The 144,179-nt window shown below is 43.5% G+C and overlaps 1 protein-coding gene across 1 annotated transcript; it reads right to left on the bottom strand.

Annotated features, from left to right (window-relative positions):
* Positions 1 to 83,414: 83,414 nt before the first annotated feature.
* On the bottom strand, positions 83,415 to 142,890 carry NUF2 (NUF2 component of NDC80 kinetochore complex). Its single transcript, XM_070939186.1, has 14 exons — positions 142,826 to 142,890; positions 140,715 to 140,838; positions 131,249 to 131,323; positions 129,390 to 129,466; positions 127,997 to 128,058; positions 118,536 to 118,633; positions 116,801 to 116,874; positions 115,320 to 115,416; positions 105,751 to 105,813; positions 101,892 to 102,029; positions 100,059 to 100,199; positions 99,080 to 99,255; positions 98,131 to 98,266; positions 83,415 to 84,222 (listed from the first exon to the last, which is right to left on the bottom strand). Coding segments are annotated over exons 1-14 (1,383 nt in total). The 5' UTR covers positions 142,828 to 142,890; the 3' UTR covers positions 83,415 to 84,102.
* Between the last annotated feature and the right edge of the window lie 1,289 nt (positions 142,891 to 144,179).

Here is a 144,179-nt window from a genome sequence, read left to right as displayed (position 1 = left end):
TCCCATACATCATTTCAAAGGGTGACAATCCTAATTTCCCTGAAGGCAGGGCTCTAATTCTGGCTAAGGCTAGTGGTAACACCTTAGGCCCATGATAGCGAACCTATGGCATGGGTGCCACAGGTGGCACATGGAGCCATATCTGTGGGCACGCAAGCATTGCCCTACTCAGCTCCAGCGCGCATATGCGCGCCGGCCAGCTAATTTTCGGGCCTTCCAGGCTCACCTGAAGTCGGGAAATGGGCTGTTTCCAGCCTCCAGAAGGCCTCCTGGATGGGGGACGGAAGGCTGTTTTTGCCCTTCCCAGGCTCCGAGAAAGCTTCTGGAGCCTGGGGAGGGTGGAAAACGGGCCTACCGGGCCCACCGTGCCATCGCGTGCCAAAAGTGGGGGTAATGCAGGGAGGTCATGCACACATGTGCGAGGGGGGTGTAGCGTATTGAATTATGGGCATGGGCACACGCATGCGCGACCCCCCTACATGATCCCCCCTTTTGGCACGCGACAGCAAAAAGGTTAGCCATCACTGCCTTAGGCCATGGAAGTTGGGTTTCTTGGCAGAGTTTGGATTGTATTTTCAGGGTCCTGTTCATTCTCTCCACTTTAGCTGAAGATTGTGAGTGATAACTCAAGTGGAGGTGCCAAGGGATTCCTAAGAACTTGCTGACATCCTGGATAAACTGTGATGTGAAATGCCTGCCATTGTCAGATTCGAGACCTTTTGGGACCCCAATTCTTGGGATTATCTGATCAACTAAAGCTTTCACCACTTCTCTGGCTTTCTGGGTGGAAGTAGGGATGGCTTCTGTCCATCCAGTGAACAAATCCACAAATACAAGTAGGTTAGATTTGGTTCCCCTTTTCAGAAGTTCGATAAAGTCTACTTGCCAGGCCTCCACTGGGTACCAGGCAGTTCAGAGACAGCCTGGTGGAATCGGACTGCCCCCTTGGGGGTTGTTCCTCTGGCAGAGTTCACATTGAAAAACTACAGTCATGCAAAGGCTACACAAGTTTGGATTGCAGTAATTGGATGTGAGCCACTTCTAAAGTGGATGAGGACCACTGTGAGACTTACAGTGAGCTCATTGGACAATTTTCCACACCATTTGATGAAGGAGCTGGACCCTATTCTGAACAACCCACCACCCATCACACCACTTGCCGTCAGGGTGTAGTTGATCCCTATTGTCATATAGGGCAGGAAGGTGGTGCATTGGGACACAGGGAATCCAAGCTAAGAACTTGGAATTCCTGGGATTGACAGCAGGGCCTGACTCAGCAGCTTGGCAGGCCCAATAATCGGCAGCCTGGTTCCCACAGGAGGTCTTGCTGATGTCTGTCTGGTGTCCTCGGCAATGAGTGATAGCTAACTGAGATGGTTCTCTGACAGCTGTGACAAGTTTTTCTAGCAAAGGCTTCATCTTTAGGCTTTTCCCATCAGCCCCCATAAAGCCACGGGCCTTCCACAGAGCTGCATGGGTATGTGCAGCCAAAAATGCATAATGCCTATTGGTATAAATGTTAGTGCATAGACCAGCTGACAGGTGGCATGCCTCAATTAGAGCTCAGGCTCAGCCGCTTGAGCAGACCAGTGAGAGGGGAGTTGTCATAGGAGGAGGGGCCCATCTTTGGAAACTATGGCCAGTCCTGTGTATCTCTTTCCATTTTTTACAAAAGAGGAGCCATTGGTCCAGAGTTGAGAATTGGGATTATCAAAAGGCTCAGTCCTAAAGTCCACGCAAATGCCCACCATAGATTCCAAGACAGTTAAACCATCATGCTTTGGACCATCCTGTGGGGAGGGGGGAGAGAAAAGGGTAGGTGGGTTCAGCCTCTCACATCTGAGAAGCTGAACAGAGTCTGATTCTAAAATCTGGCTTGCAAACTTAGAAACCTGACATGAGGTGGCCCATGCTGGGAGTTTCTGCTCAAGGAGAGTTTGAACTGAATGAGGTCTATAAACATTAAGGGGTGCCCCCAAAGTTATTTTGTGTGACTTCTGGATGAGGATGGCTGTGGCTGCAACAGATTGGAGACAGGCTGGCCAACCTCTGGCCACTGGATCCAGGATTTTTGACAGGTAAGCCACAGGAACCTTTTCAGGGCCCTGTTTTTGCAGTAAAACACCCAGGGTACAACCCTTCATTTCAGAGACAAATAGTTCAAAGCCTTTCATCTGGTCAGGTAAAGCCAAAGCAGAAGCACAGCCCAATGCATCTTTCAAGTCCTGCCATGCTTTCTTGATGTGGCCTATCCACTCCCAGGCCATGTCTTTTTGGGTCAATCAATAAAGGGGTTTAACAATGACAGGATACATTGGAATCCACAATCATGCATAGCCACTGATACCTAAAAAGGTCTGCAGCTGTTTAACATTAATTGGTGTAGGTAGGCTGAGATGGCCTGTAGGCGGCTTTCATGCAGTAGCTGGCAGCCTTTGCACAGAACAAAACCCAAGAAATGTACTTCCTGAGTGGCCCACTGGACTTTCTTCTTTGATACAGTGTAGCCCTTTTCAGCCAAGTGATTGAGGAGGGCGACTGAAGTATTTTCAATGTCTTTCTGGTCTTTGCCAGCTACCAATAAATCATCCACATATTGTAAAAGGGAAGTTTGTTGGGTGTCAAAGTCTTTAAGATCCTGGGCAAGGACTGCAGCGAAAGCTGTTGGACTATTACAGTAGCCCTGCGGCAGGCGAGTCCAGACCAGTTGGCACTTGGAACCATCGGAAGGATCTTCCCACCCAAAAGCAAAGTATGCCTGGCACTCCTTAGTCAGAGGGATACAGAAGAAGGTGTCTTTTAAATCTATGACCGTATACCAATTCTGATCACTAGAGAGCGTAGTTGGCAAGGTATACGGGTTGGCCACCACAGGGTGTAATGGGCGAATTCAGGAATTTGCCTCCCTAAGGTCATGAATGAATTTTCAAGTCCCGTCAAGCTTAGGGACGGGGAAAATTGATGTAGACCAATATGATTGTGTATGAACGAAGAGCCCGGTTTTCAGAAAAGTTCAATCTGGGCCTTAATGCCAAGCCAGGCTTCCCGTTTAATGGGGTATTGGTGAATTGCTGTAGGTTGGGCATCCAGGAGGAGCTGAGCCATGTGGAGTGTGGCGAATTTTGTAAATCCAGGGGTTCCTTGTTACCAAACTCAGAAGTTTATTCTATTTGAATTGGGTCCACTAAGGATTGTTTCTTTCTCCAGGAAACAAAGATAAGCTGTTTCTAGGGGAATTTCAAGGGAGATTCCCTGCTGGGAGCATTGTATAACTGCCCCCAGTTTTCCTAGGAGATCCCTCCCAAAAGGTTGATAGGACATTGTGTCAATATTAAAAAGGAATGCTGGAGTGACATTCCCCTGGTTGGTTCAACCACCATTAGGTGACTGATTGGGGCATTCTCTACTATCCCTATTGCTCCAGTAAGGGGGCAGTTTTGGAAGAGAGACAGGAGATCAATTTATCGTTTAGGATACTGAAAGTAGCCCCTGTATCAATCAAAAAGGAATAAGGTCTATCCCCCACTTTCGGCTCCACCAGAAGGTCATTTTTAGCAAAACGTCATTGGCTGGTCTATCAGGGTCGAGGTCAGTAAACCTCCTGAACCCATCTTTCAAGCAGTTCAAAAAAACAGTGGGGATTCCTTGGAATCTTAAAGGATCTGACGAACGCAGTGAAAATTCACCGTTTTTGGGACGCCAAGTTTTAGTCCTTGAAGGATGGAATCCCATGTTCTCTGGAGGATGAGGGGCACCTTGATCTGTATTGGGGTTGACCTCAAAGTTGGGGTTAAAAAGAACCAGGGGTTCAGGTCATAAGGCCACAGCATCATTATTATGTTGAATTCAATGTTCCATAGCAGCTTTATAGTGTACTGTGGTGGCTTTAAGAACTTGTTTTTCCTTAGTAGACAAGAGTGTCAACAGGAGAGTAAAAATGTCAGACACATTAGGTCAGTGAGTGGCCATCACACGTTGAACAAGTTCCACATAACTTTGAGGGGGACTCCCTCTAAGGGGGAAGCCCTGCTTTCCAATTAAAAAGATCATTGGTGGTAAAGGGTGTGTGAATATACACCAGTTCATCTTTCATAGGAACATGTCGAAGGGGAGCTAGGACTGAGGGACCCAGTTGGTTGGCAGGTACATAAATTTGTCCAGTCCTGGTGTGAGGAGGACTTAAAGTTGTCAGATTTGCATACAGAGCTTCAGCTGCCTGGGATGTTGAATCTTGTGGATCAGGCTGGGACAGCTGTAATGTTGCTGGAAGCACTTGAGCCTGTGAATCAGGCTAAGGGGCTGTTGGACGTACTTGAGCCTGCACAGCAGGTTGTGCTGCTGCCGGAGGCACTTGAGCCACTAAAGGCACAGCATTTACATCAGGGGAAGGGGGAGCAACATTATATGGTGGGAGAAACTCCTCTTCCTCTTCAGTCACTTTGGGTAGCTTTTTCCTTTTTTCGAAAGTGACAAGGGGGCGAATTTTAGAAGAGGGTGTTGGAGTGAGAGAGAGTTCCTCTTTGGTTCAGCTGATGGTGGCCAGAAAATCAGTAAATTCATTGACAAAATCTAAATCAAGGCTGCCCTCTGGTGGCCATGTTCCTATGTTAGGACCAATGAAGTAGGTTGGCCAGATGGATGTACAGATGGTCTTCAGCTTCTCCTTTTTAAAAACAACCTTTTTTCCTACAATAGGTTTCACTATGTCCCAGTGGGCTAGCACGCAGTCCAGAGGGGAACACAGCTCTGCTCTTATGAGGTTACTCATTCTGAACAGACTGCCAATATGGTTACCGATTTTTTTTTGAGGGGATTTCTCAGACTTTTTCATAGGCTTGAAGCCTGACCAACTGACAAACCCAGAGGGTTTCCCTTTTTCCCACATCTTTTTGTCAGTTTAGAGTTAGTTAGAGTCCTCCCCTTAGTCTCAAGCTTTCTAAGGGGATTTCTCAGTAAGGGGAGTTCTCAGACCTTTCCGTAGGCTCGGAGCCTGATCAAACCCTCCCTTTTTCCCTAAGGGATTTCTCGGACCTCCCCGCCAGCTCAAAGTTTGACCAAGCCCTCCACTGAATTTCAAATTTCTATTTTATTCCACCAATCACACTCCTTTCAAAGCAATCATTTTTGGTTGTTCTCCTCTTGAAGAAATAGTACTGCAGATTGGATCTCCTTGCAGGCAAACCTCTAGTAGGAATTTCCTGCATCTCATTCATGCACACACAAGGCAACATTCCCCTTCCCACCCAAAAGAAAATTCTCTATTCACTTAGCAGAGTACAATCTTCCCCACTACCCGGTTCAAGCTTCTTCAATTAGGGCATTCAGGTCTGGCTGGAATTGAAATCTGCTGATATCCGACCAGGCCAAACTCACCAGTTCAAACTTTCCGGGAGCGCTCCTGATGTCATCACTGGTCCTTGCCAGTTTCTTCCATTCACTGTGGTGAAGGCTGCTGAGCCTCAAAGGGGTTCGGCTTGTGGGAAGTCGACTGCAGCTACCTCGAAGAAAAACGGTGCCTTCGAGTCCCTGTTTGGGCGCTAGAAATATAAGGTCCAGCAATATGCTTAAGCCAACATTGATTCAAACAGAAGAATTTAAGCAGAGGCTTGAGAAGAATCAGCATTTAATTTGATCAAAGTAAAGGCTGGGTAAACTATTCTGAACTGTAGAAAAGAGACATGTAAGGAAGGCCACATTTTTATTTTACAATAATTTTCTGTAACTCAGATTCTTAATTTTTGTTTATTTTCTTCATTCACTGTCCAATTGTTCTCCTCCCTTTTCCATTTTTCTCTCTTCTGAAAAAAAATAATTGTGGCAGTTGCAGAAGAGCTATACCAAAAAGGCACTCTGCACATGCTCAGATTTCCTCTCTTGAGAACTTTTTATTTCTGTGCTCAGCCCTGGCTCTAAATAGGAACAGAGACATTCGCTTCAGGAACCTAGATTATTTTGTTAAGCATGTAGTTTTGGCATTGTAAATTAATACTGCACTAGCAAACTCACACCAAAAACTTATAAAATGGTGCAGAACAGTCTTTCACTTTCATCAAACTTGGAATGGACTGTTCCAGCTCATTCAAAATGTTCCAGAACATTCATCCTTTTCCAGAATACTCAAAACAGATCAAAATGATACTAGGACGTGCACAATTATCATCATCATCATCATCATCAAACTTCTATGCCATTCTATTCTCTGTGAAGGAAAATTTTGCAACCCCCCAAATGGTTGTATTCTGACTTGTTCTAAGTTTTAGAACAAGTCATGAAAACACTGTTCTCCCAGAACATGAAAACACTGTTTTCCCAGAGTTTTCTCTCTTTCTATTTTTTAAAATGCTATTCAAAGTGGCACTTCTATTTTTGTTCTTTAATTGATAAACCATGATCTGATCACTGCAATAGTTCTGTCTTGTATATTTTTAACTCCTTATTCTTGAGGAGAATATTGATTGGTTGACTTCCATGATGACCATGCAACCTCATCCCTACTTAGAACAATGGAGAAAGTACAGTATTTCTTTGAAAGCACCCCATGAAGATTTAACTGAATCATGTTTAGAAGAAAGTAGCAGCACAACAGAGCTGGCCCAGGCAAAGTTGTCATGAGGGAAGATGCATCAAAGAAAGAGTAAATCCATACACAACCAGTTCTGGAGTAATTCAGGGAAGAATGCAATTGCACCTTAAACAATCAGTTTCAAAGTGCACTTTGTTAGAATAGGTGAAGAACGTGATGCTTAAGACCTGGCCAGTCCAGTATCCCATTTCCCTATGTAGAAATACTCTTGGGCAGAAGAGCCCTATGTGTCAGCTGAGACCCCCTCCCCACTTACCAACTGCTGTGCCTGAAGAAAAAGGAAGAGAGAAAACAACAATTCCTCCATTGTATCTCGGAGCAGCTGCATGATCTGCTGCCTTACAGATGCGAGAGACTCTTTGGAACTTGTTGATACTTTCTTTTCTGGTATGTCTATTACTGTTGTGCTTCTGGCTTTCAACCTGAGCATTCTTGGTTATTTATGACCAACTATATAAACCCTTCTTGTTTGCAAAGTTGAAAAAGATTGGAAGCTCAGAACGGCAACACTTACAGTAACAACAATGGCTGAATTGAGGTGATTAAACTGAGAGGCCATAAAAATAGAGAGAACCACCAGGTCTAATCTTTGTTCCCTGTAATGCAGATTTTTACATTCACCCACCCATTGGTACCCAAGTGCACATGCACATGCAAACTCTATGATGCTTGTACAAGACACAGCCTCAGTGTTACATGCTCTAATTTTCCCTGACCAGTTGCTGGGATCCCTACAGTGTATTTACCTAGCTGTTCTGTTCTTGCTCTTTGTGGCTTTTCCACTCTGAGTAAGGGACTGCAACTGCCAATCTGCATCCTTAATAGCAGTCTAACCTAAAATTAGGAGGCACAAGAAATTATCGCCATTTTATAAGTAAAAAAAAATTGCTGTTAGAATTGAGAGAGGTATAAAGGAAAGGCAGTAAAGCTTGTGCCCCCTTCTTTAATACAATTTGCTTTTAACACACAACCAGTGAACCACCCAGAAATCTCTAATGCTATATTAATACAGTATATCACTCTTTATACAGTTGGGCAAAAAGTAGTAAAATAATTTGGAAGTTGTTATGTCCTTATAAGGACATCCATCCGGGATTGGCTTGAATCCTCCAGCGGGAGTTTTGAATAGCTGTCATAGGGGCAGTGCGTCTGCTGGAGCGAATATAAGGAGAGCTCCAGCAGCGCAGCGCCAGTCTGTTACTGTTCCAATAAAGTAGCTAAATGTATCCAGCTGGTCACGTCTTCTTTCCCTGCGCCTGATCTAACACTGGCGACGAAGGACTAGAGAAGAGAACCAGAGCAAGACTGCATGGCACGATCGCCTAACCGAGCTGAAGTCACTCAACCGTGGCATCCTACAGAATGGCAACCCCGCAAGTATTGATCGCTTCGCTGAACCCATTCGATCCGGCAAGAGAGAAATGGAGGTCATACATGATCAGATTCCGACAATTTCTCCGAGAGAACGGCTACCAAAACTTCGACAACGAGCACAAGAGAGCCCTTTTCCTGGCCCACTGCGGTTCTGATGTCTTAGAGATGGCCATCGACCTCATGGCGCCAAGAGATATAGATGTCCTGGAGTGACCTGCAGGACGTCCTGCAGGAACACTATGCACCCACAGGAACCCCGATTGCAAACAGATTCACCTTCCAACAGAGGAATCAACGGGAAGGTGAATCCATCAAAGAGTTCGTGGCCGCACTTCGTCAAATTGCCGCAAACTGCGAGTTTGACAATGTGGATAACGCCATCCGAGACCGCATCATCTTCGGGATGCGGGATGTGGGTCTCCAGAAGAAATTCCTGAGCCGCAAGAGGATCCCACCCAAGGAAGTCCTCGAGGAAGCGACAGCCACTGAGACATCCGAGAAAGCGGCTACCGTGATGATGAAGGCGAGGGGGATCCACAAGATCCACAAGTTGGGCCAAAATTCCTCAGATGACTCCGACACGCCATCTGAATCTGATGAGGAAATGGTCGTGCACAAGGTTTCCCGCCCCCCAAGGCGGGAAAGTCCCCAAAATGGCAACCGGGGGGGAACGCTGCGGCAGCTGCAAAGGTGACCACCCCAGAGCAAACTGCAGATGGAGGGACGCGACCTGCCGTCATTGCCTAAAGAGGGGACACATAGCCGAGGCCTGCAGAGCAGCAGATCCAGCCCCCGAACCACCCAGGGCAAGATTCCGTGAAAATCGCAAGGATACCCAGAGGACATCCAAATGGTCCTCGTATCAGTCCAGGCGCGGAGTCGATGAATATCCTCACAGCAGAGCGGTGCACCAAACCACAATCACCCACACAAGCGATGACGGTGCCACAAAATTCAATGTGCCACTGCTGGCAGAAGGGTCACCCTGCACAATGGAAGTAGATTCAGGCTCCATCTACTCCATTATGGACTGGCAGCATCTGAAACACCTGAAGCCAGCCTGTGAGAAGAACCAGTTGAAGCCCCTGTGGTCAAGGCTAGTGGACTTTAGCGGAAACCCCATTGGTGTCCTGGGCAGAACCACGCTCCACATCTCCTTCAAGCAATTCCAAGGCAACCTTCCCATCACCATCGTGGAACACAGCCGGCCGAACCTGCTGGGAGTGGAGTGGTTCAAACCACTAGGGTTATCAATCAGAGGCATCCACCAGATTCAGAGGGACAAACTCGACAACCTCATCGAAGAGTTCAAGGCAATCTTCGATGGTAAGCTTGGTAGATTTGTGGGAAAGCCAATCTCCTTTAATCTGGACAAGGGAATCACCCCAATTAAGGTGAAGCCCCGCCGGGTTCCATTTGCCTTGAGGCCCAAGGTAGACGCTCAGCTAGATAAGCTGATTGCCCAAGGCGTTCTGGAACCTATCGATCATGCTTCATGGGAAACCCCCATTGTGACCCCAATGAAGCATGATGGATCTGTGCGCATCTGTGCCGACTATAAGTATACCATCAATAAGGCGTTGCCACAGAGCGCATACCCAGTGCCAGTGGTGCAGCATCTGCTGCATTCCCTAGGAACTGACTCAATTTTTGCTAAACTGAACCTGGCCCAGGCTTACCAGCAGCTGCCAGTGGACGAAAAAATGGCGGAGGCCCAAACAATCGTTACTCACAGGGGAGCATTCAAATGTAACCGTCTCCAATTTGGAGTCAGCGCTGCCCCATGAATTTTTCAATCAATGATGGAATGCCTCCTTCAAGGCGTTCCAGGGGTGGTGCCGTACTTCGATGATGTACTAATCTCCAGAGATTCCAAAGCACAACTCCTTGAATGGCTCAGGCTTGTCCTGCAGTGCTTCAAGGCCAAGGGCTTGAGAGTCGGGAGAGATAAAAGCGTCGAGTTCCTGGGCTATCTCATAGATGGCACAGGCATCCACCCCACCAAATCGAAAGTTAAAGCTATCCATGAAGCTCCCAACCCCAAAAACAAAGTGGAGCTTCAGGCATTCCTTGGATTGCTTAACTTCTATGCTATATTCCTCAAACAGAAAGCCACGATTGCTGAGCCACTTCATCGCCTACTGGGGAAAGCGGTTTCCTGGAAATGGGACAAAGAGGAGGAAGCAGCATTCTGGGCCATCAAAGGACTATTAACATCCACAAGCATCCTCATACAATACAATGAGACGCTCCCAATCAAGCTCACCTGCGACGCATCGCCATACGGGGTTGGAGCAGTGCTCAGCCATGAACTACCAAATTCCTCGGAAACTCCTATCGCGTACTTCTCTAAGACGATGTCCAGCGCTCAACGTAACTATAGCCAGCTGGACAAGGAGGCTTTGGCTATCGTCACAGGAGTCAAACGATTTCACGAATACGTCTATGGGAGGAGCTTCACCATAGTGACCGACCACAAGCCACTGCTGGGGCTCCTCGCAGGCGACCAACCAACCCCGAACTTCATGTCCCCACGGATGACAAGATGGGCCATCTTCCTAGCCGGCTACTCATACAGACTTGTGCACCAACCAGGCAAGTCCATTGGGAACGCCGACGCGCTAAGCAGATGCCCATCCAGAGACCCAGTGGAAGACCCAGCCCCATGCTCGAACTCTTCCACATCAACAGCGATAACAGCTGCCCAGTCACATCTGCAGACATGGCCGTCCATACACAGAAGGACCCCACACTCCACCAAGTCAAGTCTTGGATCCTCAGAGGGTGGCCGACAGAGAAGACAGCGGAGAAATTCAGCCCCTTCGCCAGAAAACAAAAGGAGCTGTCCACCATGAGAGGCTGTTTACTATGGGGAGACAGAGTGCTGATTCCCAGCACGCTGCAAAGAAAGACGCAAGAAACGTTGCACAACGGGCACCCCGGCATCGTCCGCATGAAAGCCCTGGCACGGAGTTACATCTGGTGGCCATCACTGGACAAAGACATTGAGGAATGGGTATCCAGATGTGACCCGTGCCAAGAAGTACGTTCCGTGCCACCCCAAGCCGAACCGTCGCAATGGGAGACCCCCAGCAGCCCCTGGTCAAGGATCCACATCGACTTCGCGGGTCCGATGCAGGGGCGCCACCTACTCATCGTCGTGGATGTGTTCTCCAAGTGGCTCGAGGTGGTACCCATGGCATCTACCACAACCGAAGCGATGATCCGGGCTCTCCACCAACTCTTCGCTACCCATGGGCTGCCGGACGTGTTGGTTTCTGACAACGGGCCCCAACTTATGTCCTTGGCCATGGAAGCATTTCTGGCCAGACTGAGCATCCACCATGCCCTCTCAGCACCATACAGGCCAGCAGGAAATGGACAAGCGGAACGAATGGTGAGGTTCACCAAGGAAGCGCTCACCAAAATGGGCACGGGTGATTGGCAGGAGCGGATTGACAATTTCCTCCTCACCCAACACATCACCCCGCATGCCACCACAAGAAAATGCCCGGCGGAGCTGTTGATGGGCAGAAGACTCCGGTCACCACTGGACAGACTGCACCCTCAATACGACTCAGAGGTACCCGCAACCGCCAGCCACCAGCTTCGCAGTTTCGCCATAGGAGACCCAGTTTTCGCATTGAACTTTCACGACTCTCCGAAATGGCTGAAGGGGAAGATCGAGAGCACAACCGGCCCGAAGTCCTATCAGGTAGAGCTGGAAGATGAACAGGTCTGTAGACGTCACATCGACCAGCTCCGGAAAAGGTGGAAGGGAGTGGAAGAAAATCAACCCGATGAGGTAGGCTTGCAACACCCCAAAGAGGTAGGCCTGAAACACCCCAATGAGGTAGGCCTGCCACCCAAAGTTAACCTTGATCGAGATGCGGCACGAGTAGACCGGGGACCATCCACAGGGGTCACCCCACAACCCCCCAGTGAGGGCAGCCGACGACACCCTGGGCCCAGAGACCAACCAATCTGCAACCGTGGGACAGCAGACCGGAACCCAGAGGTCAACCACACTCCACAACGCCCCAGGGAGGTTGGTCAACAACACCCAGGGAGGGGAGACCTCCACCAGAAAGAGCCAGTAGACCGGTACCCTGCCACAGCGGGAAATCCACAATGCCCCAGCAAGGTCGGCACTCAACCCACCGGGGAGGAAGACCTCCAGCGACCTCACCAGGCAGACCGACTACACCCCAGCCAAGACACAAACCAACCCTGCAAGCAGGGCCTCCACACCCCAGTGAGGGAAGCCTGCACCAACTCGACAGGGACGATCAACTCCGGCACGATGGCCGCAGAAATCATCAACCACCCGGGCAACGCCATTCCAGCAGAGAGGGCCTACATCACCCCAGCAAGGTCAGAAAAGAACCACCACATCCTGGCAGTCACCCTGGGAGGGCATCGGTCTCAACCAAGGGACACCGGGACCAGAACCAGATGAAGCCACGAGACCCGAACTCCCAACCGGAACCAGCCACCACCGAACCGGTAAAAGCCAAAAGGGATACCAGAGACTTACCGGGATCCATGATCTGTCCCCGTCCCCACACACACACACACAGCCAGTCGAGGGTTAAGGAAACACTTTGGAATGCACCCAGTTCTTATCTCCAACTTGGCAGCGATAGACACACCGTCTGCCAAGTTACTTTATTTTCACAAATAGACAGATAAGATACGAACGTTCAAGAAAGTCCAAACAGAAATAATATTCCTCCCAGCAGTTCCGGACGAGGCTTTAGTGACTCCAAGGTTTTGCTTTGTTCGTCACAAAAGATCCTTGACCACCACTCTCTATTATATAGTCTCTGGGGTGTGGTCTCTGGGGTGTGGTCCAGTGACTCAGTTCTAATCCCTAGCACGCCTCCCAAGCTGCTGCAAACGTTTATCACGCCTTCGGAGGCGTGCGTCCAGGAATGATGTGTCATTATCACTTTGACTCGAATCAGCTGTCTCCTCTCCCTCGGCCGGCACTTGAGACAATGCCAGAGGGGAGGGGCCTGGAGAGGGAGGCCTGGCTGACTCCTCTTCCTCATGCTCGGAGCTTTCTTCCTCCGATGGGACAGGCTCAGAGGGCGGGGCCACAACACTATCCCCCACCGCAGGGCCCTTCCCCCGGGTCTGACGGTCGGGATGGGGTCGGGACGGGAACTGTTCGTGGAAAGCCCGCACCAGGTCAGGGGCCTGAACGGCAGACGCGTCCACCCAGGTGAAATCCTCGGGCCCGTACCCCTTCCAGGCGATGAGGTATTGGAAGCGCCCCTTCAGCCAACGGGAGTCCCGGATACTGTCCACCTCGTACGTCGAGGCGTCGTCCTCGTCGGCTGCGGCTGGGGGGGCAGGCGTCGGCGGGCGGCGGAGATGGCTCGCGGGGGCCTCAGGGACCAGGAGGGACCGATGAAAAACAGGGTGGAGCCGCATGGAGCGGGGTAGAGTCAACCGGTAGGCCACCGGATTGATGACCGCCTCGATAGGGAAGGGACCGATAAAGCGTTGGGCCAGTTTCCGTACCGGCCGGTCCGTGGGGAGGTGTTTCGTGGACAACCACACCCGATCTCCTACTTCCAGCGGTGGCGTCGCCCGGCGGGCGCGATTGGCGAACCGTTTATAATCCTCTTTCGCCCGGATCAGCTGCCGCCGCACCAGTTGCTGCACCGCCTGCAGCTCTGAGAGGAAGTCCCGGGTCTCGGGAACAGGGGAGTCCATGATGGTCAACGGGAAAAGCCGTGGATGGTATCCGACGTTGGCATGGAACGGGGTCATCTGGGTGGAGGTGTGTTGGGAGTTATTAAAGGCGAACTCCGCCAGGGGAAGGTACTCGGCCCAGTTGTCCTGCTGCTGGTTGACAAAACAGCGGAGGTACTGCTCCAGTATGCCGATGACCTTCTCCGTGCCCCCGTCAGTCTCCGGATGGTGCGACGACGACAGGCACACCTGCACCTCCAGCGCGGCCATCAGGCTTTTCCAGAAGCGGGCCGTGAACTGGGCCCCGCGGTCCGAAACCACCCGGTCCGGCAGGCCGTGGAGGCGGAAGATATGTTGCAGGAACAGGCGAGCCGTGGTGCGGGCCGAGGGCAGGCCGCGGCACGGGATGAAATGTGCCATCTTCGTGAGCGCCTCCACCACCACGAGGACGGTCGTGTACGTAGCGGACAGGGGCAGGTCTGTCAGGAAGTCCATGGAGATGGCTCCCCACGGTCTCTCCGGTGTCGGCAGTGGCTGGAGGAGTCCAGGAGGGGGGCCGGACGCGGCTTTGGCCTGTCGGCACGTCACACAGGACGTCACGTAGGCGTGCACGTCGTGCCGTACCCGAGGCCACCAAAAAGTCCGTGTCACCAGGTTCAAAGTCTTAAAGAAGCCGAAGTGCCCCGCCGCGGGGTTGTCATGACACTGGTTCATGACGAGGGCTCGGAGCGGACTCGTGGGCACGTACAGCCGACCCCGATGTCTGAGCAAGCCCTCCTCCACAGTCCATGGGGACGCGGGGCCGACGTCCGCTCTCCGCTTCTGCGACCAGTCGTCCCGTCGCTGCGCTTCCAGCACCTGAGCCCGCAGGTCCACCGGTTCCTGGACCGCGGCCAAGGAGTCCGCTGGCAGCACCGTCCGGGGGGGAAGGGAGTCCTTGGGGCAAAAGTATTCCGGCTTACGGGATAGCGCGTCCGCCCTCTGGTTGAGGTTGCTCGGAATGTAGGTGACGTGGAAGTTGAACCGGGCGAAAAACAACGACCACCGGATCTGCCGCTGGTTCAACTTCCGTGCCGTGGTGAGGTGCTCCAGGTTCCGATGGTCCGTCCGCACCTCCACCTGGTGTCGGGCCCCCTCGAGGTGATGTCGCCAAGCCTCGAACGCGGCCTTGATGGCCAGCAACTCCTTTTCCCAGATGGTGTAGTTGCGCTCGGAAGGGTTGAGTTTCCGGGAGTAGTATGCGCAGGGAAAAAGAGTGCCGCCATCCACCGGAGCCTGTAGCAGCACCGCCCCAATCGCCACGTTGGACGCGTCTGTCTCCACCACGAATGGACGGTGTGGATTGGGGTGCCTCAGGACTGGCTCCGTGAGGAAGGCCTGCTTGAGGACCTCGAAGGCCTGCTGCTGCGGGGGCCCCCACTGGAACGGGACCTTCTTCTGAAGGAGCTGGGTCAACGGCAAGGTCAGGGTGGCGAAGCCCGGGATGAAGGTCCGATAGTAGTTGGCGAATCCCAACAGACGCTGGACATCCTTCACCCGACGCGGGGGTTCCCAACTGCGCAAGGCCTCCACCTTGTGCGGGTCCATCGCGATGCCCTCGGGGGTGATGATGTGCCCGAGGAACTCTATGGAAGTCTGGAAGAAGTAGCATTTCTCCAACTTCGCATAGAGCTGGTGCTCCCGCAGGCGCTGCAGGACCTGGCGGACATGCTGGAGGTGACTTTCCGGGGTCCGGGAATAGATCAAAATGTCATCCAAGTAGATCACCACGAACCGATCCAGCATGTCCCGGAACACATCGTTCATCAAGTGCTGGAAGACCGCGGGGGCGTTGGTCAACCCGAACGGCATGACGGTATACTCGAAGTGTCCGTACCGCGTGCCGAACGCCGTCTTCCACTCGTCCCCCTCTCTCACGCGCACCAGGTTGTAAGCCCCTCGGAGATCGAGCTTAGTGAAGATCGAGGCCTCCCGCAACCTCTCCATCAGCTCCGGGATCAGCGGCAGGGGGTAGCGATTTCGCACTGTGATGGCGTTCAAGCGCCGGTAATCGCAACACAGGCGCAAGTCCCCCGTCTTCTTTTTAACGAAGAGGACCGGGGCCGAGAGCGGGGAGGTCGAAGGCCGGATGAACCCACGGGCCAGGTTCTTTTCCAGAAAGTCCCATAAGGCGGCCAGCTCGGGCTCCGACATGGAGTACAGGCGTCCCGAGGGCAGGGGCGCGTTGGGCATTAGGTCCACCGCACAGTCGTAGGGTCGGTGCGGGGGCAAGCGGTCCGCCTCCTTCTCGCTGAACACGTCGGCGAAGGGCGTCAGCTCCGGAGGCAAGGAGACGTTTGGGGCAGAGACGTCCTGGCCGGCGCAGGTGTGGCGAAGGTGGTCGACACACTGAAGGCTCGGGAACGAGATGGCGTTTCTCGACCACGCCACCTGAGGGTCGTGCGCCCGAAGCCAGGCCATCCCCAGGACCAAGGGAAAGTGCAGATCCGCCGTTACGTAAAACTGGATCGCCTCCTCGTGGTTTCCAATGGCGAGGCGCAAGGGCTGGGTAGCGGTTTTGATGGGTCCCGCCACGAGTTCCCGCCCATCTATAGTTTCAACCCTCAACGGAGGGTCCACTGGAACCAAGGGGACTTTGTAATGGGCCACAAAGGCCTGGTCCATAAAGTTCGTGGTGGCCCCCGAGTCCACCAGCGCGTGCGCCTGGAGCCCCTCCGACCGGTTAGCCAACAACACCCGGGTGTTCAAAATCAGGTGCCGAGGGGGCTCACAGTCCACAGCCGCCGACTCCGGCGGGGCATGGTCACGTGCCTGACCCAGAGTTTCCCCTAGGCCAGGCCTGGCCCGTTTCCCGGCAGGTCACGCTGAGACTCCAGAACAGGCTTGAGCGGTCCACTCCGCTTCCGGGGACACGAGGCGGCAAAATGTCCCGCCTCGCCGCAATAGAGGCACAACCCCCCTTGACGTCTCCGCATCCGCTCCTGGGCCGTCAGTTGAGGTCTGGCTGCTCCGAGCTCCATAGGCTCCTCAGCCGTCGCCACAAAACGCTGTGCGGTCCGGAGCGCTGTCGGTGCGAAACGCGGGGGTGCCGACGCTGTCGATGGTTCCGGAAGAGCCCGACGGGGCCGTCGCCGTTGCAAGCGGGCGTCGATGCGCAGGCATTGGGTCACCAGCGCGTCGAGGGTCGGTGGCGCCTCCACACGAACCAGCTCGTCCTGCATCTCGTCAGAAAGGCCGTCCTGGAAAGCGTCCATCAGCGCCACCTCATTCCAAGCCGAATCCTGGCCTAGCAATCGGAACTCTGCAATATAGTCCTGCAGGGGGCGCTTGCCTTGGCGGAGGTCCTTGATGCGCCTCGCTGCCGTCTGCACCCGGAGGGGGTCCTCAAACATGGTGCGCAGGTGTTGTAAAAAGCCCTGAAAGTCCAGGAGCAAGGGGCTATCTTGCAACAACAGGGGCGTGGCCCATCGGGCGGCAGTGCCCGAGAGGGAGCTGATAACAAATGCCACCCGAGCCCGGTCATCCGGAAAATCCTCCGGCCTCATTGCCATAAACAGTTGGCATTGTCCCAAGAAGGCCGGAAACATCTCCTGCTGCCCAGAAAACCTATCTGGCACGTTCACTGGGCATCTCAGGCGGGGAGGGAGAGGAGGTGGAGCTGCAGGAGCATTTCCCAAAGCAAGTTGGGCAGTTAGCTGTGCTACTTGCTGTTGCAGAAGCTGATTGGCCTGCAGTATCTGCTGTAACTGCTGCTGCAGCTGTTGGTCCATCGTGGGTTAACGATGGAGTATGGGGTGACGAACAAGATGATCTGTCCCCGTCCCCACACACACACACACAGCCAGTCGAGGGTTAAGGAAACACTTTGGAATGCACCCAGTTCTTATCTCCAACTTGGCAGCGATAGACACACCGTCTGCCAAGTTACTTTATTTTCACAAATAGACAGATAAGATACGAACGTTCAAGAAAGTCCAAACAGAAATAATATTCCTCCCAGCAGTTCCGGACGAGGCTTTAGTGACTCCAAGGTTTTGCTTTGTTCGTCACAAAAGATCCTTGACCACCACTCTCTATTATATAGTCTCTGGGGTGTGGTCTCTGGGGTGTGGTCCAGTGACTCAGTTCTAATCCCTAGCACGCCTCCCAAGCTGCTGCAAACGTTTATCACGCCTTCGGAGGCGTGCGTCCAGGAATGATGTGTCATTATCACTTTGACTCGAATCAGCTGTCTCCTCTCCCTCGGCCGGCACTTGAGACAATGCCAGAGGGGAGGGGCCTGGAGAGGGAGGCCTGGCTGACTCCTCTTCCTCATGCTCGGAGCTTTCTTCCTCCGATGGGACAGGCTCAGAGGGCGGGGCCACAACAATCCAGTAGTTCCATACTGGTCAGCGACGACGATCAGCAGCAAGTAATCCAAAACCCAGACAGGGAAGAAGACCAGCATCGCCAGTGGGCGGAGGTCCAAGACCCGGCTGGAGGCGCGGGGACCCAGCCCACGCACTCGACGGCCGAATCCTGTCCGGTTCCAGGGAGGGAACCGGGCGACTCAGGAACTCCATCCTTCCAAGAAGACTGCCAAACTAGAATGGGACTGCGCAGGTCATCTAGGACTTCTCGACATCCCGTGTACCTGCGCGATTACATACTTGATGGACAGACTAAGAACTTGGGGGGAGGAGTGTTATGTCCTTATAAGGACATCCATCCGGGATTGGCTTGAATCCTCCGGCGGGAGTTTTGAATAGCTGTCATAGGGGCAGTGCGTCTGCTGGAGCGAATATAAGGAGAGCTCCAGCAGCGCAGCGCCAGTCTGTTACTGTTCCAATAAAGTAGCTAAATGCATCCAGCTGGTCACGTCTTCTTTCCCTGCGCCTGATCTAACAGAAGTATCTAAAACCTTTTAGTTAAACAATGATCACAACTGAAAAGACTTAGCTGTACCTTTACATTTTTATGGAAGAGGTATGTTGAAATTCCCAACAAGGTGTTGGAAGAAATATCCTTCTAGGTTCAGTTCTAAGTGGGGAAAAAGACACTGAATTCATGGAAGTTGCTTGGAAAGAAGGTTTATTGATGAATAGGATCACATGGCTTGAGTTCCTAAACAGGATCACATGGCTTGAGTTCCAGAGCAGAAAAAGGGCTGAGATGCTGAGAGTGCCTTGGTTTTATGCCCTCTGTTGGACTTTGACTTTGAGCTTGTATTCTGATTGGTTGTCAGACTCCCATGAGGTCATGCAGGGGCAACTCTGTAATCTGTCCTGAGCCCCAAGCTTGGTTGAGCCTTACTGGATGATGCAATCTCCCCAGGTGCCATGTGGTGAGTTCTGTTGCTAGATGGTTAGAGGGCTAATCCTATCTTTGTTGGATCTTGGGTGAGGGCATTTGCCTGTGAATAAACCTAGCTATCTCTTTATCTCTTAAGTGTGGACATCTGCTGTGGGCTATTGAGGATGGTGGGGGCTATTAAGAGTGAGTCTGTTTCCTGCCTAAAAACATGTTTCTCCGTTTCTCATCCAGGAGAAATATAATATTCTGCTTTTTTAATATTTCCTAAAATATTTCATTTTCCTAGGAGAGAGTGGGTGCTAGCTTCCTACAAAGATTATGCAAAAGTTTGGAAAAAAAGGAAAGAAGTGAAGTTGCCCCTATGGCAGTGAACCTCAGTCTCTTATCATGCATTATTCATAAAGTATGGATAGGTCCTGGCTAAAATGCAGGAACTAGAGATGTTTAGTCTAACAAAGAGAAAGACTAGGTGTGACATGATAGCAGACTTCCAATATTTGAGGGGCTATCATAAAGAAGAGGGAATCAACCTATTTTCCAAAGCACCTGAAGGCAGGACAAGAAGTAATGGGTGGAAGATTATCAAAAAGGGAATTAAACCACTTTATAAGTCAAAGTATGGTCACAACATTCTCGTTGGAAAATTTCATCTAATAGTCACTATGAACCTATCTTCCAGTGGACAGCATCTGCTTATAAAATAATATATTTCATGTTAAAAGTTAAATATTCAGCATGGCAAGGGTCCAGGTTTCTTGAGCGACTGTCCCACCCCACTGGGATTGGCCCATCCCATTCATGCTGGCAAAGGAGGCCTGCTGCGGGTCCTGTCAGTCTGATTATTCTGGCTGGCAGGATACAGGAAGAGGGCCTTCTCTGCTGTTGCTCTCATGCTCTGGACCATCACTCCCCCTCCCCAATGTGAGGTTGGCCCCAACCCTCCTATCCTTTCATAAGAGCCTAAAGACCTTGCTCTGCCACTTGGCCTGAGCCCCCATTGGGGGAAACAGCACAGTGGATGTAACAATAGAGTAACAACAGATCCCACCTCCCCACATTCTGAGCCCGCACTCCCTGTGCGTCCCTAGATTTTAATCATTGGTTTTAAATTATTTATGTTTTAATGTAGATATATTTTTATGACTGTAAGCCATCCAGAGTTACCTTATAATAAGATGAGCAGCCAATAAATTTTATAAATAAATAAATAAATGTTCAATAACATTGAATAACATTAAGAAGAGTTAACTTTGGGCTAAATTACATCCATTATTGTCTAACATTGATATTTGTTGTTTTTTTTCTCTTTGCTCAAAATTCTTTTTAAACAATTGTAGAAAACCAATGAAATGTTTCAGAACTTTATCAGGAATTTACATTTCTGTATTGTTCTTTCAGACAAGCACTGCCAAAATGGCAACTTAATCAGAGGAAAAGTGACTCAGTCTTTATGATGATTATGATAAGTCTGTCTGACAGCCTTTTAAACCCTAAGAATGTACACTCAGTCTGAAGTAAGAAATTGAAAAGATTTGTAATATATTTATTAGAATAACAAGTATCAAAACTGACTGAACGTATATAATTACTATACTAATATACTGGAAATGAAATTGATCCAACAAGGCTGTTCAATAACATTGAATAACATTAAGAAGAGTTAACTTTGGGCTAAATTACATCCATTATTGTCTAACATTGATATTTGTTGTTTTTTTTCTCTTTGCTCAAAATTCTTTTTAAACAATTGTAGAAAACCAATGAAATGTTTCAGAACTTTATCAGGAATTTACATTTCTGTATTGTTCTTTCAGACAAGCACTGCCAAAATGGCAACTTAATCAGAGGAAAAGTGACTCAGTCTTTATGATGATTATGATAAGTCTGTCTGACAGCCTTTTAAACCCTAAGAATGTACACTCAGTCTGAAGTAAGAAATTGAAAAGATTTGTAATATATTTATTAGAATAACAAGTATCAAAACTGACTGAACGTATATAATTACTATACTAATATACTGGAAATGAAATTGATCCAACAAGGCAGTGTCTTGATTCTTACTTTCTAAAATTTCAAATACATATTTTTTCAAATAGTTTAAAAATGATATTGTGAGACATCTAAGTGTAAGATTTGTTTAATAGACTGCTGGCGACATCTTGTTATTTTCATAACCCAACATGAAACAGAGAACAATCATTCTGCAAAATTCGTGTTCTTCAGTCAGTAGCAGAAAATGTAGCCTTAATTATCCCCATAAAATAAAGTCTGCATAAAAGGAGTTTTAAGTGTTGCCATTTAATACACTAAATTATGACAAAAAGTAGCAAATAGTAAATAACAGTGGATAGGATAGGATAGGATAGGATAGGATAGGATAGGATAGGATAGGATAGGATAGGATAGGATAGGATAGGATAGGATAGAATTTTTGGCCTGTGCAAAAGCTCTCAGTGTATATGCAAAGCAACAGAGTAATAATCATAATAATCATAATACCAATAAGAGGAGGTAGTAAAGAAGATAAGAAGGATAATAATAATGCTACAGCAACACAACATAGACATTAGAAAGTACTGTGAGAATTAGGTGTACAGCAAAGTGATGGCACAAGGGAAGAAACAGTCCCTGTGTCTAGTTGTTTTGGCATGCAATGCCCTGTAGCGTCATCCCGAGGGCAGGAGTTTGATATGAGGAGTCTGTAGATATTTTCTTAGCCCTTTACATATTAACATTACAGATATTCTGAAGTAGTTGCAGTGGATTCTTTATGCTATTATGGCTACATCAAAGTATATTTAGTGGACTTCCATGTCTAGGCTGAAAAGCCATGAATTACCCTTTGCCATTGCTCAGGTTGTGGGTTGTTTGGTTGTTTTTCATTTACTAACTCACTTCCTAATTGGCTAACATGATAAAGAGCCTATAGTAGATAAGAGCTACAGAGCATCAGACAAAAAGGAGAAGGCCAAGGCCAAAGGTTAGAGAGGCCAAGCAGAAACGAGATCCAAGGAGCAGCTATTTAGTAAATGCTAAGATACCTGAGCTAAGCAGAAATGTTGCTACTCAGCACAAAAACATTGGATCATGTGTCTAAGGAGGGGACAAACAACAAAAGGTGATCCTGGAAAGACTATTTTTGTATCAATCTTGCCTGGCAAAGGTTAGGTCACAGAATCCAGTTCTTAACAGGCCACAAAAGAAATATAAGATTTATTTAATTATTTTTATTATCAAATTTATATACTGCTGTTGTTTGTGGAAAATGAAGGAGATGAAGGATACTTCAGGGATTTCAAAACTAAGCTATCATAAGATTGTAGTGTTTGGTCACTTCAGTACCTATCCTTGCTGATATTGTCTTTGAATTCATGATTGCCATGAAAAGCATGTGATTGTTTCACTATTTTTCAGCCCAAGATATGGGACAAGCATATCTTCAAAATGATCTTTGCATCAAGATGTATGTATTAAGAGGGTGGTGGGAGTTAAGCAAGTTATCATTCTTGTTATGATCAAAGCTCTTTCTGAAATTTGATATAGTACCTGCCTACCTGTATGGATAAGAAATAAGAATAGTCTCGCTTTTGAAGGTTTATGGAATTTGAAAGTTTCTGAATACTTAGAGAGTCATGTTGAAAACTAGTCTTATTGTGCAATAGTGAGATGAAATGAATTTTCAATATGACTATTCCTAAGCATCTTTTCCATTTTTGTAGAACCGAAATGTTGAAAGCTGGATCTAGCCCAATAACTCAAAGACAGACTTCGATTCTTTTCTGTAACTTTATTATAGATTTAATGGTACTGGAGGTCACTGACCTTGTACCTTTCTCTTTCAGGTATACATCTGGAATACTCTGTGGACCATGTGGTCGGAGCCTTTATACCCAGGAGGAGGGGCAAAGAGGTAAGGAGTGGTTACAGGGGTTATGGGATATGTGATCAGTTAACCCTTGCAGGTCCGGGTGATCAGGGAGATGTAGTAGTTAGACATTTACCATGACAAAACCCCCTCTAAATGTCTAACTGGGAACCTGGGGGAGTGTTTGTATGCATACAGAGAATATACAGGCACAGGCACGAATTACATGTAAACACGCATTTTAGACATGAGGTACGCATGCTGTTTATGTGGTAGGGGTTTAGTGAGAATATCTGCTGTTTGCTCCTCTGTGTCACAGTGTACTGCCTTAATGAAACCTATTTCTGAAAACTGCCTGACGTGTTTGTATTTAATGTCAATGTGCCTAGACCGCTGACCTATAGCATCGGCCTTTGAGATCTCTATCGCTGCCTTGTTGTCTTCATGGATGACTATTGGATATGAGGGTTCAGCCCAGATGTTGCAGAGCAGGTCATCGAACCATACTAAGTTGTTTGCGGCCTTGGATAGGCAAACAAATTCTGCTTCCGTAGTTGATGTGGCCACCAGTTTTTGCTTTCCAGTGTACCAATGAATGGGGCAATTGTTGAGTAGTAGCATGTAGCCAGAGGTGCTTTTTCTGCACTCTATGTCCCCAGCCCAGTCAGCGTCAGCATAGCAGGTTAGCTTTGGTTTCTCGGATGTTTCTGGTTCTAGGCAGAGTAGGGCATCCGCACTGAATTTTAAGTATCTAAGTAGTCTTTTGATGGCATTCCAGTGTGTTACCGTGGGTTTGCTTACATGTCTGGACAGTAGATTGACGGCCAAGGCGATGTCGGGCCTGGTCCAGTTGGATATATACAGCAGTGACCTTATCGTTGATCTATACAACTTATTGTCTGTGAAAGGTTCAGATTCCTTGTACATGGTCTTCAGGAACTCTGGTTGCATGGGGGTCTCGCTGGGTTTTGCTTCGGACATGTTGCATTTGGACAGCAGCTCGATGATCTTTTCTCTCTGGGAGAGGCGGAAACCCTTGTCGGTTTTTATCACTTGGACCCCTAGGTATTTATCGATCTTTCCAAGTGACTTTAGGGAGAAGTGGCTACCCAGCTCAGTGGCGAACTTGTCACATCTGTCCTTGTGCTTGCTGATGTACAAGATGTCGTCCACGTAAACGAGCACACCATCAAATGTGTTGTTTTCTCTCTTCGTGAAGAAGCATTTGTCGGCTGAGGTGGCCTCGAAGCCCATGGATCTGAGAGCTTTGGCTAGGCAGTCATACCACCTTTTGCCTGACTGCTTGAGCCCGTACAGGCTTTTGTTCAGCAGCCAGGTTTGGTTCCCGCCCTCGTTGTACCCAGGCGGTGCTTTAATGTATATCTCTTTGTCCAACTCAGCGTGCAGGTACGCTGTTTGTACGTCGAATTGGAAAACCTCCAAGCCCAGGATGGTGGCCACCACCAGGGCGCTTTTGACGCTCTCCGCCCTGACGGTTGGCGAGTAGGTGTCTGTATAGTCTTCGAGGTATCTTTGGGCGAAACCCTGCGTGACTAGTCTTGCCTTGTACAGGACCTTGTTGTCTTCTAATGTCTTAACTCTGAACACCCATTTGGTTCCTATTGGTTTTTTGTCCTCTGGAATTTGGGCAGGTGAGTATACTTGGAGGTTCCTTAGACTCTCCATCTCCTTCTCCATGGCAGACATCCATTTTTCTTTCTCTTTCTGGGGGAGCCTGAGGATGTCCTCGTTTGAGCTGGGCGTGAAATGCGTGTTGTGGATGGCCATAACATAGTCCTCCAGCTTCCTTGGCAGCTTGTTTCTGGTTTCTCTGATTGGCCTGCTGGGGGTTGGCTCAGTTTCCTGCATGTTGTCTGCCTCTTTGTCTGTCAGGTCATCTATCTTCAGGGAAGGGTGCCCTTCTTTCCACTCTTTGATGCTCGCCTTGCGATTGTTGGCTGTATGCCCTCTGACCTCTCTGACCTCCTTTTCCCCTTGGTCATGTTCGAATGTGACCCTATTGGTAGGAATGTCGTTGGAGTGTACCCTCGACCAGTTTGCATTTTCGTGGAAACTGGCTGACCTGGAAACCACAAAACGGTTGTTGTTGTCGACAAATCTGTAGCCCTTTGTGCCTGGTTCGTAACCCACAAATCTCAGTCTTTTTGATAATTTCTCCCCTTTCTTTCTTAATTGTCTGGGGATGTGGACATCGGCTGGGGCGCCGAATATGTGTAAGTGTGCGATGTTGGGCTTTCTGTTGTATAGCATCTCGTATGGTGTCTTATTGATAGAGCTTGACCACAGTCTATTCAGGGTGTAATTAGTGTAGTGTAGTGCCTCTGACCAGAAATGCTGCCCCATCCCAGCATCCTCCAGGGCGCACCTCATCATGGTTTGCAATACCCCGTTTTTTCTCTCTGAGACTCCATTTTGGAAGGGGGAGAAAGGTGAAGAGGTGTAATGCGCTATGCCCTGTTCTCTCAGCCACCTTGTGAATTCCTTGGCCATGAATTCTGAGCCCCTGTCTGTCATTATCTGCCTTATTCTCATGTTATGTTGCATATCTACTCTTCTGTGGAATTCTTTAAACCTTTGGAATACTTCGTTTTTGTGTCTGAGGGAGTAGACATACCCGTATCTGGTGTAGTCATCCACAATCGTGAGGAAGAATCGCTTCCTATGCCCTACAGAGGGTTTCAATGGCCCTACCAAGTCCATATGCACCAGTTGGAAGGGGGACTCTGTGGTTCGTTTGGTTCCCCTGGGGATGGCCTTAACCTTGATCTTAGAACGCTTACAGACTGAACACTCCAAGTAGTTTTCGCAGTTCTTTACTTTGAGACCCTCGGTACATTCCGTCATTTTCTTTACAATGGGGAAACTTATGTGTCCCAGCCTCCTGTGGAGGAGGTGGGCACAGTTATCATGCAATGGCTTACTGATAGATACAGACTTGTTGGCCTTCTCATGGCTACTTTCTGCCTCTTGCTGCACCCCCCTATTTCTGGATACTCATCTACTTTGTGGTTCGTGTTGGTATCAATGCCCTCTTCCTCCCTTGCGTTGGGTGTGAAGTAGGGAAGTCCCTCGTGTATGGTTACCTTTCCTATCTCTTTCCCTCGCTTGATCAAGTGTGCCTTTCCATCTTTGAATTTTATCTCTATGTTTGTGTCCCATGTCAGCTTTGTGATGGCTAGCACGTTGTGGGGTATCTCTGGCATGTACAGTACCCCTTTTAAATCCCCTATCTCTGTGATGTGTATGTTTCCTTTCCCCACTACTTTGACCTTGCTTTGGTTTGCCACCTTTATTTCTGAGTCTACTTCTGTGAGTGAGTCTAGCAGCTCTGGGTTACAAATAGTGTGACTTGTGGCCCCTGAGTCCAGGAGCCATGTGTTTCTCTCTGCCTTATGTTTGTCATTTGGGTCATCGTGCCTGATCCCGTACATGGAGCCAGAGTTACTGTCCCTGGAGTGGTCTCTGCACTCGTGGTGTTTCCTGGGGTTGGGTGATCACCCTCGCCCCCTTTCCTTTGGGTACCTGCGTTCAGGTGACCTCCCCCCTCTACTGTCGTGCTGTCCCCTGTCCCTATGGTTCCTGGGGCAATCCCTCTTTAAGTGGTTCCTTGACCCACAAGAATAACATTCTGAGGTATCCCTGGCCCTATCTTGGAAATCCACCCTCTTCGTGGGTCTAGGATCCCTTTTGGATAGTTGGCGTTCCCTCCTCAGAGTGTCCTCTGCAACGAGCTGACTGGTCAGTGAGCCTAGTGTTAGGTATTGTAAGCTGAGGCTATTTAGTTGGGTTATGAAGCTGTCCCAACTGCTATCAAGAGAGTTTATGATTATGCTTATCATGCTCTCTTCAGTGATGATTTCCCCCCTCTGCATGAGCTCTGCCCTTGTAGCATTCATCTTTAAAATGTGCTCACTCATGGGGACCCCTGTCTTGTGCTTGGTGGAGTGGAACTCCCTAGATATTCTAGTGGTAGTGGCTCTACTCTGGCTATAAAACAGGTTACATAGTTTTTGCATAACATCATAAACAGTCAGATTGTCCTCAATAGATGGATACATAGCAGATGGAATGGAGGTTAACATGATACAAAATGCCCTGTGATGAATACAGTCAATTTCCAGTGACCAGGGCTTTTGGGGAGGTCTGTTAGCTAGGAACAGTGCATTCTCTCTCATGAGAGCAACTCTTAATTGTTGACTCCATTCTATAACATTACCCCCATCTAACTGTAATTTTGGCAAATTGGCATAATTTGCCCCAGAAATGTTAGTAAGGTTACTTACTGGGGGGAGCTGTCCATGGTCCAAACTGTGATTGAACTCACAATAAGGCTTTGGGATGTCTGTGGCCATTCTGTACTTGCTTGGATCTATGTAGCTTGCTTCTCTTGTTACAGGCAGGTACTGGGCATGCGCGAAACTCATTCCGCGCTGGAGTCCATCGGGTGAGGTTCCTGTTGCTGGAGCTCCCAGGTCTAGGCCTAGGCCTGTCGGTGGGAGGCTGGACCCACCCCTGGTGGGTCCGAAGATTCCTCCTGAAGGTGGACACCACTGTTGGATGGCCGGATCCCCAGCGAAGAAGGGTAGAAGGTGAGGAGGCGACGCGGTCGTAAGTCGAGGACTTCTGCGGGTCGGCGGCATGGCAGCAGCGGAGGTCGTAGGTTGAGGATTCCCTGCACCCAGTGGCTCGGCGGTAATGGCGGCGGCGGGAGCGGCGGATCCTCCCTCGTGGTCGCTGGTCCCTGGTCGCGTAGATCGGCCTGGTGGATGTCGTGGCATTGGTGAGTAGCCGGTTCTTCTCTTCTCCCTCAGGCCTCGTGTAGTTGGTGTAGCGGGTGGCGAGTTCGAGTCCTGCGGTTGATCCTTCCTGCAGGTGGGCGGTCTTTTGTGCCGGTTGTTGGTTTGCGCGGTGTCTTTAGTTGGCTGTGACTCGGTTGCCTGGTCGTTGTTGGTTGTCCTGGCCTTCTTGTGTTTTCCAGGATTTTTCTTTGATTTTTTGAGTGCTGCAGGAGGCTCGAAAGCGGAGCCCAGGGCAGCAGTGATAGTCTCGATTGCCTTTTGCAACTCAAGATCAGTAGGTGTTTTTTTCTTAGTGATTGTAGTTTCTTCATGGTCGCTTTCAGAGTTGGGCTCTTCGTTGTCGCTTTCTGAGTCCCCCTCGTTTGTTTTGGGGTTCGGGCATTTTCGCGTCAAGGGATTCAAATCCTGGCTTCCCATTGGCTGGTGCTCGTCCCAAGATGGCCGCCGGGAAGGGGGCACGAAAATGGATTCTGCCAGCTCAGGATCATCGGGTTGGGGTGGCTTACCCTTTTTTGCTGGCTTTTCTCTCTTGGTGGTCTTTGGGGCCTCAATCGCTGCTTCTTGCTGCTCGAAGAGGCTTTGAAGGTCCGCGATGAGGTTTTCTTTGTCGCTGCTTGCCTCCATCAGTTTCAGGATGGAGAGTTTGAATTTATTCATTTTCTGTGCTGTTTCTTCTTCCAGGGCGGTGATCTCCTTGGATGGCCCCTCTTCATCTGATTGTGAGTCCAGGCTGGAGTCCTGCTCGCTTCCAGCTTCTGTCTCCTCCATGGCTGTGGCTTTGGTTGCAAGTTTCTCAGCCATCTTCTTGGTAAGAGCTCTGGTCTGTACTCTGTCTGCTTCTTCAGGGTAGGTGTTGGGTTCAGTCATTATCTGGAGTTATGGGCAACCGACCTCTGTTACCATTTTGTTGAAAGCTGGATCTAGCCCAATAACTCAAAGACAGACTTCGATTCTTTTCTGTAACTTTATTATAGATTTAATGGTACTGGAGGTCACTGACCTTGTACCTTTCTCTTTCAGGTATACATCTGGAATACTCTGTGGACCATGTGGTCGGAGCCTTTATACCCAGGAGGAGGGGCAAAGAGGTAAGGAGTGGTTACAGGGGTTATGGGATATGTGATCAGTTAACCCTTGCAGGTCCGGGTGATCAGGGAGATGTAGTAGTTAGACATTTACCATGACACGAAATCATTCAAAAGATTTATGATCAGTGAAGCAAATTATAAGATAGCTTGAGTGCAGGTGGTAGAAATGATCATGTAAAAATGATCAAACGTGGCTGAATGTGTACTTCTTTCCTTCGCTATATTGAATTCCTGAATAGTCCAGTATGGCTCAGGAACTTTTAATACATATCACAATGGTATTTACAGAACATCTGCAATTATGCAAGGTATTCGAGGGATAAAACTTATCTCCATTCTAATATTGATTCCTCATTAATGTAATTTTGAGGTGTTCAATGTCCCCATCAAGTCAAATTAATCTTTCAGTGGGAATTTCTATTAATATTTTCATGCTACATTTGAAGGGAAGGCTATGGCTTGCTAGAGACTACTGCTTCCACAAAGTCATAATACTAGATCATTTTCTTTTCACTCGCTGTTTCAAATTATGAAATATTTTACAATAATTATGTAGACATTTTGACTTAAGTTTTTAAAACAATAATGCTGATTTTATACATTAGTCATACAGAATCAAAATCATGCCTCAACTATTCCTATTTTACACAAAGAATATCAAAGATGAACGAGGGGAATTGTGAAAATGTTCCATGTTAAAAAGTTAGATATGAATCTACATCTCCCATATATATCCATCTTCTTCCTCATAGAATGATGCTGGCTCTTGTACTTTGTGCATATTTCCATTAGCTCAAACAGTTGTTGGTAGACATAAGGGTATTTGACAGAATACTGTTTGTACTTGGGAATTTGTGATTTATAAAGAGGGCAAAGCTAAAACTATAGTGCACCTGAAGCCATAAAATCAGAAAAAAATACCATCAATAAGTCCTTTCACAGCAGGTGCAGCTCCACCATAATATTCCTTCTACCCCCTCCTAAAGTCCTACAGTGCTTTCCAGGAGGCGTGGGGAAAGATCACTAGTGGCAATGAAATGGAAATGTGTTCAAATTATTTAGCACAAGAGAACATCTCCTGCCAGCTTTTTGTATCACAACTTTGATTGTGCAATCAAAGAGAATAAATAGCATCAGATCTTCGCTAAACCCAGAGGCCCAGAGCATGCATATTCAGCATCTCTTTCTGCACAAGAACCTCTGCAGCCAGGGATTGCTGTGGCCGCGGAGCAGTTCTGACTCTAAAAACAGTTGCTGCCCTCTATAAAAAACAATCACCATCCCAAAGCACACATCTTCCTGTTGCCTAGCTTACAGAAACTCAGTTTTGCTAGTAGGAGTGCATTTGCATGTTTTTGTATATCACACAGTATCTGACCTCAAAACAGGTACACTAGAGAACCTGGAAGACTGAACAAATCATGGTTCAATCCAGAAACATTAGGTTGTTTATAGATCTAGGGTATTTTTCTACTATGTTTTGCAAATCCAATCCATGTTGATCATTAAAAGCATGGAGTAAAGGGGAAGAACTAATTCTCTTCTAATTCTTTCTCTGCTACCTGTTAACCAGAGAGACCTTTATTATTGCTTTGTTTTCTATCAACAATTCTACACCCTGAAATGGAATCCTACTACTTACAGATATATTAAGAAATTCTGCTAAACTTTAGGAAATAAAGCATTTTATAACACTTGAAGCATTGTGATTGTAATTGTGTTGTCCGAAAAATGGATCAGCCTGGCAAAAAAGCCAATCAGAATCAGATGCAACACTTTCAGAAAAACTTTTATTGAAGCGCTCCAGTGAAAGGGTCCTAACTGCTGAAGGGACCCGGAACAATAGCAAAGCATGATCTTTTATACCAAGTGTCAAACTCAATTTCTTTTTTTTTAATTTTCAAAAAACCTTTATTAAAATTTAAAATATTAAAATACTAATACAAATACATCTGTAACAAAAATTGTGTTAGGGGAGGGCGCACTCGTTGTCTGTGGGCAATTGCGTGCTCCGGCCCTCAATGCTCGTCTTGCACCCCGGATTGTTCAGATCCTCAGGCCCGGGGCCTTCGGTTGATGTTGTGCAATGCCAGGTCCGTAGTAAATAAAGCCCCCCTCATTTGTGATCTGGTTCAGAAGGGGTGTGTGGACCTGGTAGGTATTACGGAGACCTGGTTGGGCCAGGAGGGGGGTGTCCCCCTCGTTGAGATGTGCCCTCCGGGCTTCTATGCATTTCATCAGCCGAGGTCCCAGGGGAGAAGTGGGGGGGTGGCGGTTCTGGTAAAGGAAGGTCTCGCCCCAAGGGAGGCCACTGTACCTCAGATAGCCGGATGTGAGTCCCTCCTTGTGAAGTGGGGATAAGGGAGGCAGATGGGCTTGCTGATTACGTACCTGGCTCCCTGCCACATGTCGGCAGCCCTGCCCGAGCTCCTCAACGTGATTGCCGAGGTGGTGGTGGAGACCCCCAGGCTTATGGTCATGGGGGACTTTAGCCTGCCGTCTGTTGGCGAAGCGTCTGAGGCAGCTCGGGAGTTCATGGCTTCCATGACGGCCATGGACCTGACCCAATTAATTCATGGACCCACTCACACGGGAGGACACACTCTGGACTTGATTTTTGTCTCTGGACAGTGGATGAATGATCTTGAGATAGGGGAGATAGTGACTGAGCCCTTGTCATGGTCAGATCATTCCCTTCTTAGGCTTGACTTTCTAACCGCCACACCCCGCCGCAGGAAGGCGGAACAGACTAGGTGGTTCCACCCCAGGCGCCTGATGGATCCTGATAGGTTCCAGACGGAGCTTGGGCCATTTCCTGAGGCTCTGACTCATGGCTTTGCTGAAGAACTGGTGGCCACCTGGGACAGGGCGGCCACTGGCACTTTAGACCGAGTTATGCCTTTGTGGCCTCTGACCCATCACCGAGTTTACCGGGCTCCTTGGTTCTCCGAGGAGCTGAGGGAGATGAAGCGCCGGAGAGCGGTTGGAGGACCAGCCGTTCCGAATCTGACCGAACACTGGTTAAGACCTACCTAGTGGCGATAAAAGTGGCAAAATGTAACTATTTTTCCGCTCTTATCACATCTGCAGATAATCGCCCAGCCGCCCTTTTTAGGGTGACCTGCTCCCTCCTCCATCTGGGAGCATGGGAGGATCCCTTGCAGGGTCGTGCTGAGGATTTTGTTCAGTATCTGCACGATAAAATCACTCAGATTCGGGAAGTCTTAGTCTCTGACTGGGTAGGTACAGACGGGATGATGGGTGCCGGTCTTGAGACTGTCATTTGGGAGGAGTTCAACCCTGTTGCTCCCAAGGACGTGGACAGGATACTCAGGCGGCTGAACGCAACCACATGTTTATTGGACCTGTGTCCCTCCTGGTTGGTGCTGGCCTCCCAGGAGGTTACGCGAGGCTGGCTCGAGGGGATTATCAACGCTTCCTTGAATGAGGGTGTCTTGCCATCCGCCTTGAAAGAGGCAGTGGTGAGGCCCCTCCTCAAGAAGCCTGCTCTGGATCTGGCTGTTTTGGCTAACTTTCGTCCGGTCTCCAACCTTCCCTTCTTGGCGAAGGTTGTTGAGAGTGTGGTGGCGTGACAGCTTCCTGGGTACCTGGATGAAGCTGTCTATCTAGATCTGCTCCAGTCCGGCTTCAGGCCTGGGCACAGCACGGAAACGGCATTGGTTGCGTTGGTGGATGATCTCTGGAGGACTCGGGATAGGGGTTGTGCCTCTATCCTGGTCCTGTTAGATCTCTCAGCGGCTTTTCATACCATCGACCATGGTATCCTGCTGCGCCGGTTGGAGGGGTTGGGAGTGGGGGGCACCGTCCTGCGGTGGTTCTCCTCCTATCTCTCCGACCAGTCGCAGTCGGTGTTGGCAGGGTGGCAGAGATCGACCCCGAGGCGCCTTGTTTGTGGGGTGCCTCAGGGGTCGGTCCTGTCGCCCCTTCTGTTCAACATTTATGTGAAGCCGCTGGGTGAGATCATCCGTGGCTTTGGGGTGGAGTTCCATCAGTACGCTGATGACACTCAGCTGTACATCTTCACCCCAGGCCATCCCAACGATGCCCTTGAAGTGATGTCCCGGTGCCTGGAGGCCGTGCGGATCTGGATGGGGAGTACAGGCTTCGACTCAACCCTTCCAAGACCGAGTGGCTGTGGCTTCTGGCGTCCCGATATAGCCAGCTGGTGCCATCGCTGGCTATCGGGGGCAAGTTATTGGCCGCCAAGGATAGGGCTCGCAACTTGGGTGTCCTCCTGGATGCACGGCTGTCTTTAGAAGAGCATATGACGGCCGTGGCCAGGGGGGCTTTTTATCAGGTCCGCCTGATTCGCCAGTTGCGTCCCTTTCTGGATTGGGACTCCTTACACACAGTCACTCAGGCACTTGTCACTTCCCGCCTGGACTACTGCAATGCTCTCTACATGGGGCTCCTCTTGAGGAGCACCTGGAGGCTCCAACTGGTGCAGAATGCGGCTGCGCAGGGGATTATGGGAGCGAGGGGGTGCTCCCATGTGACACCTCTCCTGCGTGAGCTGCATTGGCTTCCAGTTGTCTTCCGGGTGCGCTTCAAGGTGTTGGTTACCACCTTTAAAGCGCTCCATGGTATAGGACCTGGGTATTTGCAGGACCGCCTTCTGCCGCCAATAGCCTCCCACCGACCAGTACACACCCACAGAGAGGGACTCCTCAGGATGCCATCAGCCAGGCAATGTCGGCTGGCAACCCCCAGGGGGAGGGCCTTCTCTGTGGCAGCTCCTGCCCTCTGGAACGATTTGCCCCCGGAGATCGAATCTCCGGGTCTTTCGCCGTGCCCTGAAAACTTTTCTTTTCCATCAAGCAGGGCTGGCGTGAACCCCCTCCCCCTTTTTTAGTCTTTTTTAGTTTTTTAGTTTTTAAATTTTCATGGGGTTTTAATTGAATTGTTTTAAATTGGGCCAGTTATGTAATTCTTTTAATAATTTTAAATTTTGTATTGGCATGTGTTTTAGTTCTGGCTGTTCACTGCCCTGAGTCCACTAGGAGAAGGGCGGTATACAAATTGAAATAAATAAATAATAAATAAATAAATAATAAAATAAAAATACGTCCATGATAGTTGTACCATTCAACGTCGTTCCAACAGTACACAAAACTTAACTATTCATATATTCTCAGATATTCCTTCTTGATCAAATATATGTAAACACAATTTATGTCTTATTTTAATCTATATATTTCCTATTTTTATTTTCTATCCATTGATACCAGTTTTCCCAGGTTGAGTAAAATTCTGAGTCTTCTTTGTTATTTAATTCTATAGTAAGTTTGTCCATTTCTGCACACTCAAAAATTTTCTGGATTATTACACAATCTGTCAGTGTAGTAGACATTTTCCACTTGTGCGTACTTATGCAAGTACAATTCTCGCTGCTGTAATAATATGAATGATCAAATATTTAATCTTTTTAGGATATTTTCCGTTAATGATCCCCAGAAGAAACAGTTCAGGCTTCAATTCTATTTGGCAATGTGTAATTTCATTTAACCATTTTTGTATTTTAATCTAGTATTTTTTATTTCTGGGCAAAGCCGCCATACATGAAAAAAGGTACCTTGTGCTTTTTTATATTTCCAGCAGTTTGAGTTTAGATTGGGGTACATTTCTGCAAGTCTTGTTGGGGCTAAGTGCTACCGATAGAACATTTTATACTGATGTCAAACTCAATTTCATTGACAGCCGCATCAGGGCTGTGGTTGACCTCATGGGGCCAGCCAAGCGTGGCCGGGTAAGTGAGTGTGGCTGGGTAGGTGGGCGTGGCCAACTGGGTGGGCATGGCCAGCTTGATGCCACTCCCCAAACTGCTGGCATGTTGCCTCTTTGCATTGGGTAGACCAGGCCGAAGCCACGCTTACCCAATGTTTCCTCTTCATATTGGTTAGACTGGGCCGAAGTGACGAGGGCCATCCCCTTACATTTTCCAGGATGGCCCCATGGGCTGGATCCGACCACATCGCAGGCCAGATCCGGCCCATGGGCCTTGTGTTTGACATTCCTGATGTAAACAAACGTCTGGATCTGCTCTTTGTCACATTCACCAGCGGCAGAAAGAAATGTTCTAGAAATAAATTCATACCGTATTTCAGTCATAGCAAAAGTAAAGACCAGATTCAAAGTTTCATCCCTCTTTATTAATTAAAGCACCTAAATTGGCAGCCTATAAAATATTTGACTGAATTTAATGTGTAAAGGAAGGTAATCCTACCTAAATTGTCATTTATCCCAAAAATGAACTTGAGGCTACTATGCTTCCTATTCTCCTGAAACAGTTGTTCCCTTGATAATCTCCAGGTTCCCAAACTTGAACAAGTGCCATTCCCAGCGTAGCTTCAGAGGACAGAACAGATCAAATATCACAGTGGTTTTAATTATTTAAGATTTCTTGTCTAAAATAACTAGTTTATTAATTAGATTTATATATTCCTTTTCCTTCAGAAACTCAAGCAGCTTGCATTGGGATCTTTCTTCATTTTTATCTCTACAAATGCAAACCTGAGAAAGAATGTCTGGCCTCAGATAACTATAGCTATTGATAGGCTTGAACCTGGTTCTTCTCCATTCTACCTTAATCGTACATCACATAAGGGGAGTTAACACAGTATGTGAAGCTTAAGATAAACAAGATGTTTTATGACTTAATGTGTGAATAGCCCAGTGGTGGGTTTCAATTTCTTTTACTACTGGTTCTGTGGGCGTGGCTTAGTGGGTGTGTCAGGGGAAGGATAGTGTAAAATCTCCATTCCCACCCCACTCCAGGGGAAGGTTACTGAAAAATCCCCATTTCCTCCCAATCAGCTGGGACTTGGGAGGCAAAGAATAGATGGGAGCAGGGACAGTCAGAATTTTTACTACCGGTTCTCCGAACTACTCAAAATTTCTGCTACCAGTTCTCCAGAACTGGTCAGAACCTGTTGAAACCCACCTCTGGAACAGCCCTTTTTTTGCCAGAGGAAATACTCAGTTTATTGCCAGAAATTCTGATTTAATTGCAGGCCAATGGATTTCCATTGCCACTTTCTCTCCTTTCTCCTCCAAGCACTCTGAAGTAAACTGATTTGAAATATTTGTATTCATTTAACTTTCATCACTTAGACTTCATAAGTCTTCCCACTTTGTTATTCTTCATACTTATAAGGCATCTGGCAAATGATTGATACTCAGTGGTCATTTACATTTGCTTATCTTTCACACACTGGGGGCAAACCAGAGATTTATAGCAGCTTCTAATGCTTATTTTGAAAAATACAGTTTTTTCCCTCTCTGTGTGTGTGTATGCTAATTTTTAATAACTCTTAGCATGATAGCAATTACTGACAAGAATCAGCCTCCATTTATAGTTTATCACAGTTCATCAGACAGGTTTTGTCAGAGGAAGTATTTTGACAGGTCTGAGGTTAATTAAAATCAAGGAGACAATAAAATACACGTAATCAAACATTATAGGTACAGAAATCAATTAGCAGACTTGTGGTTCTTTGGAATTTTCCACACAATGTGCCAAAATTCAAAGAAACTTGCCTCTTACTCCTCAAGAGAGTGTAATTGAATTTTTCATTGAAATTACCTTTCAATGGTAACATAATTTAGTAATTTACATATAATAAAAGTCTACAGAGACCAAAAGGATTCTACAAAAACCTACATACACACACACAGAGAGAGACACAACATATGTACATGCAAAATGTTTCCCTATTATCTCATGTTTCCAAAAGAACTTTGGAATCAATAGAATGGCAAAAAGCAGGTCAGATAGGGCTCAGGAGATATAAATTTCTACAAGACCTGCACTAGATTAAAAAAAAAAAAAAAACCATTGGAGGAATCATCTAATCATAGCAAGAATTCATCAACAACCCTTACCTTAACCTTATATGAATGAATTTGGATTGACTGTAATCAATTTGGATTATAAATTGATTATGCATTAAAAAAACCATCTCAAGATTGAAAATGTATATTTTATACCTAATGTAGTTTGTTTGAACTTGGCCTAATATGAATAGTGAACTAAGCTGCTATAGTTTGTAAATCATGATTTGTGTTTATATGCATTGTGTGAACTAAATCACTATGGATTGTTCAACATTCCATGTGTGATTTGTGAACATTTGAATGTACTCTTCATTTATACATATTTATATTAAGTCCTAGAAGATGAATGAATATCATATCATGGTTACTGAACTAACTGGATTTTACATTATGAAATTTAAAAATATAGTTTCTCAACCCTCTTGAGAATGTATTGTTGAATGGTCTCTTTGAAAACTTGCAAGACACAATCTGTTAGAAACTCATACCACCAAGTGCCATATTCAGCCCTGGAATGATGCCAATTATTCATTTGATGATTTGCAATAGTTTCCAAAGCACAAATATCAGGCCATTCCTTATTTTGTTAATATTCTTAAGATTCTTTGTTTGCTTAATTGTAGATCACATCTCCTTTAGTTTTCCATAACTAGTTAGGATTACACTATAACTTTGCTCCTCCACTAGCTTTAATATAATACAATTTTAAATTATTCAGATTGCCCAGATTTTCTCTGATGTGCCTTCTCTGAGTTATGGCTAATATTTATTTGATAGAAATTTGGATTATTGGTGGATTCCAGGTGCTTCTGCCCATGAAATTCTCAGTGGCTCTTGTCTTTTCTTGAATTATTATCTCAGCAGAAATGGAAGAGTATAGAGCAAATATAGAGGGAAAAAAAGTGACAGGAAGTTCTGTTTGAAATAATTGTGTCACTGCATTATGTGTTTGTCAGCCGAGCTTCCATCCTAAAACCTACAGAAGCCTGCCAGAGAACTTTATCACATCTCTGTAGCAACAGAGATAAGACTGTCTTGTGATTTTTGAGCTACTGCATGTGTCCAAGTTTAAGAAAAAAACTTCCTGATCTTTTTCCTTTGTCCGTCTGTGTAATAAAACTGCCGGTAACGATGTAGTTTGTTTTATTTCTTTATAATAAAATGTTTCTTAGAATATATTTCGGGTTTTCTTTCTTTAAAGTATACAGCATGGAAAACAAGATCCATCCGTCTCTAATTAAGTGCAATTATCCCAGGGGAGTATCGAAGCTGATTTACGCTTCGACAAATTGTCCTTCCTGAATAAGAATATAATTACTTGGCCTGAATTATAAGAAGCATTGCACATTGATCCTGTGATATAATAGCTTTTTTGGACAAGTAATAGCTAGGTTGCATTTGAAGTCCTATGTCCGATTCTGTGTTTTGTCGATTAACAGGTATGAGGAAGAACTGAACCTGGTTCTATGAGGAATGGTTAAAGGAGCTCATCATGTTCACCTTGAGAAAAAACCCTGAGGAAAGATATATTGGTGGTCTAGAAATAGCTAAAGAACTACCATATGCAGGGAAGGAGGTGCAATGGCTCAGTAGTTAAAGATGTTAAGTCTTCAGTGGGAAAGCTGAAGGCTTGGGTTCGAGACCCGAGTGCCACACAATGGGGTGAGCGCCCCTTACTTGCCCCAGCTCCTGCCCACCTAACAGTTTGGAAGCATGTAATGCGAGTAGATAAATAGGTATCACTTCAGTAAGAAGGTAACAGCATTTCGTGCACCTTGCCGTATAGTCATGCTGGCCACATGACCACAGAAATATCTTCAGACAACACTGACTCTCTCGGCTAAGAAATGGAGATGAGCACAACCACCCCTTAGAGTCAGACCCGACTGGACAGAGGAAACCTTTCCCTTTATGCAAGAGGGAGTGACCTTAGAGAACAGGTTGAAATTTAAATGGAAAGAAGGACTAAGTGGTTTAAATTAAAAGAAAGAAAATTGGGGATAATAATTAGGAGTAATGTTTTGATTATTAAAACATTTTAAGCTGGTGACCAGGGTGCCTAAAACAATACTAGATTCCCCTTTGCTGGAGGTTTTCACGTAGTGGCTGAATCGGTACTTTTTACAGAGGTTTGCAGGGGTTGGACATAAAGATCCAGAAGGATGCTTTCAGTTCAAATATTCTACAATTCTGTAGTTTTAAAAAATAACTTTTTTAAAAAATATATGCATTTATTATTATTATTATTATTAAAATATACATCCGTATTGTGTGTGACCAAAGTTGGTTCTGAGTATCATTCATATTAATCCAATTCACAATAACAGTATTAGTAATCTCTATAATATTTATCAAATTTAAGTAATCCTCATTATATTGTTCAAACATATATAAGCAAGAAATGCTTCTTTATCTCTATCTTCATCTATGTCTTTCTTGTTCAATCTAAACATTTCTCTATTATATATGAACAAATTTGGCTAGGTATCATTCATGTTGATCCATTTCATGCTAACATTGTTAATAATCTCTACTGTATTTATCAAATTTATATAATCCTCATTATATTATTTAAACATACATAAAGGGAGAATGTCTAACGTCATCTCTTCTAATAACAGTATTAGCAATCTCTATCACATTTATCAAATTTAGTCGCTCCAAAAAAAATTTATGTTGCTTTCTAATATGCACTTCTTGTAAACATATAATTTCTAATTTTAACTTCTCTAATTTATTAAATATTTTTCTTCTCTTTATTGCCGAATTTAATCCATTTATATTCAACGATATTATTTTAATTTCTTCTTCCATTTCTTATTTATTTATTTGCTTTGTTGATCTAGTCATTCTTATCTCCCTTAGTACCTTAACTTCTTTCACCCTTGCTCTTTCTCTTAATGCTCTCTCTTCTTGTTCTTTCGTTGTCTCTCTTGGCTGTTCTTTCTTCTCCTCCTGTTGTTCATCCCCTTTTTCTTCTCTCAACTTTTCTTCCTCTTGGACATCTATGTATTGTTTATAAAATAACTCTGCTTTCTCTACTGAATTTAGTCTGTTATCTTTGTTCTTCCCAGTTCACCAATATTCCTTCTGGAATCAACCATCTAAAATTTATTCCTCTCTTTATCAAACATTTCATGAGAAATTTATATTCTTTTCTCAAATCTCTCACTCTTCTTGGAATTTGTTTCAGTGCCACTACTTCTCTCCCTTTATGCTTAATCGTCGTGTTTCTCATCAATTGCAATATCTCTGTTCTCAGTGTTTTCTTGGTGAATCTGACATGAATTTCTCTAGGTAGATTATGTGTCAGATCCCTAAAAGTGATACCGCCATTCAAGTGGAGGAAGGGGGGACTTGGATTCGATTTACTAGCATGGCCTGTGTCATCAGATATTTTACAACCTATATCCTGGCACCAAGGAAGCATGAGATTCCCTTTACCTGCAGGAACTTTTATGATAGCCATGTGGGTTGTCTCACTTTAAAGGGTAGTGGTGGGAATGCATGTTTGTTCGGGTTCTCAAAGGAAATAGTAAAGAAAACATCTTCACACTTGTGTATTGGCTGAAATCTGCATTCTGACTTAAAGGGAGGGGTCTCTACCACTTTAATCCTACTGCTTTCCCTAAGGGCATTCAGATTGTGCTTTAGCTGGATGGTTTTCACTTCTGCTTAATAAAAGAATCCTTTTGAACAACTACGTTGCTGAAATCTTCGCCATCTCTGCAAAACTGGCCATCTTCAAAGTCCATTCTTCAATAGTAGGCATAGCATCATTTTTCCAATATTGACCTATCAATAATCTCGCTGCTGTCACCATATACAATATCAGCTTTGTTTCACCCAATGTAAAACCCTTAACTATACCCAATAAGAACAATTGTGGAGAAAGCTGAAGTTTTTTCTTCAAGACATTTTGCATAACCCACCAGATTTTTATCCAAAAAGCCTTGACTTTCTTACAGGTCCACCACATATGGTAATATGTGGCATCTAAGCAATCACATCTCCAGCATTTTGGTTGAACATTAGGGTACATACACGATAATTTCTTAGGATCTAAATGCCACCTATAAAACATTTTATAAAAATTTTCCCTCAAATTCTGCGACTGTGTAAATTTAACATTCTGAACCCATATTTTTCCTATGTTTCCAACATCACTGGTTCTGCAAAATTTTGTGCCCACTTTACCATACAATCTTTAACCAGCCCGGTTTCTGAATCTCTTTCTAACAGAACATTATAAACCCTCTTAATATGCATTGGACCTTTCTCTTTTATATGTCTAACCAGTTCTTCGTGCATCATTGTACCAATTTTTTGAACTTCTTTCCATCTCAGTTGAAGTTGATTATACTGTAGCCAAGTTAAATTAATCCCTTCTTCCAACAGTATATCTAATGTCTTTAGTTGCCATCTGCCCCCATCCATAAAAAAAAATTCTTTGTATAAAAACCCCCCGAGTGACATTATATTTGTATTCCACATCATATGACCAAGATCCAGCCATAACGTTATTTTGTAATCCCATTTGAGTCGGTGCTTCTTCCAGACTCTCATCAAAAAGTTCCTAAGTATATGGCTTTTGAATACTTTGTCCACTTTGTTCTCGTAGAATAAATATGTGTGCCAACCAAATTCAAGATCATGACTTTCTATATTCAATATTCCAGTCTTTATCCTTCCAAACCAATCACTTGCTTTAATACAGTTGTAGGTTTGGAAGTTTAAGGCCTCCCCTTTCTGGGACATCTTGCATAATTTTCAGTTTAACTCTCGGCTTTTTCTCATTCCAGACAAACTTATTCACTCCTCTTTGCCATTCACTCAGTTGTTTATCACTTTTAAGCACCGGAATCATTTGAAACAAAAAAAGAAGTCTAGGCAAAACGTTTATCTTAACTGCTGCTATTCTTCCAAGTAGCGACAGCTGCAGTTTTTTCCAGGTCTCCATATCCTTTTGTACCTCTCGCCACAACACCTCATAATTATTTTGAAATAATTTTGAATTTGAATCTGCAACTTGAACTCCTAAATATTTAACCTTTGATACTATTTCAAAGCCTGCCTTGCTTTCAAGTTCCTGCTTTCGAACTTGTGTCATATTTTTAACTATCATCTTCGTTTTTTTCTGATTCAGTCTAAATCCTGATACCATACCATATTCTTCTATAATGTCTTTCATCTGGATTATTGATTCCATCGGCTGTGTTAGGGTAACAACCAGATCATCTGCAAATGCCCTAGTCCTATAATCTTCTTGCCTAATAACTATTCCATGTAAAGAATTTGAGTCCCGTTTTGTATTCAACAAGACTTCTAGTGTTAAAATAAATAACAATGGGGATAGTGGACAACCTTGTCTTGTTCCTTTTTCAATACTAAAATTTGTAGTCAAACTTCCATTAATAATAATTTGTGCCATTTGTTGTTGATAAATTGCTGCAACTGCCTGCATAAACTGATCCCCAAAATCCATTTTTCTTAAAGTCTTTAATAGAAAGTTCCAATCCACTCTATCAAAGGCCTTCTCCGCATCCAAAAACACCAGCACTGCAGAGATCTGTTTATTCTTCTCAAGATATTCCAATAAGTCTATTATTTGCCTTACATTATCCTTCATGTATCTGCCTTCTATAAATCCTGCTTGATCATGATGAATCACCTCTTGAATAACTGGCATTAACCTGTTGGCTAATACTTTTGCAAAAATTTTATAGTCATTGTTCAGAAGAGATATTGGTCTGAAATTCTCAGGTTTTTTAAGACCTGCTTGCTCTTTCGGTATCAATGAAATATAAGCTGCTTTCCATGAGGGAGGTATTTTACCCCCTTGTTGTATACTGCAAAATAAGTCTTTGAGGTATTCAACCATTTCTGCTTGTAAAGTTTTATAATACACCACAGTTAAACCATCCATCCCTGGTGCTTTAGCTGTTTTCAGTTGTTTAATTGCGGCAATAATCTCCTCAACTGTTATCGGTTGACTCATTCTTTCCTTTTGTTCACTAGATATTTTCATAACTCTTCTTTCTTCTAAGTATTTATCTATAAGTCCAGTTTTTATATCATCTTTAGCATATAATTTGGTATAATAGTCTAAGAAAGCTTCTTTAATTAATTTTTGTTGAAAAATTTCCTTTCCTCCACTCTCAATGCTACCAATAACCCGTGTACTCTGTCATTTCCTCAATGTGTAAGCCAACCATCTGCCCGGTTTATTAGCGTTGCAAAATGTATTATGTTTCGCAAATTGTAAGTTAATTGCTGTTTGTTCAGCCATAAGCATATGAAATTGATCTTTCAAGAGTTTTATAGCTCCTCGTATTCTTTCATCTGTTGGATTTTTTATAAGTAACTGTTCTTTTTTCTTTATCTCTGCTTCCATTTTCTTTTGTCGATTTAATTTGTGTTTAGAGTTCATATAAATGAGTACCCCTCTCATATATGCCTTACTCGCGTCCCACACAATTTCAATAGGGGTACCCTTATTCAAATTCATTTCAAAAAATTCTTTCATTTGCTTTTTAAGTTCATTTACATTCTTTTCATATCTAAACAAGTTTTCATTTACTCTCCATGATCTTCTCTCAATCTTTCCCATTTCAATTTCTATCCATACCGGGCTATGGTCAGTTAGAGTCCTTGGAAAAATCTTTGGTTTTTTTTGTTTTAACAAGTAAATCAGATGATAATAAAATAAAATCAATCCTAGAGAAGGATCTGTGCCTGTCTGAGAAGAAAGTAAAGTCCAAATCTTTTGGGTTATGTATTCTCCAAATATCTTTTAATTCCAAATCTTCTTTCATATCAAAAAAAGTCTGCGGTAGTCTGATCCTTGACTTTGCCAAACTCTTTTTATCTATTTTGGGATCAATTACTCCATTCCAATCTCCCATGATTAGAATAGATCTATAATCCCATTGCAATATTTTAAAATGCAATGTCTTATAAAAATTTTCTTGTTGTTGATTAGGAGTATAAATTCCAATCACCAAAATTGGACCATTTTCTGTATAAATTTCAATTGCTATAAATCTCCCACAATCATCTGCTTCTATAATTTTAGCTGACAGTCTTTTATTCACGTAAATCACTACACCATTCTTTTTTTCCAAATTTGAAGCTATAAATTGTGTTCCTAATCTGGAGTTTACTAAGTATTTTTGTTCTTGTATTCGAATATGAGTTTCTTGTAGACAAATAATATCATTATTAAATTGTCTCAAATAATTAAATAATTTCTTCCTTTTCTGTGGTGAATTTAATCCATTCACGTTCCAAGATAGAAACTTAATTGTCATCTGGAGCCTCTTGAAGCGATAAGAACATCTGCTGTGTTGATAGTCTTCGGCTTAGCTCCTCCCATGGCTTCACATGCTTGTGTATTGCCCTTAGCTCCCTTCTTGTCTTGCTGTGGCTTGGACCTTCCCTGTTGTTGTTTTTCTTTAATTTGCTTATAAGCTGCTCGAGTTATATGCTGATCTTTAGCTTCACACATCCGGGCTAGGTCCAAAGCCACTTCTCTTGTATTCTTGGGTAGTCCAGTTACAGTTTCCAGAGGGAGATCTAACAGGGGTTCATCAAGAAATCCCCCTGTAGCTCCCTGCAATTCTATTGCTTCCCTCTCCATCTGTTTACACTGCTCTTCAGTCTCTTGTTCAAACTGCTTCTCTTATCACTCTCCTTTATCTCCAACACTGAAGATGTACGTGGGGATGTTGAACCTGTTTTAAAAACTGTAGAATAAAATTCTTCTGCTTTCTCAACAGTATTTAATCGATATCTTTCTCCTTCAAACCTCAATATTATGCCAGTTGGAGCATCCCACCTGAATGGGATGTTTTGTTTCTTTAGTTCAGTCACCAAAAATCCAAAATCCTTTCTGTCTTTTAACATCTTAGGCAGTAGCTCTTTATAAACTCCAACTTCCTTTCCATCCACTTGCACAGCAGAAACAAAAGACCTTTGCAAAATATCATTTCTTATTCTTCTATCTGTAAAATATATCACCACATCTCTAGGCAGTTGTCTTTGTTTAGCCACCCAAGAATTCACTCTATAGACTTTGTCCATCTTGCAAAAAATCTCTTCAGGGCTGATCTTTAACATCACAGCTAAAGCATCAGCACAGATCTTTCTCAGGTCTTCTCTGCTATTCTCTCTTATGCCTCTAAGTCTTATAGCAAATTCCATAGTTCTAAATTGCATCATTGTCATCTCATTTTCAATCCTTTGCATTTTGTTATCAGTATTAAAGATTTTATGATCCGCCTCCTTCATTTTGCTACCTACTTCCAATCTAAGTTCCTCCACTTTTTTATCAGTATTTTATCAGCATCTGACAGGCCAGTCACCACTGTCATTAACTTTTTAGTCACCTTGTCATATTTTTCTTGAACCACCTCTTTGATTTCTTTAATCTCCTGCTTAATTTCCTGTTGAGATCCTTTAAATTTTTCATCCATATTTTCATCTTGCCTCATCAAAGCCTGAGCAATAAACTCTTTTAAATTTTCAAGATCAATCTCCTTTCTCTGGCTCTGCTGACTAGGAGGCTGTTGTTGTGGCTTGTGGGTGGGAGATCCCCCCCCCTGCTACCTTCACTTCTTGCTTTGTCTGTTTTGAGGCCATTCTGCCACGTAGTCTAACTTTTTCAAAGAAGGAAGTCTTTTTTCCCTTTCTTCCTCCACAAAATCCTCTAAAAAATTCCCCCAGGTTTAGTCAAGTTAAAAATAAAGTTAAGTCAGAATCAGGCTTATTTAAAAAAATTTCCCTTTCTCTTCTCTTGTTGCAGACAGTATTACTTTGTAGTGTATTGAAATGACTATGCAAATCCACTTTCGCTTTCAGCTTTCACTAAAGCTGAAGCCGGGCGCCATTTTCAGGAAACTTTCAATCTTTCACTTAAATTTAATCACAGGGCTAACACAAATACTTGCTATTTTGAAGTTCAAGTCCCGATTTCACCCTGTTCTTTTGAAAAATACACTTTGTTTTCGCTTGCAAGGCTGGTCCCGCCGTCTTGTTCTACGATGTGTAGAATTGCCTCTGAAGTCCGGAGCCTCAGCGAGCTGGATAGGGAGCCTCACCTGTTTCCTCCCCAGAAGCAAAAAAAGCAGTCTGGGGGCTTCGCAGGGGCTCTACCTGGTCTTGCCGGCTCTTCTCTCGATTCCTTAAGGATTCAGAGTTATCCAAGCCGCTTCTCCTTTCTCGAAGCAGCTCTTTACAGGCGATGGGGCTGGCGGTCCAAAAAAAGACAGTCTGGCAGCGACGGGAACCAAACCGGAAGTCAATCGTCGTGTTTCTCATCAATTGCAATATCTCTGTTCTCAGTGTTTTCTTGGTGAATCTGACATGAATTTCTCTAGGTAGATTATGTGTCAGATCCCTAAAAGTGATACTGCCATTCATGTGGAGGAAGGGGGGACTTGGATTCGATTTACTAGCATGGCCTGTGTCATCAGATATTTTACAACCTATATCCTGGCACCAAGGAAGCATGAGATTCCCTTTACCTGCAGGAACTTTTATGATAGCCATGTGGGTTGTCTCACTTTAAAGGGTAGTGGTGGGAATGCATGTTTGTTCGGGTTCTCAAAGGAAATAGTAAAGAAAACATCTTCACACTTGTGTATTGGCTGAAATCTGCATTCTGACTTAAAGGGAGGGGTCTCTACCACTTTAATCCTACTGCTTTCCCTAAGGGCATTCAGATTGTGCTTTAGCTGGATGGTTTTCACTTCTGCTTAATAAAAGAATCCTTTTGAACAACTACGTTTCAAGAGTTCGTACTTTCTTAGGATGGAAGGAGAGGTGATCCTTACAGAAAGCACAATCTGCAAAATGGTCAACCCAGAGAAGCAATCTTCGCTCTACTGAGGGGACCTTGCAAACCATGTCTGAACAAAGCAGAGAGCTGGGATAAACCGATTGCTGGGAAGAGACAGCAACCGCCACCCAGTCAGATGCCTGCCTCATGCAACCCATCAGAGAGGATGAGGTAACCCTGAGGAATCTGGAAAAACCCCACTGGTCGATTGGCATTGGGAAGAAAGATGGCTGGGATGAGAGAACCAGAGGAGTCACCCTCAACTGTGGCAACCGAAAACCGGGGTGGAAACTGGAACTAGTAGCCCTTACTGACCAGGGGGGACTGACCGAAGCACCCCTGAGGGAGGACTATCTGAAGAGGCATATAACCCAATTGGTCATGGAGACTTTGGAAAATCTTAACATCCGAAGGGAGCCAAGACAACAATCAAAGAGCACTGAAAGGGCAGCAGTCGTGGATGATGCCAGGGGAGGCACCCTCCTCCTGGAGCCCGCCTATCGAGCAGATGGTGCAGCAGCAGCGGGAGAAGACCCAGCAAACCCTCCCCCCCCCCAGGCAGCACGCACACCGGCTCCCATTCCGAACCAACCCCGGGCTCCTCAACTGGAAAGAGAAACTCCCCCCTTGGGGTGAAGTTTGATGGGAATCCGCAACAATTAGGATTCTTTGTGGCACATGTGCTCACCTACATGCAAGAGTATGGGCGTGATTTCCAAACCCAAGGCTCCCGAGTGCGAGTTGTGACCCTAGCCCTAGAGGGTGCCACAGCCAGATGGATGGTAACCCTGCATAACACCAACGCACCAGAACTGCGGAATTTCGACCGTTTCATGATGGCCCTGCAACGTCGGTTCAAGGACCCACTGGCAGAAAATCCAAAGCACGCGACCGCATTAAGTTGGTGAGGCAGGGGCGACAGCCAGTAGCAGAGTATACTGAAGAATTCCGGGACCTCACGTGTCGTGTGCACTGGCCGGAAGATATTTTGGTGAGCTGTTTCAAGGACGGACTGAGTGATGATCTATACAATGCCTGCGTGGCCCGAGGGGCACCGAATAACCTACATGAATGGTATGTCACCGCTGAAGAAGCTGAGATCGATATGGCCAGAAACCAGTATCGAGCGGGGCGAGCATGGAAGAAATCCTCACCCCAATGGAATCAGGAGCCCCACAAACCACAAACCGCATTCTCTCCAAGATCTTCAGCCTGTTTCAAGTGTGGAAAAGAAGGGCACAGAGCTGCAGAGTGTCGTTCGCAAACACCCGCCCGGAACCACCCACCAGAGGAGGGTCCTGAAAAACCGGATTGGCGTGGGAAGGAGACTGCTCTGAGGAGCAGGGAGACCGTAGAAGTCCCATCCCCTCCCCTCTTTGGGGAAGAAACCCTGGCATCTGAACAGGAGGAATCACACTCTTTCGGAAGCGATCCAGATGATGAGCCACTGGTAAGCAAACCAATTAAACCGCTTACCCTCCCCTTAAGACTATTTATCCCAAACCAGGACAGGGAGATAAGTATCCCCACCCTAGTGGATTCAGGGTGCACCCATTGTTTGATCAGCCCAACCTTAGTAGGGAAGTTAGGGATTAACGTAAGAAAGCTGAAAACCCCCATTGCTTTCTGCCAACTAGATGGGTCAATAGCAGGAGGGGAGCCAGCTTCTCTGGGCTGGAACCCAGAGAGGTGGCATGTCGTGAAGAGGGGGTTGAGGGGTTTTTTATATAAAGTTTTAACGAATGTCTTAAGGGATTCTGGGGGGGAGGGTTGGATCAGAAGTAAGGTCGTGGGTATGGGGGATAACCCACTAAGGGGAGGGCCAGGTATGGCTGTGGAGCACGGTACAGAGGGTGGGGGGCCCGGGGTCAAGGGGGGGGCTAAAGTTCATCCAGATAAAGTTTTTACCATCAGTACTGTGGGTGGGAGGGGTAGATACGGTGGGAGCAGGGAGCCATATCGTGTTAGGGGAGCGCGCGCCCTTTGTCTTCGAGCGGTGGCGCGCTCCGGCCCCCAAAGCTCCACTCGTTCTCCAGGTGGCACAGATCCTCAGGGCCCTGGCCTCCGTCTGATGTTATGCAATGCCAGGTCTGTAGTAAATAAAGCCCCCCTCATTTGTGATCTTGTTCAGGAGGGGGGAGCGGACCTGGCAGGTATTACGGAAACCTGGTTGGGCCAAGAGGGGGGGGGTCCCTCTCGTTGAAATGTGCCCACCAGGTTTCCGCACATTCCATCAGCCGAGGTTGCAGGGTAGGGGCGGGGGGGGTAGCGGTTATTATTAACGAAGGTCTGAGACCGAGGGAGGCCACTGTTCCTCAGACGGCCGGCTGTGAATCCCTCCTTGTGAAATGGGGTCACGGGGTTCAGATGGGTTTGCTGATCACGTACCTGGCTCCCTGCCATGTGGCAGCAGCCCTGCCTGAGCTACTCAGCGTCATCGCCGCGGTGGCGGTTGAGACCCCTAGGCTTATGGTCATGGGGGATTTCAACTTGCCGTCCGTCGGTGAGGCATCTGAGGTGGCTCGGGAGTTCATGGCTTCCATGACAGCCATGGACCTGACCCAGTTAATTCATGGCCCTACCCACACGGGGGGAAACACGCTGGATCTGGTTTTTGTCTCTGGACAGTGGTTGAGTGATCTCGAGATAGGGGATATAGTCACCGAGCCCTTGTCATGGTCTGATCACTCTCTCCTTTGTCTCAACCTTTGAACCGCTACACCCCGCCGCAGGGAGGCGGAGCCGGTAAGATGGTTCCGCCCCAGGCGCTTGATGGAACCTGACAGGTTCCAGATGGAGCTTGGGCCATTCCCTGAGGCTCTAGCACACGCCTCGACTGGAGACCTAGTGGCCGCCTGGGATAGGGCAGCCACTGGAGCTCTGGACCTGGTCGTGCCTTTGCAGCCTCTGACCCAGCACCGATCTCATTTAGCTCCTTGGTTCACTGAGGAGCTGAGGGAGTTGAAGCACCGGAAAAGACGCCTAGAGAGTAGTTGGAGGGCCAGTCTTTCTGAATCTGACCGGACACTGGTAAGATCTCATATTAGGAATTACCTAGTGGCGATAAAAGCAGCGAAATGTAGCTATTTTGCTGCTCTTATTGCATCATCAGATAATCGCCCGGCCGCCCTGTTTAGGGTGACCCGCTCCCTGCTCCACCAGGAAGCGCGGGAGGACCCCTTGGAGGGTAGAGCCGAAGATTTTGTTCAATATCTGTATGACAAAATCACTCAGATTTGGGAAGATCTGGACTCCAACTGGGTAGTCTCAGGAGGAGGGACTGGGGCAGGTCTTGAGAATGTCATCTGGGATGAGTTTGATCCTGTGACCCCTGAGGACGTGGACAGGATTCTGGGTAGACTGAACGCGACCACTTGTTTATTGGACCCGTGTCCCTCCTGGTTAGCGCTGGCTTCTCGGGAGGTGACACGAGGCTGGTTCCAGGGGATTATAAATGCTTCATTGGGTGAGGGTGTCTTTCCTGCCGCCTTGAAAGAGGCGGTGGTGAGGCCTCTCCTCAAGAAGCCTTCCCTGGACCCAGCAATGTTGGTAAATTATCGTCCGGTCTGCAACCTTCGTTTTGTGGCGAAGGTTGTTGAGAGTGTGGTTGCGCAACAGCTCCCCCAGCACCTGGATGAAACGACGTATCTGGATCCGTTCCAGTCGGGCTTCAGGCCCGGGTACAGCACGGAAACGGCATTGGTCGTGTTGGTTGATGATCTCTGGAGGGCTCAGGACAGGGGGTGCTCCTCTGTCCTGGTCCTGTTAGATCTCTCAGCGGCTTTTGATACCATCGACCATGGTATGCTGCACCGGTTGGAAGAGTTAGGGGTGGGAGGCACTGTGTTGCGGTGGTTCTCCTCCTTTCTCTCTGACCGGTCACAGTCTGTGTTGACAGGGAGACAGAGGTCGACCCCGAGGCCTCTCATATGTGGGGTGCCGCAAGGGTCGGTCCTCTCGTCTCTCCTGTTCAACATTTATGTGAAGCCGCTGGGTGAGATCATCCGTGGTTTCGGGGTGGAGTACCATCAGTACGCTGACGACACCCAGCTGTACATCTCCACCCCGGATCACCCCAACGATGCCCTTGAAGTGATGCCCCGGTGCCTGGAGGCCGTACGGATCTGGATGGGGAGGAACAGGCTCAGGCTCAACCCATCCAAGACCGAGTGGCTGTGGTTTCCGACGTCCCGATATAGTCAGTTGACGCCATCACTGACTATTGGGAGCGAATCATTCACCCCCACGGAGAGGGCTCGCAACTTGGGCGTCCTCTTGGATTCACGGCTGTCTTTAGAAGAGCACTTGATGGCCGTGACCGAGAGGATTTTTCATCAGGTTCGCCTGATTCGCCAGTTGCGTCCCTTTCTGGATCGGGACTCGTTACGCACGGTCACTCATGCCCTCGTCACCTCCCGCCTGGACTATTGCAACACTCTCTACATGGGGCTCCCCTTGAGGAGCACCCGGAGGCTCCAACTGGCGCAGAGTGGGCCGCGCAGGTGGTAATGGGAGCGACATGGCGCTCCCATGTAACACCTTTCCTGCATGAGCTGCACTGGCTCCCGGTGGTCTTCCGGGTGCGCTTCAAGGTTTTGGTTACCACCTTTAAAGCGCTCCATGGCTTAGGACCTGGTTATCTACGGGACTGCCTACTACCACCAATAGCCTCCCACCGGCCAGTACGCTCTCATAGAGAGGGACTCCTCCGGGTGCCGTCAGCCAAACAGTGTCGACTGGCGGCCCCTATGGGGAGAGCCTTCTCTGTGGGGGCACCTACCATCTGGAATGAGCTCCCCCCGGAGATACGGAGGATCCCGGATCTGCGCACCTTCCGCCGCGCTGTGAAGACCTTTTTATTCCATCAGGCGGGCTTGGCTTAATCTCTTCCTTTTTTTAAATATGTAAATTTTAATCTGTTTTTAAATTATTGGGGTGTTTTAATCTGTCTGGGCCAAAATGATTTAATTTGATTTTATCTGGTTTTTAAATTTTTTGTATCTATGTATTTTATTGTTGGCTGTTCACAGTCCTTCGGGAGTAGGGCGGTATACAAATCAAATAAACTAAACTAAACTAATCTAAACTAAACTAATTGCCCAACCCCCTTTCAGAACATAAGCCCTTCACCTAAGAAGAACATCATAAGAACATCACCCTCAGAAACTTCAACCAAAGTTAGCTCAGACAAACACCTAGGATTCGTACTTTGCCTATAGAGCCATCTATGACCCCTACGTAACCTCTACATGGCCCCATGGGAGTCTGACAACAGCCAATAGAATACACATTCTTTCAGAGGAACAGGAAGCTCAAGTGCAAAGCCCAAGAGAAGGTATAAAAAAAACACCCTCTCTCAACTCCATGTGGTCAGATGGCCAGAACCCATGTGGTTCTGTTCATCATTAAACCTTCTTTCCAATCACCCTCCATGTTTCCAGTGTCTTTCCCCCAGCTTGGAACTGAACCAGATGAATATTTCTCCTGACAGGGGAAATAATAAACTCATGAAATCCAAATGCTTTTGTTTTGTTACTTTAATATTTGGATGGAGGTTGATTAATGTCCTTCTAAACATAAATGTCACACATTCATAACAGAATTGACTGCTTTGGAACCAACAACATAAGTATAGTACATGTGTATGTCTATTGTTTGCATCAGGCAAAGATAAAAAGCAGGAAGAAAGTAATTTGAGGAAAGGCATTACTTTCTTAAGTAATTTTCAACTAAAGCAACATTTTGAGATTAATTTAGAGGATTTTGTTTGAATAGAACTTCTTGAAACCTTAAACAATAATGGCATGATTTCCGAGAAAAAGTGCTAAAACTTTAACTGAGAAAATTTAGTAATGTGTATCCGGGATGTGTGAATCTGATGAAATATGTCCTTTTCACCCAGTGATTAAAGAGACATATTTAAAACTTCGCATCTTCTGTAATTATCATCACAATTTGTTCATATTCCTCAAAAATAGAATTTAAAAAAGCCTAAAAAGCTCACCTCTCTGCTAGAGAATGTTCCTTTTTTTAAAAAAAGTTTCTTAGTGCTCTTCCCTTTTCTACATTAAAATAGAAATTCATAATCTAACAATTCACAAGTATTACTCCTGTCATTCACATGAAGAAAAGGGGAGATGGATTTTTAAAAATGTTCCAAGGAATTCTGTTTGCATATCAGAAAAATTAATCTCTATACAAAAATGTGAGAGCCTGTAATTCAGAAAGCGAAGAATTAGGACAGCTCAGCAGAGAATAATTTTCTACCCAGTTAATTTAATTGCATAAATCATTCCTTTGTTAGCAATAAAGAGATATAATTAAAATGAGATTGCTTCTCTTTGCTATTCTCTGGAAACTAAAGAAATTGATCATGGGGCACACATTCCTAGATATCACTCTGCAATTACATGTACATTTTTAGAATGGTTACTTTATTTTGTGTTTATGTTACAGAGAACTGTAATTAGTTGTAGAACTTCGGTATGATATTAAACAAACAATTTATTAAATGCCCAGGAATACAAAGCTTGCAAATAGACCTATATATCCTTTGGACAGGCAATGCTGTGATTTTAAGGAGCAAGACAGAAAGTTTCACTGGTAGGTGTCATAAGATCCCGGATCTGCACACTTTCCGCCGTGCTCTTAAGACCCACCTATTCCAGCAAGCCGGCCTGGCCTAATTTTCTCCCCTTTCTTTTAAATTTTTAAACTGAAATTTTAATTTGTTTTAAATTATTGGGATTTTTAATTGTCTTGGGCTAAATTATTTAATTTGGTTTTAAATTGTTTCTAACTTTTGTATTTCTGTATTTTATTCTGTGCCTGTTCACCGCCCTGAGTCCTTCGGGAGTAGGGCGGTATACAAATTTAATAAAACATAAAACATAAGAAATGTAAGATAACCCATAATGGTTACAGAAATGTAGTCTAGAGTAGGGGTCCCCAACTAGGCCGGGCAAGCAGTGGGCGAACATGCATATGCAGCTCCACTTGAACAAGTGTCAAGTGTTCATGCTCACACGTGAAGCTCTATTTGCACAAGCAGTGGGTGCTTGAGCGCGTGAATGAAGCTCTATTTGCACAAACTATGGGTACGCACACCCCACTATTTGTGCAAATAGAGCTGCATGTTTTTTTACATGTGCCCACTGCTCACATGGAACCATTCCCTCTCCCACCCACCCCCAGCCAGGCTGTCAAGCTGAAAAGGTTGGGGACCGCTGGTCTAAGACGTATAGACAGTAAATTAGAAAAAACTTGGTTTTCTGGTTTTGTGTAGGGTAACAAAGCTACTATAGGCCCAAAGGTGAAAAAAGATTGAGATACCAACAATGGAGTGGAGTGATACCAACAATGGATTGTGAAGATGGCCGAATTTGTAGAAACAGCAAAAGTGATAAAACTGCAAAACTGTTTGATAAAAGAATAAGTATTTTCATTAAAGACTGGAAAAGTACAATGGACTTTTTGCTAAAAATGGGGAAACCAACCTTAGCACGAAACCAAGCCCAACACCACCCACCTGACTTAAAAGAGAAGACCCTGAAATGGACCAGTGGAGACTAAAGACTCTCTTCAGTGCCTCAGAAGACAGTTGGAAAGACTATGGGGGGAAGGGCAGAAACTCATTGTAAGGTTTTCTTTCTTGCCTCATTTATATTGTAATCAGTTAAATGGATTCATGGAGGGATGGCATTTGGGAGTGGTTAGCACAGCAAGTCTTCAGACTTCTGTCTGGAGGGAGGGAGAATTATCAAGAATGTTTGTACTACTTGTCTTGTAGGAGTAATTGCATACCCACACCATTCAGAACCACACTGAGGCTATCCCCTTCACCTGTCTCCACATAAAGCTTCCCCTAGGCTCACTCTGTGGCACTAAGACCCATGCAGTCATACCTCCCTGCCAATTCCATGGGGGAGGGGGCACGCCCCCTCAGGCAATTCCCTCACTGAAGAGGTAACAGAAAAGAGATTTCCAAACCCCAAGCCCTGATTAGGACTCACAAATAATGCTGCCAAGTTACTCAGTAAGGCAGAATATGTTGCACTGGTGGTCTCATTAGTAGGAGTCCCAGGGCTCATTATGTGCAATTTCAAAAATATTAATAGCCTGGCTTGCACACTGGTTAACCTCAATTTGACCTCACAAACCCTGGATGTACTAAACTAAGAGCTAAGGCAGGTTCAGGAAGGAACCCTTGGAAATGGGCAGCATTTGATTATCTACTAAGGCACAATCGTGGCTGCAAAGAATTTTGGGACATGTGCTTGCTTCAGCCTGACTGAAAGCTCACAGAAAGTGACATCAAACAGCTAAAAAGAATTGGCACAGAAAATTGGATACTGTAAATTTCTTTTCTAGCTGCTAGACCTTCATGGGTTGAAAGCTCTCCTTTTGGGGGCCACTGCCTTGCCCCAATAGCCTACAAAATCACCTCCCATCTCAACAGACTGTTAGCCTCTGCCTCTATATTGCTTGCTTGCTTCGGCTGCCATTGTAATGGGGGGAGGAGGGAGCTGTTTTGGTATTTGGGAAGTAGGAAGCAAGTTGGTGGAGATGTCGTAAAAGGGAGTGAATTGGAGAAAGTTTTCCTCAGTGCTTTCTCTGCAGCTGGAAGACGTGCTGATAACCAGTCAAGGTCAACCGTCCTGGCATACCAGAAGAATGGAGCAATCTGAAGCTGCGCCCCACATGACACCTTGGGGGGGATGTGGATTGGATAATCCTGACTGGACCCTTGGGGGGAGGGTTTTGGGGATGCTTTCTATATGTGATTTTCGTGCCTATTGCCTCAGACCTTGCTTTTCTTTGGTTGCATTCAGTTCATACTCAGTAAAAGTACCTTTCTCTATGAAAATGCCATTTGTGTGGAAAATGTCTACCCACTACTCCTCATGAAAGACATGCTAACCCACCTGGCCAAGGGGAAGATTTTTACTAAACTAGATTTACGGGAGGCTTATTACAGAGTCCGGATTAAGGAAGGTGATGAATGGAAAACTGCTTTCAATTGCCCATTGTTTCCAGTTTAGGATGCTCCCTTTCGGATTACAAGGGACACAAACGTCCAAGTAAGGATGCCAGCCAAATATCCCTCATGATGTGCCAGGTATACAGGAAGTACAGAGGCCATTCTGATAGTGTGTAGGTTGGGCAATATATGTAAATATATACACTAGTGGCCAAAATTGTGGAAACCTTTTGGGAAAAGTGTATTTTCTAAATTAGCTAATAATACCACTTTTTTTTTGGAGTAGTACCATAAAATTATATATCAATGGAAAGATAATTTAATCAAGAATGTAATGCAATAACTTTTATGAAGAATTTGCTATTAGAATAGCAGTTATAGTATAAAGAAGAAAAGTGAAACACATAGAAAAAATGAGATACATAAAAATTAACACCATAGAAAAAAAGAGACATACAAAAAATATCATGTCAGTTAATGCTTAGTTGGGTAACCTTTAGCATGAATTACGGCCTTACAATGTCTTCCCATGGAGTGAACCAAGTCTTTTAGTTCTGCAACTGTTATAATGTGAAACCAAGATTGAATTATTGCTTCTATTAATTGGGTTTTATTGCTGGGTCGCTTCTGACCAACAAGTTTCTTTAGTTGGCTCCATAGATTTTCAATTGGGTTAAGGTCTGGGCTTCCCAGGCCATTCCAGCACTGGAATATGATCATATTGAAACTCCAAAAAAAGATGGTATTATTAGCCATCAAACCTCAAAAATACATTTTTCCCAAAAGGTTTCCATAATTTTTGGCCACTACTGTATAGACCAAATGGAGGGAATTGTGGAAACCCCTTCTCCTAGAAGAATGAAATATTTTGGAGAATATTAAAAGAGGCAGAATATTATATCAAAGGAGAAATGGAGAAACATGATCTTAGAGGCAAAAAGCAGTCCCTGCATAGTAAAACAGCCTCCAGCAAACTCTTTAGAGATGGTGATTTTATGCCCATTAAGGAAGACTGGGTCAGCCTATTCACAAACAAAACACCTTTACCACCAAGTGATGGGATTAAGGACAGGACATGATTTTAACACCATTCATTGAGAAAAGTGGAAACAATACTGATCCATTAAGAAAGGCAGGCTAGAGGCAATAGATAACAGGATAAAATCATTTACACATGGCTGACAAGATTAGGACCAAGGAAGCTGATAATTAAAACCCATTATGAGCCTTTGCGAAACAAGTAAGACAGTGGTGGGATTCAAATTTTTTTACTACCAGTTCTGTGGACGACTTGGTGAGCATGGCTTGGTGATTATGTGACTGGGTGGGCATGGCTTAGTGGTCATATGACTGGGTGGGCGTGGCCAACTCCACATTACTCACGTCAAGGGGCGTCTTGCCTCACCCCGCTTGCCTGGCCTCCTGAGCTCTTCTGGTCTTTGTCTATTAATTTGTCTACTACTACAGTGTCCTGTTGATTATCTAATGCCTGCCTGTTGTTATGGATCTGGAACTCCCACAGATGCTTAGCTCTATTATTCTCCATGATCTTCTGTGGAAACTCCTTTTTCCTGGGATTATGCAGCTGCCTTTCTTCCCCAGAAAAAGCCCTATTTTGTTTAAAGAATTGCAGACAAATGCATCCTTGTCCACCATAGCAAAGCACAGTCCTACGCTTATAATTTTTCTGCTTTTTCAGACAGGTGGACGCACTTCTAAACAAAACACTGGCTGCAGATAGCTCTCTTTTTCACATTGCAGGAAAGTTCAGAAATGGCTCAGTGAGTTAACAACTGACTGGCTGATTTTGGGTCAGTCATTCCCTCTCTCAGCCCAGCCAACCCCACAGGACTGTGGTGGGGAAAATAGGAGGAGGAGGAGGAGGAGGAGGAGGAGGAGGGATATTTGGAATGTTTGCTGCTTTGAATTACTTATAAAAATAATGATGGAATATAAATAAAGAAATAAATGATTTTTCTGGAGGATGGTGTTTTGCTCTGTGGCAAGTCAGCCATTTTTTAAAAAAATTAAACACATTTTGAAGAATATATAAATACAGATGGAGTAGATAAATTGCCAAGCAACTAATGAGGTATGTACAGGCCTACATTGGCCCTCTGGGTGGTACAAATGAGGACTGCAGGCCTCAGATCTATATGATCAGATAGAGCATATAGATTAGTCATTAAATCACCATTCTCTGTCTTCTTTTTTAATACTGCAAATCCACCCTTCTCAAAGGACCCTTTTTGAAAATTCAGAGAGCCTATCAAAATAGTCAACATGAACAGTTTGTAGGAAAGGTTATCATATGAGCTTATTTAAATAATTGAAAAATACAGTACAAAGTAACTGTGTGGAAACAGGATCCAATATTTTTATTTTCATAAAGCATTGTCGCCAAAAATAGTTGTTTTCAATTCTAAGGTACTTCTAACATACTACCATTAATACCTTTTGCTCTCAGTCACAAGTGAATACTTCCAAAAGTTTCCAAGAGCTTAATTCCTACACTTAAAATGTATAGTGTCACTAGGAGTTGGCATATAATCCATTCCAACATCACAAATGTGCAGGGCTTTCTCCTCAAAAGTCCCTCATATTATTTTCTAATCTATTAAAAAAATTAATCTTCCCTTCCCCCTCACCATTCTCCCCCCCCCTTTCCCACCTACCCTAGGGCCAAAACCCAGGTGACCACCCTACTTGCCAGGCTGTTGTAAGAGTTTGCCAGGCCGGTAGCCCCAGCGGAGGAGGCAGTTGAAGTGGCATCCTTGGAGTCTTCCTGGGCCAGCAACAGCTCTTCAGCTCCAGCAACGCCCTGTGATACTTGCTGATGGTTTCCTGGCACTTCTTCTCCTTGTAGCACTGAGCTCCTTAGCTTTTGAAATCCAGCACTCTCGGATCAGCTGGTTGGGCTCAGCAGCTGGAGAAGCGGCACTAGATTTCAAAAGCCAAGGAGCTCCACGACAAAAAGAAGTGCCGGGAAGCCATTCCCAGCACTTCTGGGAGGAGAGCATTCAAGAGCCTGGGAGGAGAGCATTCAGCTGACATTCAGAGGCAAGCAGGAAACTGCGGGAAATGGGGGGGAGGGGCAGCAGCCTGCCTCCCAGACAGCATGTGCAAGCGGGAACTGGGAGGAAATGGTAGGGGCCAGAGGTCTGCCTCCTGGAGAACGCAGGCAAGTGGGAAACGGTGGGAAATGGTGGAAACCAGTGGCCTGCCTCCCGGACAGCGTGGGCAAGTGGGAAACAGTGGGAAATGGTGGGAAATGGCAGGGGCCAGTGGCCTGCCTCCTGGACAGTGTGGCAAGCAGGAAATGGCGCGGGCCAGCGGCCTGCCTCCCGGACAGCACAGTACTGCCCCCCCCCCAGCCTCCAGCTTGCCTGCCTTGCTTCTCCACTGTGGCTGCATCCAACACAGCACTGGGAAGCTGCATGGCTGTGCTTAGCTGGGAGAACAAATTCCCCAAGGATTTCTTTGCCTACCTGATTTCCAGCTCCGTTGCATTTCTCAGGAATTTCGGGCAAAGAAAACTTTGTGAGACAAAAAAAAAAATTCACTCAATCAATTCCAACTTTGTGAGAACTTTTTCTTTCACAAGAAGTTGGAATTGATTGATTGAACTTTTCTTTTAGGCCCACAAACTTTTGTACAGCTTCCCAGTCAGGAGGGAGAGCATTCTCCCAGCCAGCATGGCCATGCGGCTTCCTGGCCAGGGAGACAGTGTTCTCCCAGCCAACATGGCCATGCAGCTTCCCAGCCAGAGGGGTGGGGAGCGTTCTCCCAGCCAGTGCAGCCATGCGGCTTCCCGGCACTGCGTGGGATGGAGCCGTTGTCATGGATAAATGCCTTGCCTCTGATCCAGAGCTAGAAGCAGGGGGGCTGGGCAAGCCAGCCCCCAAGGTCCACCCTAGCCCAATAACCCCTCCTTACCTTAGCCATGCCCCGGGGGTACTTAAGGGTCAGCCATGCGGTCCTGCTTCAGTTCCAGACTAGTACCTGTAACGATAAGATGTATAATTAATAAAAAGTAATTGATTTAATAAGAACCTGACTATGGAGTTATTGGGCACGATCCTCGAACACAATTAACAATATGGTAGCAGAGGATGGTTCGATAGCCCAATCCTGATACTCCACAGCATGCAAGGAACCACAACAGACAGGGTGAATACCAGAGCATTCACCAAGAAGATGGCAGAACGACCTGCCCAACCCGAAACCACGCAAGGAGAGGCACCCGAGACGAGCGGCCTACTCCACCACCCATCCACCCCGGCCAGGAGCAACGAGGGGTGGACGAAACACGAAACCTCAAAGGAAGAGATGCACGACCTAAAAGGAAAACTCCTCGAGCTGATAGATTCGTCGCAAAGCAACAACGACCTCATCGCGGAACTCCGAAGCCTGATCAAAGGCTGCGAAGCAGCGAGTGAGGAAGATGAGGACGAATCCGATTACAGCGAAGGAGACCCGGTAAGGGAAGATTTCCCCCACCAAAAACCTACCGCAAAGGCCGAAGGAGACTTCGCGCCCTTTTCACGGCGGCCATCTTGGGAGACGGCGTCATCAAAGATGGCCGACCATCCACCAATAGACTCCCGAGATTTAAATCCCATGGCGGGAATCGGGGCCTACTCAAAAACTACCGACCAAAAATACTACAAAAAACACAAAAGCCCAAAATCCAAACCTACAGACTCGCCTACCGAGCCCGAGGTCAATAAAGCCATCGAACTAATCGCCGCGGCCCTAGGGGACAAGATGAAAATACCGACCGTACACCCCGGCGCCAGGCCGAAAAGCAAAAGGGACCCCAGCGCGACGAGGGCCGGCACCGACGCCCACCCTGGGAAGGCAGCCACCATCGCGTGGACCCAGGACCACCCAGAGCCCCTAAAGAACCTACCCACAAAAATGGGACACCAAGGGCGATGGGACTACTCACCGGACCGACGACTGGGACCAGATCCGTGGACTGCGAGGCCATCCGCAGGCAGGGGACGCCCATCGGCGAGCAGGGGGCTCGGCCCGACACCCACAGGCGGCATCCGCACGAGACCGGGCCACCCGGGACCATTTGCGGCCCCAACGGGACTCCCAGCGTCCACCGGCGATCCTCACCGCTTCCCGAGACTCCAGGCAACGATCCGCGACGATCCCGAGCAGGCAAGGCCAACCGGAGAGGAACTGAAGGCCCATCCGGAAGATTGGGGCCTTCACCCGGGAGCAGCATGGACGAGCTCCTCACTCCACGGCGACTGGGGAGAAATGAACCTCACGCATGCGCAGCACGCCCCTGTAAGAGAAACGGAACAGGACATAGAGCTACACCGACGCAGACACATAGAGACAAGTCAGTTCAGACTTGCCACAGTCGTTCCTCTGCCTTATTGCAAGTATCCTTACGTGAGAAACCATGGACAGCGACATAATGTGAGTAATTTAACTTACAATTCAGGGACTTTGCCCAGTGACTTTCCCAAACTGAGGCTAGATGGGGAGAATTTCCTGGACTGGAATCAACAGCTCCAGGCCACCCTGCTTAAGGAAGACCTATTATCTATGGTTACAGACCCCCCAGAAAAACCCTGGACTTTTGAATTAGATTGCATCCATCACAAAGCTTACTGTATTGTCATTGCCAGCATTACCCCCAGCATTTACCCCAGTATTAGCCACCACCTGACTGCGTTAGAAATAATACAGAGAATGCACAAATTGTTTTACTGCCAAAGCGTTGCCAGCACCACCAGGCTGTCCAGGGAATTTTATGCCACCAAACTCAAGGCAGGGACACCCATGAGCGAGCATTTACTATCCCTAAATAATACTAGGGCCCAGCTGACACAAAGGGGGGAGGTCATAAGCGAGAGGACCATGATAAGCATCATAGTAAATTCCCTAGACCCCAGTTGGGACACCTTCATTACGCAGATAGACAACCTAGGGACAGGGAGGCTCTCTCTGGACTTACTAACAAGCAAACTAATATCAGAGGATTGCATCAGAAAGGACCGCTCCCTAAGCCGCAGGGAGCAAAGGCCCAGCAGAAAGGTTGAGCCACAGGGCAGGAGTCACAGCAACACAGAGTGTTATATATGTGGGTCAAGAAACCATTACAAAAGGGACTGTCCTAAAAATACAGGAGACAGGATACATAGAAGAGATAGGCCAGAGCAAAGGGCAAGACATACTAGCGGACACTCACCAGAGGTCAGACACAGGCGTAGGGATTCCCCTAGCCCTAGGGACAGGAGAGACCACAGGGACAGTTCCAGGGAGAGCCACACTGGATCACTGTATGGCATAGGGGATCAAGTGCGACACATAGGCCAAGACAAGGAGGAAGGCACATGGCTACTAGACTCAGGAGCCACAAACCACACCACACATGACCGCAATCTACTAACCTCTTTTACAGGAGAAAGCTTTGTAGTGAAAGTGGCTAACCAGAATAACGTACAAGTAACAGGCAAAGGTAACGCATACGTGCCAGGAATAGGTGTGGTACAGGGAGTACTCCTAGTGCCAAATATACCATATAATATCCTTGCCACCCTAAAACTGAGCAAGGATAACAATGTCGAGGTGACTTTCAAAGAAGGAAAGGCACAGGTAACCAGAGGGGATAAAAGGATAGGGAAAGTAGTAGTCAGTGGGGAACTACCATTCTTCCACCCAACCAAGGACAAACAGCCAGAAGTAAACAATCACCGAGGGGTTAGACCCAGTAGCACAGACAACGCAAGTAGGGAAGTAGAGGGGGTTAAGCACACACACACCACCGATGAACCCAGTGAACAGGGGGCACCCAGGAAGGAGAAACCAGCGATAGGAAAACCGATGCATGACAACTGTGCCCACCTATTACACAGAAAACTAGGGCACATTAGTTTTCCCGTAGTGCAGAAAATGTTGGAATGCTCTGAAGGTATAAAAATAAAGGATTGTGAGAACTATCTCGAGTGTTCTATTTGTAAGGGCTCCAAATTAAAAACCAAACCAAGACCCAAGAAGTCAGTACGCACAACTAATTCGATCTTTCAACTTGTACATATGGACCTAGTGGGGCCACTAAGGCCCTCCATCAAGTACAGGAAAAGGTACTTCCTGACCATAGTGGATGACTTCAGCCGCTATGGCTTCGTGTACACCCTAAAACACAAAAATGAGGTATTCCAAAAATTTAAGGAATTCTATGCGAGGGTGGAGACACAGCACAACACCAAAATCAGGCAAATAATGACAGACCGGGGGTCTGAATTCTTATCAAGCGATTTCTTGCGATGGCTGAAAGCACGCGGGATGGTCCATTACACGACTTCTCCGTTTTCCGCCTTTCAAAATGGCGTGGCAGAACGAAAAAACGGAACGCTACAGACCATGATGAGGTGCGCGCTGGATGATGCTGGCCTAGGGCAGCATTTCTGGTCCGAAGCACTCATTTATTCGAATTATACCCTAAATAGACTATGGTCCAGCGTACTGAATAAAACTCCATACGAATTAATGTACCAAAGGAAACCACAGGTGTCACACTTACACATATTCGGGGTCACAGCAGATGTGCACATCCCCAAGCAACTCAGGTGTAAGGGGGACAGGGTATCCAGGAGGCTGAGGTTCATGGGCTATGAACCGGGGACGAAGGGATACAGGTTCATAGACAACAGCAACAATTTCGTAATATCACGAACAGCTGTTTTTCACGAAAACGCTAACTGGTCCAAAATACACCTCAACGAGGTGTCCCTTAACAAGGACGGACCAGGGGATGATCAAAGGGAGATAAAACACCAAGCAGGAAGGGGCACTGAACAGGGAAAGAACAAACCCAAGGGACAGGAAATACCAGTGAAGGGATGGAAGGAAAACCACCCGCACATTAAAGTGGACTCACTCACTGAGAGAGAAGCTAGGTACATGCATGACACGGAGACACCTCCTGACAGACCAGTCAGGGCAAACAGGGGCAAAAAGCCAGAAAGGTTAGGGGACTACATACTATCCCTACACACTAACCAACTAACCCCCAACACATATGAGGACGTACTGGGGTTACCGGATGAGGAGAGAGAGAAATGGGAACAAGCCATGGAAAGGGAAATGGACAGCCTAAGGGAACTAAACGTATACACTCCCTCTAAAGTCCCAACAGGAAAGACAACCATAGGCACTAGGTGGGTCTACAAGGTTAAAACACTAGAGGGAAACAAAGCGCTCTACAAAGCAAGACTGGTGGCACAGGGGTTCGCCCAGAAATACCCTGACGACTACACGGAAACGTACTCCCCCACAGTCAGGGCCGAGAGCGTGAAGTGTGCACTTGTAATCGCATCACTGCTAGGGTTAGAAGTGCACCAATTCGACGTGCAAACCGCTTACCTGCACGCTGAGCTCGACAAAGAGATATACGTGAGAGCGCCACCCAGCCAAAGCACTAAAAAGGGAGAAACCTGGATTTTAAACCGAAGCTTGTATGGACTCAAACAATCAGGGAAACGTTGGTATGAGTGCCTATCCAAGACATTGAAATCCATGGGATTCTCAGCCACTTCAGCCGACAACTGCTTCTTCACCAAGAAGTCAGACAACTCCCTCGAATATGTTTTGATATACGTAGACGATATATTGTATATCGGTGATCAAGCCAGCAAATGTAATAACTTCGCCAATGAGCTGGGAAAACATTTTACACTAAAAGTATTGGGCAAGGTAGACAAATACTTGGGGGTGCAGATCACGAAAACAAGCAAGGGTTTTCAACTGTCACAGAAGGATAAAATTTTGGAACTAATACATAAATGCAACATGACAAGCGCCAAGGGATGTGAAACGCCAATGCAACCAGATTTCTTGAAGGACATGTATAATGAGGCTGAGGCGTTCAAAGACAACACATTATATAGATCCACCATAGGCTCCCTACTATACATTGCAAACTGGACCAGGCCAGACATCGCTCTGCCAGTTAACTTGCTGTCAAGACATGTGGGTAAGCCCACTGTGTACCACTGGGAGGTCATCAAAAGGGTATTAAGGTATCTAAAGCAAACTTCCGAGGCTTGCCTGTCATTAGAGCCCGAGAACACCACAACACCCACACTCACGTGCTATGCTGACGCTGACTGGGCTGGGGACGTAAAGTGCAGAAGGAGCACTTCGGGTTACATATTCTTTCTAAACAACAGCCCAGTTCATTGGTATACAGGCAAGCAAGACTTGGTAGCCACATCCACCACGGAGGCCGAATATATCTGCTTGTCCAAAGCCGCCAACAACCTGGTCTGGTTTGATGACCTGCTCGCTGACATATGGGCCGAGCCAAACTACCCCATCATCATGCACGAGGACAATAAAGCTGCCATGGAAATATCTAAGGCTGAAGCGGTGGGTCAAAGGTCGAGGCATATCGACATAAAGTACAAGCACGTTAGGCAGTTCGCGAACATAGGATTTGTGAAGGTTATACACTGTGACACGGAAGAGCAAACAGCAGACATCCTAACAAAACCATTGCAAAATAAACAGCACACGTATCTCGCATCAAAATTAGGCGTCCTCCTGAAAAGGACACCTCAGGTACACACCACACAAAAATATCTCGGCCAGGCATTTAGAGGGGGTTTTGTCATGGATAAATGCCTTGCCTCTGATCCAGAGCTAGAAGCAGGGGGGCTGGGCAAGCCAGCCCCCAAGGTCCACCCTAACCCAATAACCCCTCCTTACCTTAGCCACGCCCCGGGGGTACTTAAGGGTCAGCCATGCGGTCCTGCTTCAGTTCCAGACTAGTACCTGTAACGATAAGATGTATAATTAATAAAAAGTAATTGATTTAATAAGAACCTGACTATGGAGTTATTGGGCACGATCCTCGAACACAATTAACAGCCGTGGTGGTGAAGCAAGGCAGGCAAGCTGATATCTGGGGACAGTGAGGAGAGCAGCTTGCTAGGCCACAGTGCCACAGCCTGCATGGGATGGAGCCACAGTGGTGAAGCAAGCCATGCAACCTGGGGATGATGGGGGGTGCTAGCGCCACTCAGAGGCTTACTTACCCAGGCAGGCAGATCACGGCCACTCAGTTGTCCCGCAGGCACCATGTGGGAAGGCAGGCAAGCCATAGAGATTGTGTGGTCAACGCAAGCGAGGAACTGCACAGTATGCTATGCTGGGGAGGTGAGGAGTGACTGGGCAGGGTGGAGCGGGGCGAGTAGGCGGGCAGGGCGAGCAGGTGGAGGCGAGCAGCAAGCAGGTGAGTGGGCAGGTGGGGGCGGGGCAGCCAGAGATGGTATTTGTCAGTTCTCTGAACTACTCAAAATTTCCACTACCAGTTCGCCCAAACCAGTCCGAACCTGCTGAATACCACCTCTGAAGTAAAACCAATCAAATAATAAAAGCACACAAAGCAAACCTCAAAATTACAAAGTACTGTAAACTGTATAAAAATCCTTGCACTCATCAAGCTAATTTGTCAGCTGTCCCAGAACTGCACGCTGCAGTTCTGCTCATCAATAAGCGGAATCTTTCTTTCCAATCAGCCTCCATTTTATTTCCAGCGCCTTTCAACTGGTTTGGAACTAACCAGATGGATTTTTTTTTTTTACAAATTATTCATCAATTGAAATGGAAAAAATTAAGAAACACTGGACATGTTTATCCAGCACAATCTTATTTGTTTATCCAGCACAATCTTATTTGAATTTAGAAAATGTATGTAACAATAAGGGGACCAGTAAAAAGGAAAGTGAAAAAAAGAATCAAATATCTATGGAACATATGGAAGTTATTCAAATCCAAAGAAGTTCAGGAAGAGCACTGATTAAGAAAGGACTGTGGGAAGCCCCCCCCCCCCCCCGCCGAAGAATGAAATACTTTGAGAAATATTAAAAAAGGCAGGATATTATATTTTCCCAAAGGGACAAATGGAGAAACACGCTCTTAAGGGAGACAGAACCAGCCCCAGTCTCCCTGCCCCCAAGCAGAAACTGTGGAGGCCAGCTTTTAGAAATGCAGATTTGATAATCCATTCAAGACAGAATATTTTGAAACTTTTTGGCAGAATGGTAGGATTAGAAAGCAGCCCCTCTCCCAAGATTCAACATAGGAGAAAAGTCATTAGCCACAATAGGAATTGCCCAACACCCTTTCAGAACACAAGCCCTTTCATTGCACACTAGAGCAGTCCAAACTTCAAAGTCACAGAAACCTTGGAGCTCAGATAAACAGTAAGCCAGAGGTTGACCAGATTAGCTCAGACAAACACCTAGGATTTGCATTTCCTCTTTTGCCTATTGTTCTGTCCCCATTACATATTAGTCTGTGTGCAGCACGACATGCAGCTAAACCTACCTATCCTCCAATAAAACAGACCATCTGCATAGATCTGAGTTGAAATAACAGGATATGGTGAAATTGGGGAAATAGGGAAACATACAATGAGAATCAAATACAAGACGGACAGTATTAAGTTACTGCTGAGCATAACAATTAATAAATACAAGCAATTTAAATTTCACCAATGATGCTCCGTGTGTGGGATGTGGGTTTGTCCTTGAATGACCATGTTCCACAGATTAAGATGGATTCTTCTTTATGCTTCTGCCTTCTCCAAATGCTAAAGGATATGGAGTCTGACTTCCCAGCATGCACTTGGTTTGAGAGTGTGGACTGATGGGTAAAATGGATTGGGTCAGTTTCAAACAATATACTTGGTATTTTGTTTCTCCAGCCACTAGATGGGGCTAGAGCACAACAACAGTATATAAAGATTGTATATTGGAGCATATTTGTCCCTCTGGCCACTAGATGGGGCTAGAGTATATAAAAGTTATATGCTGGGACATGACACCTATAGAGCCACGCATGACCCCTACATAACCCCATAGGAAAATTGACAACAGCCAATAGAATCTTAAAGGACATGTTCTTGCACAGGAACAAGAAGCTCAAATACAAAGCCCAAAGATGATATACAAACCCACCCACTCTCAACTTCATTTTGTCAGCTGCCCAGAATCACATGTGGTTGGTGGTTCTGCTTCATCAATAAACCTGTCTTTCCAATCAGCATCCATGTTTCCAGTGTCTTCTTTCCAGCTTGGAACTGAACCAGATGGATATTTCTTCCAACAGTACTAAGTGGAAAATGATATTTTTCTGATTAACAAGCAGAATTTTAAAAGCAAGTTTTCCTTCAAAACTGTTTACCTCTCAGGAAAACAAAAAGAAGCACATGCCAAATGCAAGCCAAAAGTAAAGGAGGAATATATTATTTATTCATCTACTTAAATAAGAAGTATCTAAAGCAGGAAAACATCCCTTTGAGCAATTTAGACCATTTCTCCATAGAGAAATGCTCCATAAGCATTTAAAGGTGCCCCCTAAAGGACACTAGTGAAATTGCAGGAATACCTAAATGAATTATCTGTTCGCACTTAACCTTAGAAAACTAAAGTTTGAGTATATAATTTCAGGAAAGCAAACTGGTAACAAGAGAGGAGGACTATCACCATCTCTTGATAGCAACCAAGGTGGTTTTAAAGCACTCCAATGTAATATTACTGGTAATGAATAATCAAAATTAGATTTTGTATTAGAATACTGGAAAGTAGCCAATGCCAACCAATTTTTAAAGAGGGATCCAGAAGGTATGCAACAATTATAGATCAATTAATTCAACATCTGTTCCAGGTAAGACTGACTGAAAACATTACTAAAGATAGCATTATAAATAACTCTTGATGAACCATAAATCAACATGGTTTTATAACAGTAAATTGTGTAATTAACAGTTAAGAATTTTTTGAGAATGTCAGAAATAATGTAGATTGTTAAACTGTTTATAAAGATTTTCTATTTTTTAAAAAAAATCTTCAAAAATTTCTGCTCAAACTTGACCCCTTATGGAATAGAAAATTTCTGGACTGATGAATAGCTAAAGGAGCAGTTAGGAAGTCTGGGGTTTGATAGGGTGGGGTTTGCAATGAATGGGGGCAGCCAGTAAGTTTGGACATGAAACTGCATTAGGTCCTTTATTTCTCATTTAATTCATAAATTAATATCTTAATTCTGAAATTAAGAGATGAGCAAAGAGAAATAAAATTTGCTAAGATACATAAAAAGGGGCAGTAAAACCTCCATCCTGGGCAATACAGCAACTTGCAAATAGAGTCAGCATAAATAAGTCTTAGGCCTAGGGAGGTCACTGTTCCTCAGGTTGGCGGGTGTGAATCCCTCCTTTTGAAATGGGACCCTGGAGTTCAGTCTGGGCTGTTGATCACGTACCTCTCCCCCAGCTGCGTGGCCTCAGCCCTGCCCGCACTACTAGATGTCTTAGCCGAATTGACGGTGGAACTCCCCAACCTTTTGGTTGTGGGAGATTTCAATCTGCCATCGGCCGGTGAGTCATCTGAGTTGGTGCGGGAGTTCATGACCTCCATGACGGCCATGGACCTGACTCAGATTGTACAGGGCCCAACTCATATTGGAGGACACACACTCGACCTTATTTTTCTCTCTGGACAGTGGATAAATGATCGTGGGGAGGGGACTCTATCTATTGACCCTCTGTCATGGACTGATCATTCCCTCCTTAGACTCGACTTTTCCTCCGCCATCCCCCATCGCAGGGGTGCGGAACCAGTAAGATGGTTCCGCCCCAGGCACCTGATGGAACCCGAAAGTTTCCTGATGGAGCTTGGGTCATTTCCCGCCTCCTTAGCCCACGATTCATCTGAGACCCTTGTCACGGCCTGGGAACAGGCTGCAGTGGGGGCCCTGGATCGAATCGCGCCTTTGCGGCCTCTGATCCGACGCAGATCCCGGGCGGTTCCTTGGTTTACCGCGGAGCTCAGGGAAATGAAGCATCGGAAAAGACGCCTGGAGGGTGGTTGGAGATCCTCCCGATCCGAGTCCGACCGAACACAACTAAGAACCCATATTAGGTCTTATCTTGTGGCGATGGAAGTAGCGAAACGTAACTATTTCGCCACTCTCATTGCATCTGCAGAAAATCACCCAGCAGCCCTGTTTAGAGTGACCCGCTCCCTCTTTAATTATGGAGCGAGGGAGGACCCCTTACAGGGCTGTGCTGAGGACTTTGCACAGTTTCTGCAAGATAAAATCACTCAGATTCGGACCGGGTTGGACTCCGACTGGGCAGAGTCCGTTGAGGTGACAGGGCCTAGTCTCGGTGGAGACATCTGGGTTGAGTTTGAGCCTGTTTCATTGGATGACGTGGACAGGATTATGAGTAGGCTGGGGTCTTCCACATGTTTACTGGACCCTTGTCCCTCCTGGCTTGTTTCGGCAGCCAGGGAGGTGACTGGAGACTGGATCCAGGCTATTGTCAATGCTTCACTAAAGGAAGGGGTCTTTCCCGCTGCGCTTAAAGAGGCAGTGGTTCGACCCCTCCTTAAGAAGCCTAACCTGGATCCTGACGTACTTAACAACTACAGTCCAGTCTCCAACCTTCGCTTTTTAGCGAAGGTTGTTGAGTCCATGGTGGCACAGCAATTCCCTCAATTCCTGGAGGAAACTGACTACCTGGATCCTTACCAATCTGGTTTCAGGCATGGCCACAGCACGGAAACGGCATTGGTCGCCCTAGTAAATGATCTCTGGCGGGCCAGGGATGGGGGTTGCTCCTCCATCCTGGTCCATCTTGACCTCTCAGCGGCGTTCGATACCATCGACCATGGTATCCTGCTGCAGCAGCTCAGGGGGATAGGGTTAAGAGGCACTGTTTTACAGTGGTTCTCCTCCTATCTCTCGGGCCGTCTGCAGTCTGTTTGGGCGGGGGGTCAGGGATCCTCCCAGAGGCCTCTCACTTGTGGGGTGCCTCAGGGCTCGGTTCTCTCTCCTCTGCTCTTTAATATCTATATGAAACTGCTGGGTGAGATCATCCGTGGTTTTGGGGTGAGGTATCATCAATATGCTGATGATACCCAGCTTTACATTTCCACCCCTGACCACCCTAGGGATGCCCTTTCCGTGATGTCCCACTGCCTGGAAGCGATGCGGGTTTGGATGGGGAGGAACAGGCTTAGACTCAACCCTTCCAAGACTGAGTGGCTGTGGATGCCGGCATCCCGGGATCTGGAGGTTCCATCCTTAATGATCGGAGGTGAAACCCTTGCTCCCTCCGATAGGGTCCGCAACTTGGGTGTCCTCCTGGATTCTCGGCTGTCTTTAGATGACCATCTGACGGCCGTAACCAGGGGGGCCTTCACACAGGTCCGTCTTGTGCGCCAGTTGCACCCGTTCCTAGACCGGGATGCCCTTGCCACGGTCACTCACGCCCTTGTTACCTCTAGGTTGGACTATTGTAACACCCTCTACATGGGGCTGCCCTTGGGATGTGTCCGGAGGCTTCAGCTAGTCTAAAATGCAGCCGCGCGGGTAGTTACGGGGGCGTCTAGATACTCCCGTGTAACACCTCTCCTGCATGAGCTGCACTGGCTACCGGTGGCACTCCGGATACATTTCAAGGTGCTGGTGCTCACCTATAAAGCCCTTCATGGCTTAGGCCCGGGGTACTTGCAGGACCATCTCCAGCTGTTCTCCCATCGTCCTGTGCGCTCTCACAGAGTCGGCCTCCTCAGGGTGCCGTCGGCCAAACAATGTCGGCTGACGACCCCCAGGGGGAGGGCATTCTCTGTGGGAGCCCCGACCCTCTGGAATGGATTGTCCACTGAGCTCAGGACAGCCCCCGACTTTCTTTCCTTCCGTCGCGAGCTGAAGACGTGGCTCTTCTGCCAATTAAACTGATCCATTTGGGGGTACACTGGTATAATTTTAAATCATTTTTTAATTGGGTTACTGATTTTAATTTGGTATTGTATTGTGATTTGTATTGAAGTTGTCATTTTGTAAGCCGCCTTGAGTCCCTAGGGAGAAAGGCAGCATATAAATTGCAATAAATAAATAAATAAATTGATAGACATGAGGACAAATTAATATAAGCTTCATATATACATGTGAGACCTGTGTTGACTGACTGGGAAAGAAAATTTGAAAATGATTAACTCAGAGAGATATATTGACAATTAAGAAAAGGGAGTCTATTATACTATAGTTCATTAGACAGGAGAAGTCAAACAAAACTACCTATATTGTATTACCTTACAATAAATAAGTGGGACCCCACTTAGGATACTGTTTTTATTTATTTTTTATTTATTTTTTATTTATTAGATTTTTATACCGTCCTTTTCCTACTGGACTCAGGGCGGTGAACAGCCAAGAATAAAAACATCACATGCAAAATTTAAGATTAATTTTAAAAGAATTAAACAAGTTTTGGCTCAATATAAAATTTAAAACACCCCAACTAAAATCAATTTATAATTAAAAATATCTAAAAATATCTAAGGGGGGGGGGGGTCAAGCCAGCCCAGCTTGATGAAATAAAAAAGTTTTAAGGGCACGGCGAAAAGCACGGAGATCTGGGATCCTACGTATCTCCGGGGGCAGGTTGTTCCAAAGGACAGGTGCTGCCACAGAGAAGGCCCTCCCCCTGGGGGTCGCCAGCCGACATTGCCTGGCCGACAGCACCCTGAGGAGTCCCTCTTTGTGGGAGCGTACTGGCCAGTGGGAGGCTATCGGGGGCAGAAGGTGGTCCCATAAGTACCCAGGCCCTAAGCCATGGAGCGCTTTAAAGGTGGTAACCAACATGTTGAAGCGCACCTGGAAGACCACCGGGAGCTAAGGCAGCTTGCACAGGAGAGGTGTCACATGGGAGCACCCCATCGCTCCCATAATCCCCCGCGCGGCCGCATTCTGGACCAGTTGGAGCCTCCGGGTGCTCCTCAAGGGGAGCCCCATATAGAGAGCATTACAGTAGTCCAGGCGAGAAGTGACAAGTGCCTGAGTGACCGTGCGTAAGGAGTCCCGATCCAGAAAGGAATGCAACTGGCGAATCAGGCGAACCTGATAAAAAGTCCTCCTGGCCATGGCCGTCATATGCTCTTCTAAAGACAGCTGTGCATCCAGGAGGACACCCAAGTTGCGAGCCCTCTCCGTGGGGGCCAGTAACTTGCCCCCAATAGCCAGCGATGGCACCAGCTGGCTATATCGGGACGCCAGAAGCCACAGCCACTCGGTCTTGGAAGGGTTGAGTCGGAGCCTATTTCTCCCCATCCAGACCCGCACAGCCTCCAGGCACCAGGACATCACTTCAAGGGCATCATTGGGATGGCCTGGGGTGGAGATGTACAGCTGAGTATCATCAGCATACTGATGGAACTCCACCCCAAAGCCATGGATGATCTCACCCAGCGGCTTCACATAAATGTTGAATAGGAGGGGTGAGAGGACCGACCCCTGCAGCACCCCACAAACAAGGCGCCTCGGGGTCGACCTCTGCCCTCCTGCCAACACCAACTGCGACCAGTCAGAGAGATAGGAGAACCACCGCAGGACGGTGCCCCCCACTCCCAACCCCTCCAACCGGTGCAGCAGGATACCATGGTCGATGGTATCAAAAGCCGCTGAGAGATCTAACAGGACTAGGATAGAGGAACAACCCCTATCCCGAGCCCTCCAGAGATCATCCACCAATGCGACCAATGCCGTTTCCGTGCTGTGCCCAGGCCTGAAGCCGGACTGGAGCAGATCTGGATAGACAGCTTCATCCAGGTACCACGGAAGTTGTCGCACCACCACACTCTCAACAACCTTCGCCACAAAGCGAAGGTTGGAGACTGGACGGTAATTAGCCAAAACAGCCGGATCCAAGGAAGGCTCTTGAGGAGGGGCCTCACCACCGCCTCTTTCAAGGCGGAAGGCAAGACACCCTCACTCAGAGAAGCGTTAATAATCCCCTGGAGCCAGCCTTGCATAACCTCCCGGGAGGCCAGCACCAACTAGGGGGGACACGGGTCCAATAAGCATGTGGTCGCGTTCAGCCATCCCAGAATCCTGTCCACGTCCTCGGGAGCCACAGGGTCAAACTCCTCCCAAATGACATTCTCAAGACCTGCCTCCATCATCCCGCCTGTACCTACCCAGTCAGAGACCAAGCCTTCCCGAATCTGAGTGATTTTATCGTGCAGATACTACACAAAATCCTCAGCCCAACCCTGCAAGGGATCCTCCCGCGCTCCCAGATGGAGAAGGGAGCGGGTCACCCTAAACAGGGCGGCTGGGCGGTTATCTGCAGATGCGATAAGAGCGGAAAAATAGTTACATTTTGCCACTTTTATCGCCACTAGGTAGGTCTTAATATGAGACCTCACCAGTGTTTGGTCAGATTCGGAACGGCTGGTCCTCCAACCGCTCTCCAGGCGTCTTTTCCGGCGTTTCATCTCCCTCAGCTCCTCGGAGAACCAAGGAGCCAGGTAAACTCGGTGACGGATCAGAGGCCGCAAAGGCACAACTCGGTCTAAAGCGCCAGCAGCCACCCTGTCCCAGGTGGCCACCAGCTCTTCAGCAGAGCCATGAGTCAGAGCCTCAAGAAATGGCCCAAGCTCCGTCTGGAACCTATCAGGATCCATCAGGCACCTGGGGTGGAACCACCTAGTCTTTCTGCCTTCCTGCGGCGGGGTGTGGCGGTTAGAAAGTCAAGCCTAAGAAGGGAATGATCTGACCATGACAAGGGCTCAGTCACTATCTCCCCTATCTCAAGATCATTCATCCACTGACCAGAGACAAAAATCAAGTCCAGAGTGTGTCCTCCCGTGTGAGTGGGTCCATGAATTAATTGGGTCAGGTCCATGGCTGTCATGGAAGCCATGAACTCCCGGGCCACCTCAGATGCTTCGCCGACAGATGGCAAGTTGCCACTTCAAAAAAATGATATTAAACAGTGAGGCCAAGGACAGCGAAGTAAATAGGTTACTGCATCAGCCAGTAAAAAGTTTTGACGCTGTGATTCTGTTGTCAAGGCTGAAATGAACCTAACTGAAGCCATCTTGGAGGCTTCAGGATTGCCACACAGCAGTGGGAAGGGGGAAATAGTTAGATGGGGTTTTGTAGCCAAAACAACAAAGTTTTCCTGTGGGAACCAAGGACATTCTCACAGGTGGCTGGCCAGAGAAGGAGTAAGTAACCCAGCAACCAGCCAGCACCTGGATTGGACAGTGACTTGGGGGGAAAGGGACCAGTGACTTGGGGGGAAAGGGAAAACTTTCACTTTTAATTAGATGAAAGCCATGGGAAATCTTAGAGTTGTCTCTCACCAATTTGTGCCTATATGATGTATCCAATAAACCAGGGGTTCCCAACCTTTTGGACCTCAGGGACTACCAAGTTCATAATTTTAAATCCTGCGGACCACTAATACGAATCCAGCGCACCGCTTGCTGAAGCGCCTGGACTCCCAGTGACGGGATGGGGTCCTTCAGGCACTCTCCCTCCTCTCCCTCCCCTCTCTCCCACTCTTTCTCTCTCATCTCTCTCTCTCCTCCACTCTGTCTCTCTCTCTCATTCTGATTCTCTCATTCTGATTCTCTTTCATTCTCTCTCTGATTCTCTTTCATTCTGTCTCTCATTCTCTCTCTCTCTCTGATTCTCTGTCTTTCTCTCTCATTCTTCCTCTTTCATTCTCCCTCTTTCTCTCTTTCATTCTGTCTCTTTCTCTTTCTCTCTCTGTCTCATTCTGATTCTCTCTCTCTCATTCTCTCTTTCATTCTCTCTCTGATTCTCTCTCTCTCTGATTCTCTTTCTCTCATCTCATGGACCAGCCAGTGTCTTGGGGCTGAGAAGAAGTCAAGCATCTCCCTGAGAGACCGAGGTGTGCGAGCACCAACAAGGGCCAAAAGAAGTGCGGGAGCAAAGCACTACTTGAACTTGCACGGCATCAGCATTCCGCCTTAGTATATTTGCGCCAGCTGGTGGCACAAAGCAGCCCTCGTCTCCTGCTGCAGGAGCAGTAAAGAGCAGCCGGATTTTGCTTTCCATTGCGGACGCCAGATCGGCCCCCTGCAAGCTCTCATCTCTAAAGGAGCCTGGCTGCGCTGCTTCAATGATCCTGATGCCGCACTACAGCAGAGAGAAGAAGCTGGATTTTGCTCTCCATTGCGGATGCCAGATCGGCCCCCTGCAAACTCTCATCTCTCGAGGAGCGCTCCCTGAAGTGGTGTGGGAAACTTTGGTTGGGCTCCTTGAGAGACGAGAGCTTGCAAGGGGGCCGATCTGGCGTCCGCAATGGAGAGCAAAATCCGGCTGCTCCCTGGACCAGATGCCATTTACCGCTCCGAGTCCCAAGTGGCAGGAAACGAGGGCTGCCTTGCTCTGCAAATATACCAAGGCGGAATCCTGATGCCGCACTACAGCAGAGAGAAGCCAGATTTTGATCTCCATTGCAGACACCAGATCGGCCCCCTGAAAACTCTCCTCTCTTGAGGAGCCCACCAAAGTTTCCAACACAGCTTCAGGGAGCACTCCTCGAGAGACGAGAGCTTGCAGCGGGCCGATCTGGCATCCACAATGGAGAGCAAAATCTGGATTCTTCTCTCTGCTGTAGTGGGGCATCAGGATTACACCTCGGTATATTTGTGGCACAAGGCAGCCCTTGTTTCCTGCCTAAAAATGGCCTGAAAATGGCCCAAAACAGCTGGCTGCGAGAGGAAGAGAAGCCGGGTGAGCCAGACCCAGACGTGTCCTGGGTCCCCTTGTCCCAGAAGCAGCAACTTCACATTCTTCCCCTCTCTGCTAGCCCCCTTCTTCGCATGGGATTGCCCAGAAATGGAGAGGGAGAAGGGGACGGCGTTTCTGTGTGCTCCCATTTCTGTGTGGCACTCACCCCTCAATGCTAGCGACTGCCACTGCCCCCTTCTCCCTCTCCATCTTCGCTGCTGGGCGAGCTACCAGAGGGAAGAGTAAGAGGTTGCTGTTTCTGGGATGAGGGGACCCAGGAAGCATCTGGGTCCAGCTTACCCAGCTCCTCTTCCTCTTGCAGCTAGCTTTGTCAGTCTAGCTTGACAGTTTCTCTCTCTCTCTCTCTCTCCCTCTCCCTATCTCTCTCTCTCTCTCACTCACTCTCTCTCACTCTCACACACACACAGATTGGATCTTTCTTTCCTCCTGCCCCCCCACCAAAGACCCTGGTGGATTCCCTCCCCAACCCTGCCTGTCCCATACAGGTACCACCCACACAAGTGATGTAGAGTTGGCCATGCCCACTCAGTCACAGGTCCCACCCAGCCACACCTACCCAGCCAGTCATTAGGGCAGAGAACCGGTTGTTAAAAAATTTGGAGCCCACCACTGACTATAGATAGGGTGAGCACAAAGATGAAAAGAAGGTCTGGGGTGACATGATAACAGTGTTCCAATATTAGAGGGGCTGCCACAAAGAAGAAGGGGTCAACCTATTTTCCAAAGCACCAGAACGCAAGACAAGAAACAATGGATGAAAAATAATCAAGGAGAGAAGCAACTTAGAAGGAGAAATTTCCTGACAATGAGAACAATTAACCAGTGGAACGGCTTCCCTTCAGAAGTTCTGGGTGCTCCATCACTGGAGGCTTTTAAGAAGAGAATTGGCAGCCACTTCTCTGGAATGGTCTAAGCAGGGGATTGGACTAGAAGACCTCCAAGGCCCCTCCAACTCTGTTGTTCTGTTAATGAATAAGAACTGTGTTACAGGTAAGACAAATCAAGAAATTAAGCTAAACAAGGATAAAAGGCTATGGATTTTGGAAAAAGCAGATTAGGACTAAACAAATGGATCAAACCAGGTCCAAAAAAGAGTGGCAGAAAAAAGGTTGACTCCCTCACTCTGCCTCAACTAATATATAAAACTTGAGATACTAAAATCAGAGCAGCATTTGTCTAAAGCCAATATGTACAAAGTGGAGGAAGCCTTGTGGTTATTCAAGACACTGCAAAGCCAATTATCCATTCAATCTCCAAATTACATTCTTATCTCTTCAAAGCAATTCAAAGACCCAAATCTGATCGGAGACTTAAAAATGAAGATTCATAAAAGATTCTGTTGAAACCGTCTTTGACTATTCACACATCTGAGGCTTTGCACAGCCCTAATTTTTGGAAAGATGCTCTACCAAGACTAGGTGGATTGGCTGAAATTGGATGCCACATCTTCTGCTGCCATTGGGTGTTTTGGACTGCAGAAACCGATGGTTGGGTATGTTAGCCAACTGTGATCTTGTCTTCTACACTTTTCCCAGTGTGGTCTGCTACCTTGTACTGGCTCTGCCAACCCTGCCTTGATTCTAAAGTCAAGCAGACTCTAGCAGGCAACAGGAACATAGTCACTTTTCCCCAGTCATTATATGTTGCACTTTATGGTTTAAAATCAACTTCTGATTCCATCCCTAGAGAAAATCTCTGGTGGAGTTATTTCATTGATCCACAGAGATTACTTTGCTTAATTTGAATGTTGCACAAAAAAGTTATACAAGCTAAGGAATTTAAATGTGGTAGTGTCTCAGTTCAAGAGGTAAAATAGGGTTGCATTCTGGCCCTCTTCAATATTTTTGAGATTTGATGGCACTTTAACTAAAAAAGAATTTAAGCTCTTAAATTTAACAAAAACATAGCTGGGTTCTTCTATGCTGAAGTAGCCATTCCTTCTTAAATTAAATTAAAGAATAAAACTTGCCATTTATTAAACCTTATTTTTTATCTTGGTATTTTGTTAGAGACATATATACTATAAATGAATATCATATTGCAGTTGCAAGAGAACAGAAGTAGTATTGTTGTTTGGATTGCTGTTGAGCTACATGGACATAACCTTGAATTGCTTCATGACTTCCTGTGAAATGGCAAATAGGTTTATTAAAATATGCTAAGGGAATCATGCTACAATATTTAAGCACAGTGAACTGATATAAGAACTTGTCTGATGACCTTTTGTGAGAAATATGTCCACATAAATTGGTTATCAGTCTGATCAGACCAGGATAACATTAAACTATATTAAGGATCTTTTATTATACCTCCACTGAACAATGACCATGTTGTTGTGCTTAGAGTATTTAAAGAGAATCCAAACTGGAGTATGTCCTTTTCTAATAGGAGCTTCCAAAATAAAGAGAATTTATCTTCAAAAATCAAAAATGCTAACCTCTACACAAACAAATATAACATTGACTATTTTTTCCTTCCCATCTGAGGGCTTGCTATTTAGTTCTGCCTCATTGTTGAGAATAACATTTGAGATCTTGAGGGATCTGGAAAAAAGTGATCTCGGAACCCTATTTTACAGTCCAAACTTGACTCCATATACTTTGACTAAGAAAAACTTTGTTGCTGCAGGTATAAACTGAATATTTGTGTGCTGACAAAAGGAAGTGATGGCAGCTGCACTCTTTGAGGTATTTTGCATTGCTTGATCCTGAAGACAGAGGATAATACCAAGATACTTGTTAAGAGAATGTATGGACTGCAGATGTATCTGACCAACCACCTGAAAACTCTACTGAGTTAGTGAAATGATAGTGGCATCACCTGTGTCGAAGCGTGAATCAGCTTCGTTTCCCCTCTTGGGAAAGCTGTAATTAATTAGAGGTGACTGGATCTTGTCTTCCATGGTGTATACCCTCAAAGAAAGAAAACCCGAAGTATATCTAAGAAACATTTTATTATAAAAGTAAAACAAAAGTAGCTAACTACATCGTTATTGGCAGTCTTATCACACAGATGGACAAAGGAAGTAAGGAAGTTAGAAAAGAAAGAATGTAGACATGCGCAGTAGTCCAATGTCTCACAAGACCAGCCTTATCTCAGCTACAGATAAGTTCCCTGGCAAGATTACCGTAAGTCTTAGAATGGGAGCTCAGCTGGCAAACACTTAACGCAGTGACAACCTGCTCTAACTGAGATGCCTTAGAACAGGGTTCCCCAACCTTGGCAACTTTAAGACTTGTGGACTTCAACTCCCAAAGCTTTGCTGGCTGAGGAATTCTGAGAGTTGAAGTCCATAAGTCTTAAAGTTGCTAAGGTTGGAGACCACTGCCTTAGAAATCACCATTGGAAGGTGATAATTGGACCTCTCTAAATGTGAACTAATCAAGTTTATGTAATAATTAAATAGCAGTGGCATTAAAATGTAATCCTGCCCAACATCTCATCTATGGTTAGCTTTCCATCCCTCACTTAGTACAGATATATCAAACTCAAGGCCCGCGGGTCAGATCTGGCCACCCTGGAGACAGTGAGCGGACGGACCCCACCGCCTTGGCTCTGGCCTACACCAGTCCGGCTGGGGGCTCCACCTGGGCACACACATAGGAGTTGATGAACACATGGGGGCTGGCATCGTTGGTGAAAGGGAAGCACTCAGAACACAGCCAGCCTGCAGGGATGAAGAGAGGGTGCACATGGCTTTCTCACGCGGGAGGCGGGGCAGGGACCGTCCCAGTGAAAGGGAAGCACTCACAGGCTGTGGGGCCAGCAGGGCAAGACAGTCACTGGGGACACCAATAGTAGAGCCCCAGCTGCCTTGCTGCTGGCCCTGCAGCCCCTGGGCTTGGAGGGAGGGAAGAAGGAAGGAAGATGGGATTGAGAAGGGAGGCAGGGAAGGAGGGAGGGAGAGGGAGGGAGGGAGGAAAGGAGATGGGAATGAGGAGGGAGGCAGGGAGAAAAGGAAGGCTGCCAGACATTTGAGGTGGCAAGGAGTTTGTGGGGCACCAAATTGTCCCCATGTCGAGTTAGCCGATGTGACTTGTTCCATTCCAACCCAGCTGTCCCGAGTCAGCCACAGTCAGTGAGCAGAATAGAGCCAGCCATGCCCATCTAGTCAGACTTGCCATAGTTTTACATGCAACTGGCCCTTTTAAGACAACCATAATGCTGATGCAGCCCTCAATGAAATTGAGTTTGACACCCCTGCTTTAGTACACCAAGAACTTAGATATTATACAAAAAATTGATTCTATAATGCAGAAATTGATTATTTTTAATTTTTAAAACCTGTTTAAAACATTTATTTTGCATAGCAAAACAAGTTTAACAAATTTGTGCTCAACATTGGGATGGTTTTATATTTCTGTAAAGTTTTAGATTTTTCTTGTGTTTAAGAAAAAATGTATTTTTTTTCTCTGCATAATACTTAGTTTGACTCTTTGATTTGGAAATCTTGCACAAAATGTAGTTCACAGACCATTTTGGGATAAAGTGAATAGAAAATGCCTATCCTCCAGCCTTCTAATTTTGGCTTTCAAGTCATTTGTTTTTTAAACTTTAGAACATTAAGCCCACATTGCTACTAATTCAATAATTTGGTACATGTCCTAATATACAATTTTTTTTTTTTTGGTTTGATTTATATGCCGCCCTTTTCCGGAGACTCAGGGCGGCTTACAATGCGTTAAGCAATAGCCTTCATATTTTTGTATATTTATACAGTCAGCTTATTGCCCCCCCAGTCTGGGTCCATTTTACCTACCTTAGAGAGCCTGGTGAGATTTGAACTTGCAGTAATTGCAGGCAGATGATGTTAATAACAGTGCTTTAGTCTGCTGCACCACCAGGGCAAAAACTTGTCTAGTTTTTGGAAGCTTTTTCTTATGGCTCCCTTTTCAGCGAATAAGAACACTTGTGGTACAGATAGTCCTTGTTTAGCAACTTCCTTGGACATCAATCATTCAGTTACAACAGTGATTAAAAAGTAATTTTACAACCAATATCCACATTTATAACCTTTGCAGGGACTGACATATTTTTGCCATTAGTCAGTAGTCATTGTCCTGTGCCTGACCCATTTTTTATTATCCCCCCCCCCAAGCAGCAGAAAAATTATTTAAGCTCTCTTGAGCTTTTTTCTGCAGCAGGGTGCTCCCCACAAAATGTGCTAACCACAAGTTAACAAGCTCACTTTCTGAGTTTATTTAATCAGAATCCATTTGCAAGCTTGCAGCTGCTGCATAAAATTGACCAGACCCTAATCAGTTTCACACTAAAGGCTTTTTTAAAGCTCTTAAACTTCTGCAGAAGAATATGCTAGGCCAGTGATGGCTAACCTTTTCCGGACCGAGTCCCAAAGAGCACCCAAACCCCCAAAATGCAATGTATGCATGCCCCCCCCCATGCAGCCCCACCGCATGCCTCCCACACGTGCGGCAGAAACCCAACGACCAGTTGGGCGGCGGGAGGCACATGTGCAACAGAGCTGAACTCTTGCATGCCCAGAGGGCGCTGTGTGGCACCTGTGGCATGCATGCCATAGGTTTGCCATCACAGTGTTAGGCAAAAAGGTGGCACCACATTTCTTTTGATGTGTATTTGTCATTTGTGTTCCTTATTCTTATAATTCCTTCCTCTCCAATGAACGTAAATAAACATTTCTCTTCTTGCTAATTATCTTATGTTGGGGTGAGCATTGCAAAGGGTGGGGGAGTGGGGGAAAAGCAGTATAAAATTTGCCTTTTTCCTGGCTTCCTCATGAGTTGAATTCTATATAATCTTCCATTTGTTCACCCATCTGTTTGGGTCTTATCTTTCTGATACTTTGAAGGAAAGACGCAGTCACCATTTTTCACTAGCAACCACTTCATCTAATAGCCAAGTTGCTGGTCCCAATTGTGGTCACTAAATGAGGACTACCTGTTTAGCCCTAGTTGCTTTTTTCTGGAAGCAAAGTTTTGGTAACTGTGATAAATATTGGAGATCAGGAAACTTGAGATTATTCCTAAAAGAGGAATTTGTTATCTTTGTTATGTAACAAAGATTCCTGAAGAATCTGCAAATTCAGGCGCCCTATCCCGCACAAATCCTTTGAGCAAGCACATCACTCAGTTCTATCAGAATTTACTGAGATCCTAGGGAGAAATTGGCCACAAACTTTCACTTAGGAATCTATGGACAAGTTAATATGTTGTTTTTATAGCAATTCTTATGTCTTTTCAGGTCTCTGTTCAAAGTTGGTTGAGTTGTCACAGGGCAGATTTATCTTTGTCCTGACTGGCCAAAATTAATTATATAGTCAACATTAAAAGTAAATATTTGATAGTGCAACAGTGTCACCTAGTGGGAAAATATAGGATTTCTTTTTTTAGCAAATATACCAGTACATACCAGAAAAGATGAGTGAAAAATATTATAAATATCTACAATAGCTGGCCGACACTGCAAAAAATGTGGTAATGTATTACAAATAATTCATACAAGTGAAGCATTTCTCATTTTTCATATCATTAGGCGAATCTGATCACTTCTGAATATAATTACATAATTATTACAAAATAGTTGGATTAAATCCAATTTTTCATAAGGGTATCATTCAGATCTGGATTTAACTGATAAAGGTCAATGCTATGGAAACCTATCACAGGGCTGCTGTGAAGACAAATAGAAAAGAGCACTATGTACCCTACCTTGAGTTCTTTAATGCAAGATAGAATATAAAACTGACACATAAACAGCTAATAACATAATCAAGTGTTTTGGATATGCAGTACAGTGGAGATTCTCATTTAAAACTTTTAATGCATTTGATGCTAGATCGAAAATCAGTCTTTAAATTTAAATCTGGAACTGAGTCTTGAAAGTGCTATAAAACCAGTTTTACAATCCCATGGTTTCAAATTCTTTCCCAACTCAGAAAGTGCTATGAGAAAGGAGGGCAGACAGCAGATATGTGTCCTGGAGAAGTTGCCTTCCTACTGAAGCACCCTATCCTTCCAGGAAAGAGTAAAGGCCTGGCTATCTGGAGAACTACTGATGTATGATTGTCTTCTTACATTGCAGCCTTATTGTTCAGCTGTAAATTATCTAATCTAAAAATCACAAAGCAGGAGTCCCCACTTCAAGTAGGGTTTTAGTGATATTACTTACTTGAATAAAGGCAATTGTCTATGTATGCAATCACAAAAACATTTGAAAACAATTATTGTTTTATCTATTACAGTACTTCATTAAAATGAGTAAAACAATTACTTTTTATGGACTTTTATTGAACATAAATCTATTAAAATGCTGAATTTGGGGTTGCTAATTAATATTAAGCTAAAAATTCCTTTAGATAAAATTAACCATTTTTATTAAAAAAATATGCATGTTATAATCTTTATAAAGATATCACCATTATTGCATCAGAAAGAGATTATCAAATTTTTATTATGTAGAAAAATGAAACATGTAGGTTAGTGAATCTTAACTTTTATTTTTTAGCAGATTTCTAAATCACCAAATGTAAGCCCTCAATCAGAAACATGATGCCAGTGGGCACATTGGCTCATGCAAGTCATTCAGAGGATGTTCATAGGACCCCAAATTTCAAGATTAAAAATTCCTAGCAGAGCATGGTGTGCTCACTCACTCTGCAAAAATCTTGTAGGGTTTAGTAATCTCCAGAGATTTGGCTGTTAAAATAATTGGTGCTACAGGAATTATCTACAATAGTATGCATAAGATCTCGAAATTCAAAGAATTCAATGGCCAATATTTGTTGCTGAAAATTCAAGTGATTTTTTTTTACAATGTGATTAAAAAGAACCATTCTAACAGAGAAAATGTTGGGTTAGGGTTTATAAACTTTTAAATTCACAAATCTTTATTATATGACTAAAGAAAATATGACTATTCGTAAGGTACTATTATTATCCAATGAAAGCAAATTGCATCTCTCAATTCTATTCATTTAAGAAAAAATTAACATAATGGAAAACAGAAAATAAGTCATTTGACACTTCAACAGAAATTTGTAAACTCTACAGTTCTTGCAATTAACAGGCTACTCCATATTTTTAGCTCAAAAAAATGATGTAAAATAATTAGAATTACAACATCAAAAAAGTCCAGTTAATTGAGCAATTTTGTCTTCTCTCGATGATATGTAGCTGTTCACTGTCCTGGCCAGATTTTCATGATATTTCTCCAAGCCAATCCTCAAGCTGAGGTAGATCTCCTTAAAGAGGTAGAAGATCAGCAGACATTATTTTTTATAAGAGACATGAGATCTACACACACACAAACCCTTAAGTGATGTATGTACTGGACCATGGCCTGTACTATCTCTATGATTGGCTTCTGGCAAGAGATGGGTTGCAATTCACAAAGACTGGAAAGAATGTTTTCAGAAAACGACCGGCTCAACTTATCAGGAGGGCTTTAAACTAAAATTGAGGGGGGAGTGTTACCAATCTTTAGGATCTCCAGGACCTAATTCCAAGCAAAAAACCATAGAAAGCAAGTCAAATAATGAAGAAAGGAAGGATAGGAAGGAAGACAAACACAAACAGCAAACAGGAAGCATAGGAAGCATTCCCAGAGTCAGACATAAAGATCTCAAGTGCCTATATACAAATGCACAAAGTCTGGGTAACAAACAGGGTGAACTTGAACTATTAAAATACGAAGGTAGATATGATATAGTTGGAATAACAGAAACTTGGTGGGGCGAAACCCATGACTAGAACATACTGATAGGATACAAACTGTTCAAGAAAACCTCAGACCCCATAAAAGAGGAGGTAGAGTTGCACTGTATGTAAAGGACCACTATATTGCTACAGAAATGCATGAAACCAAAGACGAAAACCTCCTAGAATACATATGGGTCAATATAAAAGAAAAAAAGAATGACATGGCCATAGGTGTATACTATAGGCAACCCAATCAAGCAGAAAAAATAGATGTCCTTTTTGCTAACCAACTAACAAATATATGTAGGAAACACACTACAATAATAATGGAGGACTTCAATTACCCTGACATCAATTGGAAAACTAATTCTGCACCAAATAAGAAATCAAATAAGTTCCTAACCAACCTAGCTGACAACTTTGTTGTCCAAAAGGTGGAGGAAGGAACTAGAGGGACAGCCATACTGGACTTAATTCTTAGAAACAGAGAAGATAGAGGGAAACCACAGTCATTTATGAAGATATTGAAGAGTTCTGGGCCTAAGATGGAACCTTGTGGTACCCCACTGCTTACTTCCCTCCATGTAGATGTAGACGCATTAAGGACTACTCGTTGAGTACGGTTTGTCAGACAGTTACAAGTCTGTCTGGTGGTGATGCTATTTATCCCACTTTTTTCTATCTTATGAAGTAGTAGGTTGTAGTCTACTTTGTCGAATGCCTTGTTGTAGTCTAAGTATATTGTGTCCACAGTATTTCGCTGGTCTATTAATTTAGTCACTATGTTGAAGAATGAAATAAGATTGGTTTGGCATGATCTGTTTTTAACAGGCTGACTGCTACCGTGTTTTCCCAAAAATAAGACCGGATCTTATTTTCTTTTAGGCTTGAAAATAAGCAGTTGCGTTTATTTTCGGGGAGGTCTTATTTTTTTGATGTGCAGGAGGCGGTGAGTATGGTCACCTCATGGCTGCTGGGCCTCTTAACCGCAGCCCACATATCAGCAGGTCCAGTGGGGGACGGGAGTTCTGTCACTCTGGGTGCCTGGAGATGTTTCTGGCACACTCTTGCCAGTCCTCACCTTGCCCACGACACCAGGCAACCTTGCAGCCAAGGGATCCTCTCTTCCGCAGCTCACCTTGTGGCTGTGGAGCAAGCGGTGAGCACAGTTTGCGCTCCGTCAGGCCTGGAGCTTGGGTGTTGCTCAGGCTGCCGCCACAATGGGGAAGAAAGCCATGTGGCTTGTTGGAATTGGCTCCCTCCCCCCCTCTACCCGGCTGCTGCTGGAGAAAAGGACGAAAAGGCAGGCAAGTGCGTGCTTACGATACAAGCAAAGCACAGCCTGTCCCTTTCAAGCAATCAAATGTTTGTGTGTGTGTGAGAGAGAATGAGAGCGAGAAAGAGAAACAGAGGAGGGGAGTAACAAGAATTGCAGGCAATGCTGTTTGAAAGGGTTTCCTCTCTGCCATTTCTCGTTCTTTCTTTCCTTCTCGCTGTCTCTCTCACACAGATACCTGGCCTCTGCATGGGCAAACCCCGCCCGGTCAACGTGAGAAATGAGGGAGAGCACCTCCTCTCCCATGTGACGCCAGCTGAGCTCAAGCCCACCCACCCCGATCCTCAGTGCTTTGTGCACATTCAGCCGGCCTGGCTACTCCCCAAATCCCTACTGAGCAAACACGCGGGGCGGGCGACACAGGGATTGGCACTGGGCCATGAGTCTCAGTTTGAGCAACCCGCCGACCTGGGACTGGGGGGAGAGGGACCAGTGCCGGAATTCGAAGCAATGGTGAGCTCTGTCTGTGCAGCCATGAAGCGGGATCAGTGTGGCCGGCTTTTGCCCACAGCATTGCCAGCCAGAATCAGGTCAGAGCCTCTGCCACCTGAGACCAGCAGACCAGATTCAGTGAGCCAGACGCACTGCTGCAGCCCGGGAGGAAAAGAGGGAGAGGAGCAGGGGTGAAATGCTCCCGGTTCGGACCAGATTGCCCGATCCAGTAACGATGGAGGCGGGAGGTTCGGTGAACCGGTAGCAAAAATCCCTGTCCCCTCCCATGCCCAGCTGAGCCGCGCGATCATCAATGCCTTTTTTTAATTATTTTTTAAAGCATTTTTTCTACAACCTCTTCGGCTGAAGAGTTTGTAGAAAAAATGGTTTTAAAGTAAAAAGAAAAAAGAAAAAAGTTGGCCAGGCTCACCCAGTCACATTACCTCACCACCACCAAGCCACGCCCACAGAACCAGTAGTAACAAATTTTAGATTTCACCACTGGAGAGGAGGCACTGCGAGAGACCATTTCTCACGTTCTTACACTCCCGGGTGGCAGCAGCGCGTTCAGCTCACCAAATCTGACCTGCTGATCTCAGCTGGCGAGGGGGAGAGAGAGAGATGAATGAGTGACTGAGTGTGTGCCTGTCAGTTGGCTTCCAGAGCCAGAGAGGGTAGAGATGGGAAGCAGCTAGGCTGCTGTTGCCTTTCATTGAGGCGCGAGATGGGGCTCCTCTTGCCATCTATTCTCCCCCCCCCCGTCACCGGGCATGACAAGACTTCCTGCCCCTCACTTAGCCACCTGCCCCCTTTATCAAGGGGGGTGGCAGGTGGGGAGGTGTGGGGTGCGGTAGAAGGAGTATTCCCAACTCCTGGACTGACTGGTTTCTTCCCAGTAATTCTTTCTCTGCCTTTCGGTATTGGCTGTAAAAAACTAGGATTTTCTGGGCAGAAAAGTTTGCCTCACCCACCCAGGTGCCCTCGCTTCCTCCAAGTCTTTGTTTGCCTACCGGTATTTGATTTCCAGCTCCGTCGCGTTTCTCGCCGTTGTGTGCAGGGAAACAAGTTTGTGGGACTACCGTAAAAAAAGTTCAATCAATCAATTCTAATTTCTCATGAGATTTTTTTTACGGTAGTCCCACAAACTTTTCTCCCTGCACACAACAGCGAGAAATGCGATGGAGCTAGCCACCTTCGATATATGGGGTGGGTGGCTAAGTGAGGGGCAGAATGCCAGCTGTGCCGGTATGACGAAGCTTGCAGCGGTGCTGCTGTTTGTGCATGCAATGGCACAACAAGTCTTGCAGAGTCTTGCTCCAAGGAGGCAGCAGCGCGACAAGTCTCACAAAGACTCATTTCTGGCGGAGTTTGGGGGAGAGAAAGAAAGACTTCTGCAGCTTCTGGCTGCATGCAAGGAAAGCAGCAGAAGCAGCAGAAGCCTTTCTTTCTCTCCTCCAAACTTCGCCAGAAACGAAGATTTGGAGGAGATTTGGCGTGCAAATGCCACCTCTTGGAGAAGGACACTGCAAGGCTTGTTGCGCCATTGCACGCACAAACAGCAGCACCGTCGCCAGGTTCAACATACCAGCGCAACGATAAAGACTCATTTTTGGCGGAGTTTGGGGGGGGAGAAAGAAAGACTTCTACTGCTTCTGGTACTTTTGTTGCGTGCAGCTAAAATTCACAAGGCAGGAAGGTGAAATGCCAAACTCAACCCATACTCACACCTCGTGTATGGGCTGCCCCCAAGTGGGGTGGAGGTAGGGAGGCCATCGGGGCCCCACATGGCCCCCGCCTGCTTCAGCTTCGCCTTCACCAGGGTGGCGGGCACTAGAAGGGCGCTGTCCCGAAGCCTCGCCACTTGGTTTGGGGCAGATGGTGGCTGGCAGGTCCAGGTGCGGTGGAGCAGAGAAGAGAAACGGCGCAGAGGAAACCCATTCAAACCATGAACGCCGCCTGCTCCATAGCCACAAGGTAAGCTGTGGAACAGATGGCCTTCGGCTGCAAGGTTGCCTGGTGCCGTTGGCAGGGCTGGGGCTAGCAAGAGTGCGCTGGAAATATCTCCAGGACTTGGAGAGGCAGAACTCCCAGCCGTCACTGGATCAGCTGATCCACGGATCGCGGTTAAGGGACTGAACAGCTATGAGATGACCAGGGAAGGGAAGGGCTGCCTCCTGTGCTGGCCACCCCCTTTACTAGAGCTTATTTTTGGAGTAAGGCATATATTACTCCCACCCCCCAAAAATTGGGATAGGCCTTACTTTTTGAATAGGTTCTATTTTTGGGGAAATCCTGTAGTTATCACTTTACTTGTTTCTAGATGTTGGCAGATCTGTTTTTTTATACTTTTCCAGTATCTTCACAGGTATTGATGTTAGGATGATTGGTCTGTAGTTTCCTGGATGGTTTTTTTTTTCCCTTTTTTGAAGATGGGAACCACATCAGCTGTTTTCCAATCCTCTGGTAGTTCCCCGGTGCTCCAGGATTTTTGAAAGATGTGGCACAGTGATTCTGAGATGACATCTGCCAGTTCCTTTAGAACTCTGGGATGTAATCCATCAGGTCCCAGTGATTTATATTCATCAAGGTCAGACTGATGTTCTCTTACCATTTTCTTGCTTATTTTAATTTTAATTTTTAGTCTGTCATTTACAGTAATGTTTTTGGTAGGTTGGGCTATAGTTTCGTTTTGTGTGAAGATCAATGGAAAGAATGAGTTAAGCAGCTCTACTTTCTCTCTGTTACCTGTTACTTCCTTCTCTCTTGAGTGGACTGACTGTTTTCTTGATATTTTTCTTGTTATTTCTATGTTGGACGAAACTTTTTTTTATTATCTTTAACTTATGTTGCAAGTCTTTGTTCATTCTGAACCTAGAACCTCTTGGAATCTTAGTGGACAACCAGTTAAATATGAGCCAGAAGTGTGCGGCTGCAACCAAAAAAGCCAATGCAATCCTAAACTGCATTAACAGAGGGATACAATCAAGATCAAGTGAGGTACTAATACCACTCTATAAAGCCTTGGTAAGACCACACCTAGAATACTGCATCCAGTTTTGGTCACCACACTATGCATGACTAGTCTAGTGAAGAGAAGGATCAGGGGAAACATGATAACAGTGTTCCAATATTTGAGAGGCTGCCACAGACAGGAAGGGTTCAAGCTATTTTCCAAGGCATCTGAAGGCCAGACAAGGAATAATGGATGGAAACTGATCAAGGAGAGATTCAGCCTAGAAATAAAGATAAATTTTCTGACAGTGAGAACAATCAACCAATGGAACAGCTTGCCTTCAGAAGTTGTGGGAGCTTCGACTTCTGGTTTGGCGTCGCGGCGAGAGAGTTGGGGAAATAGCGGGCTCTGATGAGTGCCGCAAAAACCCCGGCTGCCGAACTGCCGCTGATGGGTCTTCGGACCAGAACCGTCCTGCAGAGACGGGGAAGAAAGAGGGGCACCTTGGACGACCAAGAGGAACAGGCAAGTTCCTCGGAGGTCAGAGAGAACCCTCTGTGAGTCGGCAGCGGGGGGCAGCAGCCATGGTGGCTGCCACGAAACTGGGACAACCTGATTAAGAGATGTGCAGGAGGAAAACGGAGCTCTTTGAAGCTGGGTGAGTGACAACCAACCCAGGCTTGTAACAACGCTTAGAGCAATACTTTTAACTAAAAAACCCCTAGCCTTAAATAGCGGCTGAACAACAAAGGGGCTATGGAAAGTTTAAAATGTAACTTTAGAGAGACAAAGACCCAATAAACAACTAACTCTTGAACAGAACTAATGGGATTAAATATCGAGACATGGTGAAAAGACTGGATATTTTAAAATTTGAACTGGATCTTAAAAAAGAAGATGATTTGATATTCTTAAAATCAAATTGAAACAACATTGCACGACTAATGGAAAATGTGGATTGTAGAGGGACACCTTCTGGCTTAAAAAGGAACATTGCAATTTGTCTTTGTTATGGAAAATTCTGAACTTTACAGATAACAGCCTTGGGATTTTGTGGAGGTTTTTTTTTCTTGTCTGCAGGCAGTTTGATTTTGGTGAAAAGAAAAGGAAATTACAATGGAACTCCTATACTTGGAACAATAATTATTTAAAAAACTGGCGCAGGAATAAAAGAAGTATCTAGCACAGGCTCAAGAGAAGGGAACTTGTTGCATTATATCTGGAATAAAAATAAGAAAAAGATTTAATATGACACATGGAGGACAAAATTTGAAGACTCTGAAAATAGAAGGAAATATATGCTAGTAGGCGAGAAAATGAAGAAATAAGGAATATACGGCTGGAAGATTAAAACAATGTGTTTAAAAATGAGACAATGTATAGGTGGACAGTAATAATAAAAAGCAGGTTTTTATAGACAAGTATGGATGAATAAGAATATGAGAAAAATATGATATAGATATATAAAATTGAAATATTGATGGAAATTAGAACATAAGAGAAATTAAGCATGTTAAAAGAGATTTATAAATATATACAAAGATACGTTTTAAGTAAGAACCATGTCTACATGTTAAACTGTCCCAAAAAAAGTACATACATATATATATATATATATATATATATATATATATATATATATATATATATATATATATATATATATATATGCATATTCTTTCTAGCCAAGTTTTACCTACGTAAACTGAGTTGTTCTGCAGCCCTAGTTCTGTGAAATCTCATTCACAAGTTTCTGGGCTTTTTTTCTGTTGACAAACTGCAACTCTGTGTTGCTCTCTGGGAGACTCAGATAGCTATTTCTGCCTTTTAAGGCGTTGTCAGTGAGCCACACCCACTTCTCAGATATTCCCCCTGTAAAGGTACAATGTGTCTTTTTCTTTTTCGTAGGCTTTTATGTGCATATTCTTTCTAGCCAGGTTTTACCCACGTAAACTGAGTTGTTCTGCAGCCCTAGTTCTGTGAAATCTCATTCACAAGCTTCTGGGCTTTTTTTCTGTTGACAAACTGCAACTCTGTGTTGCTCTCTGGGAGACTCAGATAGCTATTTCTGCCTTTTAAGGCGTTGTCAGTGAGCCACACCCACTTCTCAGATATTCCCCCTGTAAAGGTACAATGTGTCTTTTTCTTTTTCGTAGGCTTTTATGTGCATATTCTTTCTAGCCAGGTTTTACCCACGTAAACTGAGTTGTTCTGCAGCCCTAGTTCTGTGAAATCTCATTCACAAGCTTCTGGGCTTTTTTTCTGTTGACAAACTGCAACTCTGTGTTGCTCTCTGGGAGACTCAGATAGCTATTTCTGCCTTTTAAGGCGTCGTCAGTGAGCCACACCCACTTCTCAGATATTCCCCCTGTAAAGGTACAATGTGTCTTTTTCTTTTTCGTAGGCTTTTATGTGCATATTCTTTCTAGCCAGGTTTTATCTACGTAAACTGAGTTGTTCTGCAGCCCTAGTTCTGTGAAATCTCATTCACAAGCTTCTGGGCTTTTTTCTGTTGACAAACTGCAACTCTGTGTTGCTCTCTGGGAGACTCAGATAGCTATTTCTGCCTTTTAAGGCGTTGTCAGTGAGCCACACCCACTTCTCAGATATTCCCCCTGTAAAGGTACAATGTGTCTTTTTCTTTTTCGTAGGCTTTTATGTGCATATTCTTTCTAGCCAGGTTTTACCTACGTAAACTGAGTTGTTCTGCAGCCCTAGTTCTGTGAAATCTCATTCACAAGCTTGTCAACAGAAAAAAAGCCCAGAAGCTTGTGAATGAGATTTCACAGAACTAGGGCTGCAGAACAACTCAGTTTACGTAGGTAAAACCTGGCTAGAAAGAATATGCACATAAAAGCCTACGAAAAAGAAAAAGACATATATATATATATATATATATATATATATATATATATATATATATATATATATATATTAGAACCGCTTAGAGCTTTATTTTGTAAAATTCAATTGGGGGAGGAGTTCCATCCTCTTGGAGAACAGCTTTTGTTTCACTGATCCCGAAGGAAGATCAAAACTGTACCAAACCTGAAAATTTTAGGCTAATATTACTTTTGAACACTGACTATAAAATTTTTGCCAAGATATTAGCGAATAGACTAATGCCAGTTATGCAACAAACAATTCATAATGATCAATCAGGTTTTATAAAAGGGAGGCAAATGAAATATAATGTTAGACAAATTGTAAACTTATTGGAATATTTGGAAAAAAACATTTTGGAGAGTATTTTATATAATCAATTAGAGCAATATATCAAGAACAAACAGCAGAAATAATAATTAACGGAGGCTTAACAAATGTTTTTAAAATTGAGAAAGGTACAAGGCAGGGCTGTCTTTTGTCTCCTTTGTTGTTTATTTTAACTTTAGAAGTTTTGTTGAATAAGATACGTGACTCTGATAAGATAAAAGGAATTGTAATTAGACAGCAGGATTATAGATTAAGAGTGTTTGCAGACGACCTGGTTGTTACTTTATCTCAACCTATAGAAGCAGCTCCACATATGTGATGGCTAGAGGGAAAAAAACTTTAAATTCTTGCCGCGGGGCTTCAAAGAGCTAGCTGCAAAGAAGTAAATTCCTGGAGCAAATTTTTTCCCCCCTAGCTATGCTGAAAAAGCGAAATTGAAAGTAAAGAAGGGTCTTTGCTGCAACGTGACAAAATGAGGCAGAGAGATTTCTTTTTCTTTTTCCTCACCAAAAAAGGTAGGTGCAAAACTGCAAACAATGGGAAATTTAGGGCAAAAGAGGAGGTTCAAGATTTTAAAACACAAAAGAAAAAAAGCTCTATTTAACTAGGGAATTGTAATAATTGAGATACTATTAATTGTATATTGTGTTGAAAGCAGAAATGGTTAAGTTGTGGTTTGGAGGAATATATGGGGGAAATTATTTGGTTTATTATTATTGGTAAATATAATTAATTGATTTGTAAGAAATTGGATTGCATGGAAATAATTGGAATATTCATGTTCATATTAATATATAAAAAAGATAGTTATATAACTAATTGATTTATATTAAAATGTTGAATTTGTATTAAACAACTGTATTACATAATTACATAATTAACCAATGTGAGGATGGATATAAAAATAGATGACATTGGGAAGGGGTATAATATAGAATAGAAGGGAAAAATTGAATTTGATTAAGATTACAGATGAGGATGAAGGGTAATATTGGTTTTTTTAAAAAATAGATGAGGAATAAATATGGTAAAAAGGAAATATAGAAATTGTAAATTTAATTGAAATGACTAAACACTGTGTTGGAAGAAATATCCTTCTGGGTTCTGCTCCAAGTGGGGAAAAAGATACTGGAAACATGGAGACTGCTTGGAAAGATGGTTTAATGGTGGACAGGATCATATGGCTTGAGTTCCTGAACAGAAAAGGGGCAGATACAGTAAATCTTCGGGTTTTTATGCTCTCTCTGGCTCTGCATTTCTTGGGGCCCCGAAAGAGTATCCTGATTGGTTGTCAGACTCCCAGGGGATGGGGGTCTTAGCTAGCCTTGCTGGCTGATGGTCACATGTGCTTCCCAGGTCACGTGTGGTGAGTTTTGGTTGCTAGATGGGGCCCATTGTGTTAGTTTCTGTTGCTATTGTGTTGCAAATGTCCTTTGACAAAGGATTGACTTTCTGCCTCTGGCCCATTAACAAAGGGTGGGCAGCAGTAAGGTGGGAGCTGCTTTGTCTGTAAAATATGCTTCTCCATTTCTCATCCAGGGAAATATAATATTCTGCCTTTTTAATATTTCCCAAAATATTTCATTCTTCTAGGAAAGGGGTGGGTGCTAACCTCCTACAACTGTTTAAATTTGTGAACTGGCCAAATACTCTGTTCGAAGAAAATACATTGTATGTTTGCATGTGTGTTTCTAATTATTGCTATTTATTCATATTTGTTCTCTTTTATTCTTTAAAGTTTAACAATTCATTCTTTATCTTAATATCTTTATATTTGTTTGGGGTTGGCTTTCTTCTCTTTCATCTTTTTTATTGTACAGCAATCTTTCTTCTCAAACCTACCACCTCTGTCTTTTCTTTCCTTCTTACTTTCTCTCCCCCCCTCTTCTTCTCCCTACTTCCTCTTTCTTTCTCCTTCTCCTCCTCTCTTCCTCCCTCTCTTACCTTCACTCCTACTCTAATTTCCCTTCCCTTCCTTCATCCCTCTCTATTGCTGTATCCTTTTATGCATATGGACTACTCAGAGGGCTGAAAAAGTTATTTTTGACTGGTCCTCACACTTTTGACCAGTCCTCGAATTTACGACTGTCCTCACATTTTACGTTTTTTGCCCTATCTTATCACCATGTTGAAGAGAAGCAGTTGTGAAATGAGTGACATGGTTGTTAAGAATGCTGCACAGGCATAAATGTGAGGATGGTCATAAGTGTGAGGACCAGTCAAAAATGCGAGGACCTGTCAGAAATGACTTTTTTCAGCCCTCTGAGTAGTCCCTATACACATAGCCATGGCCACCCGGTCACATGACCACGCCCACAGAACTGGTAGTAAAAAATTTAGAACCCACCCCTGGTTGGGGGTCACCACAAATGAGGAACTGTATTAAAGGTTCGCGGCATTAGGAAGGTTGAGAACCACTGTATTAAAAGAAGAAGGGATAATTTATACTTGGTTTCAGTATAAACCAAGCTAGATGGAGGAAAGATCAAAAAATTGGTGTCATGCAAAATGAGGAAAACCTGGTAAAACAGATTAGAGATCAAAGTCAGATGCATATTAAAAGGTTGTATAACGCTTTATTGGAAATAGATTCAGAAACGGAATTGGTTAAGGATTGTATGATAAAATGGGCACAAAACTTTCAGGAACCAGTGATGATGGAAACATGGGAAAAGATTTGGGTTAGAAATATTAAATTTACGCAAACACAAAATTTGAGAGAGAATTTTTATAAAATGTTTTATAGATGGCACTTAGATCCTAAAAAATTATCATGTATGTACTCTAATTTGCAAGCTAAATGTTGGAGATGTGAATGTGATGATGCAACCTATTATCATATATGGTGGACTTGTAAGAAAATCAAGGCATTTTGGATAAAAATTTGGTGGGTGATGCAGAACATTCTGAAAAAAAGGTTGAAATTTACTCCTCAATTGTTTCTATTGGGTAACGACAGATTGTACAGTATTAGAGACTAAACTGATCTTGAACTTAATATCAGTAGCTAGGCTGTTGGTAGCGCAATACTGGAAAAAGGACTCTTTGCCTACTATTGAAGAGTGGACACTGAAAGTAACTAATTTAGCAGAAATGGCGAAAATTTCAGCGTATTTGAAGGACTATACACAAGAAAGATACGTATCAGAATGGAGAAGATGGATTGATTATATTCAAAATAAGTATCAGACAAGAAAATATCAAATAGCTTATGAATGAATGTTAAGTATTAGAAGTATTATATTATCTATAGTGGAGTTAAGGTTTTGGGGGGGATTTAGTAGTCTAAGGATAGATAGGTTAATTTAGCTTATGATTGTTAACTGAAATACCTTGTATTTTGCTCTGGGAAGTCTGGGGGGGAGGGTGGGATGCGGGGAGGGAAAAGGGTGGGGGGAATATTGGGGGGAAAAATCTTTTTTTCTGTAAAACTTTTCAATAATAAAAAAAAAGGATAATGACAAATTTGATTAATTGAAATAAACAATGTATAGATGGATGGAAACAATCAAAAGAGGACCATGCTGGGATTAATAGTAAAATTAACTATGATTATGCTGTGTTTAACAGCCAAAAAACAAAAATGATTATGCTGGGTAGGACAGCAAAACAAAGAGGATTTTGCTGGGACTAACAGTAAAAATGAAATGACTATGATGGGTGTAACAACAAAGAGAAAGATAATGATGCTGGGTTTAACGGTAAAAATAAAATGACTGCTGGGATTAACAGCCAAAAAATAAAAATTATTATGCTGGGTAGGACAGCTAAAATAAGGAGGAGTATGTTCAGATTAACAGTAAAAATGAAATGAATAAATTGGGTTTAATAACAGATGATAACGCTGGGTTCAACAGTAAAAATAAAATTATGCTGGAAATTTTGGGAATGGTAATGTTGGGAATGGTTATGTTGGGAATGGTAAAAATGAAATGATTGTGTTAGGATTAATAGCAAAGTAATGAAGATGATTATATTGGGAGCAATAGTTAAAATATTTTTTAAATGCTTACAATAACTGTAATGATTTATATTGTTAAAATATATCCATCTAAGCAAAAAGAAAGAAAAATGGAATGATATTTGGTTAGGATTTAAGATTTAAGTAATGGGTTTTTGGGACAATGGCATAGTTAAATTGATAGAATTTTGGGAAATAACTGAGTAAAATATTAAATTGTGTTAATTGAAAAATAAGATTTGTTAATGATTTGTATTAATTTGTGACCAGATCAATGCTTCGTTTTGGAAAAGATGTGTTTTTTGTTTTTGTTTTAAAAAAAATAAAAAAAACTTTAAAAAAAAAAAGAAATTGTGGGAGCTTCATCACTGGAGGTTTTTGAAGAAGAGATTGGAGTGCCATTTGTCAGAAATGGTGTAAGGTCTCCTGCTTGAGCCGGGGGTTGGACTAGATGACCTACAAGATCCCTTCCAACACATCTAATCTAATCATCTAATCTAATCTAATCTAATCTAATCTAATCTAATCTAATCTAATCTAATCTAATCTAATCTAATCTATTTGTCATTATTAAATACAAGGAACAGACATTTGCTAAACCTATGAAACCTCTTTTATTGTTTTAAAAAATGTTTGGGATGAAAGTGTTCAGAAACTCTTCTCATCCATATAACTTCTCAAGGTGAACCCTACTCAAGGTACATTTTGGCTGAGGGTTGCCAAGGAGTTTTAAGTGGCAAAATGGGTTTGTTAAGCAATTGCAGGTCATACTCCACATACTTGCTCCCTTCAAACTTTCCTAGCTACATAAAAAATGCAAAAAGAACTGTGCCTATTTATTTTATCTGTACCTCCAGGAATGCTAGTGCCACATGAAGTCTTGTGCAACACTTTTTCTATCTTTGTTCTAGAGCCATTTAAGGACTGGCTGTAGATGGATTGTGAAACCTTAAAAACACCAACCATTACTATGCGGCATATCATTCTGGAGTTGATCTGTAAATGGAAAATTGTACTGTAGTTGCTCATTTCTAATAACACTGCTAACAATTTGACCAAAAATATTTTCCATTTCCATTTCCATTTAAACATTTCCCACCTGAAATTATATACTTATAACCAGAATATCAGTTTCACCATAGAATTGGCTCAGAATATTTAACCATGTATATATAAATATACACATATAGTATATGATAGGAATATATACATACTCTGTAGTATCAGAATTCAATAGTGCTGACTTTCTGGATAAGTTGTTGAATGATTTTTTTTATTGCTGTGCTGTTTGAATCACATTTGGGTATTATGCTATGTTAAGTGCTCAGAAAACGAATGCCCGGATAAGGCTGGCCAATGTTATTCAGATGATAGCTGGCCACTTGGAAGGATCAGCACGCTGTCTCAATGTCTGCAGGGAGCAAAGCCAAGGAATATACAGCCCTATACATAAAAGCTTTCGCACTACAGATGACATTAGCAGGCTGGATAACATCATGCCTGAAGGAACTTTAACAAAAGCCACATCAGCAGGAATGTCTGCTGTACTCACTCACCTTCTCTTTCACCTTCTCTTTCCCAACATTGTCACTGAGCTGTTGAATGGCACCTTTGAGTTGCATTATTTCTGTGTCTGTTGCTGTCAGTTTTTCACAAACAGCTCCTCTCTTCTCTTGAAATTTATTGCAACATCTAGAAAATATTTTTACCATTTAGAAGCATCATCCACAAATCAAGATTTAATTAATCTTTTTATGCAGAAAAAAGTGGATCATATCATAAAAATTAAAAAGCTGGGATGTTATGGTTTGTTGCTTAATGGTTGAAGGCATTCCTACTAAGTTCCATTCCTTCTATGTAATTTGGGATAGGAATTTGGGAAACATCAACCAGCCCTAATTCTCAAAAGCAGACAGGACTGGAAAATGGTGCAGTTTCTTCTACTTCACTCTGTATAGTGGGGTGAAGAAAAAAAGAGAATGCCACCAAATATTTCTGCATAACAAATCCATCTTACTGATCAACTCCTTGAAGTATCAGGATAGCTTTTTAATCTCTTAGGAATGTTATCTGAATACAGCACTACCTTCTGTTGTAAATATTGTCATGTGTCTCTATTGATGACAAAACTGTCTAGGATCAAGCATAATTTCCCATTTTGCTTACATTCCTTTGGGATCCAAATCTCAATTTCCCAACAGACCTTGAAGTGATGAATAATGAGAAAAATGACAGTGAAATTATGAAAGATACAGGAATGGCAAAGTTTTTACTAAAGTTGTTGTCATGAAGTTATTCCACTGTTACTTTTCTCAGGGAGCTAAACGAGAGAAAAGCAGCATGAAGTTCAAACTATAGTGAAAGTTGTGTCTTCAAGAATATACCTATTTACCAGAAAGCAATATATTTTAGTGTGTTTTCTTCAAATTGCTAATTTTGCATTGCATCAAAGGTGCTGGTAGAATAAGCAGAATTAAACAATGATCTAAATTCCAGTATTCATACTCAGTTATCGCCTGTTTCTGCAGCTCAGTATTCTCATATATCTTTTTAAGTTTGATTTCAACAGCAGCAAATTTTTCACGTTTAACTGAGACTAATCTCTTCAATGACATTTCTTCCGTCTTAGCATTCTTGAATCCACTTTTGCTATTCTCAATCTGGTCCTCTAACGTTCTGATCTGAAAAACAAGTGTTTTAAAATGCAAGTAGCAGACATGTCATTAATTAGCGAAAATACTATTTCAAATGCTATAGAGCTAAATAAATGCAACCTCTGAGTAATCCACATTTAGTAAGCAAATTTATTTTGAAAAAATGCTTTTGAAAGAGGTGTAATATTTACATAATATTCTTGCAAAGAAAAAACAATTAGAGTATATATAGATATTCCTTATTGTTTCCCCAAGGTTACAAAGACTGCTTTTCGAATGTTTGTTAGAGTTGTTCTATTATGGGTTCTTAAAGAAATATGCTATTCTGCTCATAATAGATTGGTAAATGAGCTATTTATGCAATATGAAAATTCATGCATTGTGGAATAGTATCTATTACCTTGCTAAGAGTTTTGATGAGTTGCTGCTAGTAAAACTGGGGGTCTCAGGCAAAATCTTACTCTGCTGCAATGTATCTTAAATATGATTTTGTCTTCCAATCCATTTCCCGCAGTAAATTTTTTTTTCAGTTCAGATTTAATATAAATTGAGAACAAAGGGACTAGGTAATGGGTTTCCATTACTTCCCTCTAATTTGAAGAGGAACTTGGTAAACTTCAGCAAAGAATATGCATTTCTCCGTGTCTGTGTGTATGTTTGTGTACATGCTTACTTTGAAACAAGGAAGCAAAAAATGTCCTGTTTCCTTTATAAGCTCTCTGCTAACGCTGTGCTGAATCCACAATTTCAGACTATATTCTATTAAGAATGAGTACCTTAAAATATTTTATCAACAAGTTCGATAGATATTATATTTGAATAGCACAAACCTGGGCCAATATATTTGAAAGCTTATCCATATTTGTTCCTTGTGTTTGCATTTTTTTCCCGTAAAATTGGACCTCCTGTTGACACGATGGAAACATTTCTACCAAGTCTCTGTAAGATTCATACTTCTCAATTACTTCTTGCTTTATAATAAAAGAAATCAGAATTGAGGAGTTTGGTACGGATGGAGCTGCAACATTCATAATATACCTATTGCCATATGAAACTGTCTAATCAATCTTGTGTTCCAAATCCAAATTACTTAGGTAAAGGTAAAGGTTCCCCTCGCACATATCTGCTAGTCATTCCTGACTGTAGGGGCTGGTGCTCATCTCCGTTTCAAAGCTGAAGAGCCAGCGCTGTCTGTCCGAAGAAGTCTCCGTGGTCATGTGGCCAGCCAAAAGTGCACGGAACACTGTTACCTTCCCACCAAAGGTGGTCCCTGTTTTTCTACTTGCATTTTTTACGTGCTTTTGAACTGCTAGGTTGGCAGAAGCTGGGACAAGTAACGGGAGCTCACCCCATTACGTGGCACTAGGGATTTGAACCACTGAACTGCCGACCTTTTGATCAACAAGCTCAGTGTTTTAGCCACTGAGCCACCACATCCCTCCAAACTACTATAACTGTCAGCAATTCCTTTCTTCAATCTTTTATTTTGTCATTTAATGTTTTCTACCATGTTACAGGTGATCTTATTTTTGATATAATAAATTTTCAGATACCAAATAACATTTCACATATCATTGATACTTTATAATCCTTTTTTTCAATTTGGTCAGGATAAATATCAAGGAAAAATACCAAAACATTTTTTGAGTTTTTCTCTACAGAGGTTCATTAACATTTCTGTGCTGCACAAGATACACGTCTGCCTCCAGGACAGGCCATTATTTTTCTCCATGATATAACAACTTTCTTCTCAGTTAGTGCCTTTGTTTTTCCCAAAGACACCTATCACTGGCATCCCACCTTCTAGTTCTAGCCTTGATTTTTATAGCTAGGACTCTCGACCCATTTTCCACTTTAACTAGAATTGGCTGCACCCTAGCCTCAAGGAAAGATTTCACTTATTCTGTATTTCTCCCAGATCTTGTGTGCAAATTCTTCAGTCTGAGCATTATATTTGTCTTAGTTGTTTGACTTATAAATTTTGTTATTAAATCAGCTGCAAATTTGCTGCTGATCAAAAGTGGGCAAACTAGTTGGCACTATATTAGGCTCTACTGGTGCCTATCAGGGTGAAACTAACAATTGATGAAGGCAAGGACCTAAGTGTATTTCTGAACTAAAAGAAATATCTATATACCTGTCTATATTTTTACTTTTAGTCAGGACATAAGAGATCTTGGCAACAGAGAGCAGACTGCTGTGTAATCCCTGTGGTATTACTGCTGCAAACCTGTCTTCACAACAGTTCCTTCGATGAGTTTATCTGAGCTGGAAATAAATTGGTTCAAATGATGAAGAGTTAAATACTTTGGGAACCATGGTTTGGGAACAATACTAATCCTGAAGTACAACTGAGTAGCTGTGAGGACATGCATTTAAATATTTCTGTAGACACAGAAAAGCTAGAACCAAGTTGAGACAGTTGTCAAATTTTGCACTAATGATACCTTTTCACTGGCTTTCGTTATTACAAATATGTAAGATACAATCAACTGAATTAATTTTGAAAAATGCATATTCTTATAAATTTAACTTAATTTTAGGAATCCATAGAAGCTGAAGCTATGGGAGGCAAATCTGACAAATATTGATTTTATTATCAATTGTAATTACTATGATAAATTATAAAAGAAAACAAAAATTCCCTTAATATTAAGATTCACCTTGTCTTTTTTAATCTTCTGCTGTGTCTGTTTCATTCGTTCCCTGCAATTAGTGAGTTTCTCTGGAGATTCTGTAATCCTGGACTTCAGTTGCTCTTGTTCTTGTTTCAGATAACAAATTGCCATTTTCAGATCATTCTGTTTATTGAGAATACAATTTTTTTAATCCTAATACTTTCAGAAGTTTAGAATCATTTGATTATAAAATAAATCTTAAGTAGCTAAATTTTCAGTGTTTGTGTATACATTTTGGAGAGAAGGAATAAGAGCCCAACGCATAGTCATTGCAGAATAATCAATAATAAATTGAAGGACTGTTAATTTCCCTATAGGAAATACACAAAAAAGCATGCATAAAATAGATAGCAAGGTATTCTTAAATATAAAGTTCTCTATTTGACCAGATTTAAGATTGCATTTTCATTGCATTGCACTCTTTTATACTTAAATATTTTGTCAATATTTTCTCTATAAATTTAGAAGCTGAAGAGTGTTGTGGCCACAATCAATTACACTTATTTATCCTTTTACACTGAATTGCTGCAGTTTCTTGTATCTTTTTGTTAAGGGACGTGAAGATTGCAGCACACATTCTCAAATGCATAAAAGATTCTATAGAGGTTGGCCTCCAAGCTTAAATGCATTAACTATGTTTGTGCTCTTGTGCAGTTTATTGAACATAAGTGCTTATAGAGGTTGGATGACCATGTATTACAGATGCTAGTAGTGAATTTGAACAAAGAAGTGGATTAGGTAACCTGTAAGGTCAGTTGCAATATTCTATGTTGATGCTGTCAATGGTACATTTTGTCTGTAATTGTTTGATGTGCTTGCCACAGGTTTTCTTTCTTCAAGGGTTAAAGGAAGATTTGTTGTTTGATGAAAGAGTATGAGTTTGATTCTGTTCATAATTACTTTTTTTCTGTTATGTATACTAAAGAGTAATTATGATAAATTTAATTTACATTTTGGATAAATGGGATTCCTAGGGTCAGTTAGTCAGTGTGATAGAATGCAAATAGCTTTTTTTGGCAGTCACCCAGCATCAGGCTGCTAAAAAGGAAAAGAAAGCAACCCATTTCTTTCAATACTGGGATAGATGTTGAGAGAACATGATTCCTTTCCAGTGATCATTAGATAGCACCAAAGAGTCAGGATATTTTGTTACGTCTTTGCTGTTATCTAGTGATCCCTGAGAATTTTGCAGCTTCAAAATCTGCTGTTGCAATATCTAGGACTTCCAAAACTGTTCTGGATTCTGGACTGACAAAACATGCATATGGTGGGACAAGAACTCAGTCTCCAGGTTTCCAGTACCTTAACCACTGCACCAAACTGGTGTAGCATGGAACAGGCAGTAATGGAAACTGCTCTATTCAAAAACCAGTAAGTTCAGAATAAATGTAAAGTGGGAGCATTTGCAACAGTAGTCTCCTGGGAAGCAGGAGAAGAATGAAATTGTTACCATCAAGGTCAGGACAAACGTGCTGACCCTATCCCTCCCTGTCATTTCGTCATATGCAGAGGATACGTGAAGCTAAGCATATTTATCTAGTAATAAGAGCCACTAAAGTTAGCTCAGAGTAAGGACATGTAATTTAATTTAATTTAATTTAATCTAATCTAATCAATATTAAACTTTTTTGTTCTTGCCCTACACTTCTTTGTTAATATACCATGGGGGAGGGGAATGAAATGCATTTTGGTAACTAACTTACAAGACAGGGAAACCAGGCAGCATTCAGAATAACCTTGTTTCTTATTCATCTTCATGATGGGAAGAAAATATCATTTTATATTCAGAGCCAACTTCCTTTCTGATAAATACCATACTGGGTTTTTATTAAAAATTGTAGGCCAAATCTAAATGATACTGGTGGGCTTCATGAATTACTACCATTTTTAATGCAATGTAACTTGTGTTGAAAGAGTACTCTATTTCCCTATCTGGTCTGGAGCTATAGAACATGCTATTCATGATTCACAGCAATACTATAATATAGTATATATAACAGCCCACATTTCTATCACAAAGAGATGCCTACATTAGAACAAATCAGATTTACCAAATTAACCTGCGACGTAAATGAAGATGACAGATTTTCCCCCAATTTTAAAAGTTCTTTTCTATGAGCATTGTATTGCAGGTGTTTTTCTTGTGTTTGGTCTAGGATTGTAAATAGATTTAAATTGATTGATGGCAGATAAAATAGAACAAAAAAGGATAGATGGAAAGAAAAATTGATCTATCTCTGTCCATACAGCATTTCTGAACTGTGCATTATGCAGAGGGAGGGGTTATTTGCCAAAAGATTAAATTTCAATTCAAAGGGGGTAGTTTGTATCAAAGAAGGAGGTACATGTCAGCAAATTCTTAAACCTAATGTATATCTTCCCAAGAGTGCAAAGCAACTGCATGTTCTTGATAAAAGACTAGGCTGTTCCAAAAAGTTGCAGACTGGTATTACATGGACACCTTTACATGCTTTCAACTCTCCTTTTGCCTTTGAATCCAAACTGCTGGTTTCTGATGTATGAATCAAAGAGCTGATGTGGTTCCAATCTTCAAAAATCGAGGAAACGTGTTTTGCTTGATGCACAATGCAAATACATTGTGCCTTGAAGCTTACCTGAACCATTCTAGAGAGGACAATGTCACTTAACCAAAATGGGTGGAAACGGTTTTGATAAAGAAAACCAAAGGTGACTTAAGAGACAAATAGGGCAATGCTGGTATAACATATCTGTTTTTCCTCTCCATCCCACCCTAAAATACGACAGAATCTGAAACCCAACAAAAAATGCATTTTTAAAATTTATTTAAAAATAAAACCTTGATCTGGGCAGGGGATGCCTGAACTCATACAGAAAGACTTGCATATCTCTAATGGGGGAAAAAATCTCACTTCAAAAGTGATATAAAATTTCACAGACTTGAGCACTGGGCCCTAGCTAACAAGATGCAGTTCAGTGGAGGGAAAAGCTAAGGTCCTGCACCCAGGGAGGAAAAAAAATCAAATGCACACTTATCAAAATGGGCTGTATCTGGCTCAACAGTAGTAACTATGAGAGGGATTTAGGTGTCCTTGTGGACCAACACTTAATTATGAGTCAGCAGCAACCAAAAAAGCCAATGCAGTCCTGGGCTGCATCAATAGAGGGTTAGCATCAAGATCACAAAAAGTGATAGTACCACTCTGTACTGCATTAGTGAAGCCACACTTGGAATACTGCGTCCAGTCCTGGTCTTCATGAAACAAAAAATATGCTGAGACTTTAGAAAGAATGCAGAGAACAGCAACACAGATGATAAAGGCTTTGGAGGCTAAACTGTATAATGAATGGTTAAGGGAATAAGATATGTCTAATTTATTGAAGAGAAGGATTAGGGATGACATGATAGCTGTCTTCCAGTGCTTGAAGGGCTGTCACAAAAAAGAGGGGTTGACTTATTCTCCAAATCACCGAAGGACAGGACAAGAAGCAATGGTTGTAAGATCATTAAAGAGAGATCCAAACTGGAACTAAGGAGAAATTTCTCAACAGTGAGAACAATTAACCAATGGAACAATTTGCCTCCCACAATTTTGGGCACACCATCACTAGAGGTCTTCAAGAAAAGATTGGACAACCATTTATCTGGTATGATATAAGATCTCTTGCCATGGGCAGGGGGTTGAACTGGAAGACCTCCAAGGTCCCTTCCAGCCCTATGATTCTAAAATAAAGCATCTTTGAAATATTTTTCAAAGAATCTCACATTATACAGTATGTAAACTATTATAGTTAAGCATATGCTCTTATCAGTTTTTGAAATTAGATTCTTAAATTTACTAGTCTTTGTTTGAATGCTACTTACTAAATTTTGATTTTTTTCTGCAATTTCCATTCTTTTTTGATGGATCATTTCTTGCAAAACATTCTACAAAAAAAATTGCACGACAATTAAGAACATTTATTTGCAATGCTTATAATCTGTCCCAACCCAGAAGATTTTAAGTGACAAATAGCAATACTCAAAATAAAAATATTGAATTATACAATCCAAACATTAAACATAAAGGATAAATATGCCCACTGAGGATCTAGGGGCCAAAAGGTTGGTAAAACAATATAGGCTTGGCTTGCTTACAGAATATTAACAAGGTATGATGTTGGAAGACAGAGTTTCAGAAAATGTGGCTGCCATGGGCATTGGAAATCTAGATGACTCAAATGAATGGATAGTTTCAACCTTGCCAAAGTGTTTGTTTTATGTTTTGTTTTATTAAATTTATATACCACCCTACTCCCAAAGGACTCAGGGCGGTGAACAGGCACAAAATAAAATACATAAATACAAAAGTTAGAAACATAATTAAAACCAAATTAAATAATTTAGCCCAAGACAATTAAAAATCCCAATAATTGTTGTGTAATATGTCATGATGCTACACCATATACAGCTTTAAAGATAATGACCATTACATTAAATGAGGCCTAGATGCTTACTGGAAACCAATCCACAATTTTAGTATAGTTTTTATTCTTCATTGTCAAGGCTGTTCCAATCTTGCCACCATATTTTCCATGTGATATCCAAAGGCAGCCCCACCCAAAAGCACATTGCAGGAGCCCCATCAGGTTGTGACCAGGACATGAGTTACTGTGGCCATGGCACCCTAGTACAGGTAAAGCAGTAAACGATTCACAGACAAAAGCTGGAAGAAAGCTCTTCTGACCATGGCTTCCACCTGGTGCCTGAGCAGGAGCTGAGAATCCAGGACCACCTCTTCAACGCATGTGTGTGTTTCTCAATTTACATGGCTGCCTATCTAAGGTTTATGATTCTGGGTGGCTAAAAATAATTAGAGATAACTACTGGAACCAATAGTATAGATTCAATGTTTACTGACACCCATAGGCTATATCAGGGTAGGATTTAATGTGAGCTTGTTTCTTCCCATCCAAGATTTCCATGGCACCTTGGCTTGAATCTGGTAAGTAATACATAGCTAAGTATCAACAGTATACTAATAACACTTCACCTGAACTAACAGATAATTTCTCCCAATAGTTTAATATGAGATATACATATCCTTATCAATGGATATGTGAATCAATGGATCCTGTAGTGGTGTTCCCATGCACTTGAAGACTCCCTCACAATAATCATATGGACAATCCACTGAAATAAGAGATAAACCTCACTCCCAACTCCTGAATGTGAACTAGAATTATACTATGCTTAATGTTATCAAAAGCTGCTAATAGCTCTACCAAGATCAAGAGACTCCCCACATCTAGCTCTCATGAAGGTCATCTACCAGAGGAGATAATGCATTTGTCCCATTAATGAACAACTGAAAAGGATCTAGATATTTTCATATGTTTAAGGAGAGCCTGTTTTTCATTTCACCTTAGAGTACGTGTTCTGTTCCCCAGGCATCTGGCTCCACTGGGAACAGGCAGATAAACTCTAGCAAACAGATTTTCATGCAGATTATATTTATTTGGGAATCCTTGAACACATAAGACTTACAATCATAGTGAGTCCAGGTGAGGTGCATCCATATTTCATAATCTGTCCCATTTCCTAGTGTAAAAGGAAGTTCTGACTCCCTGTTCAGAAAGCATGTTCTCTCTTCTGAGGTAATTCAACATATGGCCAGGTCTTTGTTCTAAAATCCCGGCAGAGAGCCTTGGTGGCCAATCAGACACACAGATAAGGTCACATGTCATGGACTACATTTCCTATAATGCAATCTCTCACTACATCTCCCACAATGCAATATCTTAAGGAGACAGCTCTTAATTCTTAAAGTAACTAACTCACCACAACTCACTATCTGTAACAGCACACTCCCCGCCTGGAATTATAAATTCCACTACTAACGAACTACTTAATTGAGATAAACAAAGGCATAGTAGAAAACAATGCAATGTAACTATCTAAGTGACTAAAGTAAACAAGATTATATCATCAAACAATGCAGGTTGTGGGGAACACACAATTCATGCAAAGCTTGAGGTTCAGTCTTCAAGGTCTTCTTCCATGTCGGTGACTGGTCTAGAACTACTTGGTAGAAGTCAGGGGGGGTCTCGTAGCTAGTCGATACAAACAGGTCCTATGATGGCCCATCCAAGGTCTGTCTTGAGGGCACATGGAGAGCCTGCTGGGCCTCTGACCGCTTCCTGGGGAGGGAAGGCTTCGGGGGCATCCGCACCCAACAAAAGCAGGATTTCGGCTTCAGGGTCTAGGGAGGGGAAGAGATTGGCTATGTGTCTCAGGTGAGGTATATTGCTTACTACCTCTGGTGTTGCGATTTGACTGCGGTTGTCTGGTAAAGCGTCACATTCTAGCAGTGGTGGCAATGTGAATTTAGCACTCCCATCTATTGATTCTATGCAGAATCTGGTAGCTCTCCTCCCCGCCGTGTGCTGTACCCCCATACATGTCGACATTATGAAGTGTGTTTCTTTGGATTGAATGTTAAAGCGGTTGAAGAAAGCTGATTTGGCCAACGATTGGTTGCTCTGAGCGTCCACTACCACATACATTTTCACTGCTTCTTCTGGGCGTTCAGCTGCATAGACTTTAGCTAGGCAGATCGGGTGGCATGAACGAGGTGACGGTGAGTCTCCACATACTGAAGTGCAGTTGACACTTATCGCTTCTGGGTGCATTTCATTGTCATTCTGAGACTCATTAGTCGTAGGTGAGGTAGAGGTCGACCGTGGAGTGGGAGTCGGCTGTGGTGTCGACTCATGCTCTAGATGCAAGGCGGTTGGGTGTTGGTCACTTTTGCATAGATAACATAGCACCTTAACTGTGCAAGTTTTGGCCATGTGGTCCGTAGACTCACAGCATTTGAGGCAGACTTTGTACTCCCTGATCAATGCCTTTCTTTCGCCCAGGGACTTCTTTCGGAATTCTCTGCACTGATTCAGAGTGTGTGAGGTCTTGTGCAGTGGACAGACGGGTTCTTCCTTTGCTTTCTGAGGTTGATGTAGAGCACTCTTAGACGGCTTTACATCGGAGTTCCTCGTTGACAGGGGAACGACCTCTGTGCTATGCACTGACACAGAGGCTGTTCCTCTTGCAGCCTGCACTGGGCTCTTGATCGGACCAAGGCTTTGATTGGTTTTTCTGCTGGCATAGGTTCTTCGTATTGTAAAACCTTTATTTCGTGGATCATTGTACTTCTTCGACATGTGGGCAACAAATTCTTGAAGGGCGGCGAAGGGTGGTTCTCTGCCAAGGTTCTTTGCCCTGTAATTATCGGCTAGGTCGATCCATGCATCAATCAGTTTCATTGGTAGTTTTTCAACGATAGACCTTTGTGTCTTATACAGATCGAGACAGCTAAGTCCCGGCAAGGTGGGATCCATTTGTGCTGACCGTAGCTGTGTAAGGAGATTGGAGAAGTTCCATAGTTCTTCAGGGTTACTGAGATCCATGGCAGGGAAGTTGTCGACCCGCTCTAGGAATGAGGATTCCGTCATCGTAGCTGCCCCATACCGCTCATCAAGTATTTCCCATGATAGCTTGAGGGCTTCGACTGGCTCGTACATTTTTGCTGCGTAGACCCCCTTTACTGCTTGTATTGATTGTGGGCCTAGCCATGTGAACATATGACCGAGTTCCTCGGCTGGCTCCAATCGTTCGCCTTTAATGGCATTTACAAAAAGAAGCTTCCATAGCATGTAATCTATGCCTGATTTGTCGGAGAATTTGTGTACTCCCCTATGTGCCAGGTCCATCCTTCTCCAGGATGTTGCAGTATCCTTTTGGACTTCAGGAAAGTTATACGATGGGGGTAGTGGCAAGGTTCGCCCTACTGCGTTGGCTAGGGCAGGATTAAGTGCCAACGCTGGCTGGTAGTTCCCTACAGAGTGTTTACAGACAATTTCGTCTTTCCATGCCACAGGTGATGATAGGTCCTTTTCCTGGCAGGCAAGTGGAGTACCTCCATTGGGCTGGACGTTGGCACTCGGAACGCCTGGCAGGTTTGGCTGGAACTCCTTAGCCTCCACTCTGAGGTGGTGTCTCATGGTTGTTTGTGTGCTTGGCTCCAGAGACGCCTTCATTGCTGCTGAAGGAGTACTCTGGTTGCCCCGAATGTCTTCATTTGCCGGGGTAGGTCGTGCATTTTCAAAGGAGGAGTCTCGTGGTCTAGATCTTACGATATCTGCTGTCTGAGTAGTCATAGAGCCGGTGGGTGAGGTTCTCCTCTTTGTCCCTGCTGTGGGGAGTTCTGGTCCTCAACATAGGCTTTGACACGCTCATCTGAGTCCTCCTCCTCTAACTGTCCAGGATTGAAGTTGAGTGAAGCGTGTTCAGCCGCCGCCTCTAAAGCTTCAGCCAGTGTTACTTTTTCCAGTGTCTCTTTTTCATACTTCAAATAGTCTAGTCTGGCCTGAACTTTGGCCATTTCTTCCTGTTTTCTGGCCTGAACTTTGGCCATTTCTTCCTGTTGTCTGGCCTGAACTTTGGCCAATTCTTCCTTCAGCAATTGTTCTTCCTTTGCCATGCTCAAGGTTGCTTTGGCCACTGCAGCTTCGGCTCTTGCCTCTGCGGCCCGGGCAGCGAAACTCCTCGCTGTGGAGGCTCTGGATGACTGGCTGTGACGGGAAGATGCTTTGGAAGGATGGAAGGAACCTGAGGCAGAAGATTGTTGTGAGACACTGCTACCCTGCCGAGACCGGGATGACTTGTAAGAGGGGACCGCTTGTGTCCAATGAGATGATGCGTGTGAGTGATGGGTTGCTTTGGACTGGGCCTTCTCACTTGCAGCTTTCTTGGAAGAATGAGCGATAGATGCATGTGAGCGTTGGGGTGAGGAGGCTTTCTCCCTTGATGTGCCTTTCGCCTGGAGCGCCGTGTGGAAGGAGTTCTTACAACTTTGAAATATTTTCCCACGTTCCGCACTCAACATCTCTAAGCGTTGCATGTCCCCCACGAGTTCTGGGTCTTCTAGCTGCTGCTGGATTTTGACAAGATGGCTTTCAGAATTCTTCCATTGTTTATAAAGTTCATCCATTTCATTCACCAACGTGCGGATGCAGCCGTGTGAAAGCTCATCCACGGGCTTGTTGCAGATCTGTTGCAACTTCTCCCAATACCTTTTGTTGCGACGATAATGCTTGTCCCAATCTTCCTTCAGGCTTGACTGCATAACACCAGTGAGCTTCCTGTGCTGCCTGAGGTCATAGGTTCTCTGATGAGCTTCAGCCTCTTTGGAATTTTGGACATTCACTTCTGGAATTGTGTCGAGGTTGGGTGATGGAAGGGTCATCATTCCTGATGAATCATATGCTTCTGCCATGATTGGATAAGACTCCACGGCATCCAATGCTCCAGGCGTGTCAAGATTAGCTGGGAGGTTCAACTCTGCTGACTCATTAGAGGTCTCAGCCATGACTGGGAAACTCAGGGAACTTCCTGCAAACTTCAGGAGATGTCGATGCAGTTCGCCTGTTGACTGCTGGGGTGCGCTGCAAACTCTAGGAGACGTCGTTGCAGTTTGCCTGTTGACCGCTGGGGTGCGTTGCAAACTTTAGGAGACATCGTTGCAGTTCACCTGTTGACTGCTGGGGTGCGTTGCAAACTCTAGGAGACGTTGTTGCAGTTCGCCTGTTGACCACTGGGGTGCGCTGCAAACTCTAGGGGATGTCGATGCAGTTCACCTGTTGACCACTGGGGTGCGCTGCAAACTCTAGGGGATGTCGATGCAGTTCGCCTGTTGACTGCTGGGGTGCGCTGCAAACTCTAGGAGACGTCGTTGCAGTTTGCCTGTTGACCGCTGGGGTGCGTTGCAAACTTTAGGAGACATCGTTGCAGTTCACCTGTTGACTGCTGGGGTGCGTTGCAAACTCTAGGAGACGTTGTTGCAGTTCGCCTGTTGACCACTGGGGTGCGCTGCAAACTCTAGGGGATGTCGATGCAGTTCACCTGTTGACCACTGGGGTGCGCTGCAAACTCTAGGGGATGTCGATGCAGTTCACCTGTTGACTGCTGGGGTGCGTTGCAAACTCTAGGAGACGTTGTTGCAGTTCGCCTGTTGACCACTGGGGTGCGCTGCAAACTCTAGGGGATGTCGATGCAGTTCACCTGTTGACCACTGGGGTGCGCTGCAAACTCTAGGGGATGTCGATGCAGTTCACCTGTTGACTGCTGGGGTGCGTTGCAAACTCTAGGAGACGTTGTTGCAGTTTGCCTGTTGACCGCTGGGGTGCGTTGCAAACTCTAGGAGACGCCGTTACAGTTCGCCTTCTGACCACTGGGGGTGGTTGGTGCAGTACACCTTTGGCCACTAGGGTGCTGTTACCTAACTAATGCTTGGGTTAAACTGGTTTCAGTGTGTTCCTTTGTATAGAGCTGCAAAGCAATTGTCCTATTTGGAGACCTTAAGAGTCTTTCCTCGACTTGGGTTCCTTTGGGCTTTAGTTGCTTGCCCTGTAAAGGGGATTTAGCTTTCCAGTATTTTATTCAAGCAAGATTCAAAGCAACAGCATGCACTGTGGCTGGATTGTTTCTTTTCAAATGCACATTGAGTGGTCAGGCTGGGAAGCAACTTGTATCATGCAAATTCAATCTCCAAAGAGCCTAGGTGGCTCGGATTACTTTGTGTTAAAATAAGGCTTTTCGTTTTACTGACGAAGTAAACTTCTAAACAACATGCACACAAACTTTGCAAAGGTGATTAAAACATGCAGCCCTGGGCCCCTTTATGGCAGGGCAATCTTCTTAGCTAGCCCAAGAATTGTCTTTCTCTTTCTGTCCTTTTACTGCCAAACGTGATTCAAACATGCAGCCCCTGGGCCTCTTTATGGCAGGGCAATCTTCTTAGCTAGCACAAGAACTGTCTTTCTCTTTCTGTCTTTTACCGCTGAGCAGAATACTTCACTCAGGTAAAGAGAAGGAAAGCAAGTTTTGTCACTTTCGTGGCTAAGCAAAGGTCTCAATTAGATGCAAACAAAGTCCTTTTATAAGTTGTGCACAGAGAAGAGATGCATTTTCACTCAAACAGAATGTCCATCAATGCTCCGAAAGAAAGGGAGGGGTTCAGGCATCTACCATCCTTTTACTGTTCTGTTCCCCAGGCATCTGGCTCCACTGGGAACAGGCAGATAAACTCTAGCAAACAGGTTTTCATGCAGATTATATTTATTTGGGAATCCTTGAACACATATCCTTGAACAATCATAGTGAGTCCAGGTGAGGTGCATCCATATTTCATAATCTGTCCCATTTCCTAGTGTAAAAGGATGGTAGTTCTGACTCCCTGTTCAGAAAGCATGTTCTCTCTTCTGAGGTAATTCAACATATGGCCAGGTCTTTGTTCTAAAATCCCGGCAGAGAGCCTCGGTGGCCAATCAGACACACAGATAAGGTCACATGTCATGGACTACATTTCCTATAATGCAATCTCTCACCACATCTCCCACAATGCAATCTCTTAAGGAGACAGCTCTTAATTCTTAAGGTAACTAACTCACCACAACTCACTATCTGTAACAGCACAGTACGTTCAATTTTAATAATGCATATTTTCTTCCTGTCAGATCCCTAAAAGTGATACTGCCATTCAAGTGGAGGAAGGGGGAGACTTGGATTCGATTTACTAGCATGGCCTGTGTCATCAGATATTTTACAACCTATATCCTGGGGCCAAGGAAGCCTGAGATTCCCTTTACCTGCAGGAATTTTTATGATAGCCATGTGGGTTGTCTCACTTTAAAGGGTAGTGGTAGGAATGCATGTTGGTTCGGGTTCTCAAAGGAAATAGTATAAAGAAAACATCTTCACACTTGTGTATTGGCTGAAATCTGCATTCTGACTTAAAGGGAGGGGTCCCTACTACTTTAATCCTACTGCTTTGCCTAAGGGCATTCAGATTGTGCTTTAGCTGGATGGTTTTCACTTCTGCTTAATAAAAGAATCCTTTTGAACAATTACGTTTCAAGAGTTCGTACTTTCTTAAGTTGGAAGGAGAGGCGATCCTTACACTTCCATATTCTGAAGCATTTCTAGTAAGATTAAGATCAGGTTTCACATATCTCAATTAGCTGTATGGTTTATAAAGTAACCTATATGTGAATCCAGATAACTATAGGTTATTCAACAAACCAAAGTAAGAATCTTATTTTACAATGAGACATGAACCCAGCTACTATAAACATATGAGCCATACAAAGGAGAATAGCTGATCCAATCCAGCTCCTCAGAAGTAGTTTATAATAGCTTTACTAGGAAATAGGGAAGAAATTACCTCAGTGTTATTTATTGTTATTCACTGTAAGTCAGACATCTCTGGTACAAAGTATAATTATAAGAATGGGAACATACAATTGCAATGTAGATGTTTTCTAAATCCTTAATCATTGATGTGATATTCTAAAAATGAAGCAGGTCACAGTAGAGGTGGTCATGACGGTAATGGAGCCTGCCCATCATGGTCATAAAATGGGTCAGTCATATGACCAACAAGATTTACCAATTTTTTTGCAGCAGTCATTAAGCAAACCAATGGTTCACTAGGGGCACAGTTTTGTTGAGAACTGGAAGTAAATGCCAGGCTTTGGTAATTGTAAAATGCAATCACATGACCACAAAATGCTGCAAATGGCTATAAATGCAGTCAGGGAGAGGGGTTGCAACCATCCGTAACTTCAAATCTGGGTCCAAAGTAGCCCGATAGGTCCATCCTCACTTCCAATAGTCATTAAGCAACTTGTCACTAATCAGGGTCTACCTGCATATAGGTAAAGGTAAAGGTTCCCCTTGCACATACGTGCTAGTCATTCCCGACTCTCATCTCCATTTCTAAGCGGAAGAGCCAGTGCTATCTGATGACAATTCTGTGGCATTGTGGCTGGCATGATTAAATGCCGAAGGCACACGGAACGCTGTTACGTTTCTCACCAAGTTGGTCCCTATTTTTCTATTTGCATTGTTATGTGCTTTTGAACTGATAGGTTGGCTAGTTAAGAGGATGTGGTGGCTCAGTGGCTAAGATGCTGAGCTCGTTGATCAGAAAGATTGGCAGTTTGGCGGTTCGAATCCCTAGCACCGCATAATGAAGTGAGCTCCCATTACTTGCCCCAGCTTCTGCCAACCTAGCAGTTCGAAAGCAGGTAAAAAATGCAAGTAGAAAAATAGAGACTACCTCTGGTGGGAAATTAACAGCGTTCTGTGCGCCTTTGGCGTTTAGTCATGCCAGCCGCATGACCATGGAGACATCTTCAGACAGCGCTGGTTCTTCGGCTTTGAAACGGAGATGAACACCGCCACCTAGAGTCGGGAACGACTAGCACTCATGTGCAAGGGGAACCTTTATCTTTACCTGTATATATTTTACTACAAGTTCTCTTCAGCTGTTATATAATGGACAGCTACACAGCATAGTTTGTGGATATCACATGAACTGTAATAAGAACACATACTGTTTTCTGCCGATATTCTTGGTTGAGTTTATGCTGTAGTTCTTGAATTTCTTGAGACAGCTCCTTGAACTCTACTTCTTGGTCTGCAGGAACAATACTGAGTATATAGAAATAGTGCTCAATTTAGAGAAAAATGAATTTGACATATAAATTTAACATACAGAAGGTACATATTGTTTCACTTATTTAAAAAGCTGCTTATTTTTGAGGAAGCTACTTGGCAATCTTACATTCTGCAATAATATATTTAATGTAAACTTTTAGATATGTACATAAAACATCCTTCAATAGATATTTGCTTAGACAATTTCAATTTAATACATAACATTAAAAAATCTTAATGTGGAGAGGATGAAATTTAAAGATTTTGCATGAAAATAGCAGGGGAGGTTAAGCAATATGATAGGCACAAAGAAACACATTGCCCCTTATCAACCCAAGCCACACCTAGGCAGGGAACTCAATAGTTATTTGCACCTAAAATGGTGACTGTAGCTCCAGAAACTTGGCCCAAGAAAAACACAATCTCATTCCTTTTTTAACTGAAATCAAATCCCTGTAATTTTGAGGCTGTATTACAGAAACTGAACCAATTTGGTTCCAATAAGTCATTGTGAGAATGTGTCCTTCCAAAAACATTTCAACCATGCTTTCCATTGGGACCCCCACCCCCACCCCCTCTCTCTCTCATATACACACAAATAAGGAGCTCTTCTTTTTTCCCTATCCACTAAGAGGTATGAGCAGAACAGCAGAGGTACGTGTAATGGAAAAACCAAAGAAGAAATCTTACTTTCTCTTATTTGAGAAATAAATTTGAGAAAACATAGAAATAAATCACAGTTTCCTTCCTTTAACCATGTCCCAACCCATCCTGTCATGGAGATAACCACCACCCATTGCCACAACAGCCTATCGCTGCCTCAGCACGCCCCATTTTTGGCCTCCACATGCCCCATTTTTGGCCTGTTCCAGGTGGCAGGGATAGGCAGCAGCGACGATCCCCGCCAACTGGAACGGACGAAAAATGGGGCATGCAGAGGCTGAAAATGTGAAGCGCAGATAGGCGGCAGCAGTGATGGGTGGCGAGTGGCGATCCCCACAGCCTGGAACAGCTGATAGGCGGTATTCTGGGAGGCAGATCCAACCGCCAATCAGCTGCTTGTGCTAAATCAGGCTGTGTTGAAGCTGACCAAGCAGTTTGCTGCAAGGAGGCAAATTGCTAAGAACTCATTAGCAGCACCTATTTTTCAACAGTCTTAAGCACTGAACATCCAGTCAACTTACAACACTCCCTGTAACATGCTATGGCAAATCTTTGATTCAAATGCCATTAACAACAGAATCCATGTGAAAAGCATGTAAGCAGAATTCAGACATGCATTCTTCAAAATATTACAAATTCTATACCAGATAGAAAGTACTTCAGTCTTATGAACTAATTCTTAATAATTTTAATACTTATTCAGTAGTTATCTTACTCCATCTTTTCCAGCTTCAATGTTGCATCCTGGATTGCCACCTGAAGTTGTTGCTCTTTCTCCATTGCTGTTTTCTTTGAAAAAGAACTTATATTACATGCAATTCAACATATAGAACAGTGGTTCTCAACCTTTGGGTCGGGACCCCTTTGGGGGTCGAACGACCCTTTCACAGGGGTCGCCTAAGACCATCCGAAAACACATATTTTCAATGGTTTTAGGAATAATTTTATGGTTGGGGGTCACCACAACATGAGGAACTGTATTAAAGGGTCGCGGCATTAGGAAGGTTGAGACCCACTGATATAGAAAAATTGCAACTGACTATAAAAAGTGAAATTATACTGCTCAGAGTATACCCTTATTTAATACATTTATGCCTATTTGCTGCCTACAAATCAGGCTATAAAAGCTCCAGGTTTTCTCAGTTTGAACTGACAATATTGGCTAGAGATATATGAAAGCAAGATATATGTCTCCATGATTAATTAAACTAGAGAGGAATGGGAAAGAAATGTCACTTTCTCAATAGTAGCAGATCACATCTCAAAAATCTTTTCTTGTTCTTCAGCAGGTGAGAATATTAGCAGTTGAATGTTCTTTAAACCTGAGGATAGGTGGACTTTCAGGAAAGTGATTCAACTTTTAAAGAATATTTGTGGCACAGGATTGAAATGAGGGGTCCTTGTTGTTCTTTGAGCTTGGTTGTTTTCTTGCAGACATTTTTTTATCCAAACTAGGTAACATCATCTGTGCCAGCAGGGAGTGGGTTTGCTCTCATTTTATATTCTAGTGGCTTGCCCTGTCAGTATTGTTGGGAGTGGTCTTGGTGATTCTTTTCTTGGGCTGTTTACTGTTAGCTTGTTTGGCAGTTCCTGGAGTTGGGGTATTGCTTATTTCTTGATTGTTAGTCTAATGTTAATCTTGGTGATCTTTACTCCTCTAGGTGTTGATTCCTGGTGATGAGATGTTTTGGTCTTTTTGTTTCCTTTTTCTCATTGATTATCTCTTTTGAATGGTATATGGATAATTCCTCTAAAAAGTGGATCATTACTTGCATACCTGACGCCTAGATAATTAATGAACAAGTGGTTATTCTAGTTATCCAATTTTTCAGTCTTAAGAAAAAACATAACTGTGGTATTACAGGCAAGATGAGACAGCAGCAGTTTTGCAATGTAACTTTTACTGCTGAGAGAAAAAGGAACGGATCCAGATTTTACTTGGCCTTTTTTTCTTGCAGATTTATGTATCCTTTCATCAAAAAGCTACATAAGGCTCTTTTACTCTCTTATTTGTCTGGAAGGTTGAAGAACAAATAAAACGATAGCTCAAGATCATCAAATAAGTTTAATATTATTTAGAATTTGACAAATTTGACTTTTTGTTGAACTGGCTGAATTTGTAAAAAGGCCAACTAGTATACATTGATTCTTTTTAAAAAAATATTATTGAAGTTTTTAGTTAACATAATAAAAATTAATAGAAATTTCACTAGAAGGAAAAAGTAATTTCATGGGCATTTTAGACAGTGGTAGCTAAGCTGTTTACTAAAGTGGTACAAAAAAAAAACATAACGAGTAACAGATTAACAGCTAGAAAGGTAAAAATGTGAAATTAACTACACAAAAGATGCAAGAAGCTAAAGAACCTTTCCGCAATACACTACACTCAATTTGTCAGAATTATCATTTCTGAAGATCTAACAAGGAAAAAAAGTAAAAATTAATCTTACATGTACACTCTGGATTTCCAAGTAGACTTCACGCCGTGAATCACAGAAGTATAGAAAATTAAAAATACCACTCAAAAACCGAGCTGTCCTGTTTGCTTCTACCAAAAAAAAAAAAAAAAAAAAAAAATTAAAGACACCTATGGTTTAATAACTTTTTCAAAGAATTATAAAATTTAAACTCCTATCTCTTTGAGAACAAACCAACCAGGAAGAGATGACATATGGCAACTAAGGAATCTCTGAAAATGTTGAGTGTTTATTGAACTGTAAACAGAAATGCACCTTAAATGACTTCAGATGAGTTTAATTTAATTTAATTTAATTTAATTTAATTTAATTTAATTTAATTTAATTTAATTTAATTTAATTTAATTTCCAATTTATATACCGCCCTTCTCCCTGAGGACTCAGGGCGGTGTACAGCCAAGATAAAAAACATAGAATACAAATATTAAAACATTTAAAAATATATATAAATTTTGGCCCGAAAGTTAAGAATCACAAACTAATTAAAAGAATTTAAAAATTTCTTCTTAAGACAACCCGGCTTGCTGAAAAAGATGGGTTTTCAGGGAACGACGGAAGGCATTGAGGTCATGGATTCTTATTGGGAGCTGATTACATCTAAATGCAAGTCTTGTGTATATGAACAAAGGGAAGTACTGCATAATGCTGACACTCTTCTTTGGTATTCATAATGAAACATATAATTGAACTTGCAACCTTTACATTTAAAAATCCAATTCAGATTTCCATTTTTATATTTAATTTAGTACCTTAATACTTTTTAAAGAGGAAGATGGCTTGAATGGCTCTTATACAATTAAGAATCTAATTCATTATCAAACAACTGCAAAATCTCATTCTATTTATTTTGGAATTCATTTCTAAAAACAATAGTTCCCAGCTGAAATTGAACATGGGTGAGGCTAGGATTCTAAAAGTTTTATACAAATTTAATATTTGTTCTGATATTTTATACAAATTAGAAGCAGTTTGTCAACTCTTTCACAGTGACTAGCAATCCAATATATATCAGCAGTAACAAAAATAAAATGAACTGCTCTCAAATGTGGAAGTAAATGCTTTATTACATGAGTAAAACTGAGCACAGCTGTCATTAATTTAAAGATACAGCCTGCAAAGCTTTTCCATAGCCATATATGATTTGATTAGGGGAAATGAGGTCAGAAATTTACAGCTTTGATTTTAGATACTGATTAGACTTGAAATCATTCAAATTCCCATGTTGCATTCATTCATTATTAAACCATTACAATTTCTAAAAATGAGAAGCTCTTTCTTTCATACCATTATTAAATATGATTGAGAAATCAGACAACATAGATATAAGCAAATTGCAAGAACTTGGATTGTTTCCAACTAGATTATGTAAAACTGTTTCCTTATCAATATACCCTTGTACTAGATCCAATTCAAGAACTGCATCTACAAATTCTGTAGATTCTGGACAGTTAGAATAATGGAAATAGGGTGTTGGTCCTACCTGATACACCTGTTTTCGGTAGGGGACAAGGTACTCCAGGCATGGGTATCACTCTTGTCTTCTAGCTCTACAGACTGAGGTTAAATTGAAGAGACATCCTCTCCTGATACTCCCAGTTTCAACGAAGTCCTCATGAGGCTTTCAAATGCATCACGTGTAACAACACCCAAAGGAATCCCGGACCAGACCCACTTAGAGCAGGGCTGGAGTATCTCATCCCCTACCGAAAACGGGTGTATCAGATAGGACTAACACCCTATCTTCTGGATAGGGGACTCGATACTCCAGGCATGGGACATACCAAAGCTGGCTGTCCAGATAGAGGGTATCTATCTGGTCCTGTTCACTGGTCGTCCTCAGAACATGATGAAGGACCCGTCTGCCAAAGGCAGCCTCTGCCGAGGTGAAGGAGTCTAGCCAATAGTGCCGGATAAATGGTGAAGGTGATGCCCAAGTAGCCGCTCTACAGATCTCTTCCACCGAAGCCTGCATCGCCTAGGCTGCCATTGTAGCAGCACTCCGGGTAGAGTGCGCTGTAATTGCCCCTGGCCTCGATAAGTTCTGAGTGTCATAAGCTCTGGTGATGGTCACCCAGAGCCAAATGCCGATCGTTGATGCGGATATCTCTACCCATTGTTGTCAGTGAAAACGACACAAAGAGTGCCTCCGTTTTACAGAAGGCCCTCATCCTCTTAATATAGATCCGCAAGGCTCTCCAGACATACAGGGAGTGCCATTCCCTTTCTCTGGGGCAATACGGGTTGGGGCAGAGGTTCAGCAAGATCAACTCCTGGGCCTAGTGAAACCAGGAGTTGATCTTGAGTACAAAAGCAGGGTCCAGCCACAACACTGCTCGATCCGTGCGAAACATACATAAATCCACCCTCACGGAGAGCGCGGCCAGCTCCGATATTCTCTTGGCCGATGTTATGGCCACTAGAAAAATCACTTTGTATGTGAGAAAGGTTAGGTGGTTAGTCCTGAGCGGCTCGAAAGGAGCCTTGGTAAGCGCCTGCAACACTTTAGTGAGATCCCAAGTGGGGTAACGGTGAACTACCATAGGTTTTAAATTAGTGGCTCCCCACAGAAATCTCCTCACTTCCGGGCACCGTATCACTGGCTCCTGCACCCCACATGACAGGACAGAAGCCAAAGTTGCTACTTGCCTGCGAAGAGTAGCCAGGGCCAATCCTCTGTCCAGTCCGTCTTGAAGAAAATCTAACAGCTGTGGGACCAACACCTTAGTGGCCTCAATGGTCCGGTTGGTACACCACTGACTAAATCTATGCCAAGTGGCATTATAAATTTGCGCCGTGGATGGCCTCTTGGCTGCCTGAATCGCCTGTATGACCCCTGCCAAAAGTTCCATTCCGTCAGAAGTCTCTGCTCAACCGCTCCATGGTCAGATGTAACCATTCTGGGTCAGGATGGTAGATGGCCCCTGGCTGAGAGATTCTGTCAGGCGGAATTCTCCATAGGTCGGTGATCAATAGACAGACCAGATCCGCGAACCATGGGCGTCTGGGCCAATGAGGGGCTATCAGGATCAATCCGCCTTCTCTTGTAGAATCTGACTGATCACCCATGGTATCAACGCCATAGATAGAAATGTGTATAGTAGTCCTTGGGACCAAGGGCAATGAAGGGCATTGACTCCCTCCAACCCCTGTGCTGAAAACCGGGAGAAGAATCGAGGCAGTTGGCTGTTTGCCGGAGATGCAAAAAGGTCCATGATCGGATGATCGAAGCAAGCCCCGATCTCCTTGAACAATGCCGGCTGCAAGCGCCACTCAGTATGGTCTATGGTGGCCCTCCTCAGCCAATCTACCTGCACATTGTCTGAGCCCGAAATGTGCTCCGCCTTGATGGATACTAGGTTCTTCTCCACCCAGCGACAGAGGAGCCTCGCTTCCTCCATCAGTAGTCTGGAGTGTGTGCTGCCCTGTCTATTCACATGTGCCTTGGCAGCAACATTGTCGGTAAGAAGACATAGTGGCCCGCCAAATACGTCTTGAATGTCCTGAGAGCCAATCAAGCTGCCCTCAATTCTAACAATTGATACTCTGTCATGACTCTGTCCTTGACCATGTAACTTGGGCCACTAGGTATTGACAATTGGCCCCCCAGCCCTCCAGACTGGCGTCCGTGATGACTATCTGACAGTCCTGGACCTTGAAATAGCATCCCTTTGTCAAGCGGTTGGAAACCCACCAGCGGAGGGATGTTAATACCGCTGCCAGAACCTGAATTCTGGTTGGAGATGTGCTCCGGCCCAACCTCTGAAATGGTAGTAGGAACCACTGCAGAGGGTGTGCGTGTAACCTTGCCCATGGAACTATGTTTATGCAAGAAATCATCTTGCCTAATAAGGTTGCCAGTAAGGCGAGTGGCCCCACCTTGGTCGAGCGGACCTGTGTTACCAAACTCCTGATGCTCTCTAGCCTCTGTGGTGACAGAAATACCTGACAGCTCATTGTATCTATTATCGCCCCTAGATGTAACAGGCGATTCATCAGTGTGAGATGGCTCTTCCGCACATTGATGGAGAAGCCATGGGCCTGCAGACAATGCACTGTGATGCTTAAGTCTCTTTCTGACTCTGCATGAGACATCGACTGGACCAGAATGTTGTCCAGGTAACTCTGTACCCGGACTGGTCTGGACCTGAACGAGGCCCCCAATGCTGCTAGACATTTTGTAAATACAAAATGGGCACTGATGCTAACCCGAATGGTAATGCTCGGTACTGGAGTTGTTTGCCGCTGTAGCAAAATCTCAGGTACTGCCTGTGACCCTGGATTGTGACATGTAAGTACGCCTCTGTGAGGTCGATGGAGGTCAAGAAGTCTCCCTTCTGGACATTCTCTAAGATTGATTGAAGAGAATGCATCTTGAACCTCTGATACCTCAGGTATTTGTTGAGCTCCTTCAAATTGAGAATCGGTCACGACCCTCCCGAGGTCTTCTTGATTACAAATAACATGGAATAATACCTGTGTGCCTGCTGTTTGTCTGGGACGGTGTCCACTGCTTTTATTTCCAGCAAATGCTGAATGGCAGTCTCCATGATCCTTCTTTTGGCCGCTTCCCTTGATACAGGACAACGGATAAAATTCTATGGAGAATTCTATGGAGAGACCGGATGTTATGGTCTCACTGACCCACGTGTCTGTAGTTGTCTGCTCCCGCTGGCCCGCAAAAAGACCTAGTTGGCCACCAATGGGAGCTGTGTCCCTGGAGTCAGTGTTGGCAGCGAAAGGAGCAATTGCCCCCCCCCCGTGAAATGGCCGCTTGTATTGGGAGCGTGGTCTGGCTCTGTCTGCGAACCCTTGTCCTGTTTGGTAGTACTGTCCTGTCTAGTAGTACTGTCCCTGGCCAAATCCTCTCTGTGACCGTTGAAAGCCTGACACCCCCCCCCCCATAGGGACAAAAACAAGGTCTCCAAAAAAGGTGTCGAGGAACGGTTATCAATTCTCCGTAAGAGAGTCGGCAAAACTTTTCTGTTGTCCCTGGCCTCTATCAAAATTGGATTCAAGGACATGCCAAACAATCTAGATCCCTTGAAAGGGGCAGACACCAGTCTCCATTTCCGCTTGGTGTTTGCCTGCCAGTGCTTGAGCCAACATAAGCGCCTGGTCGTAACTGTGGAGGCAATGGCCCTTGCCCCAAACTTTGCTGAATTTAACGTGGCATCTGCTGTGAATTCAGCCACTGCCACTACTTTATTAAAATCCTGATGTGTTCTAACATCAGTGGCCCTTTCCTGCATTTGCTTTAGCCAAAGCAAGGATGCCCTTGTAAAGAATGATGTGGTTGTAGCTGCTTTAATCCCCCAGGCAGCAGTCTGGTGGGCTTTACAAAGTGCTAACTCTATCTTTCTTTCATCCGGTTTCAACACTTCCTCTGCCTCTGCTAGCGCCGCTGATGGGGATGCTAAGGCAATCACCGGTTCATCCAGCTCCGGGACTTGAAGGAGGTTGGTGAGATCAGGTGTCATGTTGTAAAACTTCCTGTCATAAGAGGGAAAATATGGATATGTCCCTGGATAATTCCACTGTCTTTGGATCATATCCAAAAATAATTGGGGTGCCGGAATATCCTCCGTCTCTGTGGTAGGTTCGGAAAAAAGCAACTCCGCAGGGTCCTGTTCTACCAGTGCCCCTTCTGGTGAGGTGTTTGTGCCCAACATTGTTGAGTTCTTCGCCTTGAAGAGCAGGGCCTTGAACAAGTGAGGCCTGAACAACCCTTTGAAGATGGGTTGGTCAGGTATCAGGCCTTCCTCCTCTGACAATTCTTGTTCTAACTGTCCCTCTTCAATAGATAGGGAGTCATTGGTCCCTGAAGCAAGAACTTTGCGGGGACACTGGCACCCTTGGTTCCGAAAATTGATGGAATTTGCCTGTAATCGGGGCCTCCGCCCTGCCCAATGAATGCCTGTTGTGGCGGATGGCAGCCTCAAAGCCTCGTTGCACCACCTCTGAGATCCATTTCTGTAACATTGACAGCATCAGCAGCTCAACTCTGCTGCCACCATCAGCATGAAAGAGTCCACTGTAGAAGGTCTAATCCCCCTGCTGGACTCTCCTCCCAGAGGTAATGGTGACAATGACATTGAAGGCCTGAAATCAGTAGAAGGACCTGGTTCAGCCAACAGCTCTAATGTTCACAGTCTCCATCTGTTGGGCAGGGTCAGATATTCCTCTAGTTTCTATTGTCCTCTGAGGACTAATATGTTTGGTTTCTCCGCTGCCTTAAGCCCCTTCTCTACTTGTTTCTCTAGGGCTTTCTGCAGCCATTTTTGGGCTCTCTCCTGGGCTTTAGAGGGCTTCTTGATGGCTACTGCCTTTTTGCTCCCCGTCCTAGACTTACATGATGTCTTAAGCTGCGCCTAGCTGCCCTGTGGTGGTAAGAGCCCTCACCCATCTCCATGGGTTCATCAAATGAAGCCTCAGACACCATGTTAATTTCAGTCAAGTCTCAGCCCAAAATTACAATCTCCAGATAATCACCTGAAATGTCTGGTTATCTCACCAATCCAACGAAGCTGCAAAGACTATGGTTCCACACAATGTCCTCTTGTGCTCACGGTAACGGGAATGACAGGCCGAAGAATGCTCCCTGCACTTATTGCCGGCAGATGCGATGTTGGCTTTGAAGAAAGGCACACAGGCTGCAGCCGCAGTGATCCAGCCCCGGGTCTGGTCAAAAATACCAAGTCTGGCCAGTCAAATTCGCCCGATACCCAAGCTACTCACTAAGGGCCAGCATAAAAGAATTTAAAAGCCTTAAGAGCGGTTTCGGGCCACTGACCCTTCACGCTCCGCTCTAAAATGGTGCGCAATGTTCAGGAGGCAACCTCCTATGGAGCCAATAGTAGTGCAGCTGTTCCTTCTCTTCACCTCACAGGCCTAAGCGGGATCGGACCAATGGCCCATCAGGCTGCCTTTCGAGGACCTCGACCTTCCTGAGGGCTGCAAACCAAGCCCCACTGTCAGCTGGTTACTCTGGAGGTCTCTGCGAATCGGCTCTAAGGAGCTCCAAAATGGCCACCACAGCTGTCGCCTCCTCCAACACTTCTTCGCACCCAATTTCTCAGCGGTAAAAGGCCTATGGCACTCAAGCTGCTCCACCCCTGCCACAAGGATCGTGGCAGCCTTAAAATGGCAAACTGCTATCAGGAGCCCCAAATTTAGCCAGGCAGCCACCGTGCAGCAAGACGCCAAAATGTGGATTAAATCTACAGTGGGCTCAAGTCTCCGCTTCCCACGCTGTCCAGCTGCTTCCAAAATGAAGGCGGGCTGCCCAAAATGGCGGCCGCTGCTCAGCAGCTCCAAACTCACCACAGTCAGGTTACCACGGCTCCCAAGTGCAAAGAAAGAAAAACCAAAAATTACAGCGGGCTCGAGCCTCGGGCTCTTCACGCTGTCCAGCCAAATATCAGCAATGTAGCTGACCAATTTCCTCCAAGTAATCCAATCTCTAACAGAGAGAAACACCCAAGCAGTCTGAATGAGCTCAAGACTGAGTTGAAACTGGGAGCATTAGGAGAGGGCGTCCCTTCAGTTTAAACTCAGTCGGTAGAGCTAGAAGACAAGAGTGATATCCATGCCTGGATTATTGAGTCCCCTATCTGGAAAACAACTACTTAAAAAGTTTTTTTCACACAAATTTAGATTCATATTCCAGTCTGTTCTGGCTGGAGTTACAGTCCCCTGAAAAAACAAGTCTGCAGATTTCCTTGCTCTTGACTGGCATTACTAGGTGGCAGCTGTGATGAAGAGTAGAGTTGCAGATAGTGCCACAATAACTTATGCTTGGGCCATGGTCATATTCCCTCTAGACTACTGCAACGTATTAGGTCAGGCATATCAAACACAATACCCACAAGCCAAATCTGGCCCACGGGACCATCCTGGAAAATGTAAGGGGCCGGCCTTCATCGCTTCAGCCCGGTCTACCCAGTGCAAAGAGGAAACATCATGCCAGCGTGACTTTGGCCGATTCTACCCAATGCGAACAGAAAACATAGGGCCAGCGTGGCTTCGGCCCGGTTTACCCAATGCAAAGAGGAAACATCAGACCAGCATGGCTTCGGCCCAGTCTACCCAATGCAAAGAGGAAATATCAGACTAGTGTGGCTTTGGCCGATTCTACCCAATGCGAAGAGAAAACATCGGGCCAGCGTGGCTTCGGCCCAGTCTACCCAATGCGAAGAGGTATCATGCCAGCAGTTTGGGGAGTGGTATCAAGCTGGCCACGCCCACCCAGGTGGCCACATCCAGTAAGTGGCATCAAGCTGGCCACACCCACCCAGTCGGCCACGCCTGCCCAGCCCCTCAAAGTCAACCACAGCCCTGATGCGGTCCTCAATGAAATTGAGTTTGACACTCCTGTGTTAGGTAAAGAACTACATTTTGAAAAGTGTCCAGAAGCTGCAACTGATGCAAAATATAGGAGTTAGGTTGCAATTTGGTAGAAATGTCAGAGAAAATATGTGGTTTAGGTTGAAATATATGTTCCTAAATTTACTTCCTGGGAACAATTTAAAACATTGTTTCTTTCATAGATTCCAAATCTGTTCAGACATTAAGATATAAAAAAGAAATTCTGGTGGTTTTTGTTTTTCTGCAGGCTACAGAATGTATTTCCTTCCAATCTAAATTATGAAAATTGATAAAGATATCTATCTTATTTTTCTATATTTATTTATTTGTATACTGCCTTTATTATGCTTACAAACAACTCAAAGCAACAAACATACATAATACTTCTTTCACCTCATATTTTCCCCAACCCTGTGAGGTAGGTTGGGCTAAGAGAAAGTGACTGGTCTAAAGTCATCCAAGCTGGCTTTTATGGCTAAGGCAGAACTGAACTCAAGATCTCCTTCTTTCTAGCCTGGTGCCTTAACCACTATATCTCCCTGTAATGATCAGTAATTTTATTATTAATATTTCAGTATACATGCTTCACTTTTTTATGTGAAACAACATGTTCATTTGAATTGAAAAATATCCTACAAATAAAAATAAATTCCCTATCATAAAGTTTATGAAGTCATATGGGTCAGTATTTCTTCTTAATTATTCCAAAGATTAAATGGGTAGAACTGAAGGAGAAAATACAAATGTAGTAAAATAAAATAAATTTGGAACTATTTCTTCTTACTGAAGCATAACTACTTCTTCCACATAATTGGCATTCCTATTATAGGAGAAGGTACAGTCCTGTAAGTCAGACAGATCATGCAGTCATGCCTGCAGTTTGGTAGCGTGCTAACCTGATAAATTTCCATATGATTATACTAACCATTATTCTTGAGAAAATACTGAAATGTAAACTTAATTATAAAAAAGATAAAATAAAATCTAGTGAACCAATTTAGGGAAATAAAAATATATGACCATTTGAGCTATGAAGCATATACAATCCGGAGAAAAAAATTAATGCTTACTTGGATGTATAATGTCTGCAATCTGGAAGTCATTGACACGACAGATGGGGAAAAATCGCTCCCTGTCAAAGTTTTTACATATTCTTTAATTAGATTACTTATAATATTTACTTCACCAGTATAATTCATAATGTAATTGTTTCTTTGGTATTATATTACATAGGAAGGTAATAAAGGAAACAACTATAACCTGAGTCTTAAATGTTACAGAATAGTGCTGCAGGGGAAACTATTGTGTTTCTCCGAAAATAAGACTTGGTCTTATATATTTTTTTTGCCACAAAAAAGGCACTAGGTCTTATTTTCAGAGGATGTCTTCCACTGACGTAGCAGCGACACTGACAGCCCCGCCTAAGGAGCCAGCTGCTGGCCCACTTGTTCTGCGGCTGCTTGTTGCCACTTGCGCGCATCGCCCCCAGCCTCCATTTCAGTGTCAGACACCTTTCCTGAAGGCCTCGTATAGCGAAACAGAGGCCGGGGCAACGCGCGGAAGCAGTGACAAGCAGCCACGAAGTGGGCTGGCAAGGCAGGTGTCAGGATGTGCAAGGCCTGGGTGCAACTGTCCAAAGGTACTTACCTTTAGGGCAGCTTCACCCCCTCACCCTAGCTTAATTTTTACTGTGTGCCTTTCCCCACGCCATGCACCCTGGAGTGGGTAGGGTTTTAACTAGGCCTTATTTGGGGGGCAAAGCTTATATTGGGCGCACGTGTAAAAAATCAAGCTAGGGCTTATTTTCAGGATAGGTCTTATTTTCAGGAAAACACAGTATTTTAATATTCCCTTTGCATTAGATTATTTAGCTTCATTTTTTAAAAAATTTAAAGCATAAACAGTCTAGAACTCTAGGAGAAATATGTTAATTTCATTGTAATACTGCATGACAGCTTACATGTCAAAATTATAGATTTTTTAAAAAAGTGTTAATACTTATATTTATTGAAGTCTTCTATCAATTCTCAGGTGTTTGCTTGACAAAACTACCTTTCTAAAGCAGTACAGCACCAAAAAAATGAATCCTTTGATCAGCAAGTTCTATCAGCATACATAATTACATAATAGAAAGGCAATGCTGCACTTCAGAACAGTTAAAGCAATCACATAATTCCAGAAATATTCATTTGGTTTAAGGAGTACCAGGGAAATGTTGCATGCTCTGAAGCACATTTTTACTTTAAAACCTAAAGCACTATAAAGCCCTAAAATATCATAATTTCACTGAACACAATATGAATTCTAGATAATTACAGAAAATTTATTACCCCAAGAAAAGAACCATCTATTCTAGTAACTATTTTAACTACACAACAACACATCCCCACATTCAAATTCATACAAACAAAACTAAGCCACAAAAAAAAAATCAAATACAAAACATGATTTCAGGATACTTACATATTAACAAATAGATTTCCTATGGGTAAAAAGCCTTCAAAAATCTGAGGATATGCTGTTTCAAATGTCACTGGCATCTAATTGGAGATAATCAATAAGGAGTAACTAATGAAATATGTATTTTTTTTCATTCAGTTCCTCTGATAATATAAAATTCATTTATAGCAAGATATCCATTTATAGAGGGGTATCAAAGTCCACATTTTCACATGACTGTGTACACCTACAATAAGCCTTAGGACTATAGTGTTTCATTCCAGAACACTGTAATCTTACAATAATCAACTGCCATAGTTAATGATATAATCCATCTACAGAAAACGTAGAACTAGAGTGCGATAATTATTCAATTTCTAGTAAATTATGACACAAATCTTCACCTAGTCAAGAGGAATTAAAAATGTCACCACATTGTCTAGATTCTTCATTTATATTTTAACTACATCTATAGATTAATTAGCTATCCCTATCATTAATTGGTGAACATTCAAAGCATAGAATAAATTTAATTTAATTTAAAATAAACATTTTAAAATAAAATCTTTAAGACAAAATATTATATACAGAAACAGCATATTCTCAAAGGAACCAAACTTTGGAAAAGATTCTAGAAAAATTCTGGGAAGTTGCTACTAGTCAGGGTATATACCTGGTACCATTATACATTTACTACCACCTGTATAATATCAATCACTAATGACTCATGCAATTTATTTGCTTTCAGTTTAGTACAGGGAACCACATTTATCTGGAAAACTAAGCCAGGCAAAACTAGTTCCCTGCTTCCAAATACAATATATATATTTTATTTGCTGTCCATCTTGTCACTTAGGAGACTCTGAACTCTGTGTTTCCCCGAAAATAAGACCCGGTCTTATATATATATATTTTTGCCACCAAAAAAGGCACCAGGTCTTATTTTCGGGGAATGTCTTCCACTGACTCACCTTGCAGCTACGGCACCGACAGTCCCGCACAGGAGCCCACTGCCAGCTCACTTCTTCTGTAGCTGCTTGTCGCCGCTTGTGCACCCTCCGTTTCGATGTCAGATGCTTTCAAGGCCTCTGCAGCCGAGAAACGGGCTCCGGATTGATGCATGTGTCACCCCCACCCTCGTTTCACCATCACCATCCAGAGCTCTGTTATCGGCTACAGAGGCCTTTCCCGAAGGTACACAGTACGAAGGAACACAGTACTATAGGGTTAACATCATTATGCAGAGGATCATTGTTTGCCCTCTCCCCTCTTTGGAAGAGCTTTATAGCTCCCACTGCCTTAAGAAAGTTCAAAACATTCTTAAAGATCCATCTCATTTTAGGCACACTTTTTTTTGAACTATTTCCATCTGGCAGACGGTACAGGATAATAAAAACAAGGACAAATAGGCTGAAAAACAGCTTATATCCCAGAGCAGTAACCATATTGAATTCTACTGTAGAGTGCAATATTAATGCAATATCAAGGGGTTTTCAATTCAATTGTATAGAATGTGAAGGATGTGTGTTTGTTTAATTTTTTTATGTATAATGTACACTGAAGGTGGCATTTAATTTTGTTGTACGAGGTGCAATGACAATAAAGTAAACTATAAACTATATGAAGCATAGATGCTCAAATTAATATGCTTTGCCCATCTCCACTGATTGGCAGATAAGCAGCTATTAATTTATTACAACAAACAAGAATCATGGTAGCAAACTTAAAGACCAAAGACTTAGTGTAATATCTGTCTTAAGACAATAATACATACAATAAATCTGTTAGTCTTTAAAGGCAAAGTAAAACAATATAGGGAATTACTAAGGCTCCATCTCATTCTACTTTCAGTGCATTTTCCCCATGACTTAATATATTCTTACCGTGTAAAAATGTTCCACACGGATTCCATACACACTTTGTAAAACTCTCATGAAAATCATACGCAATATTTCAGGCTAAAAAGAGAAGTGCAATTTAACAAAATGAACAAACAATGCATGAATTTTATTTTACTTAGAATTTATTTAATTTGCTTAACACTACCAGAGTGAGAATTCTGAAAAGTTCAAGATAAGTTCAAGGCGAGAACTTAAAATATGTTAATATATATTAACAGTGCATTTTGACATCATTCCTGGTTACAAAATTAACCCTGTGGGCAAATAAAAATATTAGTAAATCTTCTTCAAGCCTAATTGTGCAGCTGTTGAAAAAAATACTTGAACTTTTACAGCAAATGTAAATATAAAATTCCACAAAAGTAATTTTAACAGACTGGAATATGCTTTCACTTAAGAGGTTGAAAATTACTTTACAACATGTCTATCAAGTCAAGATACGTATACCTTATTTTTCAGAGTATAAGACACACTTTTTTCCCTCCTAAAAGAGGCTGAAAATTTGGGTGCGTCTTATAAAAGCTGATTGGTGGGTGGATCGGCCTCCCGGAATACCCCCAATCAGCTGTTTCCAGAGGTGAATTTTAGCAACAGATTCCTTGGTTGTGAGCTCTGTGCCTTGCATTTTTGTCTGCCTCTGAAACTTCTAAAACTCTGTTTCAGAAAAAACTTTTTTTCTACCTCTGAAAGGCTCCAAAACAGAGCTTCAGAAAAAAAGGCTTTTTTTGTGAAGCTTCTTTCAGAGGCTTTTATTCTGAAGAACTATCTGTACTCTGTTCAATCTCCTTTCTTTGGTATTGGTATGTAGATTAACCTCTTCTGATCTGTTGGTTATTGTGTCATTCTCCAGATTTGTTAACATAATTTGGTTAGAATCTTTACTGATTCTTCTTTTGTTGCTTGGTGTATTATTTTAGATAAAAGCCTTTCTGAGGCTTTTTTTCTGAAGCTTCTGAGGCTTCTTTCAGCCTCTGAAATCTCCGTTTGCGAGGCTGAGCAGGGCTACATTCGGAGTATAAAACACACCCAGATTTTCACCCTCTTTTTGGGTGGAAAAAAGTGTGTCTTATACTCCCAAAAATATGGTAGCTTTTTCTAAGCTTTTTTTCAGCTCTAAGGAGGCGCTAGCAAGTGAAGCGATCTATCTCTGAATCTCAGCTGTGCTTTAGCTTTTTCAATGAAGCAATTCTCCCTGCTCCCTCCGACTCTCAGCTGTGAAGCTTTTTTTCAGCCCTAACGAGTCACTAGCGAGTGAAGAGATCTCCGTGGTTTGCCTGCTTTTCTCAGTGCTTCTCTCTCCAAAGATCAGTTGTGCTTTAGAAGCTGTTTTTTATCCCCAAGCAGACTAAGGACGCTAGCCAGATGAATACCTGGTAGGCAGATTTTTTCTCCCCTATTTTCCTCCCCAAAAACTAAGCTGCGTCTTATACTACAGTGCGTCTTATATTCTGAAAAATACAGTAGCTCTGAAAAAACCCAGGTTCGAAGACATCCCTCAATATTGCAAACTCAATAGGTAACTTTAAGGCCAGGCACTCTTAGTCCAACCTACTTCATAGGATTGTTGTGAGAAATGCCATTTTAACACCAAGGAAGAAATGAGAATTCTGGTAACACTGAACGTTCTAAGGTTCAACTGTTCAGGATAAAAAGGATATATTCTAAATAACTGGTGATTGAGTAATTGCTTTCTATAATTAGAAATTAATTAGTAGAAATTAATTATTTTTAATATTTCTCCTACAGGCAGGTTCCAGGGAGCAGGCTCATTAGGCAAAAGAACAGGAAGAGCAAAAAGATGTTTGCCAATGAAGTCTGGCAAAGGAATAGAAATGAACAAGAAAAAACATTAAAGTTTTGACCATTTGAGCCAATGAAGAAAAGTAAGATCATTGGGGATGAATCTATAGTCATTGTCACCCTTGTGATTCTTGGAAGGAAAAATCGATGACTCGTTAACAGCACTTCATTAATGAAGGATGAAGATTTACTACATCAAAAAAGGAGGTGGTACTGGGGACTTCCGGTTTCCTTGTCTTCGGCGACGGCAGCGCTCTTTGAAGCTCCGCCAGCCCCGCCGCCTGTAGAGCCGCTTCGAGACGAAGAAGCGGCTCGAAAACTTCTAAATCCACAGGATTGGAGAAGGAGAGATCGCAGGGCACAGGTTGAGCCCCTGTAACCCCCCAGGGAAGTTTCTGGGGAGAGAACAGGCGTGGCTCCCTTCCAACCTGCTGAAACTCCGGGCGACGTGGGACGACTCTGCTTTTGCAGAACAAGCCGGCTGCAGGAAACTTAAAGCGAAAGAACCAGCTTTAATAAATAGCGAAACTATTGAATCCCGAAATTTGGAAACGCAAGTATTAGCACTTTGTTGACTTTTTAATCTGAGAAAATGCGAGTGAGTGAAAGTGCTTTGAAAAAACATGGCGCCTAGCTTCAGAGTTAACAAGCCAGCGAGTGTGGATTGGTGAAGTTACTTTGCTTTGTTATAAAGTTTCCAAGTTGCTACAAAGTTGCCTTGCTTGTTATAAGAGAAACAACTGGGAAATTTTTCCCTTTTCAATATTGGACTTTGCTTTATTTTAACCCTTATTTGATCAAATCTGGGGGACTTTTTTAGAAGTCTTTGTGCAGGAGGGAAAGGAAAAGGAACTTCCCTCTTTAGAAAAACTAGATCACGAGCCAGGATGGCTTCAAAGAAGCAGGAAGGGAAGGCATTAGGGGGGGATCCCCCACACACAAACATGAAACGCAACTTCCCCCTGCTCAACAGCTACAAACTCAGAAAAAAGAATTTGATGTGGGAGATTTAAAAGAATTTATTTCTAAAACTTTGGATGATAAATTTCAAAAATCTCAACAGGAGATAGATGATAAACTTCAAAAATCACATCAGGAATTTATGCAGGAAATTAATGAAGTTAAAGACATGGTGAAACAGAATCAAAATAAGGTGACCAAAAAAATTTCAGAAGTGGCGTCTGGCCTGGCAGAATTTATTGGGACAGTTGATTTTAAAGTTGAAGAATTTAAATCAGAAGTTAATGTTAAGATGAAAGACAATGATTATAAAATTGATGAGGTTGACAATAAAATGCAGAGAATTGAAGATGAGATTGTTATGATACAATTCCGGGCGATGGAATTCGCCATACGGCTTCGGGGAATTCGAGAGGAGGAGAGACAGGATTTGAGACAAGTTTGCTCTGAAGCCTTGGCTAAGATTTTACATGCTAACCCTGATTTGGTATTTCATAAAATAGATAAAATTTACAGAGTGAACTCTTGGGTGGCCAGACAAAGACAACTGCCTAGAGATGTGGTCATATACTTTACTGATAGAGAAATTAGAAATGATATCCTGCAAAAATCTTTTCACACTTCTGTACAAGTGGGGGGTTCACGACTTGAAATTTTTAAAGAATTACCTCCTAAAATGCTGAAAGCTAGAAAAGAATTTGGTTTTCTTGTTAAGGAACTGAAAAACTTACAGATACCCTTCCGGTGGGACGCACCAGCTGGGATAATTTTTAGATATAAGGGAGAAGGATATCGGTTGAATACCGTGGAGAAGGCACAATACTTTTACAGTACTATTCTTAAGGAAAGAACACCATCTCCACGTACATCTACAGTTTTGGAGATTAAGGAGAGTGAAGAGAGGCAATTGAAAGAACAGTCTAAGCAGGAATTAGAAATAGTGCAAGGTGCAGAAGGAGGTTTTCTGAGTGAGCCCTTGTTGGATTCTTCTCCAATTCTGGATTTGATTCAGTTGACTGAAGTTAAAGATCAACGTATAACTAGAGCTCAATCCAAGCTACTTAAACAAAAGCAACAACAACAGGAAAGACAAGACAAGAAGGCAGTTAAGAGTACCATACAAGAGAGTGGCGCTATGGGAGGAGCGAGATCGAAGCTCTCGGATGAACTTCAAATATTTTGCTCTGCGCTCCAGAAAGAGGCTGATGACCTTTAAGTGTCTATCTTGGAATGTCAATGGGTTGAATTCAGCACAGAAAAGGAAGAAATTATTTACATATTTGAAACAATTTAATAATGATATAATATGTTTACAAGAAACGCATATTACAACTCAAGATCAAAAATATTTGATAAACTCAAAACTAGGAGCACATTATATATCTTCAACTTCGCAGAAAAAGAATGGTGTGGTTATTTATGTAAATAAAAAATTAACAGCGAAAGTTATAGAAGCAGATCAAGATGGTAGGTTTGTAGCAATTGAATTGCTCACAGCAAATGGTCAAATTCTTTTGATTGGAATTTATGCTCCCAACCAACAACAGGACTATTTTTATAAGATGTTACATACTAAAATATTGCAATGGGATTATAGATCTATTTTAATTATGGGAGACTGGAATGGAGTAATTGATTCTAAACTAGATAAAAAGAGCTTGGCAAAGTCTAGAATTAGACTACCACAGACTTTTTTTGATATGAAAGAAGATATGGAACTAAAAGATGTTTGGAGAATACATAATCCAAATGAATTGGATTACACTTTCTTTTCTGATAGACACAGATCCTTTTCTAGGATTGATTTTATCCTGTTGTCAAATGATCTACTTGTTAAAACAAAAAGAACAAAGATTTTTCCAAGAACTTTGACTGACCATAGCCCTGTATGGATAGAAATTGAGATGGATAAGGTTGAGAGACGTTCTTGGAGATTAAATGAGAACTTGTTTAGATATGAAAAAAATACAATAGAACTTAAAAAGCATTTGAAAGAATTTTTTGAAATAAATTTGAATAAAGGTACCCCAATTGAAATTGTTTGGGACGCAAGTAAAGCTTATATGAGAGGGGTACTTATCTACATGAATTCTAAACATAGACTGTTCCGACAAAAGAAAAGATCTGAGTTGGAAATGGAAATAAAGAATAAAGAACAGTTACTTATTAAAAATCCAACAGATGAAAGAATACGAAGTGCTATAAAACTTTTGAAAGACCAATTTCAAATGCTTATGGCGGAACAAGTTGCAACAAGCCTACAATACGCGAAGCATAATACATTTTGCAACGCTAACAAACCGGGCAGATGGTTGGCTTATACATTGAGGAAAAAACAAAGTACACGGACTATTGATAGTATTGATATTGGAGGGAAAGAAATTTTTCAACAAAAATTAATTAAAGAAGCTTTTGTGGACTATTATACTAAACTATATGCCAAAGAAGAGGTGCAGAATGGACTTATAGAAAAATATTTAAATGATAAGAGAGTTACAAAAATTACTGATCAACAAAAGGAAAGAATGAATTATCCTATAACAGAGGAGGAGATAACAGCAGCAATTAAACAGTTAAAAACAGCCAAAGCTCCTGGCACGGATGGTTTGACTGCAGTGTATTATAAAACTTTACAAGCTGAAATGGTGGGACAACTTAGAGATTTATTTTGCAATATTCAACAAGGGGGTAAAATACCCCCATCTTGGACAACTGCTTATATATCTTTGATACCAAAAGAACAAGTTGGTCCTAAAAAACCAGAGAATTACAGACCAATATCTCTTTTGAACACAGACTATAAAATTTATGCGAAGGTATTAGCCAACAGGTTGATGCCAGTAATTCAAAAGGTGATTCATGAGGACCAAGCGGGATTTATTGAGGGCAGATATATGAAGGACAATGTAAGGCAAGTAATAGACTTATTGGAATATCTTGATAAGAATAAACAGATCCCTGCAGTGCTGGTTTTTCTGGATGCAGAGAAGGCCTTTGATAGAGTGGATTGGAATTTTCTACTAAAGACTTTAAAAAAGATGGGCTTTGGGGACCAATTTATACAGGCGATCTCAGCAATTTATCAAGAGCAAAAAGCACAGATTATTATTAATGGAAGTCTGACGACAGAGTTTAAAATTGAAAAAGGAACAAGACAGGGATGTCCGTTGTCCCCACTTTTATTTATTTTAACATTGGAAGTCTTGCTAAATACAATACGGGACTCTAAAATTTTGAAAGGTATAATGATAAGGCAAGAGGATTATAGAATAAAGGCATTTGCAGATGATCTGGTGGTTACCCTATCACAACCAATGGAATCAATAATCTTGATGAATGACATTATACAAGACTATGGTAGAGTTTCAGGTTTTAGACTGAATTCAAAAAAGACTAAAATGATAGTTAAAAATATGACACAAGATCGTAAACATGAGCTTGAAAGGAGGGCAGGTTTTGAAATTGTACCTAAGGTAAAATATCTTGGAGTTCAGGTTGCAGAATCAAACATGAAATTGTTCCAAAATAATTATGAGGTGTTGTGGCGAGAGGTCCAGAAAGACATGGAGACTTGGAAAAAGCTGCAACTGTCTTTACTTGGAAGAATAGCAGCAGTTAAGATGAACATTTTGCCAAGATTTCTGTTTTTGTTTCAAATGATTCCGGTGCTTAAAAGTGACAAACAACTGAAAGTTTGGCAGTCTGGTGTGAATAAGTTTGTCTGGAACGAGAAGAAGCCGAGAGTGAAATTGAAAATTATGCAAGATGTTCCAGAAAGAGGAGGCCTTAAACTCCCAAACCTACAGTTATATTATGATGCAGCAGCTTTAACTTTAACAAGTGATTGGTTTGGAAGTAAAAAGACTGGATGCAGAACTTTCTGAATGCAGAAAGTTTTGATCTTGAATTTGGATGGCATGCTTATTTATTTTATGACGACAAAGTAGATAAAGTATTTAAAAGTCATATACTTAGAGAATCTTTGATGAGAGTTTGGAAGAAGCACCGACTCAAATGGGATTACAAAATACCGTTATGGCTGGATCTTGGTCATACTATGTGGAATACAAATATAATGTCACTCGGGGGGTTTTTATATAAAGAGGTTCTTTTCACAGATGCGGGCAGATGGCAGCTGAAGACATTACAGACACTGTTGGATGAAGGAATTAATTTAACTTGGTTACAATATAATCAACTACAATTGAGATGGAAAGAGGACCAAAAAACTGGTATTATGTTGCATGAGGAAGAATTGGTTAGACATATAAGAGAGAAAGGTCCAATGCATATTAAAAGGCTTTATAATGTTTTGCTAGAAAGGGATTCAGAAACTGAATTAGTTAAAGATTGTATGATTAAGTGGGCACAAAATTTTGAAGAACCAGTGATGTTGGAAACATGGGAAAAAATTTGGGTTCAGAATGTTAAATTTACACAGTCGCAGAACCTGAGGGAAAACTTTTATAAAATGTTTTATAGATGGCATTTAGATCCTAAAAAGTTGTCATGTATGTACCCTAATGTTCAGCCAAAATGTTGGAGATGCGAATGTTTGGATGCTACGTATTATCATGTTTGGTGGACCTGTAGGAAAGTTAAGGCTTTTTGGATAAAAATATGGTGGGTTATGCAGAATGTTTTAAAGAAAAAAATTCAATTCTCTCCACAATTGTTTTTATTGGGTATAGTTAAGGGTTTTACACGGGGTGAAATAAAACTAATATTGTATATGATAACAGCAGCAAGATTGTTGATAGGTAAATATTGGAAGAATGAAGCTTTGCCTACTATCGAGGAATGGACTTTGAAGATGGCTAGTTTTGCAGAGATGGCGAAGATTTCAGCATACTTAAAGGATTGTTCACAAGAGACTTATGAATGGGAATGGAAAAGGTGGATAGAATATGTTCAGAACAAATACCAAACTAGAAAGTATCAAATAGCTTTTATTTGAAAATAATGTATTAGAAATATCTTAATGTAAAGAGAAAAAGAGGAAAAATTATATAGGGGGAGGGATGGGTTCAGGTTTATATATGAGTACATAATAGGGAAGTCTGGGGGGGGAGGATTAGGGAGGGTTAGGGAGGACGGGAAGTTTGGGGAGGGAGGTGGGGGGGGTGAAAAAAAGGGGTGAAAATGTAATTGTAAAACTTTTGCAATAAAAAAAAAAAAAAAGGAGGTGGTACCAAAAAAGTGGAGAGGAAGCAATTGGCTATAAGTAGACAAAAAAAGAGCAAACACGGTAGATGGAACTGATAGTCAAACGCGAGAGATATAGAATTCTGTACCAAAAACTGAGGAAGTTTTCAAGCCTTTGTGGCAAAAACAGGTTTTGACTGTCCACAAGAAAAGACACTGCAAAAAGAATGAGATAAAACAGTAGATTCACAAAGAGCAGAGGGAATGACAAAGATAACATTGGATCCAGTAAACTAAACCTCCCTTTTCATCTCATATAATAACTCATATTGAGTTTAATGTCTGGTGGCTAGACTGCTAACTGATGAATAATGCTGTTCTCTGGCACTGTCCTCCACTGCAGGGAGCCAGGATCTATTAGACTGGTCCACCCCAGGCAACTGATGCACACCATTGGGCTTCAGAAGGAGCTTGGGGTTGTCTCAGAGCATATGCTGCTCAATCTATCTGAGGCCCAGGGGTCCATCTAGAATGAGAGGGTTGCAGAATATCTTGATTGGAGCACACCCAAATGGCCTCCCTTAACTCAGGGATCCTAGAAATTTTCCTGATTTATAGACTAATTGAGGGAGATGAAACAGGTGAAGAGAAGCTTGAAATGCTGGAGATGATGCACTACAAATTTAGTTAGAGCCTCTATTAAGGGCTATGTTGTGGTGATAATGCAGAAATTATTTAACTCAATGGATGTCAAAAGAAATGTCATTTTTCCTTGTGACCAAAAGGCTTCTGATTCTTTAAATCCACTGACAGCTACCCCTTTTGATTGATCCATCTGAAAATAAAGGGAATTATATGGCATATGGGAAGAAGCAGGAACTGAAAGTCTTAATGGAGGGAAATATGATTTAATAATCACTGAAATTTGGTGAGATAAAATGCAAGACTAGCATGCAAGGACTGAAGGGTATAACAAATAGGCCACACATAAGAGAGCAGTGGTGCTATATGTGAAATACATGCACACATGTTTAAAGATCCAGGAATCTTGGATTCAATGGTTCAATCAAGAGCATTTGGATAAGAAAGAGAAATAAAAATGCTATTATTAGGGGTGGCGGGGTGAATTATAGAATACTAAACCAAGTTGATTTGTTAATAGATACAGATCATTCCCTCCTAAATTAGATTGCACAACATTCTTGAAGAGACATGATTAATGAGACTTCATTAATATCTGTTAACGTATCTGTTGAATCTCAAAAATTTCAGTAGTCTTTCTAGTGTTTTGTTTTTCCAGAAGATTGAAGAAACAAGACCATAAGTTTTAGCCAACGGGGCTAGTGTTTTTCTCTCATCCTACACAGCAAAAAAAAAAAAAAAACTTCCAAAAAAAAACTTGCCAATAAAACTTCAGGGATTAGTCCAGGCAGTTGCCAGGAGTCAAAAACTGACTTGAAAACACTCAAAAAACTTAAAGCCTACATGCAACGCATATACTATAGCTTTGAACTCCAATTCCACTAAATATAAAAACTCTTACCTTTACATTTGGAAATAAATCACTTTTTGAAAAAAATTTAGCCTCATTTCCACTTAATAAACAGTTGCGAATGTGTACCACAATGTCATTGTCACTGTATCTTGGAAAAGTACAATTATCCATCCTGCAAAAAATACAAATATTATGTAAATGGAAAAATAGCATAAACAAATTCTTCACGTAGCAACACTTGGCCAATCTTGCCTGAAAGACAAAAGGGACAAGTACAAAAAATGGAAAGCGGGACAGATAACTAAGGCAGAGTATCAGCAGATAGCCAGAATCTGCAAAGAAGTAAGGAAAGCATAGGTTCAGAATGAACAAAGACTTGCAACAAAAGTCAAAGATAATTTTAAAAAAAGTTTCTTTCAACATATAAATAACAAGAAAGTCAAGGAAACAGTCAGTCCACTTAAGAGAAGATGGCAAGGAAGTAACAGGGAGCAGAGAGAAAGTAGAACTGCTTAAGTTCTTCTTTGCTTCAGTCTTCACACAAAACTATAGCCCAACCTACCAAAAACCTAACCATAAAAGACAGATTAGAAATAAAAATTAAAATAAGCAAGAAAATGGTTAAACACGTATCGAATCTTGACAAATATAAATCACCGAGACCTGATGGATTACATCTGAGAGTTCTGAAGAAGCTGGCAGATGTTATCTCAGAACCATTGTATCCTATCTTTCAAAAATCCTGGAACACTGGGGAATTACCTGAAGATTGGAAAACAGCTGATGTGGTTCCCATCTTCAAAAAAAAAAAAAAAAAGACCCAGGAAACTATTAACCAATTAGTCTAACATCAATACCTGGGAAAATACTGGAAACAATAATCAAAAAACAAATCTGCAAACATCTAGAAACAAAGTTATAACTAAAAGTCAGCATGGGTTTGCTAAAAACCGATGATGCCAAACTAATCTTATTTCATTGTTTGACAAAGTGACTAACTTAGTAGATCAGCAAAATGTTGTGGACATACAATAGTATATTTTGACTTCAGCAAGGTGTTTGACAAAGTAGACCACAACCTACTTCTTGGAAAGCTAAAAAAATGTGGGATAGACAGCATCACCACCAGATGGATTTGTAACTAGCTAAGAAACCATACTCAGTGAGTAGTCCTTAATGGTACTACATCTACAAGGAGAAAAGTAAGCAGTGGGATATCACAAAGTTTGGTCTTAGCCCCAGCACTCTTCAATATCTTCATAAATGACTTAGATGAGGGAATAGAAGGGGAACTCATCAAATTTGCAGATGATACTAAGCTGGCAGAAATAGCCAACACCCCAGAAGACAAGCTCAGAATCCAAAAAGATTTTGACAGACTTGAACAACAGGCCTTATACAACAAAATGAAATTTAATATGGAGAAAAGCAAAGTGTTACTCTTAGACAGGAAAAACAAAGGCATAAACACAGATTAAGTTAAACCTGGCTCAAAAACAGTAACTGTGAGAGGGACCTTGGAATCCTAGTGGACAATCATTTAAATATGAGCCAGTAGTGTGCAGCAGCAGCAGCCAAAAAAGCTAATACAATCCTTGGTTGTATAAACAGAGGCACAGAATCAAAATCATGTGAAATATTACTGGTAGTTCTGCTTTATAAATCCTTAGTAAGGCCACACCTGGAATACTGCATCAAGTTTTGGTCACCACATTACAACAAAGATGTTGAGACTTTGGAAAAAGTGCAAAGAAGAGCAATATTTAAACGCCCGGAGACTAAATCATAAGTAAATAACAACAGTTACGAGGTAGGGTTATCGAAAGAAAATGTATATTTTGAGTTTACATAAAAGAGCTACTTCTTCACCTTCCATTATCCACCAAATGACCCCCTCGCAACATCTCTTAGAAGCCCTACTGCCTCTCCCGATGCCAAACGCTACCACCCCCAACCCACCCCACCCCTCCCACCACCCAAGATTCAGGAATTCTTCTAATCCCCCACCCCGCAAGCCGGGCGCTCCCAAGCAAGTTTAAGAAAATGCAGCCATCGTCTTCAAGGCATTTGAAGACGATGGAGCCCATTCGAAGCCCGAAAGCTGTTCTCTACCCTTTTCGCAAGTCACGGAAGCCTGGCCCTGCCGGAGTTGCTCTTACATGGAGGCAGCGGTCTCTCCCTGCCCCAGAGATAGCTACGCTCATGAAAACGCAGACGACGGTCGAGCGGAGGGAGGAAACTTTCAATAATCTCCCGCTACCATCGCAAACGGAATACGCCGTTCAAATTTGGCGGGAGCTCCACCCCCTCCTGTACGTAGCATTGCGTCACGGCGAAAAGGCTGGTGTATCTTTTGTCTTGGCTTTCGGCCGTTTCGTTGGTCTGACGCAGACTTCGTATTACTGGGGAATGTGGGGGGAGCTGAAAATCTCCTGTCTGCTTTTTTTTTCTTCTTAATATATACAGACTGCTTTTCTTGAAGAGCAGAGCAAGGCTAATATAGACGACTTCCACTCAGCTATATAAAGCAAGAAGGAAATCGGCATAATAACTTCCTAAAGGCAATTGCTGAGCTTTAAAAATAGAGAGCTGGAAATCTGTAATACGTCCCTCCTGCACACACACCCGTAAGTCCTCGTGTCTTCACATCCCATGCTGCTTCCTGCTTAGTTAGCAGCTTGATGGATCACAGTGCCACCACTTCATCTGCCTCTACTCGCGTCTTCCACTTCCCCCTGCCGTTTGAAAGAGCTGACGCTCCATGTGTTGCCTTTCTGGAGATTAAAAAGGGATAAATAAAAACGAACATACTTTTAAAAAATATTAGCCCCTTTTTCTTATATTGTACAGGCAGATCACCAGACCTTTCAGCCTATTTTTTCCTCCTTGGAGGATAGTCTTGTCAGAGATTAAAAAAAAAACCTAAAGTTTATTAGGCAAGAAAGACAAAAGAAGCTGGAAAAAACCTTACACTTTAAATATCCAAAATGCAAAACTGGAAGAGGCCACAGGATGGTGCTAATCTACAAATAAGAGAACTCTGCCCCAATCTAATAATAAATAATTTCAAATACATTAATATATGATTTCCATAAAGAAAAAAAAATTCTGGAATAGAACCCGAAGTAGGAATTCAGCATCCAGTTTCATACATTATAAAAGGAAATTGCAGTAGAACCTTGAACATTCACGAATATCACATAGGTTCATGTCTAGACTTAGTAAAATAATATTAAAATTCCCATTAAACAGTTATTCTCTTTGTCTCAATTAATTTGACATGCTTGATTCCAGGCAAATTCAAAATTTAAGTTTCAAATTCCAGTTTCCAATTTAGCCCAATGCTTGCAGCTCTAGTTCCCAGTTTCTTCCTCTCTTTCCTGCTCCAATTCTGTTTTTATTTAAAAGGATTCTAAAATGTCCTTTCATGAATAAAGAGGAAAGTTGCTCATGTTATCTGCCATGATCTCAGGACATCCCACATTTTGAGTAAGGATGGATTTCTGGATAAGG

Source organism: Pituophis catenifer, unplaced genomic scaffold, assembly GCF_029215685.1.
Source record: "Pituophis catenifer annectens isolate HBS135680 unplaced genomic scaffold, rPitCat1.0.hap2 SCAF_3, whole genome shotgun sequence".
Classification (NCBI taxonomy): domain Eukaryota; kingdom Metazoa; phylum Chordata; class Lepidosauria; order Squamata; family Colubridae; genus Pituophis; species Pituophis catenifer.
Note: the sequence above shows the minus strand (reverse complement) of the source record. Positions and strands in the feature narration are given on the sequence as shown.

Coding starts and splice junctions, on each gene's coding strand:
- NUF2 (XM_070939186.1), bottom strand. Junction 102,030..105,750: donor CAGAAAAAAATCAAAATTTA/GTAAGTAGCATT, acceptor CTCAATAAACAG/AATGATCTGAAAATGGCAAT. Junction 100,200..101,891: donor AGAAGATTAAAAAAGACAAG/GTGAATCTTAAT, acceptor TTTATTATAAAG/CAAGAAGTAATTGAGAAGTA.